General features: G+C 35.8%; 1 protein-coding gene across 2 annotated transcripts; it reads right to left on the bottom strand.

Annotated features, from left to right (window-relative positions):
* Positions 1 to 6,784: 6,784 nt before the first annotated feature.
* LOC149565231 (26S proteasome regulatory subunit 8 homolog A) lies at positions 6,785 to 115,921 on the bottom strand. 2 transcript variants are annotated; one of them, XM_089818781.1, is made up of 10 exons: positions 115,595 to 115,921; positions 109,852 to 109,949; positions 77,633 to 77,857; positions 76,991 to 77,053; positions 76,677 to 76,840; positions 72,152 to 72,308; positions 56,424 to 56,522; positions 55,397 to 55,435; positions 7,375 to 7,485; positions 6,785 to 7,280 (listed from the first exon to the last, which is right to left on the bottom strand). In XM_089818781.1, the coding sequence occupies exons 1-10, from the start codon at positions 115,722 to 115,724 to the stop codon at positions 7,140 to 7,142; spliced, it is 1,227 nt and encodes a 408-aa protein (XP_089674907.1). In that variant the 5' UTR covers positions 115,725 to 115,921; the 3' UTR covers positions 6,785 to 7,139. The 2 variants fall into 2 exon arrangements, with proteins under 2 accessions (XP_089674907.1, XP_089674908.1); XM_089818782.1 differs by lacking the exon at positions 55,397 to 55,435.
* Positions 115,922 to 144,179: the final 28,258 nt, after the last annotated feature.

The raw sequence follows: 144,179 nt of genomic DNA on the forward strand, positions 1-144,179 counted from the left end.
GTCTAGGTGATCATTTTAGGGTGCATATACTAATCACACCTTTCAAAAAATAGTTGCTTTTTTTTTTTTTGTGATAATTTATTACATATAAATACTAATGTGAGTATTATAATATTTATATGACACTATATCATTCACGTGCATTATGGATCATATATAATAATTTGATTTATAATATTTAATATTTATTTTTTTATTTTAATCTTTTAATATTATTTATTTAGTAAGTCTTATTTTGTTCTTATAGTACGAGGTCAATCGAATCCTATTTCTCTAGGGATCATCACAATATATATGGTTACTAGTAAACCACACCATAGAAACTGAGTTGTCTCCAACACCAAAGTCCCATGCATGCAATGTAAACCTTGGGGTTGCTTTACCTAATCACAATCATGTGGGTTATTTTGACCTTAAAGCTTCTTTCAAGAGAGAATGAGATATTTGGAATAATTAGGTGTTTCATCTTGCAAGTTGAGGCAGTCAAAAGACTCAAATCAATATATATATATCAAGAATGATGCATATAATTCCCAAACAACTTGGGATCAATGGTTACATCTTGGGGAATATTAGGACAACACTTCCAACATATGTCAATAAGTGTGTGTTCCCTTAAAACATTGTATGGATATCATGCTTTAACTTCTCTTGATTTGATTTGTCATAACAATGATGCAAATAAAAGATAGTGACACAAATAAAACATACTGACACAAGTAATAGATTTCTTAGCACATTTCCAATAGAGTTTACATTTGACAAGAACCAAGCTCACACTCATTACTACTTGCCATCCCCGATCCTCGAGTAAAGATGGATATCTTAGGAGCCATGCTTGCAATTAGTAACTTGGGTTAGATTGTTGCATCTAGTAGAATATTGTGGTAACACTTCATGCATATTCCAATAAGTATGTCTTCTATGAGGCCTAACTTTTGTTGACTTGATATCAAGTTCGGTTCTGCAACAAAAGATTTGATTGAGAAAATCAAGATATCTTAAGGACGTTGAAAAAATAAATTGTGACAAGTTAGAATCAATAGAAAGTTTATGTTGATAGCAAAAATAGATGTAATTGAGGATAAGATAAGATAAATTTATTAATGTCAAACAAAAGACCACAACGTGGGTCTATGGGACTGGAAGCTTACAACAAAGAAAAAGCAGACAAACGGAACACCAAACAATGTCCAAAAAAAGAAAGAACAAGCACAACAAAAGAAGAAGAAAGCAGGAAACATCATGGAAAAGATTAGGTATCCGTCTTCATAGGGAAAAAGTCCAACAGTGACTGATCTGTGCGGCTACTAGAAGCCCTGTGATGAAGTTGAGTGCTACGAGAGGAGTGTCGCTGGCAAAAAGGTCCCTTGCGGGGTCTCACCAGTCTGGAACCGCCTGTGCTAGGAAAATTATACAGTCGCTTCACACCCCGAGCTGGAGTTAAGGCCAAGAAGAAGGTCGTAATAAGTTGTGCCTGGGTTTGACTCCTGAGAAATGAAAGTTGTAAAGTATGGTCACGAAGCTGTAAGGACTCGCGGAGATAGAGTGCAATGCAATGTTGATCTGTGTACCTGAAAAAATTTGAGAGGGATCTGCAATCTCTAAACAGACAGTAAAATCTCCCTCTAATCTCATAGTATATGGGGCATCTGAAAAGAAAATGAATCTCAGATTCTGCCTCTGCTAAGGTACAAAGTGTACACACCCGATCCTCTCTAGCAATATGGTGATCGACCTGAATCTTGAGTTTGTGCGAGCCCACCCTAAAGGAGCCAAGGGAGATACGCAGGGCGTGAGTCCAGTATCTATGTAAGTACTTAAGGCGTACAATAATCCCATCTCGGATAACTAAGAAGTGCTTAGCGTAGAAAGCCATCCTTGGACGTAGTCCCCCTAGAGGATCCACCCAGGTCCGTGTGATATACTTCCTGTAAATGTCAAGTCTAACGTGCCCGTTCAACTCCTGCCGAGAAAGGAGTAGATGAGCAAGGGCATCCAATGAGAACTGGTAGGGAGGAAGATGATCAATGTCGATCCCCACTGAACTCAGTAGGATAGTAGCCTGAGCATACCAACCGTGGGCTCTAGTGGCAGGATCGAAGTTAGCAATAGCAACTGAAGAGCAGTATGCTAAATGAGGGTATCTGTGTTGGCCTTCCTCCGAGTCAGCAAAGCCACGAAGATGGTGGAGAAACCAGATCAAGTCAAAAATGGCTGCAAGTCTGAATGGGTGAGCACCGAACTCGGCCAAAATAATGTTGTGGGGGGTAGAACCGTGACATCTGATAATCCAACGGAGGAGCATAATCTAGGTACTCTTGATCTTGGCCCAATCCGAGTCTAAAAGAGAAGGACCCCAAACCACTAAACCATAGAGCATTGTGGGTCTTACTATGGAATCCAGGAGGGATAGCTTAGACGATGTATCTCGAAAGTGGTGTCTGAAGCACTGTCTCTCGAGCATGGCAAGGGAACCCAACCCTTTACTGATCCGAGGCTGAATAGCTGATATCAAGCTGAAACGAAATCCAAAAAACTTAACCCCAAGGTATGTGTAAGATGATGTAATCTCAACTTCCCGACCCTGGAAGTGAAAATGGAGATGTGAAGTCTTCAGACCGTTGAAGAGCATAACCTGAGTCTTCTCAAGGTTCACAACTAGCTGTCTCATATCACAAAAAGATGAAAGTCTATCTAAAAGCCTCTGAAGACCCTCAAGAGAGGAAGCAAGAAGAACCACATCATCAGCAAAGAGAAGGATGGAGATCAATACCTGGTGTAGATGACAACCATCACCTGGAAGTGAGAAGTCACTAAGAAAAGCCTTGAGTTCATCAATGTAGATCCCGAACAAGGTGGGCGAGAGAGGGCAACCCTGCTTCACCCCAATGGTGCTCTGGATAGGATCAGAGAGGCCCTCTGTGGTCCTGAGTCTACCAATCACGGTCTCATATAACCTCATAATAGCCGTCAATAAGATCTCAAAAATACCAATATCTCTCAGTCTCTAAAAAAGGGCTGCTCTAGGGATGGAATCAAAAGCCTTACGAAAATCCACAAAACAACAATAGACTTTCTTCGAGTGATATCGAGCCTCCTCTATAATAGCTCGTAGTGTAAAGATATGATCTATGGTCTGGTAGTCTGTCCTGAATCCTGCTTGACCCTTAGCCCTGCAATTCCTCCTATCAAGCTCACTGGATAAAATAGTATTCAAAGCTGTAGCATAAAGTTTGGCAAATGTATGTCCAATCATGATGGTCCTGTAGTTTCTGGGATCAGAGGTCAACTCAGACTTATGGATCGCGTGAATAATGTGTCTCGACCAAGAGTCTGAAAAACCAAAACAAACCACTCTATTAAAGAGCGTAGAGAGATAAGGGCCCAAGATCATGGTACCGAGTTTGAAGAGTTTCACCTGAAAACCCTCCTCATCAGCTGCCCTGCTGCATCTCATATTTTTATTTAACTATACATACTTCATAATTCTTTGAGGCTCAGGGCATCACCCCAAAAAAAAATTTTGGGCCCTATTTTATCAAGTTTTTGGGCCGACATGTAATTATTAATTATAACCCTAAAGTGGTGAAAATACTTGTATAAAAAGAGCTTAGAGTTGGGAATTGTTTCATAGTTGTGATGCAAAATTGGTTGTTGCGGCGGTATTGAGTTGTAAGGGGTTACGAATTGTAATCAGGGTACAATCACTAGATCATAATAATATCACACTTGTTGTTTGGTGGACGTAGCCCAAAGATTGGATGAACCACGTTAAATCTTGATGTCTTATGTTCTTTTTTGTGTGATCTATTATTTTCTGTTATTGGTTATATTTGCATGTAATTGTTGTTTCTGTCATTGGTTTAATCCTAACAAGTTTTGGAGCTAAAAAACTTGTGATGTTTACAATCAAGTGAAACGTAACCCGTTACTATATTTCCAGTGATCTGAAGTATCGAAATTAAGAAATATGTTGATTAATAGTGTATATGATGCTCGTTATAGTTTTAAGTATTTATCAGATTATGGTCCATTAAATATCAAATATTGTCCAGCTGGACCTATTTGGGCATGGGTTTTTCTTTAGGGCAACTTGAATGCATTTCTTTGTAATGGCAACCTTGTGGACCATTTCAATGCAAGCCGGGCACTAGGTGACAATAGAAGAAGAAGCTGCGTGCAATTCAAAGTTGATGTTCTCTCTCCAATAAGGAAGAGATTCTCTTGGGTACCCATTTAGAGTTCATTTAATTCGTTGGAGCTTTCATTCAAGAAATTTTTTTTTTTTTGCCAATTTCGTTTCTCCTGCAGATAGTTTAAGCACTCTTGCCGATGATTCAGCACTTGTGTTAGCGGTTACAGCTTCATTTTATGAGTTTTTTGTGTGCAGCTACGAGTTTCCAATTTGTTGTTACTTTTTTCTGTGCATTTACAAAGAATTCCAAAGCTCAATTTTTTCCGACGGCTATAGCATCCAATTGAATAATTGACATTAGTTTTAGTGGTGTTTTCATGTACTTCCGATTGGCCATTTTGCTATGAATTGTGTAATAATCATTTTTCAGATTCGTCTGAAAGTTTGTCGGTGTTTTAATGACTGATGACAGTATTTAATGCTGCAAAATTTAATGGACATAATATTGTACTATCAATTCAAAGCTTACTGGTACAGAAATAATCACGTGTTTTTCAGAATAGGTTTAAAAGACAATTATTTCTAGACCTTATTACTGTTGCAAATATTTCACTTGATATATTAGAAAATTTCTTTATGATTTGAGAAGTTTTGAATTTCTAGTTATACCTTGACTTTACAAATCTAATAATGTGTCAAAGCAAGCTTACAAAGGCCATGGAGTGATGTGAAGTCATTCAGATGAAGCTTCATTTTTTTTAATGTACCAGTCGGAAACAATCCAAACCTGTGATACCACCAAAGATTGAATTTTCCACTTGGAGGTCGTGTGAAATCATCTCGAAGTCCCTATGAATAGCACCTGGAGCGTTATATTCCTTATCAACATGTTATAGGATGGAACCATTTGGAGTGGCATTAGTGACGTTTCACCACACATTAGCCCTTTGGGACCGACATAAGCACACTTGAAAATAGGATGGTGTGCCAACCAATGGGAGAGTGAGCTTAGTATTATGCTAAAGCCTATAGCTTTGTGACACATTTTTTACATGAAAGGCCATCCATCCTGTAAGTTTAAAGAGGGGAAGAAATCATAAGCTTGTCTATAGTTTATCAGAGTTAAAAAGGCTTCGGAGCCTGAATGTATAGGTACCAACTTGCTGTCATTATGAAGACAATAAAGATACTGATTAAAAAAACTAAACAGGTTAATATTATGTTGTATTCTTCATTTATTTTAGTTATGCGAGTGGCTGTTATAAGAGGGCAAATTGGGATATCCACTAGTAACTACATCAAATGGTATCAATCTCATTTGTAGTTTTCCCAAGAGTGAGTTGAGAGCAAGTCGGACCTTATAAGACTACGAAATGCGTAGATTGAAATGTCAATTGTGAAGCGATTCCCACATGAGAAATGCGTAGATTGAAATCTCAAAACTGTGATTACAAGTAATGGCTTTGCTTGACCTGTTTCCGAAATGCCATCCAAACAGAGGGACAGTTGTAGTGGCCATATAGGTCAAGGAAGTCAAGGATTTGCAAATGGAGGAGGTCGAGAAGATTTTGAGGGATATTGTGTCTACAATAAATATCCTACGACAAGACTAATTGAAAAAAAGGATGTAAACTAAGGTCATGAAGAAGGTCGCAAAGAGACGTAATGATGCCTGGAAAGTATTCCAAAGTAGCCTAACGAGGTATGAAAGCAAGCGCACTAACATTTTTACATACTTTTCAACCTGTTAACCAAATACTAAAAACTTCCAGAAAAGCAACAGCCGTAAATGGTATATGAAAACCGGCCCCTGGCCTTCAAACATGATACTCTCTTTTCAGAATTGATCGCCAACTACCATTGTGTCCCTAGATTCATCCTCCAATTACATTCCCTGCATAAAAAACTTACTGCAAAATGATTTATCATAGCTGTATTGTTTACAGATGGGAAATATAGATCATCAACAAAGCTTGTGAAAATGAGCCTTTCTAGTGCATCTTGGCTTAGGATTAAATTTTTGGATGAGAGCCTACTATCTAAAATATCCATCCATCCTAAAAGCATTTCCAAGAAAACAACTGAAAAAATAAACGTTGAACAAATAAATATGCCATACTATTCAAAACTTTTCGGAAGACAACAAAGTAAATATAACATGGAAACCTGGATTTAAGGCAATGTTTTATCTTTGCTACTAAAGTGCTTTAAGCTTCTACCTTTTAAAGCAAAAGAATGACCAAATATAAAGCTACACCAGAAATAACCAAATTCTTCATAGATAAGAATTGTAAAAGAGCAATTGTGAAAACAGGAAATCCAATGCTAGATGGTGTATTGTTAGTCCTAATAATTTGTGCATCCTTTTGTTCTTCTGTGAGCATTTGATTTTGTCCAACTCTCAAAGGCATTGCCCCTCGCCCCTGACATTACTCCCCATCTCCACCCACTTGATAGTAGTTGGTGTTATGAACATGCATGAGGGATCTAGATTATACCATTGACGAGCTGATAAAAAATGAATTTATATAGATCATTTTGAAACATAGATCCTCGTAACATTTTTTGACCGGACATTGTCAATGGCTTTACATATTATTAACAAAAACACAACAGGGAGATGGAACACATTCAAGGTGACGCCACTTTGATCAAGGAGAGAATAATATTTGAATATCCATTCTATATGGAACATGCTACAAAAAAATAGCAAGATTACACATTCTTGTGCTCATTGGAAAATGTTCTTTATATTGGCAATAAAAAATATGCTTGAGGATGGAAAACCTCTCAAACAGCCCAAAAAAAACATTTCCTAGCAACACAGAAGCCCCATCCAAAAGCACCAGGTTTCCTGATGTTGCCTGAGCATAGTATAATTGCTTATACATGTTTGGTGATCAATGACAAATAAAAATAGCTGCTGAAAATATGGAACCAATAGGTGCAGCATTAAACTATTTAAGTGCATATAGACAAGTACATCCTCTGATACTTGCCCTCATTTCCATAACTTCCTCAAAGACATGTTTTTCTCTGTTTCCTTTTTCATAACTTTAGCTACAGCCATTTCAAAATCCTCCTGTGTCACATGGACTCGTCTTTCTCGTAATGCAAACATTCCTGCTTCTGTGCATACAGCCTGTCCAAATGCAAGATGTAAAATATTTAAAACCTAGCCATGGTACAAAAAACAGTGTACTTTCTGTATAAATACATATCGAGAGCTAGTTTACCTTGAGCTCGGCACCTGAAGCACCACTCATTTTTTCAGCAATTTTCTTCAGATCAATACCACGCATCAGGTTCATTTTTCTTGAATGGATTTTCAGAATGTCCCAGCGAGACTGTAATATATAATTACCACCACAGTTGATTAAAAATACATCCATATGAAAGTCACTTCCTAAAATCAAAGAATCTCTCAACTCAAATTCATTTTTCTTGAATGGATTTTCAAAATATCCCAGCAAGACCGCAATATAGAATTACCACCACAGTTAAATAAAAATATATCCATTTGAAAGTTGCTTGCTAAAATCAAAGAATCTCTCTTTGCTCAAATTTCTGTTTAAAAATAGGATTCTTGCAATAAATTTATTGACAAAAGGATGCTCTTTTCAAAAGCAAGCATGAAGACCCAAATAATAATTATCCAGGTAGTTGAGTGAATTTTTGAAATGCCAGCAAAACTACAATGCATAAATCCCACTGCAGTTGATTAAAAAGATGTCTACTTGAGAGTCTTCCTAAAATCAAGGACATCTCTGAACTCAAATTTCTGCAGTGAACCTGCTTAAAAGTAAAATTCCTGTAATAAGTTTGTTCACAAAAAAAATGCTCTTCAAAGTAAGAATAGAAGAAGTAAAACTCAAAAAACAATCCAGGTATTTGAACGTGTTCTCCAAAATCCCAGACTCTGTGTAAAATATAAATAATACTACAGCTGATTAAAAAAATGTGTACTTGGCAGTCTCTTACTAAAATCAAGAATATCTTTTACTGAACTCAAATTTCTTTACCTGTTTAAACATAGAATTTGTACAACAAGGTTATTCCCAAAAGGATGCTCTCTTCGAAAATAAGCATTGACAAACATCCAAAGTTCCAAACAACCATCCAGAGATTTGGATGAATTTTCGTACCATCCCAGCAAGGCTGTAATAAACAAATTCTGCTACAGTTGATTAAAATATGCCTAATTGAGAATCTTTTTCTAATCTGGTTACAAACAGAATTTCTGTAATAATCTTATTCATAAAAGGCCGCTCCCTTGAAAAGTAGGCATTGACGAAGATATAAAACAGCAATCCAGGTACTCGAGTGTTTACCTGGTAATCCTGGTCAATAAATAACCGGTCCAGCCATCATATTTAAAAATGCATGTACATCTTTCCCATAAAAAAAACCTATGTTGCATGGGTACACATATGCACACCCCTGGGAGGCATACCCACATTCCCAAGTTCAAGGTACACATACCCAAATACAGGGTACTCAGTGGAGAGCTTCATAGCTAAGGACCTTGTTTAAGATTTCTGATTTTTGTTTTGGTTTCTTGATTGCATATAACCTTCTTGTTTATCAAGCTTAATTCAATACGTGATCAATTTGAAACTTTTATACAATACTGATTAACAGTAAACCTTATCACTGTTCAAGTCAGAAGTTTATCATTTGCAATATGTCATTGTTATATGATTTATGATCTTCTTATTCATGTTTAAAGTCTGCTTACTCTGTTATGCATATAAACATTTAGCATATATAATTATTAAGAACATATTGCATATCTGAAATTGAAAGCAATACATTACATCTGCAAACTTCATCACTCTTCTTGTTTTTAAAAACCATTCTCATGACTCTTATCTTATATAAATACTTAACTATATTATTTTTTTAAAAATTAATGTACCCATGTACCCCATCCCATGTTTAAAAAATAGCTTTACCTGTACCTGTACCCATAACTTAAGTACCCAAAAAACCCCATCCCTGTGCAACCTTGAAAAAAACTACACAATTTATGGAACCTCACCCAGGTGCTTGGCAGCTAACGTACCAGGTTTACTGGGAATGGTCCTGACCTGGGTCCACCCAGGTTCACCAGAGACAGGACTTGGGTGCCGTAGGGTGCTAGGCACCCACCAAATGTCTCAAGGTACACAGGTTGCCTAAAGTGTACCTTAAACAAACCTGTGGGTAGCCAAGGGAGCCTACTGGCAACCATATAAATAAAAAAATTTAAAAAGAAACACATTTTTACATGAAAACATTAACCCTAGGATGACTAATAGTTAACCTAGTGATAAGTAGGAGATATTTTCCACAGCAAGTCAAATATGATATTGCACTATCAGGATTTACCCATGTAGTTTTTTACTCAAACTCATTGACCCATGTTTCATGAGTCATTCACATGAATCTGTCTCTCATGAGAATAAATGGAACACTTAGCATTCATTGGATCTAGGTGATGCTCACATAGGTGAAGCACCGGGACTTCCTAGGAGGTCACCCATCCAAGTACTACTCCAGCTTGAGCAAGGTTAACTATGTAGTTTCCTCCATGGTTAAGCCCACTCTACTTGCAACCCCATTTGCAAAACCTTTACCAAGTGTTGTGCCTTATCAACCATTCATTAGAAAGCCCCTTAAGCTCATCAATTGATAAGTAGGAGATATTTTCCACAGCAAGTCAAATTATGATATTGCTATTAGGATTTAACTATGTAGTTTTTGACTCAAACTCATTGACCCATGTTTCATGAGTAGTGATTCACACAAATCCATCTCTCGTGAGAATAAATGGAACACTTAGTGCTCATTGGATCTAGGTGATGATGCTCACAAAGGTGAAGCAACGGGACTTCTTGGGAGGTCACCCATCCCAGTACTACTCCAGCTTGAGAACACTTAACTATGGAGTTTCCTCCATGGTTAAACCCAGTCTATTTGCAACCCCATTTGCAAAACTTTCACCTAGTGTTGTGTCAAGCCTTATTTAGAAAACCCCTTGATTAAGCTCATCAATTGATACATAGGAGATATTTTCGAAAGCAAGTCAAATTGTGATATTGCTATCAAAATTTAACTATGTAGTTTTTGAGTCAAACTAACTATTCTCTTTATTCTCATGAGAGATGGATACCTGTGAATCACTACTCATGAAACATGGGTCAATGAGTTTCTCAAAAACTACACAGCTGAATCCTAATAGCAATATCACAATTTGACTTATTGTGGAAATATCTCCTACTTATCAACTGATGAGCTTAAGGGGATTTCTAACGAATGGTTCATTGGCACAACACTTAGAGAAGGTTTTGCAAATGGGGTTGCAAGCAAAGTGGGTTTAACCATGGAGGAAACTCCATAGTTAACCGTGCTCAAGCTGCAGTAGTAATGCGATGGTTGACCTCCTAGGGAATCCCAGTGCTTCACCTCTGTGAGCATCACCTAGATCCAATGAGTGCTAAGTGTTCCATTTATTCTCATCAGAGATGGATTCGTATGGATAGTCACTACTCATAAAACATGGGTCAATGAGTTCGACTCAAAAACTACACAATTAAATCCTAATAGCAATATCATAAGTCAACCTACTATCGCTCTAACTTCCCTTTTTTTATCATTCCAATCTAAGTCAAAAGGTTTGGGTTAGCAACAAGCTAATCTTGATCTCTGTCAAAACTCTTGTATGTAGGATATGTTAGATACTACTCATGTACCCAAATATGGCAATATATAGCCGATAATACATGAGGGAGATCTTATACAAGCATTTAAAACCATTGGAGAGAGCCATCCTCAATTTGTATTTTGTAATTTGTAATTTGTAAATTTGTCATCATGGGGAATGCCCCAAATTCGGTAATTTATAAACTAGGGTATGCCCCTTTATCCTTTGTATGTTTGATTGGATATTTGTCTCAGGAAAGTCTTAAGGTTTTAAAATAATTACTAATATTATTATGGCCTTGGCCTTTTACTGATCAAAAAATTTAAAATAAAAAACAAAAGAATTCAGATGAAGTTTGACTTAAAAAAAAAAAACGGATCGAATTCGCTTTATATAAAATATAAAAAAATTATATAAGTAATATATATATTTCATTGAGAAATAAATAAATTTAAATAAATTGATCCAATTATTTTTATTATTCTCAAATGGTATGTATATGTGCATATATATTTTTGTGTGCGTATATATATATTATTTATATATATAATATAATATAAAGAAATTATAAAAAAATACATAAATAATATTTTTTAACAATATAAATATGCAAAAAAAAATTATTTTATTTTTTATCAGTAAATAGCCAAAGCCTAGATTAATTATTGTTATCTATTGTAATTAATTATTTATGTGTTAAGCGAATTTGAAACCAAGACCTCTCACACGAGAGGCTCACAAGTTACTATTGTGTTGTAGGCTCTTGCCTATATAAATATCAATTTTATATCAAGATATAATTCTCTTTCTTTTCTTTTTTTATCAGTAAACGGCCAAGGCCATGATAAATTTTGTTAATATAATAAAGATTACAACAGCTTACACTCCGTTTAAACGAGCACTGGTAGGAAAGAACAAAGAAGAAAACCTCCAGTCTAGCCCGGGACAAAGCGTTCTATTTTATTACATCTTAAAAGGGGCATACCCCAGTCAGTTAAAAATTATTGGTTTCATTAATTAATAGAAAATATAAAGGGGCATACCCCTTGCCGTTTACATTTTGCTTGCTAGAACCGAATTTATTACAATTGTCGGAATCCCTCTTGGCCATAAAAGACGACTCACCAGACAGATAACCAAGAACCTACACCAAATCTATCTACTACCAGCTATGCTAAACAAAAGAAACAGGATTAGCGAAACAAAAAAACAAAACAACACAAGAAAACCAGCCATAATCTACAAGAGGACCAAGAATACTAGTACAATCAATTAGATCTTTATAATGACAATCACATCAGCAATAACTATACTAATATAAGGTATAAGATCACTAAAAAAGGATATGAAATAAAGCCTACAGCAATACACCCTTATAGATAGAAAGCTAAAAGATAAGGAAAAATCTGCTAAAGATACCATCTATTAAGCCTAATACTAATCGTAGAATAGTCCTTAATTAGAAATTACAAGAACTAAAAGAAATAGAACATTAATAGAGGTCCTAAAAGCTGGAGTAGAAACCCTTCAGAGATTAGTAAGAACAATACAAAAGCCGACTCAGACCATCCTTAAAAGTTAACATGACCCAGGGCCGAGCCGAGCTAAAACTCCAGAGACCCATCAGCTTTCTTAATACTATAAACCTACTTGTACAGAAGCGAAAACCAAACACAAAACCCTCCCAACTACGCCTATTTACTTCTTTCGGTATACCATAAACACTTCTACCACATCGCTAGGGTTTTCTACCCTGAAGAATGGAGGGAATTCAAATGAAGATTTCACCCTGCTAAAAAACAAATAAATCAAGAACTAGGATAAAATCTTAAGAAATTAGATTTATCCGCCCCGACATTTGCTAGGGCATCTGCCTCACTATTACCTTCTCTGAAGATATGGCATATTCTCGAATCTTCAAATTTGTCAATCAGCTGGACTACTTCTAATTTTGAATTCAGAATCCAATTAGGAGTAGATCTCTTCCTGATTGCATTTAGTACTATTTGAGAATCCCCCTCAATAATAACTTTAGATATACCTAATTGAAGACAAATTTTAAGACCTTCTAGAGAAGAAAACTTGGCCATATTATTAGATATCGGCAGGATAGACATAGCTTTTTTAGCTAACCACTGGTCGGCGTCATTATTAATAATACAACCAATACCTACAATTCCTAGATTACCTCTAGCAGCACCATCGAAATTTAGCTTGGCCCAACCCTTATCGGGGGGGGACCATTTGCAATTATTCCTAGCCTCCTTACTTTTATTGAAATATATCAGCCGAGGATTGATTAGTTTGGGCCATGTCTTCCTGATGTGCCCGTCCCATAAAGAAAAGGAACCTTCTCCAAACTGTGCTTTCCTAAGATAAGAATTCATAGTCTCCACAATACTTGTTTCAATTTTCAGAGTCAAATCTTCCACTTTCATTTCTGTATCGCAGAAAATCCTTCTGTTTCTCTCTTTCCAAATTTCCCACATGAGAATTGACGGACATATATTCCAAAGTTTGCTATAAATACCCTTGCAGATGTAAGTGGGCCACACACTAAGAAAGTCTTGGAAATTTTTAGGAAACGGAGACTACCAACCAAAGTTATGGATGAGCCATTCCCAACACCAACAAGCATAGGGACAATTGAAGAGAAGATGGTCAGCATTTTCACATGCTTTCTTATAGAGAAAACATCTTGAAGGCCCAGCCAAACCAATTCTGCTCAATCTATCCATTGTTAAAATCCTTTCTTGATAAGCTAACCATAAGAAGAAACCAGCTTTCGAAAGACAGGCAGAATCCCAACATAAATTTAGGGGAATATCAACTTCCACCGTGGTATTAGACTTGACCAAGACTTTATAAACATCTTTAACAGTATAATTGCCATTGTTAGCTGCTGCCCATATCAGTTTGTCCTCCTTATCAATCTGCTTTACTTTTCTTAACGAGATGATATTGTAATAGGCTAATACCTCCTCATGATCCAGGTCAACCCCTTCCACCAATTTCCAGGTCCAAACTAATTGATTATTACTGATTGCCTGAATTTTATAATCACACACTTTCCTGCCCCAGCAGGTAGTGAGTTTATGAATGAAGCGAGGTGGAACTTGCTGAGAATCAATTGGCAGAAGTCCATCCCAAGAATCTTCCCAAAAAAGGGCCTTATCACCTAGACCAGTGTCCCAGGTTAAATATTTACTTACTAGATGACGGCACTTAACCATGAAATTCCAGCATTATGAACCCTTAGGAAGAGACTTCATTCTGAACACTGAACTAGGGTCATCTACAGAGAGATTGCCCATTTTTTATTTCTTTCTAAATAAAGTCGCCAAATAAGCTTGGCCCCTAAAGCTTCATTTTGCCATGAAAGGTTTTTGATACCTAAACCTCCAAGCTCCTTTGGTTTACAAACACTCTCCCATTTGATAGGAACCAGTTTTTTGGAGTCATTGCCATCTTTCCAGAGGAAATTTCTAAGCTTTCCTTCAAATTTAAGGAGGGGTTTAGAAAGGGGCAAACAAGACAATGGGTACGTGGGAATAGCCGATAACACCGACCTAATCTTGATGCTTTTACCAGCTTTCGTAAGCCATCTATCTTTCCAGCTATCAATCTTGGCTTCCAATTTTTCCAAGGTGTTGTTTCATACCTTACCAGATTTAGAATGCATTTCTAATTCTATACCAAGATACTTGCAAGGGAACACACCTTTTTTGTAACCCATCATCAAACAAATCTGGTCTTCAAGCTTAGAGTCAGTGTTGATAAAAAAAAATTCCGATTTAGCTTCATTAACTTTTTGTCCGGATGCTTTCATGTACATTTTGATGATTGACTTCACTTCAGCTGCCTCTTTAAGAGAGCTCTCACCAAGAAAAATAGTGTCATCTGCATATTGTTGGTGCATAATATTAGGAACATTTTTGGTGACAGTGACACCTCTAATTTCATTATTACTATATGCTTTCTTAATGGCTCTCCCAAAAGCTTCTGCCATTATGATATACAAGAACTAGGATAAAGGGTCCCTTTGCCTAATACCCCTAGAGGTCTCAAAAAAGCCTTCAAGAGATCCATTAATAAGCACAGAAATTTTAGTAGTTGAAATACATTTGAAAATTAAATTGATCCATTGACGAGAGAATCCAAAAGCTTCTAAAGTCTTACAAAGGAAGCGTTAATCCACCGTGTCATAGGCTTTTTGGATATCCAATTTCATAAACATACAAGCATCTTTATTCTTAATAGCTGAATGGATTGCTTCTTGGATAATAATGATGCCATCTAAAATTGATCTGCCAGGAACAAAACCTGTTTGCTCCTCAGAGATAATTTTAAGCAGCACTAATTTCAATCTGTTAGCTAAGATTTTAGAGAAGATCTTATATACAGTATTGCATAAGGCAATAGGCCTATAGTCTCCTGGAATCTTAGGTTCTGCCTTCTTTGGGATCAGAGTAAAAAAGGAGTGGTTAATTTCAGAGAGAATAGATCCACCCCTCCTTGATGCTTCAATGGCCTCCCAAAGGTCTTTTTCAATTATATCCCAACATTTTTGAAAAAAGAAGGCCTGAAATCCATCTGGCCCAAGAGATTTATCGGGGTTCATATTAAACACCACCTCTCTTACTTCTTCAATAGATATTGGTTCGTTAAGAGCTTTATTGTCTTAGGATGACAATAATTTAGGAATATCTTTAACCATTCCGTCCTACTCAATCTTGTTTGACCCTTCTAAATTATTTAGAATCTTTTGAAAATGATTAACAAAGATATCTGCTATCTCAAAGGGTTTGTTTGTGACTATCCCCTCATTATTACTAATACTAGTAATAGTATTCTTTGCTCTATTATATAGAGTCGAGTTATGAAAATATTTGGTGTTTCGATTGCCTTCCTCTAACCATCTTTCCCGAGATTTCTGCTTCCAGAAAATTTCCTCCTTCGAAAGGATGTCTTCCTACTTGACCAGCAGATCTTTTTCTAGTTGATAGCTATCATTATTCATACCATGCTTAATAATTTCTAAGTTGAGATTATTTAATCTATTTTCAATATCTAATTTCTCTTTGAAGATATTATTAAAATGATTTCTATTCCAATTAAGAATGTTTTCTTTTAACCATTTCATTTTTGAAACAAAAATAAACATCTTCGATCCTTCGAATTCACCTTGTGACCACCATTCACTTATTTTACCTAAGAAACTAGCATCCAAGAACCACATATTTTCGCATTTGAATGGGTTTCTACTAGGTTTTTTTGGTTCTATCAGTTCCAATCTAACTGGGAAATGATCAGACCCAACAATCAGAAGAATAGGAGATTGGATATTTAAATTATTTACTCCTAAATCTCCTCTGATAAGAAACCTATCTATATTTCTGCAATATGTGCAAAATCTTTACATTTGTTATTCCATGTATATATCCCGTTATTACAAGGGATATCAATTAAATTGTTACCTGTACACCATTCTCTAAAATCTCTCATGGATTGTGTGATCTGTCGAGAGCCCCCTATTTTCTCATTCAGTTCTATTATTGTGTTAAAATCTCCTCCAGCAATTATAGGAATATCTTGGAAAGTATTTATTTGTTGACTAATGTCTTCCCAAACTAGTTTTTTCTCAAAAGTACTGATTGGACCGTATATATTGAATAGGATGAATTTGATATTAGATTTAATACTACTTACTAAGCTACTTAGCCAATTATTTTTATAAGATAATATTTCTAAAGAGACGTTTCTGTGATTCCAGATAAAACCTAGACCTCCCGATGCCGATGCTCCAACCGATTCAAACATACAACAACTCCAATTGCCTAATTTTTTACCTAGACTGAGTCCTTCAGTTTTATTTAGTTTAGTTTCTTGTAAAAGAATAATATCTGATTCAAATTTGTTTAAATTCTTTTTTAAAATTCTTTTCTTGTTAGGGGCATTGAGACCCCTAACATTCCATGTAGTAAGCTTCATGATACCGTGGGAAGGCACTTCCCCTTCCCTTTATTGAACAGTTGGCTGATTTTCTGCTGTTCCCGGGCTTTGCCATCCACTTCTCTAAGTTCTCTCAGGGATTTCCTTCCTCTTTTAGCTGCCATTTTGCCATAATTTGGGACTTTGAGACCATCCATGTTCTTTTTTATACCCAGCCATTCCAGGTTAGCCTGTGACTTTTCCACCACATCATCTTTATTACTTTCATCCAATACATTCCCATCTGTTACCAAATCTTGAAGTAGATGTTCTGCTGTACCCTGCTAATCCTCAAGCATGTCCCCTTCCCTCTCACATTGAGCCAGTGGAGAGATCGTAGAAGACTTGTGTTCCTCATCAAAGGCGGAAAGATTCCTTCTGAGGTCTGAGAATGTATAGTTCTCTCCACCCAATTGTAGTACTTCCTGTAATAATTCCTCTTTCTGTGCCCTGTTGTCGCCGTCTACACTGTGAACATCAAAGACCCGAATTAGCTCATCTGATAGTTCCTCAATATAGTCTATCTCTTCCCTCTTGAGTAAATCTGTATTCAGCACTTCATTCCTGTCCTCTTTCTGATTTAAAAAATTTTGAAAATCTTGAACTGGAATGTCCTTTGAATCATCCAATTCTAAAACAGCTGCTCTGACCCTATTTTCCATGATTTCTTTTTTAGGGGATGGAGTTTGCCAAAATTTAGTTAGCCGTTTTGGAAACTCTTTGTTTGGGGTAGCCTTTGCTTGGGGGGATGCTACCTCATGAGTCTTAATGTTATTATCCCTAGTCTTCTCATCCGAACTGCCAGTAACTTCGAATAGGAGTACCTGTTCCTTCTCCTCCAAACTGTTGAGAGCATTACCCAGATCCTTAATATCCTCCATGGAGGAAATTGCTATCTGCTGAGATTCCTTTGCTGTTTTCTTAACATCTTTCTTTTTTTTGTTTTTCCTTTCTTTCTTACTCTCTTTTCTATTATCTACAATGATGCTTTGAATCCTGGGTCTACAACTTGGTCTGGGGGATCCATCCATAGTTCTGAAATTCTGTTCTTGTCCATCTGCTTCCAAGGAGGGAGCATCATACTTGCTGTTTGTCATAGAGTTGATTCTATCAGATTGATAATTCCTGTTTTCACCATCTGTGAATATCTTAGGATTGTTCTGAGCACTATCTTTCTTATGACGTAATTCATGATGATTTTTTTCTCTAGATTTATCCTTTGTAGATTCTGAATTATGACATATCTTGTGATATTTCAGATCATGTTCTTTCAGTCCCATCCTGATCTGCCTTCTTCTGATGAATGCCAACGTCATGTTGAGATCTACAGTTTTTGATATCATATTGAATGAGTGCTTCCTTTCATCATCAAGCCTGATGATGTCTAAAATTTTGCCCTCATATTTTTGAAATTTTAGGTTATATGAGGATCTGTTTGTGATAAGTTTTATAGGTTTAAGGTTTGTGTTATTAATGTGACATTTAATAAGGAGTCTAACATAATTGCTCTTTTCGTATGACAAATCCAATCCAATCAGATCTCCTAAAGATCTACCAATCCTTTTTAAAATATTAACTTGATTCAATTCAGGAGGTAAGGATTTGACTTCAAACCAAGTAGGAATTGAAAAATCTAAATTATCTATACAGCAGTTAGGAATCCAATCAAAAAAATGTACAGCATGACCTCTAAACATACAGTTGGAAACCCTAAGAAACTCCTTTTAATTACCTCATCACAGCAATGAATAAAGACAATTCTGTCAGAATAATGAGTTATACATACCTGGGAGCCACAGAAAACCTCTATCCAGTCAATCAGTTTGTGAATATCCGAGATGGGGCCATTCCAAAAGGCATAAAGACCTACCTCTTGACATTCTTCCCACCGATCCTCACTGTCTCAATTGCTGATGATGAGTACTGTGCCTTCAGTTTCTGTCACAGGTGGCTGGGTGGCTATAGGAATAACAGGGGCCTGGTGTAGACTAGGGTTTTCTCTGCGGTGTGGAGGGATATAGGTGGAGGGAGTAAGCAGCGGAAGGTTCATCAGAGAAGAAGAGGGACCATCTGCATTCGAATGGAAAGCGAAGCTTTCAAGCCCTAGAAATGGGGAATTCCGGTGACGCCTAGCATATTTTGTAGAATTGAAAACAGCAATTTGTTTGTCCAGACTTGATACGGAGTGAAACTTGAATGGAGAAATCCTCTTATGTGCGGCGTAATCCCAGCAGGAGCTTCAAAATAGATTTCCATCCCTTTCCAGCTGTAAATCCACCTGTGGGGCAAAGGAATTCGAAGTCTTTACTTCTGAGTTACCCATGAACTTAGCGTCCTCCGTCCAGTTCTGCACTTTGGGGCTTCGCCATCCCTGAGAATGCTGATGGTATGCCTGCGAGTTTCTGTTGGAGCAATTCTTCTGAGATTTGTTGGCATAGGGTTTAAAGTTTTTCGCATAATTCGCATGATTGGCGTGCTTCGCTTTTTTCGCAAGCTTATTTCTGCTTGCCACTTCTTCATACTTTTTAGACATAATTCTATTAATAAATGCTATCAACTATCTTTAAATAGCATCAATAGTATAGCATATAAAATAATATTATCTAAAAATATAAAAACACAATATCAATATATAGTATTACTATTAATAACATTAATAATTAATAAAATGCACCAAACAAATATTATTTTTCAAAGATTATCCAAAGCACAACACTCGACGACACAACACTATACAAATTACTTGACAAACACAATCCCTTCCTTTGACATCACCTTATTGTCTGATTTCCATATATCGTGGATAGTCGTTCCCACCCATCTCATAAAGGATAATTTTTCACGTAACTTCCTAGTTTCTTTAAAAACATTTTAAGGAATTTTTTAAAATGTTATTCAAATTTTCTACTTGTAAAATTATTGTAGGGTTGTACTGTTGCTGATTTATTTTTCCCAAGTTAATATGCCTAGGGTTACATTCTGAATTTTTATTTAGTTTTCCTTGTAAAAAAAATCCATTGATAATATTTGTCCCTAGTTCTAGTTCAGTGTGCGAAAGGACAGAGAGGCTATTCAAATTTGACCACTCCTTGTAACTTTGGCAAAATTTACAATTATTGAGCAACATCCTAGAGGCGGTGGTTTTCTTTGCTGTAGTAGTCAATGTCATAACGGCTATAAGAGCACATATAGTCTACTGAAAGCTCATCTATGTGTTATGGCCAGCCAAGGAATCGAAGTGCATCTAAAGACCAAACAAAAAGGAGTTCTCCAAGGAACAAGTTCTCTCATATTAGAGAAATATTAAGATATAATCCTTCATCTAAAACGAGATTGTACAAACAACCTGAAAGGGCATTTATGGAATCTTCAGTAGTCACTGCCCCGTATACGTCATTTGTGGCACCATCTTCTTGAGAAGATAATAAATCCTCTCCTTCCCCAAAAGAGCCCCATTAGACAAGGCATTTTAGAATTAAGAAAGGAACATTGCAAACAAGCACATTGTATACCACAATTATGCCAATAGGCTTTCTTTCAACCTAGTGAGATCACCATATTAGATGATATGGTAACAGCAATTAGTCGAACACCTCCAAGTTTCACTAGTCCTAAGCATGAGCAGGTGCACACCACCTTACTGACCGAAAAAACTTTGTAGAGACCAATAAAGGGTTCATGGGTCCAAATAAGAATGTTCAACGTTTCTAAAGGATGGAAAGATCGTAAGAACAAACATTTAATCAATGTTATTGTAGTGTATCCTAAAGGAACAATGTTTTTAAAGGAAGCTACTTGTGACAAGCGAGTGAATAACACAAACTTCATTGCTAAAATCCTCAAAGAGCAACCAAGATGGTGGGAGTTGAAAATATTATCCAAGTCATAACAAACAACACTGAAAATTCTAAGACAATAGGTTTGTGATCAGCGCAATGTGCGCAATCCACTCCCTCCACTTAGTGATGCAAAAGACTCACACAAAAATAGAGTGAACAGAAAAGTACACCAAAGTTCAAGAAATTAAGATGTTTGTGACAAACCAACAGATGTCACAAGCCATTTTCAAGTATTTCTCAAGTTTGGAATATAGTTTTTTATGTGACATCATCTACTTTCTAAATATTTGATTTATTTTTCTTACATTATATTAAGCTCTCCGACCCCCTCAGACGCAACATCTCAAGCACCAAGATGCATCTCCATCACTAGAGACTTGGCTGGAAACTACCCTGTTTACAGGAGGCATTCCACCAATAAAAACTGACGTCTCCTACATCTCCCATGATAACCCCGGCATTTCCCAAACTAAAATGAATGAAAAACAATTACCTAAAACAAATTAAAACTGATTGTGAACTGTGAAAAATTACATGCCACCAGAGAACTAAATCAAGCCCACAAGAGCAGAGTAGGACCAGACCAGGTGGAGATATAGCAAAAATATAGTGAAATATGTTCCCCCACGCACTTGTCACTCTAAGAAACAAAATGTGTGCTTCTATGTTTCAGTTCATAACTTCTGAACTTCATAGTATCATATTCACACTAATGAAGTTGAAATATTTAATAAATTTATTGTCTGAAGAATGAAATGTTTTTTCTGCATTAAAACCTGTGTAAGGAATTAGAAATTAAACCAACTGCCATAGATTTTAGGGCCTTCGACGACAATAATTCTTCGATACTTCAAGCACATTTGCAAAGATTGTTAATTATATTGAACAAACTCGGAAATCTGATTTATTTAAGCTTTTGACAGATTTGAAACACTGAAAAAACAAGACAATATGAAATTATGGTTCTGATTTAATAGATTTTATGTGAAAAAACATGTGTGATATTGCATATAAATGAAATGGAATTCTACACAAATACAAACCTGATACATTTGTCAAGCAGTCTTAATATTTTTTAATTTTTTTTGTGTACAATCAGATAGGCAAAAACAAGGAGTGTACCCATTATAGAAGTAAAGCAATCGTGTTTTGGGGACAAGGGTAAAGGTAGAACAGCTGCGATCACATGTAACCTTTGTCAAATGTCATGGTAGTGTACTTAAACGAGAGTGAAGGTTCATTTCTTAATTCGAGAGTAACAAGTTGCTGCAATTTAGGCAATTTTTCTGATTCCGCAATCCAGGCAAGGCTGGGCAATTTCTGGTTAGTCAGTAAAATGGATCGGCAGTTTTTGGGTCAAATATTGCATGAATCGCTTGTATTGCCGATTCAGGGAGAAATCACCAAAAGTGGCCTGAATCGGCACGTGAAATCGGCCGTGCGGCTAGGGAATAGGATGACTGAAAAACATTAAAAAGAAATTTGACATTTTTATATTTTTTTTGTTTTTGCCTTTTCTCATTCTTGTAACACCCTAAAAGACTTTCTAATTGTTTAGCATGAGAAGAAGAGAGGAAAAGTGAGAGAGAAGGAGAGAAAAGAGAAATCATAGGGTTGCAAACAGCAAGAAAGAAGAGCATCAAGCAGATCAAAAATCAATTTGAGGAGGCCATAAGATTGCATTGGGAGCATTGAGGAGCTGATAGCAATACTCCTCAACTCATTTGCAAGAAGTAAGTGTTGCTTTATTTTTCTATGGTAGTGTAGTTTTCATTCTTTTGTCAAATTTTTTTAGTTTTCATTTGTAAATGTTGAATCTGTTTCAGTTTTTACATGTTTTTTGACTAAGTTGCAAGGTGCAATCTTGCAAACCCTACAATGTTTTTATAACAAATTTGCAAACATCTATTAAATTTTATATTGTACAATTTGCTCAAAAATTAATGTAGTGTTTGCTATTTTTTTTTTTTTCAGTTTAAGTTTTTAATGGATTTTTCTTATTGCAGTAGCCTTAACTTTCATTTTCCACAATGCCTAAAAAGGATGAGGCTTGGATCTATACTGAAGAATTTCCTAAACAAGATGTTGCTTTTGTAAAGAAATAAACTCAGGTGGCATCTATAGATTCAAATATCATATTGCAGCCATACCTGGACATGATATTACCATGTGCACTAAACAAACCGCTGAGGCAAAATTAAAATGTTATATGGCATTAAAGGCACTGGAAAAAGATAAGTTAAATAAGAAAAGAGAACTTGAACAATTAGGTGGCATTGGCTCCCATGCTCCAGCATCCGCATCCGTAGGTTGTGTTAGAGAGGATTCTTCTAGGCCTCCCTCTCGTCCTAGTGCTAGAGTTAGTGCTAGTGCTAGTACTAGTGCTTGTCCTAGTGCTAGTTGATCTTATACTAAACCTAGGCCTATTATATTTCAGCCTGGAAGGCGAAAGAATAGATTGGATAGTTACTTTGTACCACGCACTACTCCTAGCTCACAACCCGCACTTGAGAGCATGGGTAGTTTGAACAAGGAGATTCATGATGCTGCCAAAAAACAAATTTGCAAGTTTGGTACTTTTGCAACATTCAATTTATTGCACCGATGTAATTATTAATTAACTTTTTTTTTATTTGTTCTCTTTTTTTAATTTTTGTACTTGTGTAAACTGTAATCAATGATTCATATTTGATATTACATAACGATTTGTCATCTAAATTTCTAATCATAATCTATTTGTGACAAGATTCCTTATTGATAAGGCATGATAGATGTCGTAACTATTTGTGGTCTGGGCTTTAAAGCCCCTTCTGAGGTTGAGTTGAGTAGCTACCTCTTAAATGAAATGGTAGAGGACATGAAGTTTGAGATAGCGGACCACCGAAAGGAATGGACCGTAAAGGGTTGCACCATCATGACTGATGGTTGGACAAATAGGAGGGGAAGAACACTCCTCAATTTTCTTGTTTCATGTGGAGGTGATTGATCATTCTACTTTCCTACATGCATTGTGAATTATGATTGAATAATTTAAATTTTGACTTGTTGATTGCTAATTTGTTGATGGTCCATGATAATTAAATGTTTCGCTCTATTTAAATTTTGTAGGATCCAACATATTCATCAAATCTATTGATGCTTCCTCTCATGTCAAAAAAGTCACATACTTGTGTGAGGTTATTAAGGAAGTCATAGCATAGGTGGGGGAAGAACATGTGGTGCAAGTGGTGATGGATAATGCAACAAGTTATGTTGCTGCAGGTAAACTTTTAGTTTTAAGTTTTAAATTTTAAGTTCAACTTATCAAATTTCGAACTTTTCTAATTCTACGCTTTTTAACATATGTAAATTCTAATTAATTTAAAATTGCTACAGGTAAACTATTGATGGAGAGGCACCCCACAATATTTTGGACTCTTTATGCCGCACATTGCCTTGAATTCATGTTGGAGGACATTGGTAAGATTGAGTGGATCAAATCACACATATAAAGGGCCAAAAATATATGCAAGTTTATATACAATCATGCATTTGTCCTTGCCACAATGAGGAAATACACGGGATACAGGGACGTAGCTCATCCGGGCATCACGAAATTTGCCTTGAATTTCATCACATTGAAGTCTTTGATGACATCAAGGGAAGAATTTAGGCGCATGATTGTTGGGAAGGAGTTTGTTTCCTCTTCCTATGCTACAACCACCACGGGAATAGGTGTGGGAATTGCCTCTTTGATGAGAATGGTTTTTGGGCACCTACTCAAGAAATAATGAACGTAAGTTTCTTACAATTTAACATTTAGTATTATTATTTATTATTTAATTGTTTAATGAATTAGTTTTGACTCTTTTATTTTTACATTATAAGCAGATCAGTGAGCCCCTTGCATCTCTCCTACGAACTGCTAATGGGGAGAAGCCCTCTATAAGCTACATATAAGAGGGCATATATAGGGCCAAGGAGGTCATTAGAGCCCAGGCTGCAAGAGTGTCAGAGAAGTATGGCCCCATTTGGGACATTATTGATAGGAGATGATAGAATCAGCTCCAAAGGCCCATCCATGCAGCTGCCTATTACCTTAATCTAGCATATCGTTTCCTTCCCGACTTCAGGGCAGATGAGGAGGTTCTAACCGACCAATGCATAGTCATGCAAAAGTTGAGTACTAATGGCAGTGCCTCAGTTGCAACCATTGAGCACATTCACGCATTGGCAGACGCACGCGTGCACACACAGAGCACGCCAGAGACAGGCCCCAATGATGTTCATGCACCCATCTCGCATGCAAGGGCTATGACTCATCGGTCTTCTACGACCTACCTTAGACGCCTTTGTAGAACGCATACTGATACAAGATACTCAAAAGCTGAGGTTGAGGCTACAGCCAAGCTTGAGGATGATGATGAAGCTTCAGCTAGAGCCTTGTTTTCTCATTTTGTTTATAGATAGACATACATTTCATGGATCCTCATCTTAAATACATTTATGATTTGATATCATTGGTTTTATGGATCTTCATCTTACATACATTTATGATTTGACAACATTTATAATTATATATATATATGGCATGACTCATTATGATCCTATGATTTCTATTTACGTAAGCTACAATTTAAATTTTATGTATGTGACAGATTTATCAATTAGGTTTATTGTTTATGTATGTTACTTCTATTTGATGATGTTATAGTGTTTTTAAGTTATATTAAATAAAGGGTGCATGAAATAAGTATTTCGTTGTTAAAATCCTTAAATTTCAAGGGTATTTTCACTTTGTCAATTCATAGGCAATTCACAATTCGAGTAAGCCTTGCCAATTCCAATCCGATTCTGATTCTTGGTTCTTTGATTTCTTTCACATGCCTAGAAAAGGTGTTGATTCTAGTTTAAATAAGGTACAATATTATGATGCTTTGAGGATTCAAGAAAGGGATGTTTGGGCTCTCATGCTTCCTCAACAAAGGCAACTACAGCAACCAAAAATCAAAATAAGGAGTCAAAGATAGATGTATCTTCTGGAGATTCTCATGACCCGATATTGATATATGAACAATATAATTATACATATATTTAACTATAACACACATATAATAAGCAAAAAGAATATCAATCAATATCAATAATAATAACTAGCATTAATATTATATTAATTATTAATATTACTATCATGATCAACATATAATCAATTCTTAATACTAATAATATTGTGTATTGATAATAATCAATATAACAGTAATTATATTGGTATTAAAATTAATATTACAAATCAAATATAATATATTATATATTGACATATATAAGATTGATATAATAATCAATATAATTTACAAATCAAATATAATATATTATATTGACATATATAAGATTGATATAATAATCAATATAATATATAATATCAATTTTTGATATTAATAATATAATATTCAATAATAATAACAATTTCTAATGTTATATTTATTTAGATTCTTAACATTAATATGCTTAAAGAGTAAGAAAATTGACAATTATGATCAATCTAACATGGACAATCTTTTTTGGCTTCAATAAATCCAAATATGTTCTATAATTTTTTTTATCATTAGAATGTGACCCTGCATTTCAATGTTAAGATTTGAATGCTTTTGATAAACAATTTATCTTTGTTTTGTACAAACCAAAACCGAGCTCTACAACTCAACCGCCTTTTGCTGCTCCTTTTCAAATTTTGAATCCAACTTCATGGCGGGCCCTAAACCTCTTGACCCTCCACCATGCCCAGACTTGCATACGGTGTTAGCCCTACACAGGGATTTGGACATCCCGACAGAATGGTGTGGGGCCATAGATGTGGATATGAAGACAATTCCTGGCCCTACCCCCTTGGGAAATGGAAAACCTGTTGGTGATCCTATTTAAGGTAGAAAAAAGTTGACGATTAGGACCCCCGTTGGGTGGAAGAATGCACTAGTGGGTACCAATGGGGCTAGTGATTCAATGGAGGATCCCAAGATTGCGCACAGTGCTAATGGGCCAGTGATCTCCCTTCCGAATACTTTGGTGGACAGCGTCACTTCTGGCCTCAAACTATGTGTTGTTGGTAGATTTGTTGCCTTTAAACCCACGATAGAGATGGTCCGAAAGTGGGTAGGCCAAAAATGGAAGATTAAGGGAAGTGTTGGTATTTCTACAATGCCAAGTGGCCTTTTTTGTTTCAAATTCACTGCGGAAGAGGATATCAATTTAATACTCTCCGGAACTTGGTATTATGGAAAGCATTGCCTTGCCTTAACAAGGTGGCATTCGAGCTTTGATGCGAGGGTAGAACTCAACAAGCTAGCCCCTTTTTGGATACAACTACCTGGATTATCCCTTGAATTATGAGATGAGAAGATTCTAAGGTGGATAGGGAATTCCTTCGGTCATTTTGTTACTGCAGACATGGTGACAATGCAAAAATCTAAACTAGTGTATGCCAAACTTCGTGTGAATGTGGCATTAAATCGGACCCTCCTGACTATGGTCACTCTAAAAACTAAATGGGGAGAGAAATACCACCCTATAGAGTACGAGATAGCAAGACTTTTCTGTCAAAAGTGTGGAAAATTTGGGCGTGTCATAGTGGACTGTAAAGCCCAGCTGCAGAAGGAGAAACAAAAGGAGGGATCCCCTAGAATTGTAAAAGAAACCGTTGGAGAATCCTTGGAAGCTCCATGGCTGGAGGAGGTTGTTGCTAGCACTCAACGCCTGGTGGCTAACAAGGTGCAGGATACCCCTGTAATAGGGCCTGGGGGCTAAGTGAACCCGAAGTGGAGGAAGCTTTAGATAAAAAGAAGAAAATGAAAGCATATCCATTTAGACGAGAGATAGAGGAATTAATAAGGTCACCTTTGGAAGGCCTTAAGGTGAGATGATGGAGGAAGGTGAAATAGTGGCACACCACTCCCCTCCTGGTTATCTAGCAAGTCCGAGAAGCAAGGGATTATAGGAACAAAAGTCTATAGATTATGTTACCCAGGAGAGAGTATGCACCCCTATAAGAATTATGAAGGCCTCTCTAGCAGAGATAGCAGCAAAAGTGATGGCAAGTTTAGATAAAGCGGAAGCGAAAAAAGAACTAAGCCCCACTTCTCCATAGGCGGATGATAATGAGGAATGGGAGGTTCAGAAAAGGAAGAAAAGGGGGGGAAAAACCAGATGTAGGAACATGTGGTACCGCTGGAAGACCAAGTAGCAGAGCAACTAGGACAAAACAAGCAGCAAGGGACGTGGCCAATGGTAAGCAACTTACACTAGAGATTGTAACAAGAGGTAAGAAATGAAATTGTTTTTCTTGGAACTTAAGGGGGCTAAATAACCCTCAAAAACAATATGTTTTGGAAGCAATGTATATTCTAAGAAAAGGTTGACTATGTGTTAATCCAAGAAACCAAAATGTCTAGTGCTAATTTTGGTAGACTAGTGGGTCATGTTTGGCTTGGGGCTGCCTTCACACATGTGGATGCTAACAAAGCCTTAAAGGGTATTGCTACCATGTGGAACCCGTGTTCTATGATTGGATTTGAGTTATGGAAAGACAAAAATTTTCTAATAACTGAGTTCCAAACTAGTAATCAAAGTTGGGGGCTTATCAATATCTATGCTTCTAATAATAACATAGGGAGAAAAGAAACCTATGGAAAGCCGAAAAGGATAATGGACACTATGAAGGAAAAACAGATAATGTGCACGGGAGATTTTAATACCCCCCTCTACCACTCAGAAAAGTTAGGGGGAAATAGAGAGTATCTGAAAGCTTGAAAGATCTTCATGATTTTATTGCAAAAATGGATTTAATTGATGTAGACTTGAGAGGGAACCCATTTCACCTGGACTAATAATAGAAAAGGAAGTGACCTCATTCAAGTAAGACTGGATAGACTAATGGTGACAGAGAACTAGAATTGGCTAAGTGATTCCCTTCTAGAGAACCTCACAAGAACTGCTTCTGACCATTCCCCTTTAATCTTTCACTGGGAGGATGGTATAAAAGGAGGCCTGAAACCTTTTAGGTATGAAATAATGTGGGAATCTCACCCAGAATTCAAGGATCGAATCCCGGATAGATGGTACTGCAATGTACAGACTAGCTCAAAAATTAGATAATATAAGGAGAAATGTTAAGGGTTGGGCTAAGAGTTCCTTTCGAGATTTGTTCAAAGTCAAAAGAGAAGTGGAGGAGAAACTGAAAAAATTGCAGGGGGGAATTGCTGAGGGTAATAGTTCGGAAGAAGCTACACAAGAAGAAGAGTACAAAAAAAAATGGAAGCATATCATTTTGAAAGAGGAAATATTTTGGAAGCAAACATTGAGAGTTCAATGGTTAACTGAAGGTGACGGGAACACTACCTTTTTCTACAGGTCAGCCTCAAACCATAAAAGAAGAAACACGATCAACAGGTTGGAAGGAGAAGGGGAAGGAGAATATAAGGACCAAGAGGAAATGGGAAAACATGTTGTGGAGTACTTTAGCAAGGCTTATAAAAAGGAAAATAGAATAGGAAATCAGGTAATAAGAATAAGTTTGATAAACACGATACCACAAGTGCTAGGAGAAGTGGAAAATAATAGCATTCTAGGAAACATCACGACGGAGAAAGTGATATGGGTAGTGTTTTCTATGAAAGCTTACAAAGCCCCAAGACTTGATGGGCTCCCCTCGCGTTTTTCCAACAATTCTGTGAGGTTATTAAAAATGAGCTGATTTGTGCAACTAGGGATTTCTTTAAAACGGGGAAGATATTGAAAAGGATAAATAAGACTTTTATTGCTTTGGTCCCTAAAACTCCAACACCCACGAGTCTCCTTGACTTTAGACCTATAAGCCTTTGTAAAATAGTTTATAAGGTTTTTGCCAAAGTAATGGTCAACGGGATTAAGCCCTTACTAGAGAACATTATAGGAACACCACGAAAGGGGTTTGTTCCAAGAAGACAAATACTGGATGCTACAATAACCACCCATGAGATCATACATTCAATGGAGAGAAATAAAATGCTTGGTATGGCCTTCAAACTAGATATCTCTAAGGCGTATGATAAGGTAAGATGGGACTTCCTTTATGATGTTCTTGAAAGAGTGGGGTGTAATGAAAAAGTCACAAACCTTATTAGGACGATGGTGAGCACTTAGTATGCGGTCCTACTAAACAGCTCTCCTTGGGGTAACTTTGAAGCGGGGAGAGGATTAAGGCAAGGAGACCCGCTATCTCCCTACCTCTTCATTATGGTGGCAAAGGTACTAGGGAGATCATTCTCCAAACTAGTAAATACGGGCTATGTAAATGGTATTAAACCTGCCACTGCTGCTGAAACTTAAGTGTTAAAACAATTTGTTGATGACACTTTTCTTTTTGGAGAATCCTCTATAATGTAAGCCGGAGCATGGAAGAGTATCCTTAGAAACTACAAAGACAGCTCAGGTCAGCAAATAAACTACTCTAAAAGTAAACTCTCTTTTTTAATACTAATGTTGTTATGCAGACGAAGATCAGGAACATTCTAGGCTGTCAATTGGCTAACCTCCTGGATACTTATCTTGGTTTACCTTTAACCACCAAGGAGGTAACAAATGACTTCTAGAATACCATTGTTGAAAGAATCCAAAAAAAACTGGCAAGATGGAAAGGGAAAATTCTCAGTAATGCAAGAAAACTTCAGCCACTCTCGGCGGCTCTCCAGGGCATTCCAGTCTACTTTCTATCCCTTTTAAAATAAACCAAAACATGGTGGACAGAATTGAGAGAATACAAAGGAACTTTCTTTGGTCAGGAACGGAGGAAAAGAACAAATCGAATCTTGTCAACTAGAAGGATGTTTGCAAACCAAAGGAGACGGGGGGTTTGGGAGTGAGAAGACCCAGAGATCTGAATAAAGCCCTTCTTGCTAAAATTGGACGGAGGCTAGGAGAAAACAACACAGATTGGAGCAATATCATGAAAGCTAAATACCTATCTAACTCCCTATTTACTCATAATCTCTTTAATAATGACCTCCCAGGAGGATCCAAAATATGGATGAATATTGTTAAAAGTAGAAGTATACTGAAGGAACGAGTGAGGTGGATTACAAGCAATGGACAAGACATCAGGTTTTGGGAGGATAATTGGATGGGGGGAAACCACTAGTTTACAGCAAATTTAGAAGACTAATGGAAACATTGAAGGCAGAGATGGGGATGAAAGTAGCGGATTACATTGACCCTAGAAGGAAGTGAAAGAAATTACGAAAAGATACATATCCCTAGGAGGATATACAACTACTTAAAGAACTTGAGGAGTTGATAGAAGCTCAAAGAATTCCAATGCTAATGCAGGAGGATAAAGCGGTGTGGGAGATAACTTCTAGTGGCCATTATACTGTCAAATTTGCTTACAAACTCCTCTTTGTAAGGACGTTTGTCCCACAACATGGCGTAAAGTTTGGATTAGTAAACTTCTTCTGGTGGATTGTTCAACATGGTAAGATACTATTGTTGGACAACCTGAAAAAAATGGGTTTTTTTATCACAAACAAATGTTATCTCTGTAAAGAAAAAGAGGAGACTATCTCTCATCTCTTCCTTGAATGCTCGTATACCCTAAAGATCTGGTCGCTAGTGTGGGAGAAATTTGGACTATGTTGGATGCTGAAGGAAAATTTGGGTCAATTTGTGGAAAACTGGGATTGTCCCTTTTATCACCCCAGGCTGGTATTCCTATGGACAATTGTCCCACCATACATTTGCTGGCACGTATGGAAGGAAAGAAACAATAGAATTTTCCAGGAAGAGGAAAGGCCGGTGGAGGTAGTTATAGGAATTATGGAGAAATTGCTGAAAGAAAATATAATGATTACCAAATGTAAGGTACTGCAAGGAAGAACCATGAAGGAAAGGATGCCAAATAGTGGAAAGATGGGGTATCCACTAGAACTTTAATCATTTTGATAACTCTAAGGTAATAAGGAGGCAGCAACCAAGATGGAACCCACCAACAATAACACAACTTAAAATTAAACTTTGATGGTGCTACAAGAAAGGGTGTTGGTGTTGCGAGTGGAGTGGTGATGAATGGAAATGGTGAAGCGTTGCTACTCTATTCAGGGAAAGTTGGTGGAGGGAGTAATAACATGGCGGAAACGATGGCTCTACTTTGGGGCCTACAATTGGTTAGGGATATGCAAATAAAGGAAATAACTATAGAAGGTGATTCTAAATTAATAATTGATATGGCAAAGGGAGTCTCTCAGCCAGGCTGGAATATCCAAAATATTATTACGGATATTAGAAATATCCTAAATGGGATAGAAAAAGTCCAATTACAGCACATATACAGGGAAGGTAATATGGTGGCAAATGTTGTTGCTGCCATGGGGATTGAATTAAATGAAATGACGTGCTGGAGAATCCCGAATATCCTAAAGGAGGAAATTAAGGCCCTAATTTACAAGGAAAGGGGGGGAGCAAAAATTGAGCATGGCTAGACAAATAAAGATCAATGCCAAACTTGGCAATATCATATCTAGGAAGGCGAAGCTTGCCAAATTTAATAAGAAATATAAAGGAAAGATGACAGACACTCTCTTACAGGTTGGATAATAAATAGACGCAATTTGAAGCAAGAGTTACTACGCAATTATGGTAACATAATGCGAAATTTTAAATATTTTCTTTTTGAAAGTACGAAAAATATCATTACAGATACTATCAGAGATTTCAAGGGCTTTAGAGTTATGATGCAAAGTACGCATGAATCCCCTAATGTAAAAGGGATGGGATTTCGAAGAGCCTCGAAAAATTGCTTGCAGGATGTTTAAAGGCCCTAGAGATGTTATTTTCAACAACGCAGTGTTGTTATTGATGAAAAATATCCCCGCTATCAGCAAGCTTGAGGGTAAGAAAGTTCAGATGCAAATTATTGAAGTTTGGGGGTCAGGAATTAGTGAGGAAGAAATGGGTGGGGATTTGAACCGATTAGAGCCAACAAAGAAATTTTAAGGATAGAATGGCAACCTGGTTTCTGTTAAAAGAAGAGAGATTTCTTCCATATATGCAAGCCATGGCGGGTTACGATAAAAATTGTGCGCTCCAATTTGTGAATGGATAGAATGACCATAGAGTTACCATAAATGGTATCACAATCCAAGTTAATGAGGAGGTTATTGCAATGGCCACTGGTTTGTCCCTAAAAGGGAAAAAATGGAAGAAGGTTACAAAAACGGCAGACGAGGCCAGCATGAATAGCTTTTTTGTTGAGGATGAAGAACCTCTTTGCTATAGGGGAAGCTTCCAGAGGGATAAGCTACCGGATCTTTGGGATGATGTTTGTCTAGTGATCATTAAGTACCTCACGCTCGAAGGCAGTTTTGGAGTCTATTATTACTATCACTTCCCTCTCCTAAACCATTTTAGAAATAGAAAATTTATTTCTATTCCGTTCTTTCTATTACACTCCCTTGAGGACATGATAAGTGATGTTAGGGAGAAAAGAAGTAAGGGTAATAATTTCACTATCATTCACCAGGGTCTGATTTTTAGACTTTACCGGTTTCATCTTGCCCTCTGTCCCCCTAGGGTTGTTGATAATCAACGCCACCACCAGAATTCCCCTCCAAGTACTAGCACTCGAACCAGATTCCACACACCGCACCCTTCCCCTAGTAGGTATAATAAGAAAAAGAAAAACCCAAACCCGATATTTGAACAAAAGGGTAGTTAAAAAATCAAAATTGAAAAGCCAGTTGAGGTGGACATTGGGGATGAGGAGGAGGAGGAGGGAGGAAATGGTAAGAGGTCAGGAAGGTTAGCCAAAACACAAGCAAGGTATAAACAAAAGGCAATTAGATTTAGGGTCAACGGGGCGGAAGAGGAGAATTTTGAGAACAATGAAAGAGAATTGGAGGAGAAACATTAGGCAATTAGATTTAGGGTCGAGGAGGCAGAAGAGGAGAATTCTGAGAACAATGAAAGAGAATTGGAGGAGGAGAAACATTCTGACTCCAAGAGAGAAAAGGGGAATGAGGAGAAAGAAAAAACACTCGGGAGTCTGCTGGTAATGTCAATACCACTAAGACAACGCATGTGTCGGCCAGTTTTACCTTGCAGCCTATTACCTTCTGTGAGGACAGCAATAAAGTGGATATCTCCCCCATCACCATCTCTTCCCCGGTAAAGGAAAAAAACAATGTTTTTACTAACCCCCAGGTTTTGCAGGACGAAAACCAGCCATTGACAAAGACTAAGGAGGCGCATAAGAATGTTGAAAAAGCAAACAAGGAGGAGGAGGAAGAACAAAATGAGAAGAATGCACAGATAGAGAGAAGGATCAAATCTTTAGAGGATGGGTTTTACTCCTCTAAATTTGCCTTGAAGATTACCCATGCTACTGCTACTACCCTCCAATTATTGACGCAGGAGAAGGACGAGACGGGGTTGGACATGGAGGACAAGTAGCTCCTATATAAGTTTCTTGCTGAGGATTGGGCTAGAGTGCTTCTGGCTGGGAAAGGAAAAGATAAAGATGTAAAATTATGTGGTGGTTTCTAGGGATTTTTTAGCCCTAGTTGTTTATTTGTTTTCTGCTGCTACCTGGTTTGCTGGTCTACAGCTTATTCTCAGACTTGGGTTGGCTTGTTTATGCCAACAGTTTTATATTTTGAACTTTAATAGTATGTTTAGTACTATAGTCTTTAGAATTAGTATAGATGGTACTTTGGTAGATATAAATGATCGTGTGTTGTTTGTGGACTGGGTTGGTTTTGTTTATGCCATCAGTTTTTGTTGAAACATAGTATGTTTAGTATTATAGTTTCTGAATTAGTTAAATGACACTCTGTTTGCTGTGTTTTTTCGTATGGTGTTTTTTGGTTGTTAGTTGTAGTCCTCTGTAGCAAGTGACTGCCATCTGCTTGTTTTGCTGGCAGTGTGCTAGTTGTCAGTTTTCTGGATGTAAGGACCAACCCCCTTGTTTTGGTCGCTTTTTATTTCAAAAACATTAATATTCATTCCTAAATATATGCTGTTCTATACAGACATGGCTAAAGGCAGCACTTAATAGTAATAAATTCCTATACATATGTTAAAAGATATTTATTTTCGCAAAAGGCATAAAGAATAGGCCATCAGTTCATGACAGGAGATATGTCACTTGTCTCCTGAAAATATAAAGGACATTAAATACTCTACAGATAGGGGGAAAATGAATAAAACAGTAATCAAACAATTTACATATGCACACAAATAAATATATAAATCTTTTATATGGGCTCTAACTTGAGCATCGAATGGATATGGATTTGGGATAATAAAAAGGAATTATATCTGATATTGACCATATGGATCAGAAAGGCATCAATCTGAGAAGATCATCCAAGAATAAAGATTATAGAATATAATTATTACCCTTCACAAGTAAGAAATAAGAAAGAATAAGATAATCTAAATAAATAAAATACCATGTTGTAAGTATACTATAATTTTAAGGCTGCAACCTATCTGGATTAAATGCTGAGTCATAGGATGCTATGTATACATGCTATTGAGGGGATTGTTTTATAAATATAAATATATAAGTCATATATATATATATATTAGTGAATATATAATAGACAAAACTTGTGTGTGTGTGTGTACGCGCTCAGAGCTTGTTACTATATTAACCTAAGAAAAAAGGAACCAAAATGTGTCAATGAAGGGCCTTCTATAAATTCAAGCAATGGCTATCTATTCCAAGACAAGGTAGGGATCAATGACCCTGAGCACCTTGTAGGCATAGTCCCAAGACAAGCTAAGTGCTTGGATCTGTAAACTTTGACGAAGCCCATTGTAGTTGGTATCTAGGCACCTTGGATTACACCTACTCCTTCCGTCATTGAGCTTATATAGTAAGATTATATATGGGGTATTAATGTTACATACCAGTAATTTGTTTTTTTTAAAATAAATAATTCCGTTTACTATGAATGTGTAATGTCCCCTAATAGGCTTAGACATAATTACTGCATATTAACTCAATTTCTACATTGTGTGTCCTAAGATACAAAGATTTGAGCTAATGTATTCATAATAAGAATTAATTACTCATATTTAACCTTTATCACTACTTTGCTTAATAAGGGAGGGATAGGTGTTATCCAAGTTGCCTAGATACAAACTGCAATGGGCTCCCTCAAAGTTTACAGGTCCAAGCCTATATATTATCTTGGGACTTTCCCTCAAGGCTTGTGGGGTAATGACCCCTACCCTATCTTAGGACATATCGCCATTGCTTGGATTTACACAAGACCTTCTTTGATAAAATCAGACTTCCTTTCTTTAATAGTATATAGGTTTGAATATGGTCTCAATATATAATTACAAACATTTAATTTATATTTAAATATATTCATCATTTATTAATCCAAGTTTAGACTTCAGCGTTTAGCTGATACAGTATTCAACAGTTTGATCTTATTGCTGTGAGTACTGCTGACACGGTACTCAATACACAATGCCCATTTTCTTGCTTTTTCTTCTGTATGAATTCATTTCCCAATTTTTTAATATATATTCTCCTGTACTCTCTTATGCTTCCATTTCTTCTTGTAAACAGTAATTAACATAATTGTCGGTTATGATTCCCTATCATATATATATATATATATATATATATATATATATATATATATATATATATCATTATTATTTTATATTATCCGTTCCATATATTAATTATACTCTCAAACATTCTGATCTTATTTATTATTTAATAAATTCAGACCTATTTTATAATCAATATTAGTTCATTGATGTTTGCCAGCCAGCAATACATATGTTTCAATTCCTTCTTCATCCCTTCCTTAGAAGAGCATTGAATCTATTTCCCTTATTCATCTCTTCCTTATGAAGTCTCAAACATATTTTATATGGTTTTCGTTTCCACTCTAATATCTTCCTTTTTAATACCAAATCACATATAATATAGATTAATATGTTCCATTGACTATGGAATCTCTTTCATGTCCTCCAAAAGACACACCTCTTTAATCAGTAATATCATCTCACTTTAGATGCAACTCTTCATAAAAACCTGATATCCTTCTACTAGGATTGCTGTCTAATCAACAATTCATTATAATAATAGTTACCACTTCTTAGCTAGCCATTATCACCAATTCATTGATTACTAAATTCCTTAGTTTAGAGCTTCTTAGACAAGCTGGTTTAGTATGAAGGGCCCCTTCATAACCTCTAACTCATGCTTCCTTGTGGTCTCACAACACACGCCCCATTTCGAATCACAAATTGGGGACACCCTAGTTTCAAAATCCTCCACGAGACACCCAGTCAGGTGGCTCAATCTTCTAGGACCCTCCTCTAGGCCTAGGTCAAACCCCAGTCTCTAATTGGGCAATGTCAAGTAGTCATATAGGGTTAGAAATCAAGTTTTTGGGTTTTTTAGTAAAAAAGTGTGTTCGCACTTGCACACATGTGCACTCACATACCTTAGAGGATATGCACATGTGCATGTGCATGTGCACACCCTTGGAGGTGCGCCATGGACCCGAACCTATATAAACCCCCACTCTTTCCTCACTTGTTCTCGATCACCTCTCACCACCGCACCTTCGCACCATCAATCTGGGTCTGGTCTGAGTGTTATTATGATCTTTTGACATCAGAATACTAACTATTTTCCCTTTTCGTGGAGATATAATAGCATCATCATCATCCTCTATGGTGGCAAAGATGGCACCAAAGCCAGTGGCTTTCAAATACAAAGGAGCGCCAAAGAAGTCTCGATTCAAGGACAAACACATAGAGATCCAAGACACAGTATTAGGCCACAACATAGTAACACGGGGACGCGTCCCCCCCCTTTTTGCCCGACGTCTTGGAAACTTCAACGCACCGGAGACTTGGGGACTCCGTCTCCCCGTCCCCAGCGGCGCCACTAGATTCCGCCACCTCCACTGAGGATGGAGGACATCCTGATATTCACTATTTGCAGATTCGACTATTTATGTTTAATGTTTGATGTTCCAATTCAATGCAATGTTCAAGTATTCACTCTTTTACATCTTTATATCCTATACTGCAATACATATTTTCATAACTAGCATTTTAAAGTACCATATGCATAGATATATTCACCTCTCTTGTCCCCTGCCGCCGTCCCCAAATTAAAGCCCCTCTGTCCCCCCATCCTGGAAACTTGTCCCCTTGTTCCACCGTCCCCCCGTCCCCCAAGGTGGTGTAACTATGGGCCACAATGATTGGAATGTCTTCCTCACCCTCTGCAATAAGCCTAGAGAGAGGTCAACTATGGTATTAGCTCTGATCCGAAGTGGGTTAGTGAACGCCGCTTCTCATCCAACATCCATCTAACCATCTAAGTTGATCATGACATTGGCTCAGTACTATGTACCAAAGGAAAAGGTAGTCAAAAGCATAACTAGAGGGATAGTATTGGCTCTGAGGCCACAAAACATTGAAAAGGTCTTCCACCTTCTGCAGGCAAATCAATACCTTCAAATATCTTATGAAGGTGCAAACAGGTGGTATAGAGAAAACGAAGCAGAGGTCAAGGAGTTGGTTCAATCTAAGTACCTAATTGACAGGACACCCTTGCGCCGAAGGGCAGGAAAGGTGAACATGACACGAGGATATATGATTGACGATACTAGTCCCTCAATAGTTCTCTTTAGTAGAGCCATGGGCCTTCCCACAGCGAGTCACTTGGGGATATGGATGGTACACTTCATCGAAACCATCAAAACATCCAAGATGCTTATTGATTGGGCCACTATCCTCAGTGACAATCTAGACGAGCAACTAATCTCGGTAAAGAATGACCCTCGCTTTTATATGACTTCATATATGGTGTATCTCCTAGCAGCTAGGAATTGTACAGAAAGTGAAGCATGCAAGACGCAAATGCTTGGCCCTATGTAGTTATACCCACAGCTGGTGAAAAAGAAGCTCCCACTACAAAGTGTGGAATATAGGGTAATCAATGATGGTTTCATATTCACCATCATCAAATTCATAGAAAGGGATTATGCGAAGAGGATGTCAGTAGATGTTGCAACACGGATAACAAAAGTAGGTGCTTACTACATCCAGTTTAAGACTTTCTCCTATCTCAAGGTAGCTGGTACTCTTTTATGTTCTAAAAAGCTCTTGCGATATCCATCCGACAGGCTTATACTATTTGAAATAGCTCAACAACTTGACTTAGCATATAACAGTGAGAAAAATAGCATAAGAAGACGTGGGTATGACCAATCACCATCGGAGCCTTCAAGGTGCAAAAGCAAGATATAGCCACATTTCATTCAAAATGGGATCCATATCCTCTCGAGCATTACCAATCACCTCACCCGTATTTTGATAGCATCAGCATGGTCCAGCATCTTGTAGGGAAGAAATTTGTACTTGAGGAAGCATTGGAAGATCACTGGATGAATGCAATAGATGACTATGATGTCTATATAAGGGACTATTGTAGAATAAGTCTACAGCTGGCAGAAAAGGTGTTAAACATGGAGATACCCCTAAGGACCTAGGACAAAGTTATCCACAAGATAATGGATCCCTTTTACAGCAAGGACAAGATCTATGACAGGCCCATCATGAATGCAAAAATTGGATGAGAGGAGAACAGTGGATCATCGATATGTGGTCAAACTTACAAGGAAATGGATTAGGAAACCTTTCCGAATGGATCCAATTCCCCAGGCCTTACCTCTTCAGGCTACAGCCCGACCGAAGAAATGAAAAGGAACAAAGGTCACCATACCGACCTACCTTGCCAATGTTAGAGTAAATAATTAATTATTTATTCTATTTACTTATGCTTACTTAGGTTAATGCATTCATTTAATAGTTGTAGTGGTTAGTTGTTTACAACACGGGAGTTTGTTCCCTTCTAGCATGTTCCACCTTTTTGTGGATGCTTGGTTGTCAACCTTATCTCCACCCACTTTCCAGCTTGTTCTACAAGCTTTCATGAGGCCTTTATATTCGGGCTCTCTCTTTGTATTTTCACAACTCATTCCATTTTCATTGAAAATACATTTTTCCTTGTTTTTGCAATGTTCTCTCTCATGTCCGTTTAAGGTCTTTCCAAGCTCCACCTCTTCCTTCTTGGTTTCCCTTCGATAGGTTATTTTGCATGCAGGTGATCTTGGCTAGCTGTGGAGTTGGATTTCATCAACTCCTACAAGGTATCAGAGCCTCCCTGTTGCTGCTTCATTGAAGGTTTTTTGAAGCCACAATTCGAAGACACAAACCCTAGTTTGTTTGTGCATTTTTCTTCAATCCGGGGGAAGAGCATTTTTTCGGAGCACTTTAGGCCCAAACGGACGCTGCCATTGGATCCGAAAAGCCATTTGCATTTAGGATTCATATAAAACTTTTCGATTTTGGAGACAGGGCTCCGAGAGGCAAAAAAAAATTAGGCGCAAGCCCCTTCGTACGGTCATACGTACGATTAAAAAAATTATTAATTCGGGCGCCACCAGGCGGCCACCCGCGCTCAACTCGTTGCCGCCGCAGCCAGCTAAGCCGTCGTAAGGCAGCCCCAACCCAACCGCCGCTGGCGGACCACCCGCCACCATCGACTCACTGCCTCCGACAGTGTTTCCGCCCGTCTCCACCTCTGTTTCTACGCTCCGTCGGTGATCACAGCCAAGCACCACCTCTGCATCAACCTGCCTGCATGGCACAGTCTCGACCAACCTACGATTGACACGTGGTTCCTGCTCGGTGGATTTTTTTTGCACACAGTCAGCACTTTTTCTAGCACAGTCAACGCATTTGGTGTTGACATGTGGCATGGGTGCCACGTGGCACTTTGCCACATGGACCCTGCCACATCACCCTATTGATGTCACCACTGCCACGTGGCACCTCTTTTTTGTTGCGATGGCTTCTAGATCGTAAAAAATTTTGCCGTGAATTGCTAATGTCAGCATGACATCAGCACCTCTCCAGGGTCATTTTTGACCTACTGTCGATTTTTTGGCCATAACTTGAGCATACGAAGGTATTTTTCCAATCCAAAAGAAGCGTCGAAAAGCTAGTTGCGAGACGAAGACATCGGTGCAGGTATTTTTAGGTTTTGATGCAATTTAGTTGCCTGTTTTTTCAGTTGAAGTCCGAAGTTGTGTTTTTGACTCTGGCATGCATATCTTTTGTGTCCCATGTCAGTTTTTTGAAAACGTTATATTTTTAGAAAGTTGGTTTTGTCATCTTTTCAGAAATGTGGTCTTTTTCTTCAGATTTTGGCCCATGCTCTTTCTATCATGTTTTTGGCATTTTTGCTTTATGGTGGATATCTTGGGTATTTCAAGTCCGAGGATTGTTTTTCTGACATGGTTTCTTTTGTTTTGGGTTGTACTATCTTTTGTATCAGCTTTTTTCTTTTTTTGATCATTGTAGACATTATTTGTAAGCACTTTTATATATACGCACTGAGATAAAGTGCCACTCTTGCATTTCGGGTTCATGAATGTTGTTTTTGAGACAGTTGTACTTGCGCTATTTTTATAAAGCACCATAGGGGAGATAGTTGTTTGTTGTTTTAGGCCTTCCTTTTGTTTTCCCATGCGGCATTGGTGTGACCGTGTCTTTATAGGTGTTTGTACCTCTTCCTCTCTCGTCGTTCTTGGTTCTGTCTACAGGGGATTTTGGCCCACCTTCTCAGTTGCTTGTCATCTCATCCCGTCTACATTAAGGGGGGGGTTATGATGTTGTTCTAATGCATCCTTAGTTCGATGGTTCGATAGTGTGAGCTATGTATTCAGTGGTTGATCCTATATACGAGGCGATTGCAATCGTTGGCTACCTATGCATTTCAGTGAGATAGATCATCTACCATATAGACACGCTCAGTTCATGCCTTCTTCCATGGAGGTTCTTCAGATCAGCAGTTTCTTTCTAATGGCAGATTTTGCGACTTCTCCATGCTTCAGCGATGCTCTTCATGATCACTTTTTGTTCATGTTTTTAGGGGACATTCCCCTAATTGAAGGCTTCATCAGTTTTTCACTAGGTTACCTCTTTTTGGGGGAGAGCTTTTCCCATGTGGTTTTCTCTCTTTCCCCGTTTTCAAAAGTTGCATCTCTTTGCATTGTACATAGGTACCTAACATGGCCTTGCTGTCGGGACCCATTTTGCATTTCATCTTAGTTTTGTGAGCTTAAGGCATTTGCCTAAGTTGCACTTAAGGGGGAGTGTTGGAGTAAATAATTAATTATTAATTATTTATTTATTCTATTTACTTTACTTAGGTTAATGCATTCATTTAATAGTTGTAGTGGTTAGTTGTTGACAACACGGGAGTTTGTTCCCTTCTAGCGCATTCCACCTTTCTGTGGATGCTTGGTTGTCAACCTTATCTTCTACTACTTTCCAGCTTGTTCTACAAGCTTCCATGAGGCCTTTATATTCGAGCTCCCTCTTTGTATTTTCACAACTCATTCCATTTTCATTGTAAATACATTTTTCCTTGTTTTTGCAATGTTCTCTCTCATGTCCGTTTAGGGTTTTTCCAAGCTCCACCTCTTCCTTCTTGGTTTCCCTTCGACGGGTTATTTTGCATGCAGGTGATCTTGGCGAGCTATGGAGTTGGATTTCATCAACTCCTACAGCTAATTCACCAGTGAGGACAGAAACGGTACACCAACACGAGCAGGAGGTCGAGTATTTTGAACAGGAAAAGGCAAAGGAAAGAAGAAAAAGGAAGCCCCTAGGGCGAGAAAGCAAGTGGCCGAGGCCCAAGCAAAACCAACTGCTTAGGAAATAGAAGCACAACAAGAGTTGGAACAAGCACAATAGAAGCAACAACACGTGCAACCGGAAGAGCAAGGAGCCCCACCACCTCAAGCCTCAGAGGAAGAAGCCTCCCCGTCAGTGCCCAAGAGAGCTCTAACAAAAACGACAGTCGTAGGAGCGAAAATGAGAAGACTAAAGAATAAGAGTACTCCCTCTCCTCAAGTGCTAGAGACTATAACAGAGGTGGAAGATGAGGAAGAAGGGGAACAAATTGAATTTGTCCCTTAAAATAAAAGAGCTCGCTTGGCTATTGTGGTTGAAGAAGAGAGGAGAAAAAGCTCAACTCAAACACAGAGCCTATCTAGGTTGAAACCTCAGAAGATAAACAGCAAAAATGGATAGCGAAAATGGAAGATAAGGAAGCAGACATTTTTGACATCTCAGATTTTGATTTTATGCCCGTAGGCACTGAGATGGTAGGGGAGAAAATAATGGACACTCCCAAGAATGAGCCATTAGGAGAGGATTGGGATCAATTACCTCCTTTACCTCAAGGACCTGTCGGCATTCCTCCTCCACCAACACAAGACATAACAATGATAATAGATAAGGGATCAGTAGCTCCACCTCCTCCAACAATTGAAGCAAAAACAGAGTCAAAATACAGAGGAAGGTGCATATGTACAGCTACATGCCGATGAAATTTCCAAAGAAGGACAGCTAGCAAAAGAAAGGCAACAAGTTCCTCCAGATATAGAGGCTAGGTCCCAATTGTGTTGTTATAATTGTGTGATCTTCTAATTCTAGTGTTTGTCTTATGTTAACAAATTTCGTTGTTGTGACGAATTGGAGAAAGGATCATCTTTATTCTTGCATAGCGTTTTGTCTCATGTGAGTGCACTTTCCGTGGCCTCACGATTTGATAAAACGTGAAACATATTTCAGTTATTATTGAAGTTCCCAACGACTATTACATCAGTGGATTTGAGGAAGCATTGCTCCTAATTTCATTGGTTTCCTACCAAGATCCTTTTGATAATTTAATTCGCAAACGTATTGTTACTTTGGCTTATGTCCGTTAGGAATTTTCTTTTCAATAATTTGCTTGAAATCTCTTGTTACTCTATCTTTGTTATTTGTTTTTCAAAAAGTTGGTTAAAATAGGAACTCATATAGTTGCATTGATAGAATTGTATTCAACATAAAATAAAAAATACAAAAATATATCTTCCTTTGCGGTAACATTTTCAGCAGAGTAGTGATTGGTTGGTACCAGCAAAGGCCTCCTTGTGAACATTCACATTTATCTTCAATTGAGTTACCCAGCAGGTTGAAAAACAGCCATCCGGAACCTTGGAGTTGGTCATTGATCAACTTTTCAAGAGAGAGATTCAAAAGGGTTTATGGCGTTAAGCATTGTGCAAATTGACCGCTCAACACTTCCCAATTATAATTGTTGTTCACTATTCAGATGTTCTGTGTTTGCCATTAACTGGTTACTATTAGTTCTGTCAACCAGAGTGACTGAGTATATATGGTGCTTATTTATGTTCATATATTGTTCGCAGCGTTTGTCGATATTTATTACCATCAGTTATATAAATATGTTATTTCTGTAAATTAATTACTATTATTAGTGCTCATCACTAAGCTTGTATTCGAAACTTCCTATCTATTATCTCCGGCGATTAATTTTGTAACAGTTGATAAATAAGGATCACCAATAGAGATTTCTTGTATATATTATCTTTAATGTCGCAGTGTAGACAGGTCTCCCACTGCAGTTACTGTTTATTATGTGCCTTCGACTATTTCCATCAAAAAATGGCTATTTATATCATTGACTGTTAATATATGATATTCATGTTATTATATTAATTTATTCATCACTGATATATTAAGTAATTGTTTATTAAAATTATATTTAATCATTACAAGTGTTCTCATTATTGTATTATAATTTAAGATTACTTATTATTTATTAATATTTTAATTACTTATTATTAAATCCTATTTCAAATGGGGCCATCACGGAATGTCTTAGCTTGAGTCATTTTATCTTAGGACATACAATGTAGAGTTTGAGTCAAATATGTAATAACTAAGTCTAAAAATATCAGGGGACATTACAGAGATGTGCCAGCAAAATATTCTCAATAGAGACCACATATTAGCAACTCAAACCCATTGGAGGATTATTTGAAGTGCAAGGTTGAACAGGGAATGCAACAAATGCACGCTTCTTTTATGCAAATGGAATACCATTTAATGTTGTTCACTCACCTTTCTATGAAGAGATGGTCCAAGCTATCAATGATGAACCAGCTGGGTATAAACCACCTAGGTATGAAAAGCTTCACACTACTCTGATAAAAATCGGATAAAGAAACAAATTGCAATGATGAAAAGAAAATGGGCTACAGAAAAATGTAGTACTGAGCTGGATGTGTGGGCCGATGCTAGTAATTGTCACTACTAAAAATCATTGTAAAATGCCGCAAAGGGCTTTAGTTTTTGAAGGCAGTAAATTGTCAAGGGAAAGGAAAAATGAATAATTTCTTCATAACCAGCTAAGTGATGAAATGGAGGTATCACATTTAAATGAAGTCATCAGCTGCCCATGTTTATAAAATGGCAAATATGATGGAGGGGAGAAAGTACATAAATTTTTTTACAACATGTCAAGTTATTGGCAAGTTCCAATGGATTTCAGGATTTCAGATCTCACAGGAAAAGGCAGAAAAAAACATATGTTCATATGTAACCATCACCATACACAAGCCATTTATCGAAAATTAATGGAACTTCTGAAAACTATTGATACACAGTTTGCATCTTATTTTGTTCTTCTTGACAATATTTGTTAAGTCAAATGAGCTTTATGTTCCACAGCAGTTAGTGATTCATGTGCAGCACGATCTACATGACACTGCAGGTGACATGAGAGGTATGGTCCTTGATGACAGTTTTTGAGCTGATATTAAATTTGCTGCAGACTTTATTACACCCATGTATGAGGTGATCAAATTTGCAAATTCAAACAAGTCATGATTGGAAGAAATTTATGGAGAAATAATTCCATGTATGAAAGAAGACAATAACATATGTAAAAAGATCTTTCTTTATAGCCTTGGCAGAAAAGTTGCATAGAAGAAGGAACAAACCTAACACACCCCTTCATTGTGTGTCTATACCTTGAATACTGAATGGTATAATATACAAGGGACCAACAAGAGGGCTCCATATGAGGATAGAGAGGTAATGAAGGGATTTTGTGTTGCAACAGAAAAGATTTACAGCTCCAGGGGGGACACTTCAATTATGAGTTGTCAATGGAATAAGTTTTCACATGGACATGGTGCTTTTTCTTCCGTTGAAGCTTTATATAATGTGGAAGCAAAGAAAGACCCTATAGAGTGGTGGTGTAACCATGGAGTTGAAACCCTTTAATTGCAATCATTTGCAATAAGATTACTCTCACAACCAACCAACTCCTCATACTGTCAGAGAAATTGGAGTACTTATGGTATTATTCATTAGATAAAGAGGGACCCATCAAGGTTTAAAAAAAAGAATCCAATGTCCATTCATAGCTCACTTTGTCATCTCCCTCGTGTAGAATCTAGCTACATGGAGGGCCCTTCAGCCAAATGGGACAAGATTTCACCTAATGGAGGAATTGCAACCATGGTGGATGAAGAGGTTGAAGCAGATGGCCCTACTGATTTACCACCATTTCTAATACCAATAGAGCAACTTAAGTTTAAAAGTGTGTAATGTCCACAAGTACGACTTTACTTGATTTACCATTAAACACACAACTAGGGCTTTGATTTTGCTTGGAAATGGCAATTTACTTGGTTTTTGTAATAGGCTGCCTATTTCCAATGTTCAACATACATTACTATACACCTAAATCAAATTGAATTGCAAAACCACAACTGATTCATAATACATTTGACAGCTAACATACTTGAGCCCAATTCTTTACTTCTCTCTTAAACATGTCAACCCTAAGAAGGACAAGAAATACTTGTCATAGGGCCCTCGTAAACCAATCTACAAGTAGGCTCCCTCAAGGTTTCCAGAAACATGTATGTGCCCATCTCAGGACTACTTCCTCAAGGCATTGCAAATACATGTCCTTACCCTATCTCACAATTGAACTACCCTATGAGGAATTACTACAGCCATTTCCTAGAACCAATCTATCCTCAAAAGGGGCTATAGCAAGTGATTAAGAAATAGGCTATGTACGTATTAATATCTCATGTATTACTTAAATATAAATATACATATGTTTGTGTGTCTCTGTATATAAGTGTTCCTACCGATAATAGAATGTAATGTCCCCTTTTTCTGGGACATTATAATTCAATGTTGTCAACTCACTTCGCCTAGGTTTCGGGGGCAAGAAGGTTCTTTTTGGGGGTTCAGTTCGAGATTTGGCATAAACATGTCCAGTTTCAGACCCATTGGAGCAGTTTTGGCAGGTTGTCTGGATACTTACTATTTTTAGTAAGTGAACAAAGCTCAGTATTCGGGATATCTCAGTGTTGGTTTGGAAGCATCTCGCCGAGAGCATTCCAACGAGCTATTGCACATGCTTTTCTGAGTTCGTTTGGTCAATTATTTTAATGCCTAACGATTATATGGTTTACTGGCTAAGTGACTTTAAAAGTTTATTTAACTTGTCACTTTATTTAAAAAGTACTATGTTCATTTAAGTGACTAAAGGACAAAAGGATGCTTTATCCCACATTGCTTAAAGATGCGTGCATCACATGGGGAAAAGTGATAAAGGTACAACAGACTCTACATGGGATGATATACGAAAATTATATTATTGAAAACAAATATTAATTTGGGCGCTGGAAACAGTTGCTGGTTATTTCTTTGAGGACGCAAACCCTTGAAAAAACTTTGAAGGTTGGACGCAAACCTAGCCTTCTTTCAGGTTCTATCTATATTGCCAATCTGACTGTTATTTGTGTTTGTAAGATTGGATATTTTGAATTGTTGCACGTTATTGTATTGCTATTGTATAATACAGTAACGCATTTTGGGTTATTTGCATTAATCTATTGGTTTATGTATAAGTTTTTGGATATTGGAGGAAATCAACACATTTTTTTAGGTTTTCTCGTTTGTAAAGTTGCTGGCTATATATATCGGTTTAAGTTCTGAAATTTGTATCAAATACTGGATTACTGTTCGGATTTAAAATTTGTAAGTTTTAATCGAGGGTTTTAGTTAATATCTGGAAAGGAATATTACGGTGGTATCAGAGCCAAGAACCCTGCCATCCTGTGGAAACACACAAGAAATTTATGAAATCAAAATATTCCTAGTTCTGGTTGCTTTGATGTGACTGGTCTGAGATTGGAGGACGAAAACCCTCAAGTTTCTGAGTTCCAAAGGAAGCTGAACATCACCCCAACCTTCCTACATTCAGTGCAAACAATTTGGGCAGCGAATTGGCAAATTAAAGTTCAGGAAATCGAAGAAGAAGGTATGACTTGTTTTAAAAGACTGATAATCTCAAGTTCTGGGTTATTTTAGCTACGAATATACAGGGAGGAGATTGTTTCAGTTCAAGGTTAGAACTCAAGTGCAGACGGTTTGAACTAAGTTATTGTTCAATATAAGTGTTGGCCACTGTAAGAACCCAGAAGATTTCCTCATGGATCGAGCCACAGACATACATTTCCAGGCGGGCAGATAATCACGACTGTAAACATTTGAAGAACCGAAGGGATGTGTGACATTTCATCCACGTTGGTAAAGGAATTTTGAACAAGTTGGAAGCGACTTTGGTGGGCAGTCGTCTTATATTAAATCCGAAGTGGAAAATACAGGTCGCAACAGCAGTTTAGGGTTATCCCAGTCAGGTCAAGAGCCGACCAGTGGAAACGGTGGGAGTGCGTGTAGCAGCATATCTGGTCAACCAACAGTACACAAACTAAATATTGCAAATCACAGTCTAGTAAAAACGTATACGGGTTGTCAGGGAAGCTGGTGTTCTGGTCACGTCGAGCAGCAACAGAATACTGGACGTGAGTTGGCAGAGGAGATATGGTTCAGACATGAAGCCGTAGGTGGAAGAGCTTAATAGTTCTGATACATTTCTTACCTTTATGGGGACATTATATGGTTGGATTGCCAGTACGGGCTGAGAGTATTCTGTAAAGGATTTGCGAATCTAAGGCAGACTTACGGAAGTGTTGATGAGGGCCATTGCCAGTCGGGAGCATCTGACGTGATAATCAAGGCAGCAGGAGTTGAGATTCACAAGGTGAGCTCGGCACTGTCACGAAATCTCAGACGGTGCAGCTGGGTTAAACACTCCACGGGTGGAGCCGTCATCTTATCACCATAGCTATACTCCCGAGGTATGAGAGCAGACTGTCGTGGGTAACAGGTTGAATGGGAACAAGAAGTTTGACTGGTCATGTGTGGGAGCAGACTAAGTTTAGACAGCACTCCCCTTGCATGGGTCTGTACACTCTGCGTACACCACTTGCATTACTTTACCTTGTCAACGTGGATGGACTGTTATAGACTCAGAACATGGCACATCAATATATTTTATAAAGAATGTTTGGGCATAGTTCTTAATATTTAACTACAATATTTTCCTTTGGGTCAATTTGAACACTCCTAAGCATGTACGTTGTTCATAGCTAAATGGGAGGGCATTCACTGGACTTATATTCCACCTCGATGCATCGGTTTATACCACGTTCTCCACTGTACTCTGCAAATATATTTAAATCAGACTCAGAATCGTGCCTTTGGCATTCTATAATCAGCTGTTGTTATGGAAAATAGTGTAGTGCCTGGTTGTCGTGTTGAACCTTGAGATATCGTCTAGAACTTAATGAATACATGTATGTTTGTTTTCATAAGTTTATGATAAGCCTTCTTATTATTTTGGAATCACTGGTATGACTGTAGTAAATTGTGTGGGGAAAGCTTTCATGATATCTATTGGACGAAATTCCTGTCACTTTTAAGTTTCAAAATTTTAACATCAACCAGCAGTCAAGGCAGCAGTCGCGAGTAGAACAGACGAGATGCAGTGGAGTTTCCGGCATTGGTGACAGTTTGTACATTCTGCGGTCAAACACCACCTCAATCGACACATCAGATACAGTTGGAGGTTTTATCGTTTTACTATCATCAGTTTTTGATATGAATATTGAATGCTAAGTTCAGTCCTTGTTGCCTAATATCAAATCAGAATGACATAAACAGTTTTCAGAGTATTAAGTTTTGACTGGGTATTGTCCAAGTGTTGACGAGGTTGGATGATTCTTCCAATTTGATTGAGGATCTCATGCGGAAGATTGTGATAGAAAAGAGGCATGGGAATGTTTGCGGTATCACAAGTCCACTTTTACATACTATCTTTGAAACATTGAAAATGATAAAATATGAGTACTTGCAACTATTAATGGATAGAGATCTAGCAATAGAATTTGGAATGGACAAGGAGAGTGAGGTAGATGAGCTATGTCTTCAATTGAGCTTAATACATTATTCCATTCACAAAGCTGAAAATCAAACAAGTGGGACAGCCACTTATGAAGAAGATGACAGTGGTTCAAGGGCACAAGAAATCACGCAAATCATTGAAGGAATTCATAAAGTGGGTAGATGTGAAGGCAAGCAATCTGATTCAATCATGTATTTCCCATTTGAGACTTCCTATGGTGAGACAAATTCTATGCATCAGCAAGTTGATGAGTCTGAAAATTCTGATTTTTATGACAACAGTTGTACATCTTCACATGAGCACATGGTTAATGATACTACAAGTGAGGATAATTCAGAAATTTCACTTAATAGTGACCCACCCTCTTGCGAAGACTTAGAGATAAGCGAGAGTACTTATGGTGGGGTAGGAAGTTTAGATTTATCCTTCACATACACTGAAGGATTTTTCAGCTTACCTAGAGTTTTATCGCCTAATTCTTATGAGATGGTCACGGGCTACTTGTTGATTGGTGATTTTACTTGTTGGTATATTCCAGCTATCAGTGGTTTGCCTATGTATGATGGTAGTATATTCGCTGATTCTATTTGGCCTTCAAGGGTCAATGAGTTATTTGCAGGTGAGTGGGGAGATCACACATTACCCTACATTCCACATAAGGTGTCTACATTTTTATTTCAGCAGGGTATTGAAGACAGTGTTAGCACTCATGATGTTGGTGATTCACCAACCACTTTTTCATTTACCCAGGATCATGTTGATTGGGTGGTCGAGAATCCAGGTGTTACTAGTATCTTACATTTGGCGGATTATGTTGTGTTGCTACACAGTCGCATGATTATGATTTGTGTATTTCAGCCTTCTGACACATCAGAGGTCCAAAGATTTGGATTACTCCATTTCCACCAGCGTGATATAGGGGTGGAGTCAGTTTGGCTAGATCTATCATTATCATCAGTACAGATATTACAGGAATGGTACAGTGATACAATGGTACAGATGTTACAGGAACTGGTCAATGGTTTTTCAAATAGCGCACGAGTTCTCACTTGGGATCCGGGTGGAGCATCCCTATGTATTACTTTTTTTTGGGGAGCTTGTTGGAGAGTTTGGTTGCTATCATTTTGGGGTGGATATTGGTATATTGCTGAGCTCCCATCTTCACTTGACAGTAGAGACTTGCAGGCTCACTCATGGAGTGAGACATTCATTCTAGATGAGGATATTGATACACAAGGCAGCAGCAAATGGCAGTTGGTGAGCCTTGGGATCCTGGCATTCAGTTATTTGGCACATTGACTCCTCTTGTACTGTTTCACCATTCTGGATTTGGGATGATGCATGTTGGGGTACATTGACTGAAGAGTAGAACCTCATTCTTGAGACGAGTATCGGATCCTGGCATTTGATTTCTACAGGTATGAGCAGATTGCTTGAGGGCAAGCAATCTTTGAGAAGGGAGGCTTTGTAATGTCCCCTTTTTCTGGGACATTATAATTCAATGTTGCCAGCTCACTTCGCCTAGGTTTCGGGGGCAAGAAGGTTCTTTTTGGGGGTTCAGTTCGAGATTTGGCCTAGACATTTCCAGTTCAGACCCATTGGAGCAGTTTTGGCAGGTTGTCCGGATACTTACTATTTTTAGTAAGTGAACAAAGCTCAGTATTTAGGATATCTCAGTGTTGGTTTGGAAGCATCTCGCCGAGAGCTTTCCAACAAGCTATTGCACATGTTTTTCTGAGTTGGTTTGGTCAGTTATTTTAATGCTTGACGATTATATGGTTTACTGGCTAAGTGACTTTAAAAGTTTATTTAACTTGTCACTTTATTCAAAAAGTATTATGTTCATTTAAGTGACTAAAAGACAAAAGGGTGCTTTATCCCACATTGCTTAAAGATGCGTGCATCACATGGGGAAAAGTGATAAAGGTACAACAGACTCTACATGGGAGGATATACGAAGATTATATTATTGAAAACAAATATTAATCTGGGAGTTGGAAACAATTGCTGGTTATTTCTTTGAAGACTCAAACCCCTGAAGAAACTTTGAAGGTTGGACACAAACCTAGCCTTCTTTCAGGTTCTATCTATATTGCCAATCTTACTGTTATTTGTGTTTGTAAGATTGGATATTTTGAATTGTTGCACGTTATTGTATTGCTGTTGTATAATACAGAAACGCATTTTGGGTTATTTGCATTAATCTGTTGGTTTATGTATAAGTTTTTGGATATTGGAGGAAATAAACACATTTTTTTGGGTTTTCTCATTTGTAAAGTTGTTGGCTATATATATCAGTTTAAGTTCTGAAATTTGTATCAAATACTGGATTACTGTTCGGATTTAAAATTTGTAAGTTTTAATTGAGGGTTTTAGTTAATATCTGAAAAGGGATATTACATAGAATCCAAATATAATATGTTGTAAATCAGTATTTGATTTGTAGATAAACCAATCTATCCTCAAAAGGGGCTATAGCAAGTGATTAAGAAATAGGCTATGTATGTATTAATATCTCATGTATTACTTAAATATACATATACACGTGTGTGTCTGTGTATACAAGTGTTCCTATCCGTAATAGAATCCAAATATAATATGCTGTAAATCAGTATTTGATTTATAGATAATAAACAGCACACCAATTCTGTTAATATAATGATCTCTTCCTGGGGATGAGTACAGAAATATTTTATAATCTCTGTTTCTTTCATCAGAAATAATTAATAAATAATAATTTTCTAATTCATTCAATCATCTCAATCCATGATCGAATTCCTTATTGATCCTCCAATGATCCTCCACTGCCTTCATAAATTGACAAATTGTCTATCATGAACGAAGAGTTCTAATGAAAGAGATATATCTTTTCTAAAGTCACATTGCATCCTTCTGACTCCTTCCACTGTTACTAACCAAACGGTATTAATGTCATCGTAGTTCATAATTTATTCCCTCTAATAATCAATATCCCATTAACTCTCAATATCGTGCTCCTTAATATTGATTTGATATTTGTCTTAATGGATAATGTTTAAAGTTTCATAACTCACAGACTCCGATATTCCTCTTCTTTCAGAATCAATATGTGGCTCCTTCATTGCTGTCTAAATAGCATTGTTTCCTTAGTGTGGGAGATTGACCCATAATAAATTGGTCTTAGCAAAAACATTAACCGCTTACATGGGAATCTAGGATATCATTCCTGACGTTGCAATATGCTACTAATAGGCATTGTTGCTGTTCAATATCCCATTGATATCAATATCGCTGATTATATATATCCTTTCAACATAATCTAACATTCTTGTTGCCCTTCTTGATTAATTGTATTTACATGAGTTTTCCCTTGAATTTAGTTTTACATTTGAAACTAAATAGAAAACTATTCATTTTCTATTTAAATGTGTATTTTATATTTTATTTTATATTTCAAATGGATAATAAATATGTATAAGTATATGATAAAGAAATTTGCAAAATATATTGTTTAAATTAATGTATGATTGTTTTTAATTTTAAATATATTGTTCCCGAAAAATTCTGGACATGAAGTGAAAACAATGTCATCAAACCTATTAATAATGGCTGTTACTCTATTATTTGATGGGAAATTTAATATTCAACGTTTGATATTTGATGGCAAATGAAATGAACTCTGACCCTTGTCAATGAGTTGCAGACAATAAAACACTGCCCCAGAAATGCTGATCGCAGCCTGGCATGATGAAATGCTGCCACACTAAGGAGAACGCAGCTTGAAGTGATTCAACACTGCCACTGTATTCCACACGCCACTGCCCAAATATGCATTTAATGACATCAAATGAAGACTTTAATTGTGGAACTTTAACCACTTCTCATAGCCGTCCTTACTCCTGTTGGCTTGCAGCAAATGATAATTATTTTCAGCAAAAAACAAGTCTTTCAAACCCCAGATCAAATGACAGTCCAAAAATCAGATTATTTGGCACAATTCTTAAAGCGCAAGAGCTGAAGAAATTCACAATTTCAACACCCAGCGTTCAAACCCTTGTTAGAACTCACTTCTTCATCAAAAAAAATGCATAGTGAAATAAATCAATCCTTGCCAAGCATTGTATTTATAACTTTTTAATGCTAAGGCTTCTTTATTACACTCAATGCGATGAGTGTTCTTGTGCACACTTTTCACTAAAGAGCCTTCTTCAACACACCATTCAATTAGAAGAATAAACTCGTAAAGTTAATTAACTAAGTCAAACTTAACTAATAACCTTCGTTATGCTCTTATTGTCAAAGCTCTATGAACAAACTGAGATAGTTCGACCCAAGGCGTCACCCCTGTGCAGTGCTATAAATAGTAGCAATTCTCCTGAGTTACTACAGATACTAAGTCGACCAAATATAGGCCCTTAAATCCAGTTGTTAGCTCACGAGGGTCACAATGATGAGCTAACGTACCCATACTCCTGAAATCTGCTAGACTGGGGACATCACAGGTTGTGTGGAAAGTTTTCACTCAAACAAGGGGCAACATAGACATATCATTTGGTAGCAATGATGAGTGTAACACACTGCCTATTACTATTATAGTGAAAGTTGTTGGTAATTCTCAGCAATCACCAGTTCCTCTTTTTTAATCTAGTGCATCAAAGCCTAAGTGGGTACATACCTGATGATAGATATGTTTAATTAATAAATAAGAGACAAAATAAATGATACCATTAGCAACTTTTTCTTTGCCAATGGTATTTCATTGCAATTTGCTTATTCTTCCAATTGTAAGAAGGTTTTCGTTAGGAATATGAACACAACCTTCATATGGAGATATTTTAAGGACCACTATCTTGGATTAAAAATATACGAAGATTAAAATCCTTCTAGAGAAAGCAAAGGTTACATGAATAAAAAGTGGATGCAACATCATCATGGATTGGTGGATGGACATCATTGTCCAGTCACCAATATCATGATAAAATTTATAGAGGACCCTTACTTTCTAGAATTGTTGAATGTTCAAGGCACTAGAAGTATTTCAACTTTACATTCTCACAATTTCTATTGATGAACATGGCATTAAGAGAGTGGTGCAAGTTGTAACAGATGTAGCTTTTGTATATTGTCAACTCCTTGGTATGTGCATACCAAGTACAATGCTCTCAAAGACATGGGAAAATACACTGCATAAAACAAGTAGAATTTGAAACAAGAAATGTGAGAAAGTTTATCTACAATCACCATAGGCTGCATACGTAAATATCGATCTTCCCCAAGAAGGGATTTCTCAAACCTATTAAGACTTCATACGCATCATTTTCATTCTCTTGGAAAAAGTGTAATTGAGCTCCAAAATGCAATTAATAGTCATGAAGCAAGTGTGAAATCGACAGCCAAGTTAAGAAAAGGAAGAGGATAAAAGAAATGGTCAAAAGCAATGCCAGATACATTTTCTTATTTATCTCTAAATTCCATAGTAATCAGACAGGAGATTATAATGCTCCAAAACTTACAAGGTGTATGAGTGCATCGATAGCATGTTCCAAATTGATCTATTAAAGGGGCTTGCATAGATAAAAAGGGTTTTTATTAGTACTTTATCATCCAAAAATACAACAAGAGAAACACTGAACTAAGACTTTGACAAATTTCGGACTTAATCCTTTAAATGTGCAATAAACAACAAACTTAATTTGACTGCTTATCATAATAGTAACCTAGATACACATAGCCCAACTTTTTGAGTACTCATACAGTATTGGAAATATAGTCCATCATATAGACCATATGTAGATGTACATAGAAATTAATGGAATTCAAGTGACATTTCTTACTGTTTCCATACATCTCCCACCAAGAAGCATCCCTCAAAAGTGGGAAACATCTAGTAAGAAGAATCATTGATATTTGTTTTTTTATTAAATTGCTTTTTGTCCTTGGAGCTATTATCTGGTTGACAAAGTTAAAGAACTGAAAAAAGACACTAATAGTCATGTAATTTGAATGTGGCAGTAAAGTTTCTAATAAAATCTAATATAGCACCAGTAACAAGAGAAAAGATAAAATGCTTAAAATTCTTCCGTTCACAAAAATTTTATCAATAGATTGAAATGGGAAAAAAGGTATTCCATCTTAGTAATTAATAACTATTACTAATAAATTATATGCTGTAGAAGTAACACTAACTATTAAATTCTAAAGGTTTGTAAATATTTATTTTTCATAACTAGCCATTTTAGTGTAACCCCATACAAGATTTTTTAACTGATACCTCTCTCCGATACCCATCTATCATCCCCAAGATGTTTTCAGGCTCCAGGTGAACATGGCATCATCTCATCTTAAATACCTTCACGCATTCTAAAGCTTGTCTTTATCACAATACACAATGAAACAACCTTGCACAACATTCTTATCAAAAAAAATTATAGATATTATGAATCCCCTTAACCAAAGCATATAAGTTTATAATTGTTCTCAACTTTCTGTGTATTTATATGAATATTTCTGCTAGGTTGGTGGCAATAGGGTAGCGCATACCTCTTCGTTTGGATTGGGAAACTCAATTTTCCTGTCAATTCGACCTGGTCGTAGAAGAGCTTGATCAAGAATATCTATACGATTTGTAGCCATAAGAACCTGTTAATCAAAAGCCAAAATTAGTAATCAAATGTGACAGAAGCTGCATTTATCTTGACAAAGCTATCGTTCACAGGCAAGAGCATCAATATAAACAATTTTATGCAAATCAGAAATGAAAAAATATCCTCACTTGAATGGCATTAAGTTATTTTGGACCAATTTATAAGCGTTAACAGTCACAAGGGATAACCCTTGAAAAAACATGTTGATCAGCATTGAACATTCGCCAGCACAAATCTCTCAAAACCCACACACAGAATATACAACTTGATCTGCATAAGAAAATTATGGTTGAAATTGAAATGTTGCATAGGTTCAAAACCAAACAACTATCTTACGAATATGCCGTCCTCGTTAATAATCTAGCGACTGGTGTCCATAGAATGGAAGGAAAGATTCAAATACAGAAAACCACGTGCATGCAATTTTTCTTTATAAAGGAATCACACTCTTCCTGTGTACTACCTCAGTAAGATATAGAAAGACAACACCCTTGGCTTAAAACTGAGAATTCCATAAAATTTAAAACACAGACAGGGTTCTTATTGTACAGATACAAAACTGACCTAACAATTCTGTCCCTGCAAACAGGTGGTTTAGTAATAACACTCGCAGTTCAGCATTTCTAGAAGTTCCTTTTGTGGGATAGGTAAATCCATTTGTGGCAGTAGAAGTTTGTTTGTGTGAATGGTAAATTCATTCTACCAACCAACTATTTGATTTCTCCCAGAAACAACAGCCAGTGCAGAAATGACAAAGAAAACTCTCATAGTTTGAGGACCTTTGGCACACGAAAGAGCATTCTAATACTTGTTTAAATAATAAGCATAAACAAATAGTAATTATGCATCAATTATCACCATAATCCACATACCAGAACTATCATTTGATGTACGATTCAAGTAGGGGTGACATTCAATTTGTAAATAATTTTCAACCAGTGAAAACATAGAAATTACAGACCATATTGATAACAGCGCAAATTTAACCTTCGGATATTCTGGAAGTATTTGCATTGATTGTGTGACAGCTACAAGGTCTAAGAAGAAAGAGCTACATCCTCATTAGGTTTCTGCAAGAAAGTGGAAGCAGAGAGTGGGAAAGATGGCTAAAGGAGATGAAGTCTTGGGTGAAAGCACAAGAGAGGGAGTGTTACTCTTAGAGACAAGTGTTTACTACAAGACAACAAAACAAGACCAAATAACAAAGAACCAATTAAACATTGATGTGCCATAAATTGCTCTTGCCAAAAACAATTATGAAAGTTTCAAAAAAGTGTTTACTACAAGATGATAAAACAAGACCAAATAACAAAGAACCAATTAAACATTGATATGCCATAAATTGCTCTTGCCAAAAACAATTATGAAAGTTTCAAACCACATAGAATGAAATTGTAAGAACTCTAACCCGTTCAGCAACAGCAAAATTGATCAAACTCACTTTATGGCTAGGAATGGACCAACAGATTTATCACAGCATTCTTAACTCTTCGTAATATAGTCAAATCACTATGCAATAACTTGAATGATCAAAGGAGATTTAGAACATTGCGGTATGTTTATTTAAAAAACATTCCACTGGATATTCAGTTAAAGTTACAATTCACAATGGACGTGTAGCAGAAAAATGCTCAAGCATCTAGACTGGTCTGAACTATTTGACTGGATGCTTTACATAGATAGACACAAATGAGTAACAATGGCATTTGGTGTTGCCAAGAATGGCTTACCTCTTCACGCGGCTTGGACAAGGTTCTGCTTACCCATCACTAATTTTGGACTCCTCGCTGCCTGTGTTCGAATCCCAATACCTCTGGTTACTGCTGGTATCACACAAACTGCAACTTGCTGATACAACCAGCAATGCTGATTGATCCCACTCCCTGGAGTTACCGTGGAAGATGACGGCTTAGGCTCATGTGAACGGCGTGCTTCACACACGGAAGATAATGATGCAACCCGTGTTGATTCCAGCAATGCACCTGTAGTTGCTAGCAATCCGTCCACCATACTCAACTGCCAACAAGCTGTCTGCGGTGACTCTGAGTTCACCCGCAACTCCGAATACTATGCCCCGTCCTAACAGCAGAGAGCATAAGTTAATCCAGCAGATCTGGCTTCCGTGTTGTTGATATCCTACTACACCCGATAATATGCATCCCTGCTAGGCTACTATGATATCCACCTTCCGCAGATTAATCACTCCCAACTCTGTTTAACACTACAAACTCCTACCTCTGCATATAAATACCTGTTAAGTCTGATCCTCCAGGCAGGTCTGATACGAGTAGAGTATCACTCCTCAATACTTACGTCAAACTGCAAGAAATCTCTAAGAGTAGCTGGGGTTACATCCAACTCCTCTGCTGCCTTAAGGGGTTTCGTCCTTAAGCAACCAGTCACATTTAAGCAACCTTCTTATATTTGAATAAGATCACATTTCATGGTGAGAATCTGAAGAAGTTCATTGCTTTTATACCTCAATATGAGGGAAAGTACAAACAACTAAGCAATGTGGGAGTAAAGTCTTTCATCTTCTAGTAGCCCTATCTATTATGAGATTAGAGGGAGATTTACTGTTTGTTCCAAGATTGTTTTTCTCTTTGAGCTTTCTTCAGTTATTGTGACCAGCGGTCTCTCGCACTCTATCTTCAAGAAGCCACCCTACTCCGTGATAGTACTTTACAATCACTACTTCCTCATCGGCATACATCTACTCAGCTCATTACTGCCTTTTTCACACCCTTATCTCCTTTGCGTGGTGTAAAAAGGCAGCCTAGTTCTACCAGTTCTTTTGATCATTCCAGGTCTGTCAGACCCTGTACCGGCTTTTTACATCAGCAGCACTCCTCTACAAGTTCACAAAGACAGATCAGAGCTCCTATCCATTTGCAGTCATATCCTTCTGTGACTGATCTTTTTTTTCTGCCAAGAAAGCACTCCTAGTCTTTGTCTTGGCCTCTCTCCGCACCTCTCTCTCTCTCTTCTTTTTCTTGTTTTGGTTGTACACTTCTTTTTCGGACACCGTTTGGTGCTCCTGCTGTTGTCAGTTGTCTTTTTGTAATCTTTCAGTCCCATAGACCTTTTGGTGGTCTTTTGTTGGACATTAAAATTATACTATTATCTTATTATCTAGTCACTTTAGTGACTTTGGTTATAAAATGACTTTAAGTCATAAAGTAACTTTATAAATCCACTTTATAAAATAAAGTGACTTAACTACAGAAAAGCTCCTCCACTTAAATATTTCCCAAACAAAACCAAACAAACTCCTGTGACTCGCTGGCATCCTCACAATCAATGTCGTTAGCCTATCCGGATGGGGAGATAGAGAAACAAGGTGCCAGTAAGGCCTAGCACGGAAAAGGGGGCATTACAAAAATACATGACTAGCATCATCAAGACACACTTCCAAGGAGGGTTTATAAGGTATGGCCTTACTTGAGCAAAGAGATTCTTAATGATATTAAGCTTAGATAACGATTCTCTCTAGGAACCCCTGGATGCTAGTACGAATGCATTATGGTTCTCAGATGCCATTGGATTCTCTTGGATGCGCCTAGGAAGCACCATCTGGGCTTGTGAATGCTTGCAAGGGCGTTGTTTGGGGTGTCCTGTTGGTCCATGGATTCCCTTGAACTATAAGGCTTTGATTATGAGGGCTTCGCCTTATAAGTCGAGGTTACCCATGTAAAGAGTTTTATTTCTAGCCAAGCCAAATGGCCTGTCACGAATTCTTCTCTTAGGTTTGAAGATACTTCTCTAACGATGTAATGTGATGACTGAAGAGAATCCAATTGTCTGTAATGGCTGTATGTGATTTTGTGCATTTTATTTTATCTTTTCTATTTCTTGGCAACAATCTTTGATCATGTAGCGGAGTTCTGGAGTTTGTTGATTTAAATATTTCTTTTGTCTAATCAAAAGCACTTGAGGCCAGATCAAGAAAGCCACAAGTTGACTGTATGCCTGGGCAGTCAAGTTTACCCAAATGAACTGTCTTTTATCATTGTTTAAAGATGCAGGAAGGCATCCCAATGCTCTGATGAAAATTAGATTTTCTATCTAATTTATGCATGTCAAGTGTACTTTTCAAATGATATTTCTGATTCTTTTGAGCTATCCAACCATTTCAAATTGTGGAGCCTTCCAATCCGAGGTGAGGAATCGTCTTTCACTGCTAACCCATTATTTGTGAAAAGATGTGGCTGAAGTCATTGCCCTTCAAAATGTATTAATTCCCAGGCTTGTTGGGCTTTTAAGGCCTAGCTTAGTTAGTTGAGGTACTTGGACTTTTGGATTCCAAGCCCACAATCGAATGATTTAATTTTGTATATTCCTTGCATTTATTTGCATATAATATATATAGATGCATCCAAAATCCAAAAAATAAAAATAAAAACTGCACGTCCACGCTTCCGATTCTCACATTTGCATTAGCATCAGCATTGGCAACTTAGACATTAAGTAATTGAAAGCTACTCAGATACATCATACTATAGTAGGTTGGGACAATACACTCTGTCACCGGTAGAAATTGTGTATCGGCCGATGGGTCCCTTCGGAAAGGAAATTGTGTATCAGCCGATGGGTCCCTTCGGAAAGGAAATTGTGTATCAGCCGACGGGTCCCTTCGGGAAGGTTCTTGTTATGTAGCCGACAGGTAAATAGTTTGTAGTGGACATGATGTATCTGGCCAACGGATACCTTCGGGAAGGTTCATCGGAAAGTATTTATAACCCCTTCAGGAAGCATTGTAATCAGGATATCTTACCATCGAAGCATAATGTACTATTGGCATATGCAAACAATAATAAGAGTTCTGCTGTTTGCTGTTCGTGTTCGTGTCTATTTCCTGTGTGCGTTGCTTAATTAATCCATACGGTAAACACACTCAAAAGCTCGATTTGCCTTTTTATGAGCATATGTTCAATAAACATTGTGAAAGTTTGCATCTTTCTGAAGCTTCCATACCAATGACAAGAAAAAAGAGTAACCAATAAACTCCACTAAACACTGTCTTGAGTGCACAAACAAAATTAAATGAGGATATGAGCAAAAGAAAGCTCAGATAAATTTATTCATGTCCAACAAGAGACCATCAAAAGGATCAATGGGACTGAGAGCTTATAATCAAAGAAGCAGCCAACAATGGGAAAACCAAACAGTGTCTGGTAAAGAACGAGCAACAAAGAAAAAGAAGAACCGTAGAGGCAAGGACTAGGGAGCCTTCCTCGACTGAAAGAAATCCAGCATCAAAGGGTACATACCAAGACAACCCAGAACCCCAAACTATAGCTGAGATCCACTAGAGGAGTGTCACTGCCAGGTAAGACCGCTACAAGGTCTCACAGATCTGGAGTGACAAGTGATAGTGGTACTGGACAGCCTTTTTACACCCTAGCCAGAGAAACAAGTCAATTTTCAAAAGCCATATGAGTCTTGATGAGTTGTAATCAAAGTAAGACCCCATAACAAGTGAAGTGGTACACCAAGTGGCAAGGGGGGGCCCTCTTCCCACACCTATTGAAAAAGTAAGCTAATGTGAACATAAAGCCTCCCAGGAAGGAGAGGTATAATTCATAAGGATTGGGACAAACATCACTTTATGACAACCACCAAGAGCTCTACAAAGTTGCAGACACTAAGATGGTTCTGTCTGTAGTCCCTCAAACCAGCAGTTCCATTTGTGCTATGGGTGGTCTTGTAACTGCTGGTGACAGCTCTTCAAAACCGGCAGTTTTGTTTGTGATGACGTCAGTGCATTCATGGAATGGCAATTTCATCCTGAAAACAAGCACTTTCTCAAAAAAATAATAACAAATTCATAAAACAAGAAAGAAAATTGCATCAATTTGTATTCCTTACAAGAGTACTTGACAAGATTAAGGACATTCGAGACCACCTTAAGGCCATTGACTGAAAAATGGAGGAAGAGGATATCGTAGTCATAACCCTAAAGAGTCTACCCAAATCATATGAGCACTTAATCGAAATGATCAGCATTACTGTCACAAATGTGACTTAAAGTTTTCAAACTACAGTAAGACCATTGAAAACAACAGTTTGGTAGTAGTGTCACTTCATACTCCTCACAACAAGCCTCACAGCCAAACCCTTCACAAGGATAAAGGCAAATCTTAATCAGCTTAGCAAAGAGGCTCCATCAGCCTCAGGATAGCTCGACAAAAAAAGAACATTCAGTGTAACTACTAACACAAATTCAGTCACTTGATAAAGGACTGTCAGAATCAACTCGCTTCTACACAATGAAAGCAGGGTCTTAGCCTACAGCCAATGTCGCAAAGCACTCTGAGTAGAAAGAATCTGCATTTTATGCCTTTATGGAAAAATACCCTATAGATCATGTGAAGTCTTTTGCTTGGCATTTATTCTGATGCTTCTCGACATTACACTCATTGGTGTAACAATCACAGACTTCTCACCTTTCACTGATTCAATCATTTTGGTGGAGAACAGAAAACTGTTGTTGACAAGAGCAACTTGCAAATACAATTTGGTGGGAGGAATATCATATTTCTCAAAGTATACCACATTCCTAGTATGGAATTGAATCTTCTCTATATGAGCAAGATTATGTGGCATTCTCCTCAACTTGATGCGGACTTCACTTCACACGAGTGTTTGATTGTCGATCGTGTGATTTGCACTCCTGTGGTTATTCACATCAAGGCTCGTGTTTTATTCAGACTAGTAAATTCAAGTGATCCTCTTGAGCATGCTTTAGTAGCTAAATCATCTTCCATCAGCAGTATGGTCACTTGAATACTCACTATCTTTGTCAACTTGTTCTAGAGGATCTAGTTCTTGGATTACCTTAGATTTAGACTCAGCATCACCAATTTTGTGGAGCTTGTCCGGCTCGGAAGCAACATAGTAAAACATTCAAGGATGGTGACTCATGGAAAGCCTCAAAGGTATTGTAATTGTCATTGGTGTAGTCGGTAAAATGTATAGTGTAGCCGACGGGTAGAGTAGTATCCAAACGGGTGCGTGACGCTTGAGTCACCCCTTCGGAAAGGTATATGTACACATCCGAGATGGACTTCGAAATCATCGTTGTGATCATTGTAGTCATTGTATTCGAATTGTAAACAGTAAGTGCATATATGAATAAAGTATTTGTTCTGCATTGAATCGTGTTATACTACATGTGTTAAGCTCTTACCCTGTATGGTAAACATTTGGTGCCGTTGCCAACCGTACCTGGAATGAAAGAATGATATGAAGATTAATGCCAAATTTGCTTAACAAGGATAGGAACAAGGTGAAAGATAAGGATAAACTATGTACAACACAAGAAATTTTAATTTTAGCACAGCAGGCAAAGCGTAGGCAGAGACTTCAGCAAATTGCCGAGGGGCACCGAAGGGGTGAAGAGGCACAGACGGAGGGAGTGCACTCACCTAGTAGGCTGAGGAGTGTCGAGGAATTGCTGGAGGAGACTCAACAATGCTTAAATTTGGTGGAAGAAACAAAGGAGGAGTTCCTTGACCTGTATACACCGAGGGAAGAGTGTCTGAACCGAAGGGAAGCAACTCGCACGGCTCGGAGTGCCGAGGGAGCATGAGCATGGAGTGATCTCTTCATTTCCGATACACCGGATGAACGAATACAGGCAGAGAATAGAATAGCCTCATTTGAAGAACTTCTTTCACCAGGCAACGTGGTTGTTGGAAACAAGACTGTTATACAGAACAGCGCAAGTGTATAGAACAGCACGAGTGTGCAAAACAGCACGGGAGTTCAAAACAGCGCGAGTGCTCAGAACAACGCAGGTACACAAGTACCTCAGAATCAAAGGAAAGTAACGATGGTAGTTCCTAAAGAAAAATTACCCAAGTTTCATGGTGATGGTACAGCAGATCCTATCCGACATTGTAAAACTTGTGAAAACATATGGACGGCAAATGGCGTGACGGATGAAGATGATTGGGTCAGACAATTCCCAACGACCCTGCGAGGTGTGGCAATACATTGGTTTTCCGACACCAATCCTCAGAAACTCAATACATGGGAGAACATTAAAAAAGAATTTATAGCGGAGTTCAGATTGCTTCGGGACAATAATGAAATAGCAGCAGATATATATAGTACTAAACAAGGAAAGAATGAAACAATCTAGGCCTATGCCAAACGACTAAAAGAACTAGTCGGAAAGATAGAAAGTCAACCAGCGGATGGTTTGAAAAACGGTGGTTTGTGGAGGGGCTATGACCAGCTCTAAAAAAGAAGATGAAGATTGTACCACTGGCGTCATACACTGACGCGTATACTCGTGCAATGGATTTAGAAAGTGAACAAAAGACAAGTAAGAAGAAAAAGCATAAATTCTCTGATTCAAATGATTCATCCTCGAAAAGTAGCAGTAGTGATGAGGAATCAAACAAGAAGGTGCGAGCATTACAAAAAGATATGCTTCGGATGATGAAAGAATTCAAGAATTTGAAATAGAATCCGCACACAGTGAAGGGAGAACTGTAGTGCACAGATTGTATAGAGGATGGCCATACAAAGGGCTCATGCCCGAAGAAACAGTTTTGTGAAATCTGCCAAGTGTCGGGATATTCCCTGAAAGAGTGTCTGTTTAACATGAAAGCAAAACGACACCAACAGGTGTTACTAACGCAGGAAGCGTCCAACAACAGCAATAACATGAGCAATGATGCAACTCCGGATGGATATCGTAATAATAATAGATGCGGAAGGGGTGGAAACAATAACAATAACAACGGAGGCCAGAGTAGAATACAGTACGATGTGAGTGGACGGTTGATGATACAATGTCGGGCATGCAATCTTTGGGGTCACTTCGTGAGGGACTGTACTACGAAGGAGACACCACAGCTACTGTGCAGATGGTGTGGTCCAAGGGACCATGAGGATTCAAAATGTCCCAAGCAAGGCATAAATCTATTAAGCATTGAAACGTGTGATGAGAAGGTATTGGTGATCACACGGGAACAGGCGAAGAAAGCGAAATATCCGAATGCAGAAGAAGAGAAGGAGAGGCTACAAAAAGCTCAAACAGAGACAGAAAAGCAAATAAAAACAGAGAAGTCACAAGTAAAGGACACTGCCAAAACATCAAAAAGAAACTTGGCGGAACAAAACATGGTGAAACAGATAATGCAAACGGAAGTGCCGATTAAACTAAATGACCTTCTTCTCACGATGCCATAGCAGCTATTGTAAATATGACGCCGTCCCCAAGAGTGACAGAGGAAGCAAAGGATAGTAAGGAAACAAAAGTGGTAGCAACAAACCCAATGCTACTGGCACTTACGACAAGAAGACACCTGGCAGCAGTGGAGATGGGCATTTTGGGTACTATGCTGACGGATACAATTGTAGACAGAGGATCGGGGATGAACGTGCTACTGGAAGATATTTGGAAAAAGCTTGGACAACCAACGTTATGGCCACCTACTTTCCAGTTACTCACAGCAGATCAACATGGGATAAAACCGTTGGGAACTTTGATGGCACAACCGGTAACAATTGGGACACAATCATTTTTACTGGATTTTGTGGTCATCCCACTGAAGAGAAGAGGGTACGACATCATCCTGGGACGGGGGTGGTTGGTGCAAGCAAGGGTAAAGCATGATTGGAAACAGATCACCCTGTCCATGGAGAAAGGAGGCAAGAGATTTATAATTGATTTGCATACACAAATGGTAGGAGAAGAAGCAGCGTCGTCAGACTCAAAAGGCGAAGGCGAGAGTGACGACGAAGGGAAAAAGAGGATGGAACCGGATGAAGAAGGGGTGTTGAGATTAGGAGGGTCAATTGATGACGACCTAGATTCAGTGAACGAACTACTACACTAGCAAATGGAAGATTACGAGGTTTTTCCAAGCTGCAACATTTTGAATATCGAGGAAGAAAAAGCAGGCAATGAGTTCCCGAAGGAGTACAGTTAACTAAAAGAGGGAGAAGCGCAGGTGGATGAAACACCGGCCCATACGTTCAGTAAAGATAAACTGATGAAGTATGAAGAGCCTGTGGTGAAAACAATGAACTTGGGTGATGAGGAAAATCCGAAGAACATTCTTGTAGGAGATGATTGGAACCCAGTGTTGAAGGCGGCAGAATTCAGAATATTCATGGAGTACAAGGATGGTTTTGCTTGGACATATAAAGACTTAAAAGGAGTGCCACAGAAGCTATGTGTTCACCGGATACCATTGATCGAAGGTGCAGTACCCGTATGGAAGTGGCCGTACCGAATGAATAAGAACTATGCAACATCGGCCATTGAAGTTGCACAAAACCGGTGGAAGGCATGGCATGATAAGCACTTAAAATTAAACAACTTTCAACCGGCCCAGTTAGTATTGAAGTATAACGGACGAAATGAAATCAGACCTGGGAAGTTCAAAGTTAAATGGGTCGGACCATACAAGATACGAGAAGTTGGCTATAACGAAGCAATTAAGTTGTGGACACAGGACGGAAAAGAAATACCAAATGTAGTGAAGGGATCGAAGTTAGAAATATACCATGAAAGAAATGAACCCCCGCCGACAAACAGCTGAGGAAGAATAGAAACATCTGTAAATAATGTATATATGTATAATAAGTAATAGAATATTGAAGTTGAATATAGCTATAGTTTTAAAAGTATGAAGTAGTAAAATAATAAAACATGGAGCAGGAAGCAAATGTATTAAAATGATGGGAATTTTAAAATTTTAAAAGTACTTGGGAACAAAAGTCTACCGTATGGCCTTGAAGGAATAGGATATGCAAGCAATAACTCAAAAAACAATCATAATTGAAGGAATTTAAAGAACGTACGGTCGATTAGAGGTGTTGAACTAAGAATATAACACCGTACAAACTTAAAAAGCCAACCATCAAGTTATAAAAGATCCCTTACAGTTAGAGGGAAGTCAAGAAAGAAGATAATTGGAATACCGTACGACAAGAGCATGGGAGAAGGAATTTGAAGCTATACGGCCAAAGGTAGAGCACAGAGAAGGAATTTGAAGCCGTACGGCCAAAGGTAGAGCATAGGAGAAGGAATTTGAAGTCGTACGGCCAAAGGTAGAACACAGAGAAGGAATTTTAAGCCATACAGCCAGAGGTAGAGAGTTTTGTAGTCATACGGCCAAAGGAAGAACACAGGAGGAGGAAATTTAACACCGTACGGTAAAGGAACCCACACAATTGAAGCCAAAACCATACACTTAGCAGGCATTGAGATGTAGAATACCATACAATGAAGCAAGAAGAAGATAATAGAGGACCATACGGTGACACTGTACTATTGGTGAGGAGCGGGTTTGGACATAGGCATAGGGCGTACGACTGGAGACATAAGACAATCCCGTACGATGTTTTAGAAAGAACTCACGGCAATATAAGGAAGGTGGAAAAGGACCGTACGACCTGAGTTTGTAGAGAAGAAAACAAGTCGTATGGACAAAAGCAAGAGCAGACAATACCGTACGGCCTTCAAAATGAGAAGAGAGTACAGACAAGATACAGAGAAATTATAAAACATCATTGCACGGCTGTATGGCATAAGTTGATACAAGGGTTGACATAGAAGAAGGGTGATAAGAGGTTCTAAAAATAAAAATAAAAAAAGTGATGACAGATTGAAATAGTTCGGAATGAGTAAGGCATAATGCCAAAGGGAAGGGAAAACATAAGCAGCTGCCAGAAAGAGTGAAATCGGAAGAAAATGACAAAAATGGTGTGTTCCATGGAGTTTTGTGTGAGTTTGAGCGTGCTAATTTGGTCTTAGCGGCGACCCCGCCCTATATTGCCCCAAGACACCGCAAGGGTGCTGCCCCTCGACCCCGGTGGGGGCGATGCCCCCTAGCCCCCAGTCAGTGCGGGCTATCAATCATGGGAAGTGTGACCAGTTGATAAGACCTAGAGCTGCTGCAGGCATAGTGTGCTAGAGGTGGAAAGATCAACGAAGCAAGCCTTTTGAGAGGGGTGATACGCTTTGAGGCACTAGGAGTAGGTGTTGGACGTGAAGCTGTTTTGGTAGATGCATAGAGACCTCGAGAGGAGCTAATCATCCAGTTGAAGGCAGTACAGCGACACTTAGCTCAGGGTACCCAGGAGTTGGAAGCAAAGAAAGCAGCATGGGTGGTTATCAAGGTCAGCTTGATTAAGGAGACAGTATTGTGTTAGCAAAGGCTACAGATGCAACATGGTTTGGAGACCAGTTTGGTGCAAGCACAGGACGAATGTGAAAGTGGTGTAACAAAAAAAGATTTATCTTGTTGTAGTTAGTCAATTAATGTATTATGTTTTGTTAATCTCTCTCAGATATTTTGTAATTGTCATCCGGAGACAACTTTTTCTTTTGGGGGGATGATGTCGATAAAATGTATAGTGTAGCCGACGGGTAGAGTAGTATCCGAACGAGCACGTGACGCTTGTGTCACCCCTTCGGAAAGGTATATGTACATGTCCAAGATGGACTTTCGAATCATCGTTGTGATCATTGTAGTCATTGTATTCGGATTGTAATCAGTAAGTACATATATGAATAAAGTATCTGTTCTGCATTGAATCGTATTATACTACATGTGTTAAGCTCTTACCCTGTATGGTAAACAATTGGTTCACACTAATGTATGTGGTCCAATGGATACTTCTTATGTTACTAGTGTCACACTGTCAAGTATTTCCTAATTTTTATTGATGATTTCAGCTATAAAATATGGGTGTACTTTACTTAGACAAATCATATGTATTTATTATATTTTAGAAATTTAAGGCCTTGGTAGAAAAAAGAGTCAGGATGTTCTATACTCACTCTTAGGTCAAATAATGCTTTCTCCAGCTTTTGTGATACACACTCAACAAAATAGCATTGTTGAACGTCGAAACCACACTATAACTGAAATGGCTAGGTCAATGATGGAACAAATGAGTGTTCCTAAGAAATGTAGGGCAAAAGCAGTATTCACTATAGTCCACCTCCTTAATTGAACCCCACACAGACTATTAAGGGGAAGACTCTTGAGGAAACCAAGACTAGTCGCAAGCCTAACATCAATCATCTAAAAGTTTTTGGCCCTTTAGCATATATATGGATTCGAGATGCCCAACACTCCAAGTTGGATTCCAAGGGTCAAAAACTTGTGTTCACAAGGTACCATGACAACCACAAGTCTTGTCACCTAACTGATATTGACATCGATTGTCTTACCTTCAATCATGATGTTGTCTTTGATGAAGAACGGGGTCATTTGTGCAAAATTATTGGGACCAGCCTTTGGAGGCTATTGATTTAGGTGTCACACTTCCATTTGGTTAACCTAATGAGAGGGATGACACTGACTTTGATGATATACTACTTGATTTTCCTCTAAACAATGCTCCTTTCATTGAACTTATTCCACTTATTCCTCCTACATCTAGTGTTGGATCTTCTACTCTTCAACCTACATGATGGGATAAAATATAGTCAACTTTGCGTTCATGGGCAACTTTCGTAGTATTTTTGAGCCTCAAACATGCATTGAGTGGGAAAAGACTATGGAAGTTGAACATTATAGAATTTTGAATATTAACATTTGGATCCTTTCTAATCTTCCTCTAGGAAAAAGGCCATTGATTGCAGATGGGTCTATAAAGTACAAAGCTAACAAAACCATCAACAAGTACAAAGCTCATCTAGTTGGTAGGGGGTTCCACAGAAATTAGGCATGACTAAGAGGAGGCTTTTGCTCCTACAACCAAAATGAGTGCTATATGGCTCACCCTTTCCTTAGCAACTCGAATTGTTTCAAAAATCTATCAAAAGTATGTTAAGAGTGCCTTCCTCAATGGTGAGTTGCAAGAAGTCTAACCTCATGGTTTCAACTTTCAAGTTTTGTGAAAAAGAACATCAGATGTGGAGACTAGTGATAGCACCCTATAGTCTGAACCAGGCTCCTTTGCCTTGGTACATCAGAATTGACACGCACCTTTCAGATAATGGTTTTCAGAGGTGTCCATATAATTCTAATATGTACGTCAAAAACACTACGGATGATATTCTTGTTCTTGTCTATGTTGATGACATGATTATCACTGGTAGTTCGAAATTTTTGATTGATCAGATCAAACACAATTTTTGTCCAACTTTGACATACAAGACTTGGGACTTGCACTATTGTTTAGGTGTTGAAGTTTGGCAAGCTAAAGGTAGTACATTCTTATCTCAATCTACGTATGCCACAATCTACGTGACAAGTTTCGGATGCAAGACTACAAACTTGCATCCACACCTATGGAGAAAGGGCTCAAGCTGACAACCAAATCAAATTCAAGCAATTGGTGGGCAGTCTCATCTAACTTACTGCTACTAGGTGTGATCTCAATTTTGCAGTGGACTACATTGCACACTTCATCACAGTCCCCAAGGCTGGTCATTTGGTAGCAACAACGTGTGTGTTGCATTATGTGAAGGAAACTTCTAACTTTCACCTACTGTATGGCAGAAGTCACAATCATAGATTTCTTGGTTTTACAGACTCAAATTGGGGAGGTTCCATTTATGACTGAAAATTAACAACTAATTTGAGATATAGTGCAGTCTCATAAATTAGCAAGAAGCAGTAAGTGGTGGCTATTTCCTCAACAAAAGTTGAGTATCGAGGAACAATTAAGGCAACTTGTGAGGCAGTTTGGCTTTGGAGGATTCTTTCAAACATGCAGATATCTCAAGCAGATTCTATTCCCCTGTGCTATGACAATCAAGCGGAACTCAAACTGGCCACGAATCCAGTCTTCCATGAGAGAACCAAGCATGTTGACCATCATTGTCATATCATTCAGCAGCTGGTTGAAGACGGAGCAGTTCAGTTGATGTACGTTCCAACTATGGATCAAACAGCAGATATTCTCACCAAGCCTTTGTACCAAGAACAGTTTGTAAAATTCAAGGGGCAACATGGTGTGATTGATAGATTGACCATCAAGGAAGGGTATTAGAATAATATCTTTATTATTCCTTATTTAATGGTCAATATTTTAAGTACATATTAGATTGTTTCTATTTTAACGATTGTTTTGTTATAGAAACATCTGTTTTGCAATCCCTACAAATAATAGTCTGATCACTCATTCAATTCATTAAATTATTTTACCAATTAATTTTGCAACAACTACCAAGTTGGTTTTCACCACAGCAAGGTTTCTGAAGAGAACATCCATAGTGTTAATGTGTTAGTTTGAATTTAAGTTTACTGTTTGTTCATGTTTCATTTCCAATAAGTTTATAACAACCAAGTTGGGTTTCCCCATAGAAGGCTTCCAAAGTAAAAGTTCATTGTGTTAATGTGTTTGTCTGAACTTCAATTAATTGTTTGTTCGTGTTGCATTTTCCATCATAGTACACGCAGCACGCTAATGCAGTACAACTCACATTAAAGTACTATTATTTGAAGTACAATACAACTACGGTCAGAATTTAAAACTTTTAACAATTTTAAGTGTGTGAGAGCTTGATAAACTTCACATCATATAATGGTCAAAATCTCTGCAGTACCCATGATTCATACCAAAGAACTACTAATCAATGGAATCGATTTTGACAAATATCTGGAAGGACAGTTAATTTTGTATCAAGATTAGAAGCAATACCTTAATCTTGTTTGATGCCTCAAACCCATCAAGCTGATTAAGCAGCTCAAGCATAGTTCTCTGAACTTCACTATCGCCATTGCCAGATCCAGACTCCATTCTAGTGGACCCTATACTGTCAATCTCATCCATAAAGATTATAGAAGGAGCATGTTCTCTGCAAATATGAAAAACAGAAAACAAAATCAGATGTTCATAAAACTTAGATAAACAACACTCGCATTAGATTTCTGTATAATTCTTACAAATGCATTCATCCCTGTTCCAGAGATTATTTTATTTAAGTTGAATCAAAGTTAGACGATTTATTTTAAGACAAGAAAAATAGGCACGTATAACATGACAATTCTAATCAACAGAGGATCCAAATAAAGCAAAGAGCAATGTGCTTTAGGCAGTCAGTCTGGCAGAGCAGTTGATAACAACATGAAGAGATGTGAAATACTTTAAATATGATACCAATCAACAGAACAGGCACTTCAAGCTTTCAAAGCATGATTATTTCAAATTTTCAGTCATCCCCATACTTCTCGCCAAATTAACACTATGCACAACTCCTAATTAACATCTCCCAGATTTCGTCGTTGTGCTTTCCTCACCTTCTGACAGACATCCTAAATAATTACCATATGACAGAAATCACTAATATGAGTGCTCTGTTTCTAAAGAATAATTAGAATTCTCCTAAGTTACTGGTTCAAGTTTGGGTTCAAATAACCGGTTTTCTGGTACGGAAAAATCTTGAAATGGGGTGTGGGTTTGTTTGGGTTCATATGTACAAAAAAGGTAAAAAGTGTGTGTGTGTGTGTGTGTGTAGCGCCTAGAAAAATGAATTAAGATTAGAATGCTACACAGTATCATAAAAACAACAAAAATGCTACAAACTTGTAATCCTAGCATCATATGTATTATCAACACCAAAATGGTAAAATAATATCAAGTTCAAGAACCATTGTTTAGACTTTCAACAATTAGAACTTGATGCTAAGTTTCAATCATCTAACGGATTATCTAAATCAGTGTTCCAGGACTTTGCAAGTCCGAGGCAGAGGCAGCCTTTCCGAGGCAAATGGCCTTTGGACTCGGACGCAGCCGACCGAGTCCAGGACTAACCGAGTCCCGAGCCCAGGACTCTCCTGAATTTTAATTTTTTTTCAAAAGATAAGAGATTTCTAGAAGGTGTTTTTTTCAGTTTTATTAAAATTGTTATTAAAAGACTTTTATTGTTAAAGGTTGTGTTTCACCAAGCAAATTGATAGACATACTTAAGACTGAGAGCCCTGTTGTTGTCTACAATGTGTACATAAAGTTGTAAAAACATATTTCTCAATATCTGAGTCTTCCATGACTTATCTTAGGCCTATTCGTAGAAGGGCATAGTGATAGGCTACTATGAACGTTAGTCTTCTACACTCTAGCTGATATTTTGATATATGTTTTCAACTTTTGATTCCATGGATTTCATATATTGTGGACATTTGACAGTGACACTATATTTAACTTTATATTATGTTATTCAGTTTTTTCCTTCAGAAATTTGCTGTTATACTTATGTGATCTATGCAAAATTGTGTACGAGTGTTAAGTAGCTTCTGTTTATCTCAATTATTGTGTATTTGATGTTAATTGACTAAATGATGCATGAAAAAATCTTTAAAATCCTTTAAAATCTTTGAATTTCATGGGTTTTTCGATTTTCCAAGTCCTTGCCGAGTCCAGTCACCAAGTCCAAGTCCGAGTCGGATTTTGACTTTCTGAGTCAAAAGCGAGTCTAAGTCCCGTAACTATGATCTAAATCTTCATCTTATTTTTCTTCATCAAAGGCATTAATTGGTTCACAAACATTGTCAATGTTATTGGAATCAACTGCACTAATAACATTCATGTTTTCCAAGTTGTCCAATGCTTATTACTTTTTCATTGTACAAAGAGCTTGTTTGTTTGTAATTAACATCCTACTTGAAAAAATGTTATATAAGTAGCTTAAAACTCCCTTCACCTATTGAAGATGTTATTTAATGTTTCAAATACGATTTATCACTATACAAAGCTTCCAATTATTCGAACAGGGGTTATTATCAGCATTGGATATAAAAATTTCACTAGAAGAAATTTTGAGGGCTAATTTAATTTGATGTAATAAATATTTGAACTTCAGCAAATTTTATTTTGTAATGTAAAAATCTTTATTCAAATTCTGTAATAATTGTTTTCTGCACTAAATTATACAATGTTCCCAATGGCACTATCCCTGGTTCACACTCAGTCTACTTGGGTCTGCACTAGTTCCATCATGGTTTGCCCTAAGTTTGATCTAGAGGAACCAACCTGCTTGGGTTCAAACCCAATTGGAACCCAAAAGGGAACCAAGACAAGGACCAAGAACCGTTTTGGTTTGAAGGGCTGAGGGGAAAACTGGGTAACTAAGGAATTCTCACTGTTCTTATGGTTCTCATAAACTGATCTAGCTGTGTACTACTTTTATTTAAAAATATATTTAAAAAGCACTAGCCCAGACCACCCTTTTCCCACCAGTTATTCACACCCTCACTTTCTCACCGACCACATATAGTTTACTTCCCAACGCTGCTGCATGCAACACATCCCCTAGGATCCCATTTGATCCTAGTTCTAATCATCATGATTACAGTTTAGCTTCCAAACACTTCAACATATAGCAAATACAATCACTGAATAACCTACTAACTGCTAAAACACAAGTAAAATAGATCATTGGATAAATCTGTACATGTAACTGAACTGGTTATCCAGATTAGCAACAAGAAATTTCAGGTTATTTTTATCTGTTTCCAGACATAATAGCTGGTATGCACAATAAGTAATCCATGTAAATGAAAATCTGACCCAAATCTAAATGCCTGCAAATTTCAAATCATTTGACTCCTTGTACAAGAGCTCTCCAGTAAAAGTTCTAACTTCAACTGCGACAGATACATGTCTATAATTGAGGATTAAAAATTGAGCTACAGGGCTTATGCTAGTGATTAAAATTGAATTGGCAGAGTTACTCGTAAATCATTAAGGAGTGGAATTACAGGATTTAGACCACAAGAGCTCTCAAGTAATAGTTTCTACTGATATTATTCCAAGCCTGCCCTTGTAACCAAAAACTTATGTACTCAATGCTAAACCTAGTTTTTGTTCTTGCATGGATGAACCAAAGCTGAACTACAGCAACCCTACAGGATAAACACGTAACACTCACACATCTCCATTTACGAATCAGATCATACATTGGTATAATAAATATATTAGGGTTCCATCCCAATAACATCACATATGTGCTAGCAACTGAATTTATAGACTAGCAAATATTTGCAATCTTTTAAATTTTGTTTGTTGAAGTTGATACAGATTTTCTTGAGAGTAAAGATCCACATCATTCACGAGTCATGATAAAAATTTCTGGCAATTTATATTAACCTCAACAAAGCTTCTACAAGGATGAGCTTATGCTTGCTATTGGGAGACCCACATTATTTGACTTCACACAAAATACATCTGCTTATGATCAATACCAGTATTTTTCATCTAGAGACTACTACCCTGACCTATGTAATGATAATCTTGGAGAAACTTTCTGAAATGCATAAAAAAATTCTTATATTGCATACAGCTTTGACAGCCAATATTTGAGTACTAAAAAACCCTGGGAGGATAAATAAATGATTCTTCAAGTAGTCAAAGAAGGTGTGCTCTTTGTGAGATTCCACAGTCCAGTACTTGATGATATTACACATTAGAAATTACTATTACTGAAGGTAGTGAATCCATGGTATGCAACATCAAAATTTAAAGCATCTTCATTCCTCATATATATTACCTGATATCCTACGACATCAAATTGTATGGAGAATTTCCAGACCTTGATCCACCACTAGAAAATACATGCAGCATTGGGAGTCCATAACACTAAAGATCTCAGCAAATTGATAAATATGGTTAAAGGATTCAAGTTTCTAATTACCCCTCCCAATTAAAAAGAGGTTACATTTCCACATGAGACTTGTAAATGACCATGGTACTTGCCAACAGTAACTGTAGACATTTTACTCATCAATATATGTGCCTACCAAAAGACACATGGTCAAAACAGATAGTGGCCATCATATCTATTTTAAACATGCTCAGAGTTTTAAAAAATTAAGAAAGCTACTATTGTCATTCAATAAAAGATCCGGGTACAAAGTCCTTCACTGAGCAATTTCCCTAAAATAGGTATGTAGCTTTTTTCCCTAAAATAGGTATGTAGCTTTTCATAAGACTGTACATCTATGAGATGTATATATATGTAACATTGAATGGGGTCTTAAATTTTAGAACTGTAATCATGACTCACAAACACATTACAGGGAAACTTACTTCTAAATCCTGTAATCATGACAAATGAACACATTACAGGGAAACTTACTTCTAAATCTGGAGATGTAGAACATGTCAAAAAGAGTGTTTCTTTGATACATGGCCAATCTTAATTTATTTGATACAGAAGATGAATAATCACCTTGCCATGACAAAAAGCTCACGAACCATTCTTGAACCTTCTCCTATATATTTTTGAACCAATTCAGAACCAGAAACTCGAATAAAAGTACAGTCTGTATGATGAGCAACTGCCCTTGCCAGCAACGTCTTTCCTGTACCAGGGGGTCCATAGAGCAATACACCCTTGAACAATAAACAAAAGAAAAAAAATCATTAAAATATTTCTAGGAAGAAAACCTTCAAGCTTGAACATGAAATAGTCCTAACAAATTACAAGCCTAATGTTCTAGAATTAATGACCATAGCCAAAAAAATAATAACTGTAACACATACCTTTGGTTGAGCAATTCCAAGACTTTCAAATAGTTCTGGATGCTTAATTGGAAGTTCGATAACCTGCACATGAATTAATTAGTTAAACAACTACAACCTGCAAATATTTAAATGCCATAGTGTGATAAACTCCTGACAACCACATTCTTATCCTATTGCATGGAACAAAGAGACAAACGTTGCAGTTACTAGAATTATAATTTGTGAGGGACTTAACTTGTGTATGTTCCCAAGTCATCTCAAGATAACCTCTTTTAGTGATCATTTGCACTGATGACAATTTATTACATTGTATAAATAAGAAATAATAAAAGGACAAGGAGACCCACTTAACGAACAAGTTAGCAGGAGAGAGGAGATGTGAATGTAATAACTACTTAGTGCCTTTTACCCCCCAGCCACATTCCCCGTGCTTTTGGAGCTTTGTAGTGTAAGCAACTTGTATCTTGTAATTCAAAACTATATGGCAGATCAATACGTCACCCTTTAGAATATCATTGAGCTCCCAATCAAAAAGATTAGAGCAGAAAAAACTTTCTTTTATATGTAGTTTGATTATTATAACTTGATTGTAAACATGCATCCATCAATTCACAATGTTCATTGATGCAGTTTACTAATTAACAGTTGAAAATAAAATACCTCTTTGATCTCTTTGATCTGTTGATCAAGACCTCCAATCATATCATAAGTAGAATCTGGCACTTTCTCCACCTTCATGAGGTTCACCAAAGGATCTACTTTGCTAGGTAAAATCAAGTGAAGCATGTAACTATCATTCCGAAGAGCTACTCTTGTTGATGGTGTAATTTTTGTTATATCAATGTTCTTATCTACATCAACAACATACTTTCCTTCAGGATGCACCTGCCAATAATCAGCAAATATAATTTATTAGCAACCATGCTTTCTATCAAAAATAAAGCACTAATATCAAGGCTCTTGTCTGTCTAGGAAGAATAACTAAAACTCTCTGACACTGATTCAGACTTGTATTACATCAAGAACACAGAATTTCACGAGTACAGCCAAATTAAATATGAATTCAAATAGATTAGTTGCTATAATCTGCTGATTATCTGCTCAAATGCATTCAGCAGAGTACACTTCTTGCCAACTACATATATAAATTTAAAAAATTAAATCACACATTAAATGGTGAAATAAAGAGCATAAAAGTTTTAACCCCAGTACATACCACCAAAGCTATAAAGGAGACCAACTATATTCTTGGATAAAGTTATTAAAATGATAGCAAATTGAATTCATTTGCTGAAAAATACTATATAAAATCCAACGCTATTCAATTTTATAAATCCAGTGCTATTTCAGTTAAATCAACAGACCGAACAGTTAGCAACATAACACCTTGGAAAAACAATCTCACAAGCGAAAGCTCAAACCATTGTCAACACTAAATTAAGCAGTTTCAGTTGCTACCCAAAACCCAGACAAAATATTTGAAGCGCAGTCATGAACTAATAGAATTGGTAGTTAAAGATGCGGTAGCACTGAGACTAGGAAGCATGCTTGGGTACACAAATTAAATAGAAGATCTATAAGAATAGTATATGCTCCAACTGGCTATATTTCTCAGTAGATCGACCCCTAAAGTTGTTAACAATGAACAGGATAATGAAAATATTATAGCTTACAGTTGGAAATCTCTGCATGCAATACTTCCCCTTCCAATATCATATAACATTCCAAAGTGCAAAAAGCTAATTGTAACCAACGCTATACATGTATGTTAGAGTTTATTCAAACATAACCTCAAGTACAAGCAAACCTTGGTAAAGGAAGCAATGAGTAAAATTTGAAACAGTTTGGGCATTCACAGCAATTAATAATCTTTTTTGTTGGCTATGTATCTTAATTTAATGTTAAAATTTGTGGAAATTGCCAGTCCAGAACTGTAACCATGGCCCTTCAGACATGAGCAGTGAAGAAACTCTTATTGATCTTCGTCTGAAAGACAATTTGCTCCTCCCAAATCAACACTAAAAATCACACCCTCAAAAAAACAATAAAATTCAACAAATCATAACTGCACATTAATCTGAGAGAGGAAAGTCCTAAAAAAATATTATTCTCGTCATATTTCACCGAGTTCCTTTTGTTGTTTTTCTGAGGACCGCTGCAAATATAATAGCACTGCCTTTTCAGAATGTGCTTTACAAATTACAGCCATCTCTCTCATATTAGATGAAATATGGCTAGACATGTACCTTCACAAGACATGTCTATTCATTAGTATTTAGTATAATAGTTTGTTATTTAACACACATATATATTTGTATATATATAAAAATAAATATATCTCATATATCTAATTAAATATACATCTCATTATATATATATATATATATATATATAATGAGATGTATATTTAATTAGATATATATAGATATATAGATATAGATCTTTAGTGAGTTTTATCCGACTGAAACTACACTAACATTAACACTACCTCTTAGTTAGGGAGGATAAACACAAGACCATAAATTACCTCAATGTAATATAAGAATATCTTTTGATCAAAAGATATTCAACATTTTGATATCACATTTGATATCATGGGTATTGACCTCCCTAATATCAACAAATGATATTCACCAAATACTCTAAATAATGATATTGGGAGTAATGGCCTTCTAAATGTCATCTCATGTGACATTCACCATGTACTCTTTGAGCAATGGCCTCCTGAATGTCGAGTTGCAAGATATTCACCGAGTGTTGTGAGTAATGGCCTCCTGAATGTCATCCTATATGATATCCACCAAGTACTCCGTGTAATGGCCTCCTAAACATCAATTTGCATTACATTCAGCATATACTCAAAATGTTCATAAGGCATGTGCACACGGATTCTCAAAATGCTCACCATATGAACATCCACCATGCAAAGTATAATCTATCATGATCTGCATAAACATTGTAAGATATCCATTATAATAGAAAATTAAGTAAGATCGTCACCTTTCAATAACTTCTGTAAAAACAAGTCATAATCATTTGGAAGCCGTCACTTCCTCATGAGGTACACAGGGGGTAGGCCCATTAAATCATGCAATCACACGCATGATACCAAAAGTTTACATGAAGTCAAAACTCCCTCTGATCCTGATATGATTAAGATCTTCAAATATCAACTGAAACATATCCTCTATCCGCTCCTTCAGACGAAAGTGTCAGACTCCCTCTGAATAAAAATATTCTAAGCTCCTTTACCTTTGAAGAAGTGTCAAACTCCCTCTGAGTCTGAAGTCAATCTCCCTTTTCCTGCAATAACATTCTCGGAAAATATCAAGGCAAATAGCTCTTATAGGACATAATGGTATACAAAAATAAGAGAGACTACTATAATACTCAAGGATAATAATATTAGGAATAATCAAATATTCATCATAATAGTGTAACATTGGTCCTTGCCTCAAAACAATATAGTTTTTCTATTCTTTAATGTCCAAGTGACATTCTTATTTATGACTAATCATATTCAGTAATTATACTTGAGTTGTATTCCATATCAAATCATTCATTAATGCAAACTATGTTATTTCACCATATTCATATAAATATAATTTCCCTCATTTAAATATATATATCAATACCATATTTGCAAACAATAACATTGACAATACACATAACATGGAATAACATAATGTTTTGAATATTCAAATCATTACCTTTAAAATGACAATAAATATTATTTTCGTAACTCCTTAGGTGGGTGGGCCTACACTTCTCGCTAGATGTACTCTTTGTCGCGTCGGTTTGACTCTACATAATTGATCTAGCTATCGTTGTCAGAGTTGTTTTGAAGGGAAACGATTTTCTTTCTTTTTTGATCACATGTTTACTTCCAATACATATATCTGTTTGATGAGGTAGCATCTCCATGGAATATCCCCATATTTAAAGAGTATGTCTTGGTCACGAATGTCCGTATCTTTACCGACTATATCCTACATGGTTGTTGACTCATTGAATTGGCGATGTTATTGTGTGGTATATATATCTGTTGAACATTTTTATTCCTGCTTAGTTGAGACTAATGTCCATTGTAATTTGATACTATATTTTCCCGTGCTTTATTATGTACCACTTTCATCATTGTATATTATTTCATTTGTTTGTATTACAAATCGCACTTTTCATTAGATTTGTTGATGGCAAGATTAAATATGTCATTTCCTCTACTCAACATGGCCCTGTGCCACTGTCATCCACAAACCACTTTCGAGCATCCTTTGCAACGCGACGCTTTCATCTCCACATGATCCCATTCATCCAAATTGAACCCAACTTTCTCTAACAGGGGCCAACCTCCTTAAGATCCGCAATAGGCATTCTGATCTTCGCAGAATCAAAGCAATTTTCCAAGTCCACGTTGACCTGCTCACATCTGCTACAATCAATGTGACATTATAATTCTCAGTGCTTTCAATGTGACTTTGTTATAATTCTCAGTGCTTCTTACATTTGCAATTTGGCTCTAATACCATGTGCTTTTTCTAAGGATTGCTACAAATGTTATAGCACTACCTTTTCGGTATGTGTTTTCCAAATAGCAGCCATCTCTCTTATATTAGATGAAATATGGATAGACATGTCCCTTTTATTCATTAGTATTTAATATAATAGTTTGTTATTTAACACATATTTGTGTATATATAAATATTGTTAGTGTTTTTTTTGGAGGTCTGCTACAAATGTATTCACATTGCCATGTTTTTGGTATATGTTTTCCAAATGGTAGCGACCTCTTATATATATAACAAAGTGAGTAAAGAATTGGGACATGTCTATTCGTTAACATAATTACAATCTTATAATTAATTATATATGATCTCTAATATATATATATATATATATGTGTGTGTGTGTGTATATGATACAATCTATCTGAGTGAAGCTACAAAACATCAACACTCCCCCTTAGCTAGGGATAATAAACACAGGACATGTATTACACCATTGGTAATATTAAGTATGACAAAAAATATATCTTTAATCAAATGATATCTATCATTTTGATATCAACAATTGATATTACGAGTACTGGCCTCCCAGAATATCAAAGATATTCATCAAGTACTCAAAAGGTTTTGATATCACCTCTGAAATCAAGAGTATTGGCCTCCCAGAATATCGACATCCGATATTCACCAAGTACTCAAATAAGGTGTGATATCACATTCGACATCACGAGTATTGGTCTCCCAGAATATCATAAGATATTCACCAATTACTCAAAATAGGGTTTGATATCACATATGATATCAAGAGTATTGGCCTCCCAGAATATCAAAGATATTCACCATATACTCCGATTAATGGCATTCACCATTTACTCAATTTATTTGATCTCATAATACAAGCTATTGTAAGATCATCACGTCACCTTACAATAACTCCTGCAAATACAAGTGACATCATTTGGAAGTCGTCACTTCCTCGTGATGTACACAGGGGGTAGGCCCATTAAAATCACATGGTCACAATGTATATTCGTAAATCACAGTCCTCTTGATTACCATACTTTATTGATCACTGGAGAATCCATTGCAACATGGTTTACTCTCTCTAAATCAATATGATCACAATCACTGAAGGTTGACTGAATCATATTTTCTTTATGCTCCCTCTCTATCAAGGTTGCCTTTAATGAAATGTCAGAATCCCTTTGAATCACAATCTATCTCCCTCTGCCTACAAGAACATACTTAGATGAAAAGATCAAGATAAATAGCTTTTATAGTACATATCATTTTGATAATTATTCACAATAATAATAACATTAAAAAAATTATAAAATCTTTTATATTCATTATAATCACTTATATCTTAACTCTTCATAATATATATTAAGAAATATTAAACAATGCTACTCTTTAATATAAAATATATAATAGAAAATATTCTCAACAATATATAAACACATCAAGTATTACCTTTAGACCTACTTGGTAGGTGGGTCCCTAATATTATTGACAAGTACTTACCTCCTTAAAGTATGTGTATTTTCTATTAAAAATGCCCAATATCCTCACTCTCAAGTTGAATTTGTGCGTTGCCCCTTTATAGGTACCAATTTAACATTCATATAGATGCACCTAAACAATAAGCGAACATGATCTGCTTGTTACCGTACATCATTTCAAACATTCATATAGATGCACCTAAACAATAAGCGAACATGATCCACTTGTTACCCGTACATCATTTCAAAGGCTTGCAAGACATGTATTCAGAAGTGCCCGACTCAAGTAAGCTTTCCCTTCCGTCAAACATTCTATCAGAAGAACCTGCTCAAGAGTTCTTGCTTGGGATGATTAAAAACATACAGTGTGAGCCTCTTTACAACCATAGCCATGACACTAGCTATGGATAGGAAATAGAGAAGTAGGATCCAGAACTGGTTTCTAAATATAGCTAGCAATGAACCAAACCTAGGCAACTTTCAAAGAACCTATGGTGAATCAAACTCAGTGTGAATGCAAAACATAAAAGTCGTTCATTTTTGCTTGCCATCAGATGGATAGAGCTGATGGTTGATCAATGAATGTTCCAACCTAAGCATGTGCAAGAGCCCATTCTATCATGTTCTTTGAAACTCTATTTGCAAATAACAATTTTTATAATAAACTCAGAATTATGATGCAGGGGTTTTAGCTGTAACTCTTCTAGCGGTATAGGCTGGTCCTGATCTGATTTTCACTGGACAGCTGGCTTGAGGCCTAGCTAAGGCCAACACAAATCACTTTCTAAGGCTTGGAGCAAGAGAGTGAGGTAGAGTGTGAATGTTGTCATCTTGCTTGTATGTGTCATCGACATGCTTGCACAAACCTCTATGACATCATGATCATCAGCGATATTAATTATCTATTGCAAGGATCTGAACATAATGCTACTGATTAGATCCAAATTGTCTCAAAATATGTGTGCATCAATCTACGGTACTAGGAATTAAAAGTAGACCCTTTATTTCATCCATCGTAGCAGGTCTGAGAACATCATGACAGGCATAGCTGATGAAGCATTTTATTGAATATATTAATCACAATCTGTTCTTAATTGATTCGATAATGAACTCCTTTCAATAGGCAAGAATCTTTTTGCTCTAATACCATGTTAGTGTTTTTTTAAAGGTCTATTACAAATGTATTCACATTGACATGTTTTTGGTATATGTTTTCCAAATGGCAGCGACCTATTATATATATATATAAGTGAGTAAAGAATAGACATGTCCTTTCATGGGACATGTATGTTCGTTAACATAATTACAATCTTATAATTAATTCTATATATATGATCTCTATAATATATATATATATATATATATATATATATATATATATATATATATGCTACAATTTATCTGAGTGAAGCTACAAAACATAACAACTATCACATATATAATAATATAATTTATGTAATATATCTCATATATCTAATTAAATAAACAAATAAATATATATATAATAGTTTGTTCTATCCAACTAAAACTACACTAACATTTATCACCGATCAAAAGAACAACAAACAGGCTTACCATACATTAAGTCGGACGCTTTGTAACACCCAGAACAATTTGATCAGTATTCCGATATTCAAAAATTGCTATGATCTGTTGCTTCCAAGTGCCATAATTTTGACCATTGAATTTTGAGTTGTGCTTGAGCAAAATGTTTCTTAGAGATGCTATGGCATGTTTTTCAATGAAAAAACATGAAAATCTTTTTAATGCACGTTCTTCGAGGCAAAAAATTGAAGACCCAAAAAATTTGAAGGATGACCCAGAAGAGAGCTCAAAAAACCCAGAAAGAATATGTTGTCAATTTCTAGATCCGTTAGCTTGAAAATTGAGGCAACCAAAAAATACGAACCCAATTGAGCTCTCAAAAAACCCACCAAGAATCTATAATTAGAAAAATAAATTGAGGTCAAAAAACTAGGGTTTCGAAGAAAACTCTAGTCGGCGGCTATGGAGGTCAAATTTGTAGAGAAAATGGCTGATTGCTGGTAAAAAAAAGCTCGAAAAATGGGCAATTTTGATACAAAGGACGGCGAGTAGGCTAGATTAGAGAAAAACGACACCAAGAAATGGTGGGAATGGTGCGTTTGCACAAGAAAAATGCCTCAGTTTTGTGCTCATAGTGTCATGAGTTGTAGGTAAATATGACGCCAAAAAAATGATAGACTGCTCTACGTGGACGTGAGCTCTGTGATCACAGAGAGACATGAACAAGGAGGCACCAATAGCTCACGTGCGTGGAGGAACCAAGCACCATTTTTTTTCCAACTTTCTCAGCCGCAATTTGTAGATGCAAAACAAAAAAAAGAGTACCCTCAAGCAATTTTTGTTTAGAATTCAACAGCCACAATTTGCAGATTGACAAAAAAACCCTACACGAACCAGGGTTTGTTTGAAGCAAAAAACAAGAAAAATAATTTCAAAAATAGAGATTTGATAAATTTGACAAAGAAATTATGACTTTGGAAAAACTTTCAAATATTGGCTTTGATACCATATTACGAAGTAATTGGAAAATGTTTGCTTGTTATTAATTGAGACCCGTAGAATCGAGTTTTGAGTTTCTCAGCTCCACTAGCTTTGATGGAAGTTTGTTTATATGGTTGTAGTCTTAAGAAGACCATATCCCCTACTTCAAATGTTTGCTCTGTCCTCTTCTTATCAACACAAATATTTTGTTGATTTTGTGCTTGATGTAGGTTGTTCTTGAGCGAATTCATGATGTCTTTATTTTCCTATATGAAGTCTCTAGTGCCTTATACTCGACTTTCTGTTTGGATCAAATCTCCAAAAGTGTTGCTTCATATCCGTATAGTGCTTGAAAGGGGGTCATCCCTATTGACATATGATGGGTTGTATTGTAACAATATTCTCCTAAGTGCAACCATTTAATCCATCCGCTTTGTTGTTCTGTAACATAGTTTCTTAGGTATCCTTCTAGCCATTTGTTAACAATTTCTGTCTGACCATCAGTTTGTGGATAGTAAATAGGGCTAGGTGTAAGCTCTGTCCCAGATAGTTTGAATATTTCTTTCCAAAATAAGTTGAGGAATTTTAGATCTTGATCGCTGACAATGTTTCGAGGAAGTCCATGTAGTCTGAAGATTTCTTTAAAGAAAACCTCTACTACTTGACGGGCTTTGAAGTATGTTGATATGGCCATGAAGTGTGCATATTTAGTTAGGCAATCCACCACCACATAAATATTGTGTTTCCCTTGTATCTTTGGTAAGCTTGTAATAAAATCCATAGAAATACTTTACCATTTTTTATTAGGTATCGACAATGGTTAGGAAAGTCCTATTGGATGTATGTGTTCTTTATTTTTTTGACAAACTAGGCATTCATTAGTATATTTGAGAACTTCCTTTTTGAGACCTTTCCATGTGAATCTTTCTCTTATTCTCTTATATGTTTTGAAGTGTCCTTGGTGTCCTGAAGGTGGGTTATCATGGTAGGTCTTCAAAATCTATTTTTTTAATTGGATCCTGGAGGAATATGCATTCTATTTTTATATAGGATGATATCATCTTGAATCTTGTACCTCTCATCCTATATTCTTCCTTCTAATATATGGCTGGAAAATTGATCCTCTGCATATTCGGAAATCAATAGTGTCTTCCATTCTGTAGTTATTGTTGTTATGGTACCCAGATGTGGTCGTCACGATAAGGCATCAGCTACAATATTATTCTTTCCTTTCATGTATTCGATGTCAAAATCATATGCTTGTAGTTTATTTACCCAGTTCTGTTGTCTATCATTTAAATCTTTCTGGCTCAAAAAGAATCTGAGGCTATTGTGATCCATTTTTACAATGAATCTTCCGAAAATTAAATATTGTCTAAACTTTTCAAGGGCATGCATAATGGCTAGCATTTCCTTATCATATACTGAATATGTTCATTCTATGTCTTTTCCTACTTTCAAATGTTATGGGGTGCTTATGTTGTGTTAATACTGCTCCAATTCCTTCCCCTGAAGCATCACAATATAGTTCAAATGGTGAAGAAAAATCAGGTATAGCAAGAACTGGGCAAGAGCTCATAACTTCCTTAAGTTTTTCAAAAGTTTTTTGTGCTTCTTCATTCCAAGAAAAGGCTCCTTTCTTGGTGAGATTAGTAAGGGGGGCAATTAGTCTAGAGAATCCCTTCACAAATCTTCTATAGTAGCTACATAATCCCAAAAATCCTCTGAGCTACGTTAATGTTTTTGGTTTTGGCCAACTCTGAATTGCTTCAATTTTCTCTTCGTCTACCTTAACTCCTTGAGCACTAATCTTGTGTCCCAAATATAGAATTTCTTCCATGCCGAATTCACATTTTGAGAGTTTAGCACATAATGAATTTTTCTCTAAGATATTTAATACTTCATCAATATGTTGTAGATGATCTTCCCATGTTTTATTGTAAATCGAGATATCATCAAAAAAACCAACAAAAACTTCCTTAGTTGTCCTCTGAAGATATGGTTCATACATGACTAGAAAGTAGCACGAGCATTAGTTAGTCCGAAAGGTAGAACAAAGAATTCAAAGTGTCCATAATGGCATCTGAATGCTATTTTTGGAATATTTTCCTCTCTTAGTTGAATTTGGTGATATCCTGATCTTAGGTCAATTTTTGAAAAGTAGCGAGCTCCATGGAGTTCATCAATAAGCTCATCAATCCTTGGAATTGGATACCTATTCTTAATTGTTTTCTTATTTAGAGCCTGGTAGTCAATCACATCCTCATTGTGCCATCTTTCTTCTTTGAGAGAACAACTGATGAAGCAAATGGGCTAGAGCTTGGTTGAATATGTCCCATCTCCAGTAATTCTCTTATGGTTTTCTCAATTTCTTCCTTATACTTGTGTGGATGGCGATAAGGAGTAGTAACAATAGGTTTTGTCCCTTCTTCTGACTCGATGGAATTCTCAAATCCTCTTTTGGGAGGAAGACTACGAAGGATGTCACTAAAGACCTTTTTATGCCTTTTTAATATGGTTTGTGTATCTATAAGAATTGATTTTTCTTTCAGGGTTGATTTATCCAGGATTAAACATTGAGCAACCCATTCTACTTGTTTGTGTCTGAGTGCTCTTTTCATTTTTTTTTATGATATTACCCTAGGGGATCCATCTAATATTCCATGCAAGGTGACTTTATTTCCTTTATGAAGGAAGCATATCTCCAATCTTGGGTGATCAAACATAAAGCGTCCCAAGGAATGTATCTAGGGTCTACCCAAGATGATGTCAATATCTCTCATGTCTACAATATAGAATTTGTCTTTAACTGGATGTTTTCCTAGGGTGATATTGAGCTGAGATATTTTCTTCTTACTAGGGGTCACAAATCCATCAGCAAGTGTTACCTTGAACCCTTTGAAATCTTCTACCTCTAGGTTTAATCTGGAAACTAAACTTTGGTCAATGTAATTATGGGAAGCTCCACTATCCACCAATGTTGTTACCTTCTTCCCCTTTATTACTCCCCTGATCCTGAAAGGTTGATGTTTCGATGTCTTTGAGATATAGGCTAAAGTGCCACCATCCTCCTCGTCTTCATCAAGTTTTATCTTTTTACTAGGGTTTTCCTCATCTTCTAATTCATAGGACATTTCTTCCATGAACTTGACTTGGTTCTTTTTCCCACATCTATGCCCTGGTTCCCATGCTTCCTTACAATCAAAACATAGTTTCTTCCATATAAGATCCTTTTGATTACATTTATGCCTAGGTGTCTGAGGGTCCTTGCATCTATAACATTTAGTTTGGTCTTGATCCTTTCCTTTATTGCAAATATGTCCATGTTCCCATTCTTCCTTACATTTGAAGCATAATTTTTTTCTCCTTTACTCTTCTCTTTCCCATTCAAGAATAAAGGTTCTTTGCTTCCCACTTTTATCATCTCTAAAAGAACGTCTAGGATAAACCTTTGATGTATTGTTGGTCAGGGGGTCAAATTTTAGGGCCTTTTGTATTGCTTCTTCTAAATTGGTTGGTTCATGAGCGCCTATTGCACTTTTGATTGACTCTTTTAGCCCATCTATAAATAAATAAGTCATTTTTGTGATAATTCGAGTACCATAGCTGACAATCTTTCAAATTCTTTAGCGAATTCCAACACTGATCCCTCTAGTCTAATTTGGGTCAACTTTTTAAAGTGCCATTTCGGGTCTATTGTTTTATGAGTTTTTGGGTAAACTCATCATAACTCTTAATTTGTTTATGCCCTTGGTTGTTAAGGGCCTAAGGCCATGTTGCCACCAATCTTGTGCTATTCCTCTTAGATGAAGGACAGCAAATTTTATAGCACCTTTTTCCGTCATAGGATTCTAGGAGAGATAAGTATCCAACATTTGTACCCATAAGTGTGCTGTAGTTCTTTCTGATCCATCAAATTTTGGGAGACTCGCCTTATTTATCTCCTCTTTTAGACCCTTTTCTTGATGTACATGTCTTTTTTTATTGAATGACTTCATCTGAGCGTCACAATAGACTTTAAAGGGTATTTCCCTTATATGTTCACAATCAATTTTAGAGTACTCATTTATAATGTCATTTATATTATTTACTTCATTTAACCTGTCCTCGTCCTCTTGTTCTTCTCCAGGTAGAAAGAGGGGTCTCGTGGGTCTATGTTCTGATTCTGGTGTATGCAACTAATTATTATTATCATTTCCGGATTGGTGAGAATTTGTATCTCTTCCATTTTTGTTTATATTACGAATGGCTTCTAGGAGAAGTCGGTTTGTTTCACATATAATGTCCACAAAGTGAATGCAAGGTCCTCACCATAAGTCAAAAGCATATGGAATGGTGATTTGATCCTCTGAAGTTCCTATATTAATTAATAGGGGAATCACCTATAGGCCACAACGATATCAAATTCTTAAACAAGACTTTTGAAGACAATTAAGCTAAATCACTGTGTCCCTTACTGTTGTTTCACCACAGGCTGCAACTCTTCTACCACACATGCTCCTTGTCATCCAATCACAGGTAAAGCAGAAAAGTGTCATGGATGATCCATCACAGCATAGCATCCCATTTTCCCCCTTTGCAAATCACCAAGCAAAATGACAATTGTGAAAGCAGCTATAAAGAGAAACCTACCAATGACCTGCTATGCTGGTCAAACCAAAAAGGGAAACTTTCTAGGAGGATTCAGATACGGACCTATGATCACTGTCTCCAGAACTATTGCTCCTTTTGGATGCACATCAGTTCTTGTGTAAGGGCCTTCTCTTGATTGATAACTTCTTGATTAAGGCCTATATCTCAGATTTTTTTTTGAGCTTCAAACAGTTGCTGCAAAATGAATGTTCCCAAAAACTTTGAATATTGAAGCATTTCCATAAATATATGTACTGCATGCTTATAAGATTATGCTTGCAACATTTACTCTTGACCCACCATGCCCAGGAATTGAGGTGATCCAAACATATTCCATCAAATCTAAATTTTTTTTCTCGAGTTAGAGACACAAGCATAATTGCAACTATTAACCCAATGGTCTGAGAGAGTGATCCTACCTACATTAGCTAAGATAGATGTTGTGAAGCTGATCCATTATCACTAATTACAGTTTTAAATGCCAAATTATGTAATTCCTTCATTCTGTTCTAGGTGTACAGGAATAGTGTACCATATATCTGCTATGCATTTCTAGTTTAATAAGAGCTTTTGTTACCCTATTACTGAAATCCCCACCTCCTGTTTATCTCTTCGGTACTTTAACTATATTGATCTCTGAATAAGAACAAGGCCATCAAGATTGATTGTCAAGATCCAGTTTCACAATTGCTCGAAGTCATTCATATGGTTGTTCTTATGTGGGGCATATTTTCTGTAAACACTCAAATGAAGTTCTTAGTACAAAAATTTACAGGCAACCCTCTTGAAGGACTGAAGTGAATTATAGGCACATCTGGTGAGATCCCATTGTATGAGGATGTAGAAAAAATGACAAAGAATCATTGGTTTTCTGTATCAAATGCCTATAGATTGGATAAATCATAATACTCTTACAACTTGCTCTCATTAGGTCTTGAAGGTTGAAAATATACCTTATCTATTTGTTATGCATGAACTGCACCCATCAGCTTGATGTCATGCTGGTCAGCACCCACAAGATTGAAGGTTGACGCCCACACTGGCAGTTTCCCGAGTTTCTTCCATGTTTCATTCAATAACATGTTTACCCCAAATCCTCCATCAACAATAGTGTCGGTGAGGATGGTTCAGGAGATACTGCTAGCAGAATTGGGTCCACTGAAGGGCTAACCAGAAACTCTTTGTACTCTATCATAGAGATAGGTACCGATACGGTGCTCAGTATGGTCGCCCTTAACTACAGCATTGACTCCAAAGGTCTTTGATTTTAACTCATACCTCCATCTGCAGCACTTACCACATTATGTTTTTCTCAGCTTTTGTACGTGTACAGGAAGAAGTACCTACCATCATCTCCCGTTCAATGTTTGTCTTTGATTCTCATATTCTCTCTTTTTTCGTTTGAGGGTTTGTGTACATCGTCTTACTGGCCTATGCCCAAGTGATTGCTTGTACCTCTTTATCTTCGCTCGACCTCTCCACATTCAGTAGGTTGATTGTAGGCTTGGGGAAATCGGTATCCTCGTGGTCACCGAGACTACACCAATGGCATAAATGTTGTGGGACTTCTTCCTTCTAGCACTCACAAGCAAAGTGCCCCCACTGGTTACATGTTCAGCATTGAATCATGGAGTGACCCTTCATATTGAATCTGACTCCAACAATTGTTATTGTTACCTCTACTGGCACGTCAATTGTTACAGTATCCACCAAATTGTGCATTGATATTTTATGTTTGTGCCCGGGAAGTGCCCATTGTTGCAGACGTTGGCAGATGTTCCTAAGTGAAGAGTACTTATGGACCCCTCGTCTTCATATTGTATGGCCATTCCTTAGTGGAATGTCCTGTCATCTGAAAAACGTCGTTGAAGACTTTCTTCGGGCATGTGGCCTTAGTATGACCTTCCTCCTTACAATCTGTACATCATAGCTCACCTTTGTTCTTGCTCGTGCTCCCCCTCATTTCTTTAAACTCCTTCCTCATTCAATGCATGTCCTTCTAAAGGGCTTGCACCTTTTTGTTAGATTCTTCATCACTTTTGCTTCCCTTTGAGAAATCCTCATTCGATGATTTGTTCTTTTTCTTTCGAGAGGATTTGCTCTCGCTCTCAATGTCCATTCCTCCATTTTACGCATCCTCCTTTGATGCAAGAGATACAATCTTCATTTTTCTCCTAAGGGATGATACCAACCCCTCCACAAACCAATGCTTCTTGAGGTTGTCCATTAGTTGGTTTTCCATTTTACACAACTCCTTCACTCATTGGATGTATGCTCTTGCACTTGCGGTCATTGCTTCATATTCTAGATTTCCACCTCGATTTCATTATCCTGGGACAATCAAAATTCTTTCTACATTGAAGAACTAGTCAATGGCTACTCCACATAGCATTGCAAGGGATTTTACCTTATCTTGGTTTGTCACCCCATTGGCCAACCAGATTGTCTCACAAGTACAACAGCATCATACCAACTCCTCATTTCTGTCTCCATTAAACTTAGGCAACTTTTATTTATTCACCATTGCGGTTTTCCTTGTAACAAATACTATGCATACTCCAGAACTAGGTATACTAGAACCAAATAGGTTGTTTTGACTATCGTGCCCCTATGTCCTCCTGACACCATCGGCTACACCAATATCCCATACATCACTATTCACACTCTCCTCCACTTCCCTTTGAGCTTTCCTTGCCATCATACACAATGTAAGGGCGAGATGCCTTAACTGGCTTCTAGTATCTTCAATTAATTCTTCGTCGTCACTCACTACACTGCCTTCAATATGATTACCTCCTTCAACATCGTTCTTGTACCCATCGCCTTTGGCTAATTCTCTTACCTCGACATTCCCTTAGTTCCCTTCAGGCAACCCTGCTTGCCCTTTGAGACGTCCCTTAGAAAGTCACCTAAACCTTGGCCTTGGCTCTACTTGTTCTTCTAATCGTAAAGCCCTATGGATGACCTCATAATCATCTATTTGATCCCATTGTACTCTAAATAGCATTGCAAGGGATTGTACCTTCATCTTGGTTTGTCACCCCATTGGTAGACCAAATTGTCTCACAAGTACAACAGCATCGTACCAAATCCTCCTTTCTGTCTCCAATGAACTTAGGCAACTTATTTTTATTCTCCATTGTGGTTTTCCTTGTAACCGATACTATGGGTACTCCAAAACTAGGTATGCTATAGAACCGAATAAATGATTTTGACTATTGTGCCCCTATGTCCTCCCGACACCATCAACTACACTAGTATCCCATACATCCTTGTTCTCGCTCTCCTCCACTTCCCTTTGAGCTTCCCTTGCCATCCTACATAATGTAAGGGTGAGATGCCTTAACCAGCTTCTAGTATCTTCAATTAATTCTTCATCGTCACTCACTTTGTTGCCTTCAATACGATTGCCTTCTTCAACACTATTCTCGTACCCTTTGCCTTTGGCTAATTCTCTTACTTCTGTTAATTTATAAGATCGATTGGTGGAGATAGAAACTAAATAATATTGATTGAAATATTGTCCTGATTTCTTTCTTGAAACTCTGATAATTACTTTCCTTTCAATTCAATGATGTGATCAAATGGTGAACATTAAACTTCTCTTGAGAACACATCAACTTCAGATGATCGAATATATATGTCTCTGATAAACTACTGAATAATATGAATCATATATATATATATATGCACAAAACTTACAAATCAAATAGGAGTGGATGGCAGACTGAAATGTATCGATGGATGTGTATTACATTGCCTTGTATTGATGTTTTCCATCAATCATCAAGAGGTATTAAATAAGGTGGGAAACATGCCCACGTATGCCGCATAGGGTCATGACCCTACATTGGCACGGTCAATTATATGATAGTCAATACTTGACCGATTCTTTAAAAAACCGACTTGACCTTAATTTAAATGATATATTAATATGTATTGATATATGTATATGTATATGTGTGTGTGTGTGTGTGTGTGTGTGTGTGTGTAGATATGTGCATATTATATCAGACTTTGATTTCTATCAACATATATATTTATTATCATATTACTTATGGAATTTGCTTCAATTCACTATAAAGCTAATTTCTCAACACTCCCTCTTTAGCAAAGAGGGAACTGAAGCAATTATAAAACAAAGTTAAACACCACCTAAGTGTGGTCTATGATAGATTTAAGTCATGGTGTTAGAAGAGAGATTAACTATTGATAAGGTCGTCACCTTACAATAGTGACCTCACACATATGAAAGATCGTCACCTTTCATAACATATAATTTGCAAACAATCTAATTTTCAATTACTCAGGTATATATTAAATTACAAATGTATTTAAAAACTTATCATGCCAAGTTTACCTCTAAAGTACTCTATTTTCAACCTTGCAAGAGGCTTGGTGAAAATGTCAACATTTTGCTCATTAGTGCTGATATAGATTAGTTTGATGACATTTCTGTCAACCATGTCTCTTATGGAATGGAGTCTCGATGTGGTTTGATCGATTGTGAAAACAGGATTAGCAGAAAGTTTGATGCAACTCTGGTTATCACAATGAATCACTATGGGACTTAGTTGCTTTCCAAAAAGTCCAAATAATAGCTTTTCTCAACCATACTACTTCGCGAGCTCCCATGAAGGTTGCCATATATTCAGCTTCAGTGGAACTCAAGGCAATTGTTGGTTGTTTTCTACTGAACAAAGATATCATTGCTGATCCAAGACTGAAGCAACACCCTTTAGTACTCTTGCAATTTATGGAACAACCAGCCCAATCAGAATCAGTATATCCTTCAAGTTTAATCTCAACATTTTTGTACTTCAAACCAAGACCAATAGTACCACGTACATATCTCAAGACGTGTTTAGCAGCCATCAAATGAATCTTCTTTGGTTAACACATGAAATGACTTAGAACATTGGTGGCATAGCAGATATCAGGCCTAGTGTTTACTAAATACATAAGTGATCCAATGATCTATCTGTAGAGAGTGGGATCAATAGATTCCGAATTCACAGCTTCTTCTTTTAGCTTGTGTAGATTTGTTTCCACTGGAGTTGCTAGAGGTTTGCAGTCCATCATACCAATTTTGGTTAATATGTCATGGGTGTACTTCCCTTGGTTTAGAAAAATATGATCTTTCTTTTGACATACTTCTAGACCCAAATGTAGTGTAGTAGGCCTAGATCCTTCATTTCAAATTCAGCTACAAGATCTTGTTTGCATCTTTCAATTAAATGATTTTAACCTGTTATTAATAAGTCATCAACATATAAAACAAGTATTAACATGTCACCATTAGATATTTTGAAATATATGTTAGGATCAGCTTCATTTTTGGAGTAGCTTAGTTTGGCGAGGTAGCTATCTATCATTTCATACCAAGCTCATGGTGCTTGTTTGAGGCCATAAAGAGCCTTCTTTAGTTTACACACATATAGGTTCTTATCTTTTATAACAAAACCTTCAAGTTGTTCGGTATATTCTTCTTCATTAATGACACCATTCATAAATGCGGTCTTGACATCCATTTGATGTATCTTCCATCCTTTGGATGCTGCAATTACAATAATTGTTATCACTGAAGTGTGTTGAGCAACTGGAGCAAATGATTCCTCATAATCAATACCTCCCTTTTGAGAGAAACCTTGAGCAACAAATCTTTCTTTATGTTTTTCAATACTATAAATGAAACATTCTTGATTTTGTATAACCACTTTGATGAAACAACTGATTTGTCTTTTGGCCTAGGTACAATATCCCAAACATCATTTTCTAATATGGATTGATATTCTTCGACCATAGCATCTTTCCATGCTTGACAAGATAGGGCTTCTTCAACAATTGATGATTCAAATTTTGCAAGCTCAGTTACTAGTGCAGTGTAACATGATTTATTTCTGGTTTTCTTGCTCTCTCTGGAGATTTCATCCGGTTCAACATTATTTTCTTCAATCATTTTCCTTGCCCATGATGGAGCCCAAAATTTCTAGTCTCCATTTGTGCAAAATTGCTATAAATCAATGCCAATTAAAAGCTAAATAAATCAAAAGTATGTAAGTCCAATCATGCCTTTCCAGCAAAAGGCTTCAACTGTCTCTTCTTTAATTTTCTTGGGCAAGCATCATGGTTGTGGAATCTCATGATTGTTTGAAAAGTGCTATAGTTGAAAGATCATCTAGATAATATCGTAGGTGTACATCACAAAGAGTATAAATAAGGAAGAATAGGGTGCCTGAGTCTAATTAAGAGCTGCCAATAGTGGACTGTGGATATGTGCATCCAATCATTGCCAATTGATACTAGACGTATTTTATAACAATATATTATTAGGAGCCTCAACCATATTTATGGATTTCCAAAAACGATTGCAGCATGATAAAAACTTGAGGATTCATGAATTGCTACAATCAGTGCTAATATACCATACAAGTGTGTGAAGCGTCTAAGAAGTCAGGAGAAAACTCATGCCGTAAAACAATTAGAGAAGCCATCGAGGGTCAAACCAAGCACAGAAAGTTATATCGATGAAATACAAGTTGTTTGAACAGGAGATTGGTAGCCGTGGGTATAAGGAAATATGTTATCGTTAAAAACTATGCCCAACCTGGTTTCTCATTTTTCACGGAAACCATCTATTAATGCATCATGATAGCTACAGGTCAGAGATAAATTGAATACGAAAACCTATCAAATATAGACGTCACAAGAATATGGTATGGCACAAATTGATAGATTACAGGCTCAAACGATTAGCAATGACCATCCACAACATATTTTTGTGCCTTCAAGAATCGAAAGAGACCTATACAGAATAACCAGACACGTTAACCGCTAGGAGCTTTTGGAAGATTAGAAGACATGTTTTTTTCTAGTTTTCATTTAAATGCTATCCTTCGTATTATTTCAAAACAACCAAAGGCTCCAACATATGTGATAATATTAAAGTATCATGGCCGGCAATTAGAAATTAAAGGAGGCGTCATTATAATTAGGAAGAAAGTATTAGTTATTTTGAAAAGAGATGACTTTTAATTTTGAAAAGTCACATTCCAAAGTATATGAGATATAAAATGTCAAACTCATTTTAGAACAAGACATATTTGAAAACAAAGACTCACAAGAAGTATTTATATTATTTTGTATGGAGGGATAAGAGCTTAATATGACTTTGTAATATAAATTCAATTATTTTATTTTTATAATAACACAAAATGTCTTTTGTTTATTTTTAAATGGCATGGAGATTTAAACTGCAGAGGAATCGTCTTTTGTAATTATTTTTTGAAATTCTTTATAAAATTTAAATGTCAAATAAGTGGACACGGTCATTTAGCATCTTAAACTTGAACATCACAGATATAGTGAAATATCAAATTGTTTCTGTATTTGTGTCCAATTTGTCTCCCTCCAAAGGAGTTAAAGTTCAATTTGGACTAATTTAAGATTGCATAAATATTTGATCTATCTCATCTTGATTATTTAATTGTTGGCAGTATAAGTGTGTAGAACATTATAAAGTTGTACGTGAAAATTCACTGAAGTTGACTCCATTGCCCGGATGAGCAGAGGCACTGGTCTTTCTATTATTGAAGTCAAAAAATCTATATATTCCTTCTACAAGCATCAGATCTATTATTAAAACTTTATACAATTCATTCAATTCAAACATTTAGCATCCAGTTTCATTTTAAATCAAGTTCAAGGACTTTGCCAGCCGAAGAACTCCAAAGTTTAAATTCGCTTTAGAAAAGGATTGAACCAAGTAATCAAGTTCGAGGAGAAGGTCAAACCGCCTAGGTGTAGGGGAGCCTAAAGTGCAGGGGAATCAAGGCAATTCACGTTCGTTGGCCTGAACTGATTGCGGAATCCTACCGGAGAAGTGCCAAGGTCTTTGATTTCTAATCTGTAGTTTTGGGAACCAACAGCCCATAATGGCCTTTTCATGATATTAGAGATGTCTATATTTTCAGTGTTTGGTAATAGTGCATTCTCTTCTGATATGTTCTCCCTCTGATTTTCAGTTTGCAGATTTTCATCTAATTCTATTATGGGCTCATCTTTTGTACTAGTGGATAGTTTTAAGGCAATGTTTTCTTCAAATTTGATATCTCTGTTGATTTCAACTGATCTTTGCCCAAGTATATAGATTCTATACCCTTCGTCCTGTAAAGGCTTCTTCAAAGGTTATGTTTTCTAGGATTAAGTGTGGGCATCTGTTTTGAATATATACAATAGTATTAGTGGCCTCAGCCTAGAATGAGAAGTGCAAATTTTGATCATGTAGCATGGTTTTTACTGCTTCAACAATGGTTTTGTTTTTCCTTTCCGCCACCCCATTCTGTTGAGGATTATAAGGTGCAATATACTCCCTCTTTATCCCAACAGAGGTGCAAAGGTCTTTGAAATTTTCAGAGGTGTCTTCACCCCATTGTTGCATCTTATAGAGTTTTTATTCTTTTTGATGTTTGATTTTCCACAACTACTTTGAACTCTTTGAATTTCAATAGAACTTCTTTTGATTCTTTGACATTTAGAAGGTAAATCCAGGTTTTCCTAGAAAAATCATCAATAAAGATTATGTAGTATGAGTATCCAACTAAAGAAAGTGTTGCCGTAGGTCCACACAAATCAATGTGGACTAGTTCTAGAACTGACTTAGATTTGTGTTCACTTGGAGGAAAAGATCTTTTTACATTCTTTCCTAGAGCACATCCTTTACAAATACCTATATGGTTTAAATTTAAGTTAGGTGTTCCAATGGTGATTTTGTCTATATTTGGTAGTCTACTGAATCCAATATGTTTGAGCCTTCTATGCCATATTTCATTAGGGTTTGTTACTTCATGATTTAGAGCTTGTTTTTGGATGTTACACAATTTATATAGGGTTCCATCTCTAGACCTTATGGTTGTAGCATTCTTGATGTTAAAGATTTTAGACCAGTACAAAACTTTGTCTTCATTAAAGGTGACTTGATACCCTTCATCTGCAAGTCCAGAGATGGATACTAGGTTCCTTTTTATGCCAAGTACGAAAAGAACATCTTTCAATTTTAGAGTAATCCCAGTTCTTAGTTGTATAGAATAGGTTCCAATTCCTTTTACTGGATAGGTGGAGTTATCTCCAATGATGACTCCTTCAGTGAGATAATTTCCAAAAGTTTCAAACTTATCTTTGAATCCTATTATGTGACGGGATGCACCACTGTCTATTATCCAGACATTTTCGTTGGATTTAATCTCACTTGATAGAGCTAAGTAGAAAAACATATTTTCTTCCTTTTTTGTTTCGGCTAAGGAGGCTAGAATTTTTCCCCTTTCTGGACAAAGTCTAAAGGTATGATTAAATTTCACACACTTGTAACATTGAACTTTGGAGAAGTCTTTTCTATTGTGATTATTGTTTCCTTTTCGTTGATCATTTTTCTTTCCTTAATGTTTAAATTTTCTCATCATCCCTCTATTATTAGAGACTAAGAAAAGAGCTTGATTTTAGCCCTCTTGATTTGAAATAATCCCTCTAGAAATTAGTCTTTATTCTTCTAAGGTGCAATCATTTTTAAGTTAATTGAAAGCTGGTTTTGAAGGCTTGCTGACAACTTGGATGAATGCTTCCCAAGATATAGGTAGTCCTCTAAGTGCTATTATGGACAATTCTTTATCTTCTACTTTGTTTCCAATAGAAGATAGTTGATTCTTTATTTCGGAAACTCTTCCCGAGTAGGATGAGATTGACTCCCCTTTATTCATTTTTATATTCATAAGTTGATTTTTTAATGTATGCAATCTACTTGAGTTGTTGATCTCAAATGTATCCTTAATTGTTTTAAATACTTCAAATGCTTTCTTGAGATTTGATATGGAAGGAAGAATACGATCTTTTACTGAATCAACAATGATTTTCCTGGCTTTATTATTTCGTGTGATGACCCTTTTTTAATCTTCAACCTGATATTAAAAATTTTAGGCCATAAATTAGGAAGTCATCCAAATTAACAAACCTATGATCCTTATTGTTATTAAAATATTGGAGGAGTTGAGCATTAAAAATCAATTTATTGGCTTACTAGAAAATTTCTCCTTATAGTGTCAGATCATCTCCTCTCATCAGATGATGATCATCTCGAGACGATAGAATTACAGTGCAGAGGGCGCGTGAAACAAGCTCCAAGCGATTCCGACAAGTGCTCGAAATTACTCTGCCTTTCCCTCCACCAACTCCCTATCTCAAGATTTCATCATTCAGGTGAGGATAAGATTTTCTGTACTATAATTTGAAATGCATCTCAGTATTATTAATTCTATAAGTATAATGTACCAGTATCCTCTTGATTATAATATTTTATATGTCATGTGTTAGTGACATTTTGGAATGTTCACCATTCAATATCTATGTATTTATATACTCATATATCTATATATATAAGCTTAGTAACAGGTATTGATTTCATTCTATTTAATATGTATTTTCATTTCCATGTGGAATACTTATTAATTTCAAACTATAATTGAAATGGTCTTGGACTGAATTCCAATATTCATAATTCGCAACTACACAATACACATCGTTCATTGCTAATACCATATGACATGATTCAACAAAGATAGTTTATATATCTTTTAACATTATTGCATCTGCTATTCGGAACGTAGAAAGGATCGACTGTACTTGTACCCCTACCGCAGGTTTGTCAACAATACCAGTGCGGTGCATGATGGTACTCGTACTCCTCTGTACAGTATTAATGTTGATGCCGTAAGGATGACTGTCCGTTTCACAATGTGCTTATTAGTTGCGGAAAACAGTATTGTTATTCCCGTATTTAATTCAATCTCTGCTTCAATTTATCATCTTTTTCTCCTTTCTTTTTCGTGTGTCCTTACATACTGCGTTTGAGTTTATTAATACATTTAGGTTTGTTGCGTTGGAGCGTCATGTCTATGATATTTCCAACGTTAGGGTTAGGTTTAGGGTTTTATTTAAATAAATATTTACAAAGTATAGTAAAGATTTTGATTAATGTATTAAAATTAATATGTAATCTATTTAACTAATACATACATTTTAATATACTTTGAAGAAACAATTATTTTATAAGATAGAAATTATAAGAGATAGGAATTAATTGGAAAGACATCTCATATAATAATTCCAAATACGGAATTAATTAAATAATTGTAATGCAATGCATATTTCAAAAAAATATTTAATCAAATACATTAAGGAAGAATTATATTAATTTTGGTTCATGACAGTTCCCCCTTCCTGAAATTGCTTTTCGCCAAGCAATGTTTGAGTGAGAGATGGTTTCCTCTCCAACCCATGTAGCATCTTCTTTGGGAAGATTCTTCCAATTTACTAAATATTCTGGAATGATCTTGTTCCTCAGTTTCCTATCCTGCCTTTCGAGAATAATTTCGGGCTCCAAGATGAGCTTTCCTTCATTGTCTAATGGTGGTAGATCATCACAGGGATTTATATGCCTTCCGAGGACTTTCTTAAGTCTGGATACATGGAAAATATTATGGATCTTACTATTTTCAGGCAATTCTATCTCATAAGCTACTTCTCCTATTCTTCTTAGGATCCGGTATGGTCCATAGAAACGTGGTTTTAGTTTTTCTACTCCACTGACTTTGAGTGAAGATTGTTTGTAGGGTTGTAATCTCAAAAATACCAGATCTCCAATTTGGAACAACCTTTCCACTCGTTTACGATCAGCATATATCTTCTGTTGGTTTTGAGCATGGTGGAGATTATCTTTGAGAGTTTTCATGATGTCAATACTTTGTTGGATGAAATCTTTGGCTCCAAGCACTCTGCTCTCTTGATTGATCAGATCTCTAAACATAGTGGCCTCATATCCATATAACGCTTTAAATGGATTCATTCCAATTGACATGTGATGAGTATTATTGTGACAGTACTCTCCCAAGTATAACCATTTGACCCATGCATTGTGTTGCCCTGTCACATAGTTTCTGAGATAGCCTTCCATCCATTTGTTAACGATTTCCGTTTGTCCATCTGTTTGGGAATGATAACTGGTGCTGGGGGTTAAATCAGTCCCTGTTAATCTAAAGAGTTCCTTCCAAAATAAGTTGAGAAATTTACTATCTCTGTCACTAATGATATTCTTGGGTAACCCACGTAATCTAAAAACCTCTTTAAAGAATAACTCAGCTATCTGTGGTGCCTTATAATGTATGGATATGGGAAAGAAATGTGCATATTTAGTTAGCCTATCTACCACTACCAAGATGGAATCTCTTTCTTGCACCTTAGGTAATCTTGTAATGAGATCCATGGTAATGCTTTCCCATTTTTGGTTTGGGATGGGTAATGGTTGTAATAAACCAGCAGGGTAATTTTGTTCAACCTTATTTTTCTAGCATGTTATACATTCCTGGACATATTTCATAACATCCTTCTTTTAGCCTTTCCAAGAGTATCTCTCCCTTATCTTCTTGTAAGTTTTGTAGAATCCAGTGTGCCTAGATAGAGGGTTGTCATGATATTCCTTCATAACCTTCCTTTTAACTTTGGAATTCGCTGCAAGTAGTATTCTTCCCCTATATAGTATGAGTTCTTCAACAATTCTGATTTCATCATTAGTTATGTTTCCCTCCATGATCTCCTTAGTCCTTGGATCTTTAGCATATTCCGCAACAATTTCATTTTTCCAATCGCTTGTGATGCTAGTAAGGGTATTCAATTGGCCCTTCCTAGATAAAGCATCTGCTACCATATTATGGGTTCCTTTAATTCAATATCAAAATTATATGCTTGGATTTTACTTACCCATTTCTGTTGGCGATCATTAAGGTCCTTTTGATTCATGAAGAACCTTAGGCTATTATGGTCTGTTTTAATGTTGAACCTTCCACATACTAGGTATTGTCTGAATTTTGCCAATGCGTGCATGATAACCAACATTTCCTTATCATAAATTGAGTAGTGTCATTCTGTTTTTGATAGTTTCCGGCTTTCAAAAGCAATAGGGTGTTTGTTCCGCATAAGTACAGCCCCAATTCCTTCACCAGAAGCATCACACTATCATGGAACAGCTAAGACTGGGCAAGAACTCATTTTTTCTTTTAATTCTTCAAAAGCCTTTTATGCTGCCTCATTCGATCCAAAATTTCCCTTTTTTGTCAAGTCTGTTAAAGGAGATGCTAACTTGGAAAAGTTCTTCACAAACCGCCTATAATAGTTGCACAATCCCAAGAATCCTCTAAGTTGAGTTAGGGTTTTGGGTTTCGGCCATTCCCTTATTGCTTTAACTTTTTCTTCATCCACACTTACACCCTTGGCACTAATTTTATGGCCGAGATAGAGAATTTCTTCTAATCCAAATTCACATTTTGATGCTTTTGCAAATAAGGATTCAGATTCTAATATGCTCAGGACTTCTTCAATATGTTGGAGGTGTTTTGCCCATGACTTGCTATAGATGAGAAGGTCATCAAAGAAAATAAGGAGGAATTTCCTGAGTTGTTTCTGGAAGATATGATTCATACATGATTGGAAGGTGGCCTGGGCATTAGTGAGGCTAAAAGGTAGAACTAGAAACTCAAAATGTCCATAATGACATCTAAATGCTGTCTTGGGAACATCCTCCTTACTCATTCTAATTTGATGGTATCCCGAACGTAAATCAATTTTAGAAAAATATACTGCTCCATGAAGTTCATCTACAAGTTCATCCACCCTAGGAATGGGATAGCGATTTTTAATAGTTTTCTTATTTAGTGCCCGATAATCTATACACATTCTCATTGTCCCATCCTTCTTTTTCACTAATACTACGGGAGATGCAAAAGGACTAGAACTAGGTTGAATATGCCCCATTGCTAGGAGTTCTTGGATGGCCTTTTCAATTTCATCTTTGTACTTTTGAGGATGTCGGTAAGGGGTGGTGATCACTGGTTTAGCATCCTTTTCCAATTCTATAATGTGTTAAAATCCTCTTTTGGGTGGCAATCCTAGTGGAATTTCTTCAAACACCCTCCGATGTTTCTTAATGATAGGTTCAATATCTATATGGATAGCTGATTCCTGCGGTGTGGATTTGTTTAATACTAAACATTGTGCAACCCATTCTCCTCAACCATGCCAAAGTATTCTTTCTATTCTTTTGCATGAAACCAGCTTTGCAGAATCATCAGGTATTCCTTCCAATGTTATTTCTCCTCCCTTGTGCTCAAAATGGATTTTCGAGTTTGGAAGGTCAAACCTAAAACATCCCAGAGAAAATATCCATGGACCTCCCAAAATTAAATCTGAATCTAGTGGAACCACATGTAGGTCTTATCTGATGGTGTGCTTTCTTCCTAAAGTGATCTCTTGTTGTGGAATCACCTTTGTACATCGCACTAATGATCCTGTGGCTTGAACAGCAGTAAACCTTTGAACTTCTCATTTTTTTAATTTCATTTTGTTAACAAGTTTTTCATCAATGTAGTTATGGGATGCTCCACTATCAACCAATGCAATGACTTTCTAACCATTAAGAGTGCATCTAATTCTTAAGACTCGATTTTTGGAGGGTTGAGTCATAGTGGCTATCACTCCATATTCTTCTCCCTCTGTCTCTTCTTCATTGCCTTTGTCACATTTTGCCTTTTTGTTGACCTTTTCTTCTTCAAGGTCTTCTTCCATTCTTTGGATGCGGCCTCTTTTTTCACATCTATGTCCGGGTACCCAATCTATTCCACAATGGCGACAAGTGTTTCTTTTTCGGCTGCAGTTATGGCCTGGTTCCCATGGCTTTTGGCATTTAAAGCATAAATTTTTCTTCTTTAGTTCTTCTTGATCCTTCATAGGAATGAAATTTTTGTAGGATTTATCTTTTTTGTGATTTTTCGTATTAGGTTTATTCCAGGATTTGTTGTTTGTGGTTGAGACTTCCAATCTTAATGCTGTTTCAAAAGCATCATCTAAAGATGAAGGTTTTAGGGCACTTACTAGACCCTTTAATGAATCTCTTAATCCTTCTATGAACAAATACGTAGAGCGTTCATCATCTACTCCTGTGACTTGGACCGAGATCCTTTGGAATTCTTTAATATAATCCTCTACTATCCCTTGCTGTCTTATTTGAGTTAATTTCTTAAAGTTTTCTTGAGGATGCCTTCTATCAAATCTCTTAATGAGTATTTGAGAAAATTCTTCATAAGAAGTAATATTTTGGTGCCCTTGAGTAATAAGACCATGATGCCACCAATCATGTGTTGTGCCTTCTAGGTGAAGGATTGCGAATTGAAGTGCATCTTCTTCTGTCATTGGACTAAGGATAAGATAGGTGTTTAATTTTTGTAACCAGGCGTGTGCAGTAGACTTTTTTGATCCATCAAAATTTGGGAGTGTTACTTTATTTACTTTACTTCTAAAGTCTTGATTTTGATGGCTCCTTTCTCTCCTATGGGTTTCATGTTTGTTGGCTTCACAAAATTCTCTGAATGTTATTAGCTCTTTGATTTCTGGTTCAAGGTTGGCATAAGCTCTTGCATTCTCAATAGCAGTATTGGTTGTTTGTCCCTCTTCTTCCATTGAGGGGCCTTCCCTGGGTAAGAAAGGAGGTTTGGGTACTTGAGATGGCGAAGCTCCATTATTCGCTGAATGGTTTGAACTTATGTCCCTTCCACCAGAATTATTGTTTTTAAGATTGTTTATGGAATTCCCCATGTTTTGCAGTGCTTGAAGAAGTGCTTGATTTGATCTTTCTATTTGCTCTGCTAAGGTTTGGTTTGTCTGTTCCATAACATTCCTAATTTCATTAGATAATTGCACACTCATTTTTGCTCCTCTTTTCATTTACTATATTTTTAGGATGGCAGGATTAGGCTCTGATACCAATTGTGATGACCCCCTTTTAATCTTCAACCTGATATTAAAAATTTTGGGCCATAAATTAGGAAGTCATCCAAATTAACAAACCTATGATCCTTATTGTTATTAAAATATTGGAGGAGTTGAGCATTAAAAATCAATTTATTGGCTTACTAGAAGATTTCTCCTTATAGTGTCAAATCATCTCCTCTTATTAGATGATGATCATCTCAAGACGGTAGAATTACGGTGCAGAGGGCGCATGAAACAACCTCCAAGCGATTCCGACAAGTGCTCGAAATTACTCCGCCTTTCCCTCCACCAACTCCCTATCTCAGGATTTCATCATTCAGGTGAGGATAAGATTTTCTGTACTATAATTTGAAATGCATCTCAGTATTATTAAGTCTATAAGTATAATGTACTAGTATCCTCTTGATTATAATATTTTATGTCATGTGTTAGTGACATTCTGGAATCTTCACCATTCAATATCTATGTATTTATATACTCATATATATATATATATATATATATAAGCTTAGTAACAAGTATTGATTTCATTCTATTTAATATGTATTTTCATTTCCATGCGGAATACTTATTAATTTCAAACTATAATTGAAATGGTCTTGGACTAAATTCCAATATTCATAATTCGCAACTACACAATACACATCGTTCATTGCTAATACCATATGACATGATTCAACAAAGATAGTTTATATATCTTTTAACATTATTGCATCTGCTATTCGGAACGTACAAAGGATCAAATGTACCTGTACCCCTACCGCGGGCTTGTCGGCAGTATCAGTGCGGTGTATGATGGTACTCGTACTCCTCTGTACAATACTAATGTTGATGCGGTGTATGATGGTACTCATACTCCTCTATACTCCTCTGTACAATACTAATGTTGATGTTGTAAGGATGACTGTCCATTTGGCAGTGTGCTTATTAGCTACGGAATACAGTATTGTTATTCCTGTATTTAATTCGATCTCTGCTTCAGTTTATCATCTTTTTCTCCTTTCTTTTTCGTGTGTCCTTACATATTGCATTTGAGGTTATTAATACATTTAGGTTTGTTGCGTTGGAGTGTCGTGTCTATGATATTTCCAACATTAGGGTCAGGTTTAGGGTTTTTTTAAAATAAATATTTACAAAGTATAGTAAAGACTTTGATTAATGTATTAAAATTAATATGTAATCTATTTAATTAATACATACATTTTAATATACTTTGAAGAAGCAATTATTTTATAAGATAGAAATTAAAAGAGATAGGAATTAATTGGAAAGACATCTCATATAATAATTCCAAATACGGAATTAATTAAATAATTGTAATGCAATGAATATTTCAAAGAAATATTTAATCAAATACATTAAGGAAGAATTATATTAATTTTGGTTCATGACATTTCGCCTTTTCCAAGTGGCCTTTTCTACCTCGTCTTCAAATATTGAAATGTTTGTTTCAATGAATGATTCTAATTCCAATTCTTCGAGGATTGTTGTAATTTGAATTTTCCATGATAAGAAATTTGTTGCTCCTTCAAGCCTATCCTCGACTCTAACATTGTCTGCCATGATGTTTATTTTAAGAAATTAGTTTAGCAATCTCTCTACCAATTTGGCTTTGATACCATGTTAATTTATAAGATCGATATGGTGGAGATAGAAACTAACTAATATTGATTAAAATATTGTCCTAATTTCTTTCTTGAAACTTTGATAATTACTTTCCTTTCAATTAAATGATGTGATCGAATGGTGAACATTAAACTTCTCTTGAGAACAAACCAACTTCAGATGATTGAATATATATGTCACTAATAAACTACTAAATAATATGAATCATATATATATATATATATATATATATATATATATATATATATATATATATATATATATATATATATATAATTTTATTTTTGTGTGTGTGTATATATATAAGCACAAAACTTACTAATCGAATGGGACCAGATGGCAGACTAAAATGTATCGATGGTTGTGTATTACATTGCCTTGTATTGGTGTTTTCCATCAGTCATCGAGAGGTATTAAATAGAGGCATGGCTCTACGTGGCTTATGCCACATAGGGTCATGACCATACGTTGGCACTACCGATTATATGATAGTCGATACTTAACTTGATCGATTCTTTAACAAACCGACTTGACCATAATTTAAATGATATATTAATATATGTTGATGACAATTATTTATATGTATTTATATATGTATATGTATATGTATATGTATATGTATATGTATGTGTATGTATATATGTAGATATATGTGTGTGTGCGTGCATATTATATCAAACTTTAAATTCTATCAACATATATATTTATTATCATATATTACTTATGGAATTTGCTTCAATTCACTAAGGCTAATTTCTCAACAACCTCGACACTCCCTCAGTTCCCTTCAGGCAACCCTGCTTCCACTTCGAGACTTCCCTTGGCAAGCCACCTAAACCTTGGCCTTCACTCTACTTGTTCTTCTAATCGTAAGGCCCTATGGATGGCCTCGTAATCGTCTATCTGATCCCCCTGTGTGTGGTTCTTATTATTGTTCAAAAGGTTTGGCATAAATATTGTACCGCTCCCAAGGATTTAGGATGTGTCACCTCTTTCTAGTTTCGTCATATTCCTCCTCTTTCCTACATCTATTTAATTTGTTCTGTTGGAAGGTATGCTGGCAACAGTTCGCTCTGTTGGACTCTTCTCGTGAGTTTTGCAAGGCAAGTAAGGTTTGTGCCAGCAATCTAGGCAAACAGCACATCAACCGATCTACAGTAGGACTCACACCAAGTGAAGTCCACACTACACTCTCTGAAACTTCCTCTCACGTGCCTTCCCTCCGTACGTGGGTTTCAATATACGCTTGCCAAATCGATGTGAAGTCTACCATCAATGCCCTTTAACTTTTGAACAATTCGTCGTTTTCATTATTGCTTGAACCTTCATCTACTGGTTGGGCCCATTACACTACTTTCACCATGTAACTCTCTTTCAATCCTAGATCTGAATCGGCAATGACGCCAAATGTTTACCCGTAGGGTACTTACTTTTATGCATACAAGAATAATAATAAATGTAATTGAACATAGTATATCAAAGACTCACAATTGCTTCTGTATTAATTCATCAATTGCTTTACAGTGTACGATAACAAGTGTACAGTGGCAACATGACGATGCCAATTATTATAATGATCTCTGCCAAATGTAGTACATAACATATATAAGAGTCAAAGGGGTGCAAGCACCAAGCGTTGCCACCATCCCCAACTACCTACCCCTTCGACTAACTAACAAGTACTAACAACTCATAATTACCCGACAACAAAAATTATTTTTTCCCAAGTGGGAGACCAATATGGTGTACTAGAAGCCCCTTGAGAAAGTCCACAAGGGAATTGCTTTTTGCAGTTACCTCGTATAATTCTTGATCTTTGTAGAGCCCTGATCCCACAAGAAAAAAACCTTCAGCATCAGTCCTGGTTAAGTTGTAGACAACAAATTCACAAACCTTACCCCTCACCAGCTTTGAACTTAAGGATCTATCAAAAAGAATTGTATTAAGCAAATCCTTCAATTTGGAAAATCTTACTGTATCCTTAAAAAACTCGTGACTTAATTTGACATAAATATTGAAGCAATGGCAGTTAATATTGCACATGCTGTTCAAATCCTGATAAGAAGCTATTGAGAACTACGAGTAATGATAAATGATATGCAGTATCCCAATAGATGCAGACAATCTCAAAATTCACATTGACTGTATTCAAAAGATTAGACATTTGTAAAAAAATCATTTTTGGTATGTATAAAAAGTTAGAACCTAGAAGTTGCATTACCTTGACCAATACTTTAGACTTTCCCATGACCTTGACAACTTCACCTACATAAGATCCCGGCTCCTGCAGCAACTGTAACTCCTCTCTCAGCATCCTTACTGCTCAAATTTGAAAAGCCAATTATGAAATTATATAAGCTTCCAAAGGCTAAAAAATGAAAAAAAAACCATCAAAAATTGATAGCCTAAGAGTTTCAAATCACTTCAAAATGGACAGAAATCACATCATAATAGAAAAAAATAGGACTAACAATCCTTCAGTATTTAGTTAGCACAAAGCTCATGCATTTATATCTTAATACTTATAATCACAAACCACAAAGCTGAAAGTACTGCAGAAGTAATGCATTTATCAATATATCCATACATAAAGCCATATGATCCAAGTCTCACAGAACTGGCCAAAAAGCAGAGATTCATAAAGGAACAAACACATTCAAAATTACTACCATAAGTAGGTGCATTTCTGGGTTACAGAAATGGCCAAACACAAAATCAAAATTGTAATAAATAAAGTATTTAAATACAAATTTTTAACTAAAGTACAGGCTAATGATATAAAAACAACAGCTCTAACAAAAGACAAACTGAGAAGAAATAATCATTACATATCAAATCATTCATCTTCAAATTCAGAATTACATTATTCAGTTTTGGACTAAAAGAACCGAAACTTACAGAAAAGCATTTAGAACATGTAATACAAATAGAAATGGGGCCAAAGAAGATAAACAAAAAATAAAATCAATCGATATATTGACAGGAAAAACAATAGCACAACAAAAAAACCCAAGTTTAAAATCTTAAATTTCTTGGAATTCAAAACCATACATTTTGGAACCTTCTAATCAAAAAATTGATAATAGCAGTCACAACACATTTCAAGATAGTGTAATAAAATGGAAATGTACACAAGCAACTAAACAAAAAAAGAAAAATAACAGAAATTTTACCGAAAAAATAAAGCACAGAAAGAAATTTTAAATTCTATAGACTACAGTTTACCTAAACAAAAAAAATTTAAAAATACATAATCAATATCACCCCTGATATACTGGACCATGTACAACTACGTCTATGGACAAGAACTTAAATTACCCAGAGTATGGACATTTTCCCTAACTTACAAATTTGGGTTCAGGATCAGTGAATGGGTATCTGTATATAGCATCTGGAGCTCAACCATACAACATATAAAAAACCATAAATACATATATATTAGCCTAAAAACAGGAATAAAGTTCCAATAACCATATAACATGTAAATGACAAACAAAACAACCATTAAATTAGAACTTCAATTTACTGTGTCAAAATCAAATGTCACAATAGATATTCATTGTTGATATTAAAAATAATAAAACCAGCAATTGTACTACTCTCCAGAAAGACCTACTATGCAAGCAAAATCAAATATAAACAAGATCTTCATTCCATGATGTTTCCAAACGGAGAGCTGGGGTTTAGTTCCTGGGATGGGAAAATAAAAGGCCAAAGTTTGAGGATGGTACGTGAGGCACTGGAGGATAACAGTGCAAAGGCAGTGGGGTGTCTGGTGGTGGCAGAAACAGATGTATTATTTGAAAATTTAGTTACACAAAAAAATGTAAGGGTGTATAAGAATTGCAAATAGAACTTTAGCATACTACGAAAAGTATGAACAGCTCAAAATTAAAAGATGCTGAAGATCATATTGAGCATTAACAATGGTGAGTGGAGGTTTGTGAGCAAATTCCTTTAACGTCCCCTTCCATGTAGTCATTTCATATGAGCTTATTAGCATATTTATTTCCTGTAAACTATAGTTAATAACTTAATAAAGGTAATTAATTTGTTAAATTACTTAATATTATCCATCAAAGTCTCTTATAAGTGTATAGTGTAATATTATTTAATTAATCTAATAAAGCTTACAAAGTGACATTAATAGTTATTTAGGTGAGATTTTAATAGTCACTTTATTTCTTCCCTAAGCTTAACTTTAAATTCAAAAACGAGGGGAAACCTAAAAGGTGTCTAGAAGATTCTCCACTGGTTATAGAAGAGCAATTTGGGCCTCATTTGAATAAGAATGGTTATTTTCTCTTATTGGATTTGGAGAGCTTCTGGAAGCCTGAAACCCTTGGATGGCAACCCTGAGTGATTGCTGGTTTTGCTAGTGACACTATCTGCCCTGGCCAAAGTTGGAGATATCGGGTATTTCACAGTGCTTCTACAGTTGTGTTCATCAAAATTCTAAAGTCTCTTTAAGTTACGAATTTGGAAGGAGTTTTGGTTTTATTGGAAGAGATATTTGATGTGGACTACTTTCCTGGAAACGCCATTTTGGAGGTCAGATGATTATCATTTTGAAGATATTCTTCATGTGGGATTCTGTTAAGCAAGCCCACTCCAATTTATTTCTTGGTGTGGATCATATTTGTGGCTGTGGCCCCTGTTTTCTATGCATGAGCCTGTTACTGATCATGAGAATTGAAACCTTGGATGTGAGGGTTTATTCTTGGATCTGCATCCTTCCCGGTCTTAATGTGAACACTTCCTTTGACATGGAGCATCTTACTGCAGAGACACTGCCAACTAATCTGAGAAGCACCTGCTGAGCATCTCAATGAGTGTCCCCTCCATGGGACCTCTAGGCTGATATAAAGTTTGTAAAACACCTTGAAACAAGTGAATTTGTAAAGTTCCGATGCCAAAAAAGTAAAGGATGAACACTATTTTCTTCCAGCTTTCACTCACCCTTAATATTGTTAGAAACAAATTCACCCAATTTCATCATTCAAATAAGATTCAAGAACTTACAAGAACCAAAATAATTTGAATACTTTTATTTCCAACATGTAAGGGTAGAAATGATCCTTATAGTATACAGTTTTATGTTCATTGGTATGTTTTTAGTTTTCAAATTTTAAGAAAAAGGATAACTTCTCATATTCCGGAGTGGTATGGGGCATCCATGTGCAGGCTTAAGTATGCAAGAAGATACTAAGTGTTCATTGCCCTGCCTACTTTGGACAAATTGCCTTTTTTATATAGGTGGTGACAACATTACTACATAGCAAATTTAATATGACCAAAAGTGAATGCACAATCACCCCCAGTGTAGACCACAAATGTGAAAACAACTTTCTGGAAATGGGGCTGAATTCATCATACTCAATTATGTGAGTTCATTGACATTACAGATCCTGAATTTTTCCACTTCTTTTAATTCCTTGATGGTTTTTTCAGCTTCCATATAGCGGGGAAGTCTATTTATAACATATTTATGATTAAATTTGGAATGTTGATTCACAAGGATAACTTTAGTGGTTAATATTCGCCAATTGGCTAATCTCACTCATCAGGGACTCCAAATTTGGCTAACTTTTTGCACTTTTGGGGTGGCCATGTCCCCTGCACTTTACAAAAATTGGGTCCCATGCTTAGGCCAATCGCCAATAATAATACAAAAGTATTTGTATTTTAGTGATGACTTCACCAATGGAATCTAATTTTTCCATGTGGTAAATTAAATATTTTCGCCTACAATTTCCAAGGCTTATCTTAACCAATGGTCATATTCGCCAATATTTGGTAAAAATTTAAGTTAAGTTACATATTAAGTACATAGATTCGACATGTGTCTCTATTCCAAAAACTTTCCACAAAACTTTTTATCCTTTCTCATTTGGGCCCAAATTAGATTTGATTGGGGAAACGTGTCTTTATTTGGTGGACTTTCTTTATTACTTGGTATCCTTTTAAAAGTTTGACACAAAATACGATTTAGGCCATTGATTTAGGATCATCCAATGATTATAAATAATAGGAGTGTTGTCTCCAAACCATCATTCCAAAATTTGGAGAGAGACTGTAATGATAAAAGTGGGCTAAACTTTAACCTTCAAGCCTAATAATTAATTAGGTTCCATATAATAATAAAATAATGATTCTAGGCATGTGTACTTCTGTTATCAATTTTCATCAATAATGAAAGATTCACAAGGATTTTATAGAATTTTCCTACAATTGAAAAAAGATCGCCAATTAAATTATATATTGTTCTACTCAAAAAAAAAAAAATAGCTAATAGAAATTAATTTTTTTCCCATTAAGTAATGTTCAATTCACCAAAAATTTATACATTTTCCCAAAGAGAGGTTTCTTAAAGTTATCCCTGATGTTGAAGCCTTAATTCTCTTGATTAGAAGCTGTTTAACAAGATTTTCTTTTGTATTTTCTCATGTTGATCCCAACTGATCCAAGAACACTTTCGTGACATATGCAAAGCCAACAATGGAAAATGTTGAATATCTAATTTTTTGGTATTTTCTATTTTCAAAAATTCCTTCAAGCAAGATTTTGCCTGAGGAATTCCATTGACTTCATAGAAAGGTTTCCATAGACTACATTCCAAGAAATTCAAACTAGTTATCTTGGAGATCTTTCCAATGGTTCTATGAAGATCAAATTCTACCCAACATGCTAGGATGTATGCCCCTGCCAAGTTGTGGTACCAAAACCAAAAAGTTTAATTTGTAAAATAAAAAATTTCAGTTGATTTGATTAATTTGTCTCCATCCATCCATTTTGACTTGCACAGAAGTGATGAACTTTTGTATTATATGCAGGTGTCTAAATATTTAAAATTGAAGCTAATAAAGCAGATTTGCAGATGATTACATCTCTCTAAAGAATTGCCAAACTGAAATTGCATTACTGTTTGACAATACTACAGGTTTTTCACACGGTATCATTCTCAAAATTCCTTAATTCACTGATTCAGATCGAATGTTCATGACTGTTGCAGAAGTTGTAAGGGTAGAGAGTTTATTTTGGAGTGCCTCGTCAGTCATTGGGAAGTTAGACATGTTCTCAAAGCTTTGTAGAAAACACAAGGGTCTATGGAATTAATCTTGTAAGACATTTTTTATTTTTTAAAGTATTGTGAACATATATGCACAATTAGCTGGAGTTTTTTACCACAAGGGATTCCTCCGGTGTACCTTGGTCTCATTGTGATGGTATCCAAGTCTATCATTTCTTTCAATTCATTTACTCCAGTATTTCGATCATTGTACTTTCGCATTTCTAGACTAGCTGTTTCCATTGTTGACTACTAGAGTGCAGCAATGTCATCCTAGATTAGTAATCAAGAAAGGATATTATAAAAAGATATTTAGTCTTCCGTTTCTATATTGATGAATAGCTATCGTCTAATATCTAGCTTTTCTTCTGTAAGGCATCTTTGAATTATGCAATGATGCATTGGAACAGAAAGAGAGACAAAAGGACAGCAAAATTGATAATGTGATGACGTTAATATCTTAAAGATCTCATGGAAATCAATTGTTGAATGAATGAAAACAGCACCAAAAAAACAGCAACTGTTAGAGGTCGATTTAGCCTAGAGAACATTAAAAATGGTCGTTAATAGTGTCGAGTAATATGTTGTGGAACTTTTCTATGATTAAAGCGAGTTATATCCAAATAACAATTTGGCATCTTCACTTGGAGGGGACATCAACAAAGCTACATTTATCTCGTTTTTTAACAAAGCACGTGGCACACCCTCAACAGTTGAGAAATTCGTGCTACTATAACACTCTTAACTTCCTATGACATCTAAACTAAATGTTTCTGCAAGGGCACAAATTATTGAATAAACGATACTGACAATAATTATTGTCTCTGAGAGGCATATTTTCCGTCTCTGAGAAGGGGTTTATTACAGAGTAGAAAATCAAAAAAAGGTAACGCACCTTTGGAATTAAGATCATTGCGCTGCGCCTCGAGGCGGTTAAGATTGTGAGTCTTTTGACGGACCTGAAGCTGCAGGTCGTGAATGTGCTGCAGGTAATATTGACGCAATCCCTCTCCTTGTTTCACCATTCTGTTATGTGATGTTACGCTATCTCTGCTTGCCTTCCAGTTTCGATTCCACCCACTTCAGAAACCCTCGCAAAACTTGGGGAACAAAATAAAATTTCAAAGAGGGGTACCGATTTCGCGAGTCTACAGACTTGTGAGGGTTACAGAAAGTTATTTGAGCCGCCTCAAGATTAGAGAAACAATGCGAAACAACTGTCAGGTATTTCTCTTTTTAGTAGTGGTTTTGTAAAAGTTCATAACGAAAATTATATTCATTATAATAAAAACTAAGAAGATTAACGTAAACTTAATTTTTAGTTATGATTGTTATAAAATACAAATAAATGTTAATATTAAATCTTTAGTACCAACCAAAATATTAATATACTAAATAAAGATGAATATTTGTAATAAATTAATGTATTTTAAGATTATATTTGTCACTAGGTAAGTCAATGGGACATTTGCAACAGATTCTCAATTATAAGAAGGTAATCACTTATGTGCAAGTTTACGCTAAAATTTATTTAAAATAAGGCTTTGCTAGATTTTGTGGAAATTTGTCTTAGGTCCAACAATTAGATTATAAAGCTCTCTTGTTGCAAGGTCAATTGTGTCATGTGTGTGGGCATTTACAAAGGAAGTGCCTAAAGTTCAACCTTGTAGGGACTTCATCAAATTTCACTCTCCATCAAGTGTTGAAGTTGGATAAGGGAAATCCCATGTATCAAAGGGAGATGCAAATGGTAAGGGTTTTATTCTTATGAAGACTTGTAACAAGATAAGATGTAGGAATAGAACTCTTAAGTGTGGACAAGCTGAGGGGATGCATAATTGTTTTGATTCCTTAAAGGACTTAGATTTGTATAAGGTGGTTCTTTAAAGTTTATAATCTAAAGTTGGTTCTTTGAGGAACAATCAAGAGGAGTCATGGGAGGTTTCCTTTCAAGTTAATCTATAGGTTGCACTTTTTGTTGTGCATATGGATATAGTTCAAATTCACGAGGCTCTATGTGATCTAGATCTAGTATGAAAATTATGTTGATAAAGGATTCAACCCTAGTTTCTATTACTCATTCGCTAAAGATAAGAGGATCAGAATCTAGGAAATGATTTTAGAACTTCACCCTCACTTAGGTTGTAGAAAAAGAATGTCAAAAGGAGGGACATGAGAAGCCTCATAAGGTGGAGAGAGAAAAATCAAGACAAAATATAAAGTTAATGAGAGAACTTGGTGGAGTCAAGGACAATTAAAACTATTTACTCTCTGTATGTAGTAAAAATATGAACTTAATGAGAGAACTTGGTGGAGTCAAGGACAATTAAAACTATTTTCTCTCTGTATGTAGTAAAAATATGAACCTATTTGCTGCAAATGAAAAAACACCAAAAAACCAAACAAAATCACATTGGACGTTAACCATTTTAAATGTAACAAAACAAGTAATTTTTTTACTACAACCTCTATGAGCTAAAAACTAGGGCACCAAATAGCCCTATTTGACATGCTCTTCAAATTTATTGTGGGTGTGCTCTCCCAACACAATAATAATATAAATAAATGTAAAGACTACAAGTTACAAAACGTAAGGGTTTTACAAACAAGTATGAAGAACTTGCCCCATATCTCACAATGATGTGCAAGTGCAAGATCTATGGAAAAGATAATGCACAAGCAAGATGATTTAAGATTTTTAGATGCATGCAAGATAACTAAGAATAAAATTGCAAGATTGTAATATAAATTATGAAATTAAATTTAAGCTACCAAGCAATTAAAAATAAAATCTAAACTAAAAATGAAAGTGCAACAACTATGGCACGGAATTGAAATGATAAGATATTAATGTTTGAATGCTAGTGTACTAAGTGCTCAAGTGCTTAAAGTACACAAATATTAATTATTTATTGATTAGCCTACTAATGAAGGAGATGTTATATTTTATAGAAAATGGAAAGAAATGAGTGGTTGAGAGTAAGGGGCAAAAGAGTGGAGGGCTAGGATAAAGAGGCAAAAGAGAGAGAAATTTGGGATTAAGAGGCAAGAAAGATAAAGTGGTTAGGATTATAAGACGAAAGAGAAAGAGAGTGACAATAAGAGGCAAAAAGAATGTGTAACTAGGATTAAAAGACAAAATTATGTAAAAGTCAAATATTTCACTTTCATGGACAAAAGATAAAATTTTAAAATGATTGGTGAAGAAAAAAGATAGAGAGGTGGCCACTTTGAAATGGGACAAGCTATCCTCCCACAAAAAAGTACTAAAAACAAAACAAAGTCAAACTTTTTTTTTTCCTAATTCATGAAAATGTAGTGATCTTTTTCCATTTTTTTTTGTTGTTTTCAACTACAAACTATGCAGATCATGAAGATCAAATGCTGAAATTTTCAAAAAAAATCATGATGTTTTCAATCTTTTGAAAATTGGTCAACTGTACATTTTTGTGGGAGTATAGTCGCGTCCCTTTGAAATAGGTGACTATGCACATGCTTAGATATAAGATAAATATTAAATGCACCTTATTCAAGATTTAAAAGAGGATTAAGGTATAGACAAGAATTAGTGAATAAGATAAAATTTGAATTAAATTAAGCTAAATCCAAATAAGTTTAGAAGAATATTAGGCAAGCGAGGGAATTAAATAAATTAAATTTATTCAAATAAAGGAGATTGAGGAAACAAACATATATATATATATATATATATATATATATATATATATATATATATATATATATATATATATAATGAATAGTATATAAACAAAAATTAAATGGAATTGTTTTATTAAAATAAATAAGATTAAATAAATAGAAGAATATAACAATACAGTTAATTATTAAAATCAACTATAATACTAAGGGAAAATATTAATGAAAATTAATATTAGACTGCAAAGGACAATTTTAGGTGTTTACACTCTCATTTTTCTAATATTTAGAGTGCATTCTCTATATGTTATGTTTAGTTATGAATCAAAGTTGTATGTGTGCAATATGTTTAACATTGCTTCCATTTTTTCAAAGAGGTCAATGTCAAAGCCTTGGTGCCCATGGCAGTGTTGGTTATCTTGTTTATTTGTGAGGCCTACATAAGTTGTCTCCTATCTAGTGTTGTTTTCAAATTTCACACCCTACTAGGGAACCTAAGAGAAATTAACCTATTATGTTATCATGTTTATTGAACCATTTGTTTTCCTTAAAAGTTTATGCAACATCAAGATAACAGTGTGGAAGCAATATAATACATACACATAAAAAACACATAAGCAAGGCAAATAGAATTTCTATTTCTTGAGGGTTCCTTCGCATTGAATCACATGTATGAAAATTGTACTATTTAGATTTAATCTTAATTAAGTACAATGTCCATAACCATGATAAGATAACATATGGATAACCTCGTAAACAATACATAAGTACAACTGGTTCAACGAAGTGCATCTAAATATATCACATCCACTACACATGATGTAGGGTATGTAATAATTATACAAGGACAACATAATAGAATACATCATCCTATGAGATCTCAAGATACAAGTACATAGATACATCAACTAAATACAAATTATCCAAGGTAAGAACAAGAATGGTACACTGCATCAAAGAGGCATCCAACATTGTTGTCAATTTGTGGGAAACCCAAATGGTAAGATAGTCACTACCTCCTGACCTCATCGTAGCCTAGTCAAGTCCACTCCTAGGGTCCGACCATAGTAATGGTTCCCACTTTTCATCACGAAGAAATTGGATGAAATGTGGGAAATCCAAATTTTAGAGGTGGGACTTCGATCAAAGCCATGTAGTTGGGGGCTTCACTTGAAGCCCCTTTGGCCTACCTGTTGCATAGGGCTTTGATTGAAGCCCTTGTTTTGCCACCAAAAATATCGTGTAAGCATTGGTTTACCATTTTTCTTCTCATTTTTACTGTTGTGATTTCGTGGAAGGGCTTAGAGTGAACTTCCTAACGTCTTGGGTTGCATCATCATTCCAATCTACCATTTTTTACCTCCTTCAAGCATTCAACATACCAAGTATGTATATTTTATTCATTTTTTTGTTCTTGATGAATATTTAGTTATTTTTATGGATGTTTAGTTATTTTTTATGAAAGTTAAGTTGTTTTTAATGAATATTATGTTTTTGCTTTTTTGTTTTCTTTTTCTTTTTTGGTTTTTTTATTAGCAAGAGTTGAAGCCATATATTTATAGAAAATTAGTTATACAACCCCACACAAGGGATACTGAGAGGACAAAGATGGGCGTTAGTCCATTAGTATTGCCCTTTTTCCATCAAAACCATTCGAGATTCCTTAATTCCTTAGTTATCCCTTGTGTTTGTGTGACTTGAAATAGCAAAGATAAACATCCAACAAAATTATATACTACTTATTAGGAGGTTAGAGAAGCCTAAGAAAGACATAAATCTGCTAAAGACGTTGAGATTCTAAAAAGATAGACATGAAGGAAACAACAGAAATTAAATTAAAAATAGAAAGACACACAAGATAAACATAAGAAAGTGATTTAAGAGCTTTCAAAGGGAATCGATTATTGAAAAAAGGAAAATAAATTAAACACTTCTGAGGATAATGAAAGTATGCCAAGCTATTATTAAATATATTTTAGATAATAATTACTAAAGGGGACTAAAGTGAAGATTAATATTTTATTTTATTTGTTTATCAATTCTCATATTAGCTAGCTCATCTGCTCTCTTATTCCCTTCTCGATAAATGTGGTTAATTATTATTTTGTTGAAGACTTTGCATACTTCTAAAGTTGTCAAGAGATTTGAATCTAACTTCCAATAAAAAAAGAGCTCCTTTCTTAACAACATTTATAATTATGGTCTAGTCTCCTTCTATTTCTTATTTATTCCCAAATGTTTGCATAACAAGAGTCCTTCTACTAAAGCATAAATCTCTACCCAATTATTAGTAGCTTCTCCAATGTACCTTGCTATATTGGCAATTTCCTCTCCTTTGCCATTGTGAATGTAACATCTAATTTTAGCTTTACCTTGGTTGCCTCTCGATACTCCATCAAAATTTAACTTGAACCATCCCTTTTTTGGAATTTTCTATACACATTCTTCCCTTGAAGATTTACCTTCATCAACCCCTTTTCTCATAAAGGGTAGGATTTTTAACACAATCCATTGTCCGTGCATTTTTTCATCCTAATAAGTCATCCTAGCTTGTTTGATGTTAGACTTAAGAAATATATTATTTGTTAACTCTATAATTGAAATTTCTATTTTGTTAATAAGTTGGTTAGCCGGCGTCTTTCTATCTTGAAAATTTATTTTATTCCTCTCCTTCCACAGTTCCCAAAGAACTGTGGAAGAGGAGGAGATCTAAAGGTTGTGAAAGATACTATCTACCCTTAAGATAGGGCAAGACATCTACCTACTAAGTTTGGAGTCAAGGAAGGCCATCACCAAGCCTAATTAAGAGCAAAGCCATTGCCAACAAATAGTTGAATAAGGGTAATGAAGAAAGAGATGATCTATTGTTTATCCCTTAGCTTCACATAATGGACATCTAGTTAGACCCTGATGTCCAAACTTCCTTAATCTTTCTACAGTAAGGGTCCTTTAGTGAAGGACTATCCAAGAAAATAATCCTGCCTTAGGGAGACAAAACTTATCCCAACACAATCTAAAAGGAAGAATGCTTTTAGAGAAGAATGTTTTTCGAAAAACCCTGACGAGATTCTAAAAACCTATAACCTAGTTTATAAATATGCTCCCCATTATTACTTCTAGCCCAAATGAGGGAATCATTCCCTCCTCTGAAGGAAACTTTCCTCAAACGAAGAATTGATTGGAGGAGATTTTTATCTTCTAGTGGAATATCCTTAGAATCTAAATCTTTCCATTTCCACCTCATCTCATTATCCTCAAAAGTCACACAATCCCTAACCTTAGATCCCCATTTTGTTTCCAAATAGGATTTGGATAAAAGGAGGGAAGGATAAAGATCAAGGACCTTATATCCTCCCCATGAGTCTATCCAAAATAAAGCATCCTTATTGTCCCCTAGATTCCATGACAAACTATCCTATGTAATATGTTTGCATTTCAACGGGAAATTCCATAATCTTGATCCTTTAGGAGGATGAGTCTCTTTGAAAAAATTAACTAGATTTGGGGATGAAAGGTATTTATGAGTTAAATTTTTGACCCATTTTAGGTTGGGGAATCTGATCATTTGCTAAATTAACCTTGCTTCCAAAGTTATCCCTTGAAAATTGATATTTTTTATATCTACCCCTCCTACTTCTTTAGATTTATAGACTTGGTCCCAAGAGAGGAGGCATAACATTCTTTTCTATACATATCCTTGCTAGAAAAATGACCTAAGGCAACCATTAATGATACTTAGTTTACTACTAGGAAGATCCATATAAGAGAGTTGATAAATAGGCTGAGCTAATAAGACTGAAGAAACCATGGTCTTCCTCCTTGCTGAGGACAGTCACTTACCTTTCAGTCCAGCCATTCTATCTTTAAGTTTCTCTATGAGAGGGTCCCAAAGCTTTGATATTTTATGGCTAGAGTTTAGGGGAAGGCCTAATTTTTTACAGGGCAAAGTCCCCATTTTAAAATCAAGGGTAGTACATATTAGTTGTTTTGTGTTAGGATTAGTATTAAAGAAGAAAATTTCTAATTTATCTTTGTTAATCATCTACCCTAATGCCTCGGTGTATTTATTTAAGATACTTTTAAAAGCTAAAGCCTCATTACTATAACATGGTATCATCTACAAAATATCGACAAGTAGTAAGATCATGGTCACTAGTTATTAGAATCCCTTTAATTTCCCCTAGGGATTTAGCCCAAGAAATTGACCTTCCTAATGCATCTGCCATTAGAATAAAGAGGAATGGAGAGATTATGTCCCCTTGTCTGAGACCCTGAGAAAGACTAAAAAAACCTATCAGGGTGTTATTTACTAGAATAGACATCTTTGTAGTTGAAATACATTCGAAGACTAATTTTATTCACTATTTTGAGAAGCCATATGCTTCTGGACATTTACATAAGAAACACCAATCTACCCTATCATATGCCTTACTTATATCTAACTTAATGAGCATACTAGGGGATTTATTATTCTGAATAGAATGAATCATAACCTAAGCTATAATGATACCATCATATATTGATCTTCCATAGACAAGACATGTTTGCTCCTTGCTATTGAGGTTAAATAGAATCTTTTGAAGCCTAGAGACAAGAATCTTGGTAAAGAGCTTATAAAGAGTATATTGCATAGGGAAATAGGTCTAAAGTCATTAAATGAATCCAAAATTTCCTTTCTAGGAATAAGGGCAATGAAAGTGTTATTAACTTTACAAAGCAATTTGCCTAAGTTCCTAACTCCTTCTAGAGCCTTAGTAATATCATCCCCAATGAAGTTCGATTTGTTTAAGAGTTGACTCAACTTCTAACTTAGATATCTTCTACAGAAGACAATTGGTTTATTCCCTGGATACTAGTTTTGGGATGTTGGACAGAAAATTTTGTTAGGCAAGCAAGTTAGGACTAACCCCACCATTGTAGATATATTCAAAATAAGAGACTCTCTCCAAGCTTATCTCCTTAGGATGATTTTTAATGTTTCCATATCTCCCTTTAGCAGATGCAATTCAATTGATTATCCTTCTCTGTTTGGAACTATTATGAAAAAACTTAGTATTGATGTCCCCTACCTCCAACCATACCTCTCTCAATTTCTGCCTCCAAAAAAGCTCTTCTTTAGAGAGAACTTCTTCAAATTGTTGCATAAGCTTTTTTTGTTTTAAGTACTAGTTTTCCCCCATTCCATGCTCCATAAATTCATTACTAAGAGATGCCAATTTTTCCTCCACAATTAACTTGTCCTCAAAGATGTTTCCGAAGAATTATGAGTTCCACTCCTCCAATTTTTGCTTGATTATTTTCAGCTTATTCACTACTTGGAACAATTTGGAGCTTGAGACTTATATTTCCTCCCACCATAGTTTTATTTGTTCAAGATAATTTTCATCTTTCAGCCACATGTTCTCAAATTTGAAAGGGGAATTACTAGGGCATTTATCCTCTATAACCTTCAACTTGACAAGGTAGTGGTCTGATCCTAATATTGATTTAACTTTAGAGTGGAATGAAATAGGTACCAAAGATAAGTCCCCATGAATAGGAAACCTATCTAATCTTTCTGTGATATTGCTGAATCCTTTCCTTCTATTATTCCAAGTAAAGGAATTATTTAAACATGCTACTTCCATCAAACCTAGCTTGTTAACGCAATTGGAAAACTTCTTTGATGCCAAAGAAAGAGAAATATTACCACCTCATTTCTTAGAGGGACGAAGGATAGCATTGAATACTCCTCCAATAATGGATAGACCATCTTGTTCTACACTAAGACTTTCTTCCAATTTGATCCATAACCTTGACTTTTTTTCTATTGTTGATTGGACTGTAGATATTAAGAAGCTTATACCAAAAATTAGATCTCATACCCTTTATTGACCTGCCAATCCAATTTGTATGAAATTCCAAAGATGAGATAGAGATGTTCCTTGGATTCCATAGCAAAGCTAGCACACCTAAAGCTCCTTCTGGTGGGGATTCTCTTACCTCCCTCCAACTTAGAGATCTCTTAAATTTACCCATTTCTTCACTATTTAGTTTAGTTTCCTAAAGAAGAATTATGTTAGCCTTAGTATTAGAGATGCAGTGCTTTAGGAGTCATTGTTTGTTAGGGGTATTGAGGCCCCTAACATTCCATCTAATTATATTCATAGTGTTATGGGAAGGATCTTCCCCTTCATTGCATAAAGAATATCGATAAGTTTAACCTAACCTTTTGCTACCCCGTCTTGAGATCTCAACTCTTGCAAGGATTTCTGACCACACTTCTTCAATACTTTTGCACAATCTAGAGCTCCTTTGCTTGGGAGGGAAAGTCCTAAAAGTTATACTGCTCTATTTCCTTGTTGATCTCAAAATCTATTAATTCCTTTTCAACAGCAGAGACTATTTATTCTTCCCTGAGGTACATTTCCATAATTTTAGAGATTAAAATAGATTTATGCAACTTTACCTCCTCCTCATCGCAAATCACATCCAAAATTTGATTCATTAGATCATCCAATACCATATTATTTAAAGCCTCTATTAACATATTGACTTTTGCTTCTTTTCATTTTGGGGTTTCACTTGGGTCTTCCTCTATTTGGGATAGATTTTTAGAAACAAAATCCTCTTCCTCTACTTCTTGACCCGATCTAGCTACTTCCTTGGAAGAAGTGACTTGAAGAGTAGTTTTCAACGGAAGCTCGGAACCTTCCTCAGCATTACCTGGACTAATGATTACCAATTTGAGGCAAGGAGGGCAATCACTGATCTCTCCCTCCTCCCCTAAGTGGATTGAAAAACCCCCACCTTTCTCATTTAGGGAGATCTAAATGTTTGGAAGATCTCCCAAAAGATCTTGAAGACAAACATCTTGAGGCGGAGAAACAACAGAAACTAGTTCTACTCTAAAAAGATCCTTTGCAAGTCTTGGATTGATAGAGATGATTTTACCATTTATATTAATAACTAGGGTTTTGAATTAAACTACATTAACATATACTCTAACTGTAATAATGAGACTAGACCAAGCACTATCAGGTTCTACCATCCCTACGTATGATCTTAATTTGCAGTCTATTATTTTGAGTGTATCTTTAACCAGAAGTTCAATCAGGAGATTGGGAAGAAGGATTGCTTTTTCTTCTTCAAAATTTGCCAATTTTTTGGGTTCAAAGTATGGACTCCATTCTAGAAATTTTAGATGGTAATCATTTAGAACTAGGGTTTCCCCGTATAGGAGCTTATTTCTCGAATCTAAACTATCACAAGCCAAAATATAAAATCCTTTTCCATAATTATTAGGTTGGCTTGTTTTCCTAGAAGATTTTTAAGCCAAATAGCAATAGAACACACCTCCATACCGGGCCTATCCATCAAGCAAAAAGTCCTCGATTCTAGCATCTTTTTTTAACATAATTAATCTAAGTTTTTGATAGGTATATCAATTCATGATCCATTTGCTTTACTTCCTTGATACTATTCAAAGTTGTTGGAGATCCCTAAGATGGTGAGTCCTTTCTTCTATCTAATCTATAAGATGATGTCGGATGAGAATCAAATTGTGTTGGATTGATCTTCTGAAAGGGGCTAAAGGAATTAGATTGATTTGGATGCCTTCTTCCATTATTTTTAGGGAACCTACCCAGAGGTCTAAGTTTTTGCCCTTCAAAGTTATTTGATCTATCCTTCTTAGGTTTATAGGACCAAACCTCTATCCATTCTTCCTCAAATTCCTTGTTCTTCAGAAGTAGTTTCATGGATTGATAGAAGGGTAGAGCATACTTTGTTTGCCAAAAATAAGCAAATTGTCTTCGGTACAGTGGAAAATTAGAAAAAAAAATTACCATTTTTAGTTTTAATTATTTTTTAGTTTTAATAAAAGTATAAATTTATACCAATAAGACATGCAAAACTTTAATTTTTGTAAATCAAAATGACAGAGCTATAGTAACCTATTAAATTCTCTAGAACACTCATCTATGTAAAGATAAGATCATCAAAGATTAAAAAAGAACAATTTGGTAATTTTTAACAAAAAACAAAACCAAAAGACGATCAAAATTGAAGGAGAGAAAACTTAGCTGATTGTCAGAGAATTTCTTATCATTGAAGGTAGGGTGCTTTTGGCAAGATCTTTATACAGTAGAAAAGATCTATTTTTTCTTAACAATGCAATACTTAAATCTCAAATTTTAGATCTTGGCAGATTGTATTTTACTGAGATCTTTTACAGACGTTTAGATTTCCCTACCGGTATTGACAAATTATGCAAAATATGAAACAATAGTTTTGGATTCCAAGCCGACATTAATAGTTGCAAATTCCTTGATATGATCTCCAAATCTGAATGAATGTTTGGGACGATTTCTTGATATGATCTAAACAGACAGTGAATCCATTATATTCTTCTTTGAATATTTAACCTCTAGAAATGCATAATATGTTTGGAATATTTTACTCAAATGTTGTCTTATTTAGCACGTATCTACTATTAATTGTGATCTGATTGCAATCTAATTTGACTTTCAATGTCGCTCTTTTCTCAGATCTGATGGAGAATTCACTTGATCTCTGATTCAGAATGCCATTTCTTACTGGAAAAATGCCCTTTATTTTAGTTTTAGATATAATATAATAGGTTGTCTCAACAATCTGCTCATCTTTGTTTAGCAACTGCTTCAATTGATTCCAGAAATTAGTGAAACAACGGCTAGCGTATGCTTGCTCTTCTTACTTCCTTATGTTTGCAAGTATTATCGCAGTTGAAATAATATGTGGGTTTTATTCGATAGTGATACTCACACTACAAACAAATATACTTTATTGTCTCGGTAATGATTTCCAAGCATGCAACTATTAGTGATGACAATTTCTTAGCAGCTAGGGTTTATTGAAATTTGTTGCAGAGAGTGATCTATATAGTGCCTGAAACATCGAATTGAATCAAATTTTCATTGGGAATCCACAAATAAAGACATGTGGTATTAATTACAGTTGCGATGAAGAATCCTTGTGTTTGTGTATTCCAACATGCCAATTAGAAGATTGCAAATATTCACTTCTTAAATCATCAATGAGTTTGAAAATAAATTTATATTAAATTGTTCAACAAATGTTTGCAATCAAAATCTTGTATTTGGTAGTCTGAAATATGATCTATGATCAAAATCGAATGCACTTGAGATGTGAGATGAATCGCGAGTATCTACACTTTGATTGTATACCCGTAGCAAAGCATGGAATCACAGATATATACGTTGTAGATTATATGGATGTTGGACTATATGTGTCGACGTTGATGGAAATACTATAGGAGATATGATAGAATGCAAAGATAAATTCCACATCAAATTCTAATAATCATTCATTGCTATTATTCGCTATTTGCTATTTGTTGCTCTTCATTGTTCGCTATTAATGAATATTATGTTATTTTTAATGTATATCTAGTTTTTTTTTAATATATGTTAGTTTTATATTAACATGTTGTAGTTTAGCTTACATGTTAGAAAATATTGAAAAAACATGGTTATAATTATAGTTCTAGAAGAAATAATATGTTTAGAAATATAAAATGCTAGGTAGATAAAAAATAAAAATAGGACTAGGTAGATCTAGAAAACAAAAAATGATTTAAAACTCTAGATGAATAAAAAAAACAAGGATATCTAGAAAATAATATAAAATAATCCCCTCCCCTCCATTTTCTCTCTCCCCACTTTCTCTCTCCACACTCTCTCTCACTTCATCTATCTTCAATCTCTCTCCTCACTTTCTCCCTCATCTCACTCTCTCTCCACTCATGATCTCTCTCTCTCTCTCTACTTTATCTCTCCTCACTCTCTCTCACTTTCTCTCTTCAATATCTCTCTCCTCACCTTCTCTCCCCTCTCTCTCTCCTCAAGTTCTCTCTCCTCACTTTCTCTCTCCTCAAGTTCTCTCTCTTCTCACTTTCTCTCCTCACTCTGTCTCTCCACTCTCTCCTTACTTTCTCTCTCCTCTCACTTTCTCTCTCATCACTTTTCTCTCTCCTCTTACTCTCTTAAAGTCCCCACTCTCTCTCTAGTCTCTCTCCTCAATTTTTCTCTCCTCTCACTCTCTCTCCTCACTTTCTCATCACTGCCTCTCCCCTCACTTTCTCTCTCTCCTTACTATCTCTCTCTTCTCGCTCCTCACTCTCTCTCCCCACTTCCTCTCTCCTTACTTTCTTTGTCCTCACTTTCTCTCTCCTCTCTCTGCTTAGTTTCTCTCCCCTCACTCTCTCCTCTTTCTCTTCCCTCACTCTCTTTCCTCATGCTTTCTCTCTCCTCACTCTCTCTCATCTCTTTCCTCTCATATATTTAATTTCTATACATTTGTTTAAATGTTTTAGATATTTAGATGTGAAATTTATAATGTTCATTTTTTAGATCTATGTATTTAATTTATTTGTTATTTATGTGTGTGTACATTTAATTTATTTTGATGCATGTACAAATGTGTAAATTTATTTTAATCTGTATGACTTATTAAGGACCTATTAACACCTATTGGTTCACCTAATATGACCTATTAACACCTTAGATTACTAATAAGGCCTAATAGGACCTTATATGACCCCTCAAGACCTCAGATTACTTATAAGACTTAATAGAACCCCTTAAGACCTTAGAGTACTAATAGGATGTATTATGACCCCTTAAGACCTTGGATTACTAATAAGACCTAATAAAATGCAATAAGACCCAGGTTATGACCTTAGATTACTAGTAGGACCTATTATGACCAGGCTCAAGACCTCAAATTACTAATAGGACCTATTATGACTCCTTGAGACCTCATATTAGTAATAGAACCTATTATGACTGCTTAAGACCTTAGTTTACTAATAGGATATATATATCACAAACACACATATGTATTTAATTTGTATACATTTGTTTTAATATTTTAGATATTTAGATGCGAAATCTAATGTTAAATTTTTTAGATGTATGTATTCAACTTATTTAACTAATAGGATCTAATAGGACCTAATATGACCCCTTATGACCTTAGATTGCCAATAGAACCTATCATGACCCCTTAAGATTTTAGATTACTAATAAGACCTAATAGTTCACATATTAGTTTTTATTGAACAAATGTTCTTGTAATTATATATATGTACTCAAGTACTTAATTATAAGTTAACATTTAGTTCGCATGTGTTACTCGTAGATAGCATCCCACAATCATGGATAACCTTAGCCTTAGGATTAGGGACACGGAGAGGGTTAGAGATAGGGACAAGAACATGATCATGGGCGGGGATAGGGACAAGGATAGGGGCAGGGATCACATGTTGATGTACCCCATGTCCACCCTCGCATTCCTAATCTGGTGACAATATTCCAATTTACCACCATAGAGACTGCTAGATTGAGATCGGTGATTGAGAGATCTCATGATCATCTATATAGAGGCATATGCTAGTAGATTTTGGCTAGTCTTAAGGAGCTTACTCACAAGCTTAGATCACATACTACATTCACACCATGATCTATAGATAGAATTTTTGCTGAGCTTAGAGCAAAGGTCTCGGTTGGTATATCCTTAGAGTGGATTCAGAGCTTGATTTCTAAGAAGACTATCAAATGAAAGATCTTCTCGTTTTATGAGGGGAAAAACCAGGTTAGAGCATATCAGGTTACTAAATGTGTTGTGTCACAAACTGCTTTTATGATATACCCTTGATTCCCAACAATACATGGTCGTTATTGCAATGACAACTAAATTCTATTATATTTTTCCCAACAGTTGTGTGCAGAGATCCATTGGATGCACCATGTCAACTATTTAGATATTCCAGGATATTATGGCCAGGGACATGACAAAGTTTATGATCGTGATGAGTACCATAATCTGACTCCTCCTATTCCTGGTCATTGTGCGTTGGTGGGAACTAGGACCCTGACTATGACACCAATGATGGTCGCTACTACAAATAAAGTTGTTATTGCTTCTTAGAGGGAAGCAAACGATTTGTAAGGGCACATCACATGTGAATCCAAGAGCATTAAATCTACATTCTAGGTAGATATCTTTTGAGTAGACCTAGTCAATGCATACCATCTTCAAAGGCATCATTGAGAGCTGGACCACCCACTGATGAGATCTATAGAGTTGCATGTGTTCCTATCCTAGGAGATATATGTGGCCTCACTAGAGAGCATGGACATATGGAGATGGACTTGTATCTTCTAAATGATCTTTTACATGCATATTCATATAGTGCAAATACATAGGGGATGCCTTTACATAGTGTTGTAGAGACAATTACACAGAGGCCTATATTTTGAGTGACCCTTGACATGTCATATAATCATGCACACTAGAGCACACACCACCTTGCACAAGACTTTGGCACTGAGTACTGTACACAACACTCTAGTGCTCAACACTCAACTCAACACTCAAATGGAAAATAGTTTATTATAGCTCTCCACCTAAGGGGATCTTAGGAGGTTGTCAAGGTGTTTTCATTTCTATTGATGGAGTTTACATACTTGATCAACAATTGTGAGATTTGAGTTAGATTCATGTTCCCTTTGAGATGGGATCATTTATGTATATGCTATTTTAGTCTACTGACTCTACACCACTTCCATCATAGCTTGTTACTCATTTGTACTCCTCATTATTACAGATGATTGAGCCTATTGGAGATGGAGTTTTTGTTGATGACACCTTAGTACATGTCACTAATGACCCTCTTGCTCCTAAGACTTGGGTACCTCTTTTATATTACTTTTTTCAATAACAAAATTCTATACACAAGTATATATTTATGTGTTGATATTTGCAAATGAATTGTATTTTTGTAGGCACAGGTAGTAAAGAATGCTTCTTCTAGTGTGGGCTTTGATCATGGTAGGAGGAGAGACATTATTGATGTGACACCTACTACTTGTGGGGGTATGGATCTAATGGATGCAACACCCACTAGTGCTCAGGTGATTTTAAAATATACTTTAAAATTAATTCAATACTAGACACACGTACTTGCATCAATGCATTAAAATTTGTACAAATATTATAAATTAGTTCCCATGTATTTATACATGCATGTCTAATGAATTGTTGTAATGTAATTTACAGGGTCAATTGATACTCCACAGACATACGATCCTCATGAGTATCGATCAGAGGGTCACTCTATTTGTATGCATCAGGATGACTCTCTAGTTTAAGACATGCACATGTTTACTTTATCATACATATATGATTTGATGTGTATGTGTGTGCACGCGCGCGCACGTGTGTGCATGTGTGTGTTGATCTATGTACATGTGTTTATGATTCATTTATGATACTTGACATATTTATTTGATCATATATGATTGGACACATGTTATATATGTTTCTAGTTTATGGTCCATGTGATATATGTTTCTAGTTTATGATTAGACACATTATTGGTCTAATTTATGTTTAGGCATTTAATTGATTCAATTATAGACACGATTGAACATTATACATGGTTCATGAATAGACATGTGATAGATGCATGTTTCTAGTTTATGGTCCATGTGGTATATGTTTCTCGTTTATGATTGACATACATGTATATGTACACATATAAGTCTTAAACTTTACATAAAATGAACATGTACATACACATAAGTCCTAAGTTACATGAAATGAGCATGTACATATAAGTCCTACAAGTTACATGAAATAAACGTGTACACATGTCCATACATGTAAGTCCTAAGTTGCATGAAATGAGTTCATGTACAATGTATACACATATAAGTCCTAAGTTACATGAATTGAACATACATACATATAAGTCCTACAAGTTACATGAAATGAACATGTACATACATGTATAAGTCCCGAACACATTAAATGAATATACATTGTACATACACATGTATAAATCCTAAGTTACAAAAAAATGAACATGTGTACACATATAAGTGGACTAAATGTATTAAATGAAGATACACACACATATATACATATATACATATATACATACATATATACATATATACATTTATATGTATATATACATACATACATACATACATACATATATGTGTATATGTGTATATATGTATGTATATGTATGTATGTATATATGCATGTATGTATATGTATATGTATATGTATGTATATATATGTATATGTATGTATATGTATATGTATGTATATATATGTATGTATATGTATGTATATGTATATGTATGTACATATGTATGTATGTATATATATGTATAGATATCTACATATGTATATACATATATACACATATACATACATATATACACATATACATACATATATACATATATATGTATGTATACACATATATATGTATGTATGTATGTATATGTATACATACATATATACATATATATGTGTATACATACATATATATGTATATATGTATGTATATGTGTATATATGTATATACATATGTAGATATCTATACATATATGTATATATATGTATATATGTGTATATATGTAGTATGTATGTATATGTATGTATATACATACATATATACATATATGTATATATATGTGTATATGTGTATATATGTGTATATGTGTATATATGTGTATATATGTATGTATATATGTATATATATGTATATATAAGTCTTAAAATGAAATGAACATGATCCAAATTTTAATTCATAAATGTATCAAATGAAGACACACACACAAACACACATATATATACAAGTCCTCGATATATTAAATGAATATATATTTTAAAATTCTCTTGAAAGACTTGGTAAATATGAAATATCTAAACAAGTCCTAAATATTAAATATCTCAAGTTGTTCCAAGTGGTTTCACACACTCATGGAGAACATTTAATGTTCTCTCATGGTTCTCAATATCTAATCTCCACTTGTGACGTCCAGTTTAATGTTTAATTGGATGTAGAGAAATGGAGGTAGCAATAACATGGTGACTATATTGAAACACCTCATTGTCAGGTTGGTAATCAACAAAGTGAATTTCATGTTTCACTAATATGTTTTGGCTGAGATATGTTCCCTCCAAAATAATTGAACCTACACACCATGCATTTAAATGTTAAAAATGTGTAAATGTAATAAATAAATTCATCGTTTAATAATAAACGTGTAAAATAAATCTATATACATATTATTTTATTTTTGAAAAATAAACCCGTAGGGAATAACATTTCATTTCTTTCTTTAGGTTGAGTTAACTTCATCCTTTATGCAATGCAACACAATAAATAGTAACTCACTCCTACATTTTTAGACTTGACAATAACTGCAAAGACTTCCCTTACACACAAGAAATATTATACATGTATATGTGAGCTAAAAAAAATTTGTAACTTTAATATATACATTTATTATTATTTTAAATTAAAAATACTTACCAATTCAAACTAGTCTACAGATTTGGTTATAATCAGTAGAAATCAAAGAAATGTCATCAAAGTTTTCATCTTCATCCCCATTAACTATATCAGTAACAACAAGTGGCACCAAAGTCCAAGGACCTACATATCCACGATCTTGATTGATGCATTCATTATAATTCTCAACAATGCAATAACAAAAAAAAAACACGAATAGTCTCTTGTGTACAATTTCCAATTGCGATGATTGGTACTCAAAAAAATTGCAAGGATTGTGTTTTTTCTATCCTCCTGCAACCATGCATGGTTTTTCTATCCACACCTGAAGACACATATTTAATATATCCATAAAAATTAGAGACAAAAATTATATATGAATGTGCACACACACACACACACACACACACACACACACACACACACACACACACACACATATATAGGTGCACATGCACACACACACATGCAAACATGTACCTAATATCTCCCAAAAGACTCTACATGGTACTGCTTGACTCACTCTTGATGATGCGCCAACCTCGTTTGATGCAAAATGTGTCTTGCACCATTCAACAATGTCATGTGCATTATTTATGTGAACTCCCTTATAATTTATTTGATACTTTCGTAGAGCACATTTGATGCAAGATCCAACACCATCGTGTTCACCTTTTTCATGTCCTATAAGAACCCCAAATAGGCTCTACGCTGATCACTGTTTGTTTCCTTGGGTGTAATGATTGTTTTTGGTTTGTTTTTGAATGTTTTAAGTTGTTTTTGGGTTTTGAGTTGATGAAAAGAAAATACAAATATTGAAAACTAATCTTACCTAAAATTATAACTCAAATCTGGTTATAATGCTAATCAAATTCATTTATTCGGATGGCTCCTAATGTATGTACAATACTTATTGCTGGAAGAATACATTAAAAACATCATCATTAATAGTTGAAAAAAAACTTGACTTTTGTCTCCAATATGCAACCACGCTGCTGGTTGCTTCCTCCTTGGGCAGCGCCTATCAAAAACCGCACTATTAAATCTCTGATTTTTAATTCACTGTAGCGTTGTACTGTTCACAGCACTGTAGCTGCTGTTATAACCCCTTCCAACCTGAAAACAGATTCATCCACTTTTTCCCTACTGAAACACAATATTGACTCCAGAATGAAGTCAACTCACAGGCAAAATTCAAGTGATATTTCACACCCTCAAATTGCATCAACTCTGAAGATACTACGTTCTCCACAGTCTAAATTCTTCTCAAACTTGTAGAAACCCTTGTTGCCACAACTTCAAGAAATTTCACAAGGCAAAGTTTTTAAGCAACTCTCATAACTTGGTCTTGAAGGAAGACAAGGTTTGTTTATAAGGACTCCTCAACTCCAGAATGAGTCTCCACGCTCAATGTGGGATAAAAGATATAATAATAACATAAAAAATGTTATTACATTAAAACTTAGAAAATCCCTTTTAATTTTTCCATAAGCTTGGACCCACAATTAATTGAAACAATGGCCCCTTTTATGATATCATGACCCTCACTTAAGTTATATATTATAACTTAACAATATAGGCTCAAAACCAATAATGTTTATTTTTAACTAAATAAACATTAATATCTCCATACTCAACATTTTTGAATGTCGTTTGGACTGGGAGCTAACATGATAGAACTGCATATGACCATACCCCTTTTCTAAAAATAGCAGGGGTCTATCTTTACAACTCAAAACTGCTAAAAATAGCCTGACCAAGCCAAACTCAAAGGAAAACTCATCATAAACAAAATCTGGCAACCCAGAAGAGTACTCTGCTCTTGTCCTTGGAGGATCTCCACACCAAGGTGACCCTCTATCCAATCTTATTAGCCTACGAGGGTCTCTGATAGGCTAATCACCAGCTAAAGTGATGTCTCTAGCTAGAAGGGGACATCACATGTCCACTTTCAAAGAAACTCCATACATGAAATATATTTCATTACAATGATATCAAAAAAGTGCATAAAATGGTCTAGATGATTTTAATTTTGTAGCACACTCATCTAACCAAACATGATGTTTATCAATACATATGCCCCTTTCTTATTTCCATTTGGCGTATAACAAGTAGGGCAGATGGCATCTTCCTCTTTCACATGTTCTTTGCATGGAGTGCCACTAAAATCCACATCTGCCACTATCGTTGTTGAGAATTCCTTTACCATAGACTCTATATCGAGCAATGCTCCAGTTATGAGGCTTTATTTATATGAGCTGAGTTGTTCAGAGCTTTACGTGGATGTAGTGGAAATGTCATCAAGGCAGGTTGTGGTTGTCACCTATTTAAAGCCTCTACCTCCTAAAACTCCCAATAGTTGTTTTTCCTATCAAAAATGTGTTGGGCTTACTAGCTTTAAATGTCAATGTGGAAATATTATTTTCTGTATGCATTGCTACACTGAAAAACATAGATCTGCGTTCAATTTCAAGACCATTGATTACAAGACCGTATCCAAGGCCAGTCCTACTTTATTTAGTGCTTTGAAGAGTTACCTTCCACATGCATTCTCTAAATTCATGACAAGAGATTAGGCTATAGTGCATGAATGAAACTATAAGTAGCTATATTCCACATGGTGATAGGATGCAGGCACAACGACACTTCAAATGTGGAGAAATAATTAACAAATTTTTTCAGCTCCTCAACTAAAAACTATACAATTTGCCATTAGAGAGAATATTATGCTCCTTTTGGCATAATGTGGTCTCCAGACTATAAATTTCAAAACCCCTAAGCTATAAGTCCTCATGTTTTCCCTAAAAGCTTGTTTTCATTTACTGTTTGTTTCAGAAATTAAGGATTTTGGGATTTATGTAACACTTTCGCAATCTCTATTTCACTTTTGTATGTATTAAGCATTGATATTTTATTGTTTACAAAATACTTTGACAATATACAAATGGGTATTTTCGTGCTGCTTTATTTTCTTATTTTGCTTACTATACTTCTTGAATTAAATGCCCTTTTATAGAGTAGATAAGATACGAAGTGGATTTTTGTGGATTTAATGGTGATATTTGAATAAACTCAGTGGTGGCTAATATTTAGATGGGTCAGAATTTGATGCTCCTGATTCACATTCATTCAAGAGGGGACTATATGATTTTAAAGAATAAAACAAGCTACATAATGCAAAATATTGCAGTTATAGGGCTTGAGTCCTAAAAGTTTAAGATCACTTGGTGTAGATTCTGTGGTCCAATTTTGGTATTTTGTGATATTGTTTATAGGATGATGATACAAAAATGTTAACCTTTTCTTACTTGAGATTATTGAGCAATGTCTAGACAAAGAAAGCATCTTGTTTAATATATCTTCTAATAATTTGTGAGAATGGTTATTGGCTAGCATGTTTTTAGATCTTATCTCCTGGAATGGTCTTCAGAGGAAGCAACCTCAAGTTTTTTAAGAGCAAGGATGATTTTTCAGCATCAACATTTTACATTTCAAAAGCTAAACAAAAATAACACACAACCACAACTAACATCAGAAATACAATTACATCTAAAAGTTGTAGCTCCATTTTATTCCCTTATGTGATCATTTTGAGTCTGTTGTGTATCTTTATGTAGTGAAAATTTTCTACAATTCTCTATAAGTTTTGTATCTATTTATTATTGCAAAAGTCAAGTTGGGGAACTCCTTCTTAAATTTATCATTTTGGATCTTATAATAAACATCCCTTCCTTCTCTATTTCCTTTTACTTAATTTGGGTGTGCAATTGATTATTTTTCATCTTTTTGAATTATTGATCACATTGGTGCTAAAATTTCTTACACAATCCAAGTCATATTAACCCTCCTATTTATATTTATAAATGATATATGCAATATTTCTTTGAAATTCTTGAAACTATTCCTTATTGTGACACTCATAATTTCTGTTGGGATTATTATTGCTGATCTCATAAGAAATATCACCTCCTTCCTCCATTTCTTCATTTTGTTTTAATTAGTTTGGATTTACAACTGATCAGTTTTTATTTCTTTGAGTTTTCTGACATGATGATAATTGATTATGGATTGTGATTAGAAAGTTATGCTAAAAATTAGGCATCACTTCCCCTCACCTCTTTTCTTTTTATTTAGTAGGAATTTACAATACATTATTTTCCATATTTTTACAACTTTCCAATATCTTGATGATTTCAGAGAGTGTGATCTGACATATTAATGATAATAAATTCCTAGACAATCAAATCTATAAAGAATAACACCCTTGCTAGTCTATCTCCTAAGATAAATTTAGGGTTTTGAAACCATGAATCCCTCAATGCGAGATTACAGCTTCAAAGATCCCTATCTAGAACTAGGAAGGGAAGAGTGAATTATAGGCTCAAGTAGAAACATAAAGATGGCACCAAGTGTAATGCTTGCACTCATTGCAAATCATCCAGCATGGAGCCACAACTTCCTCAATATTTTTTTTAACAGTAAGAAAAATAGGCCTTCTCTTAGAAATTTTTTGGGTTTGAAATAATTCCAAGCAATTTTAGAGGAGAATGCCAAATGGAAAAATTTCTTGGGCCTGAATAAATTATTGGTTTAGCACTTAAGCAACTCTACCTTCAACTGATCTTGGTAGGTCTTGAGCCTTAAATACCTCGATTCTAGCTAGCAATGACCTTTTGGTATTGAGGGATGGATTGACATAATAATGACCTAGTTTGATAGCTAATATTATTGGGTTAATGCCTCACCCTAGTATAGTACATGGAGAGATGCTTACTTCCAATAATGGCCCAATGGTGCCCACCCATAAGTCGAAGATTATATGAAACACTAAATAGCCAAACAGATAACTTCCTAGATATTAACATTAAATCAAAAAGTAAAATCAACACGGAAACAAGTGATAAAGAATCCTCAATTGGTTTTGCTAAAATCCAAATGCTTGAACCATCTATAAAGGACATTGTCAACTATGCTTGGTTAGTAACTCTATTATTAATTAATGGTAGCTATTAATATTTTTTTTAATTTGTTTTTTTTCAGCATAACAAGTTGTCATTATATTTTTAATATTATTTAAATAATTAATCATTATTTCAAAAGATATTTTTGTAAGTTTTTTCCATTTGAAGTATTTTATTTTAGACATATTAAGTTGGTTTAGTCAATTGTTTATAATTATTATTATGGTAATACATGATACCATTTATTTAGTACATGTGTCACTCTTCCTATGTTTATTTTTATTTCCTTAAATGTTCCAACTTCATAGAATCTTATTTCTTACATATTATAATTAATTCAATTAATTGAAATTATTTATTTACAATTTGATTGGTTGAATTTTTTTAATCTTATGTAACCCTTTTTTCACAAGCTTCCTCCATTTTTTTTAGGAATATGGCATTATGAAAAGATTTACATATTCTACGACGTGTGTAAATTTTTTTAACCTGTCGTCTTCCTCATTTCATTTATAAAAGTTAAATTTTTACTGTGTTATTAATATTTTCTAATTGGTTCAAACTATTTTTGTTGGTAATATTTTCTTTTACCAATCAAAAAATTTGAAAAAAAATCTGTGATTTCCAACTGGCATTCAAAAAACTCTTTACATGCATCATATATACTTTGCCACTTAATATACATGCACAGACAGGTGGCAATGATGCCTTGCCTTGCTAAATAAGTGTCTTCTTTGAAGTGTGAGGGTTTAGGTTTATTGTATTGAGGGTAGATGTAGTGGGGAAGAGGAGCAGCAGGAGGTAGATGCAGAAAAGAGACATGGTGCCAGTAGCTTTTATTCCAAATGTGAGTACAATACTAATTTATATTTGTTGTGATCATTTTCTTTCGATTTATAGGTTTGTTATACTACTTAAAACTTTCAATGTTTTCCTCATTTTATACATTCCTATTTACATTGGTTCTCAAACCCCAAGCCATAATAAACAATTTCAAAAGTAAATACCATAACATTAGGTTCAATTTTAACAAATAACATAAAGTAAGAGTAATAATTCACCATAGTAGAATACACTACACATGCTTCTAAAGCATAACCCTAATTGGCCAACTAGACAACCCAAAACCCATCCCGAGAAAATACCATACTCTAAAATCTATCATAAGTTCCCAACCACATAATCTAGTTAAGTTATTTCTAGTAGTTTGGTTTGACCATAATGATTATATTAGAAAAGGTAAAATAACAACACACACACACACACACACACACACACACACAAATTTCCAAATCAATACCTTGTCATTTGTTAATTTTAAATAACTCTTATTTCACACCAATAACAAAAGAATCTATAAAAGATTAAATAAATCCATGTATACATATATATCAATCAAACCATAAAATATTTGGAAATGATATCAGATTTATCTATGAACGAGAATTTGTTTTCTTTCATTTATATTTCTTATGATTATAAATTTATCTCTAAGATTTTTTGACTGAAATATATACACACACACATATGTATATATATCAATATTTATTCTAAATGCAAATACATTTTACTATCAAACTATGTACTATACATTGACCAAAGGCTATAATGATTTATGTGTTTGATATTGTATATTTGTAGGTTAAGGCTAAGATTGTATAAGTATTAGGATGGGGAGTCACATACCCAATGGGAGTGACTCCATCATGGAGGCACATCCCATCGGGTATGTGGCTCTCAGTCACACCCTTGCAACAACAATGATGTCAAATATGATTTGCATAATTTTTTTGACTAATTGTTGTTCAGAGAAGACTTAATTTAGTCAGTAGTTTGTTATTATTATTTTACAATAATTGAATTTTAGTAATTTATCAAATTGATTATTATGTTATGTTATATGTATACATAAATATATAATAATAATTCAATTTATTGTACAATAATATATGTGTGTGTGTGTGTGAAGAATCATAGTTATATATTACACATATATCTATATATTTTCAGTAAAAACTTTATCTGACTAAACTATAACATTAACATCCCTTCTTAGTTAGAAGAATAAACACTTGGATAGTATTACATCTATGGTAATATTAGAAATGACACATTTTTAATGATGCATAAGCATCCTTGGGTTGTCGGAAATCTTACATCCCCAAAAAGACATTTGGTTATTTTTTTGTTTTCAAGTTATGTGTTTGATAGTTTACTTTGGCGATCACTTGATTCTCCTTTCCTGCTTCTATGGGCCTCGTTTCTTATTGTGGATCTATCTCGGATCACTATCCTATGTTAATAGAATTTAATGTTATAATTGGTTGGGGTTATGCTCATCTTCTTAGTGTTGATTTCCTATGTTGTTCTTCATTTGATGTGTGGTATTTGTTTCAGTAAGGTTTTGTATTTATGGGTTAGCTTATGTGCTCTTGGCTCTAGATAGTTGGATGACATGTGGACCTATATGTAAGGCTACCAAAGATATTCCAATGTATCATGTATTTGGTCATTATTTCATTGAGGGTTAGTCATGTATTGTATAACACATGTCCTATTGTTGGAGATTGTGAACTCAAAGTTGACCTACATGTCCTAATGGATATATATGTAATACACGAGTCTTGTAAAGCATACTTGTGAGTAGAGAAAGAGGATATCTTGAGAGATAACAGTTTGGTCTATAATTTATAATGTATTGGTCATAACCAGAAAGGCCTTATATCTTAGAATATATATGGTTTAATTGGTATAATTCAAGATTTGTTGTTAATACAAGAGCTTGTTTACAGTTGTATCTTGTTGTACTTTAGTTGTGTTGTACTTGTTGGGGGGTTTGGTCATCTCCTTTGGGGATACACTTGTGTTGTACTGCATTAGATGGTATTATAGCCAAGTTGATTTGATTGTGACTTATCTGAGTGTGGTTGATCTTGAAGGTGACTTGTCAAGACCTAGACTTGTTGGTTGTGAGGTGGCAGATCCTAGTTCTAGCTCACAATTACAAAGGACTTGTTCAAGTTGGTAGTAACATGTTACAAACCTAGTAACTTCTTGTTGGTGGATAGATCACCCAATATTGGGGTAGTTGTACCTTGTTTTTATTCAGTATGCCAACTAAAAGGATGCATCTTTATAGGGGGATAGAACATATATTTGAATAATTTAAGGTAGAAATGAGGAATGAGATCTGGAATGTCTTAAATGGCTTGAGAATGAATCCTAAAATAAACAATGAATATGTGAAAGTAGTCGAAGAGTTTGAAGTACCTAATACTACAGTGGCAGAGAAGAGAAACGCTATAGGAGGCAACATTGTTGAAAATGTAATAGAGAATTTAATGTTATGTTTTAAATGCTTTTAGTTTTTGAAGTTTGTAATAACGTCCTACATGTGGTGGCATACCTAGAGTAGCAGTTCGATAAGCTCTCCAGATATAGCCACCTAGGACCAGGTGTGTGGATCTTAAATTAGAATAGTTTTTTTTTAGTTCGTAGGTGGAGTGTTTAATAATTTTTAGAATCCAATAATAGGTAGTAGGCAGTTTTTGGAATATTCCTGACTTAGAAAACGACTGTCTAATATTGGTAGAAAAAATGTTTCAGATTCTTATCCTTTTTTTGGATAGAAGACATTCTTCTTTTCTAAAATAAGAAGAAAACGTTTCACATCCTTTAATAGGAAAAAGAAAGTCAGTTTTAAGGGTGAGCCAGTCGGTTATGTAAGACACGAATCGAATTTGGAGAGATATGGAATGTTTTTTTTCATTTTGTCTTTGTGCAAGTTTTTGATGGTCTAAGTTTTGAACGGATTTTTCTTATCTTCTCACTGGAAACAAGTTGATAGTTTGCAGAAGATTAAAAAGTTTTAGTTTTGGGTCGAATTCGGTATGTTTGCAGAAAATTAGTCTCAATGCATGGGTAATATCTCCCAAATGAACCGTTGGATTTCTCTCAAATTTTTATATGTTGTTTGAAACCTAGTTACACAAAATATCAATGGTTGGATTGAGAAAATATTGTCTGGTTCAAGAGTTATACATGTCTGTTCACGGGTCTATCTAGAGACAGCAAGAAGCAATATTTTGCAGAAAAATGTACTCTGATGCATGGTCAATATCTCGGGTTTGAACCGTTGGATTTCTCTCAAATTTTTATATGTTGTTTGAAACCTAGTTACGCAAAATATCAATGGTTAGATTGAGTAAATATTTTCTGGTTCGAAAGTTATTCATGTTTGAGTGCAGGTCTATCTGGAGGCAGCAAGAAGAAATTTTTGGGGATTTTTATTTTCAAAGTTTTGTTTATTGAATCTGATTTTAGTGTGTGATCCTGAAAGTTGTAGATGCCCCTTGAAGCAACTTAGTTGAGTGATTTTTTTCCTCCTGAGTTTTCCAAGGTGTGGCTCTGCATCATTTTTGGTATCAAAGCTTAGCAAAAGGTTTGGGAAAAAGTAGTTGTGTATATGTTTGTGTAATTGTGAAAGATTGAGAGAAATAGTCTGAGAAGAAGTCTAGGAGACTAGATAAGAAGAAAATAACCTAGTTGAGGAATGATGGGACAAGAAGAAGCAGCTTTATTGTATCTTTTTAGAAGGTATCGGCAGAGAAAGGATTCTAAACAGAAGGAGATAGAGGAAAAGAAGAAAAGAGAGAAAGAAGAAAGGAGAAAACAAAGAGAAGAGCTAAGCAAGATAGAAGAGGAGATAAACAATTTGAGAAGGAGACTTGAGGAGAATGACGCTAAGTTGAAAGAGAATAAAGCTAATTTGAAAGAAGTGCAGCAAGAACACAAAGTGTAGCAACAAGAAGTGCGGCAAGTATCTATTGACGAGAGCAGTAACAAGACAAGCTCTATTGGATTTGAATGCGAACAATCTATGGTTGGAACAGTAAAATGTCTTTTGAAAATAGAGAAGAGTACAATGTTGGAAGGTACTCCTACGGAAAAGATTTTGGAGGCAACTGATGAAGCCTTAAATATGCATAATGAAGAAAAATGTCAAGAGGAATGGCATGAAGATGAAGCTAAGGAATGTGTAATAGCAACTTCTAAAGAAGAATCTGATTTATGGGAAAAATTTGCAGCCATTGTGGGAGAATGGAAAAGGCATGGCAGTAGTACGGAAACTCAGCTTGAAGAAGAAAGGAAAGAGTGCAATACTGTTATTGTTCTTGAGAAAAGTTGTAATAAGAAAGAGATATTTGAAAGTGAGATTACTACAGAAGATCAAGATGATGATAAATGTTTAATAAAGGAAGAAGAGATAAATACGATTCTTAAGATTCAAGATGTGAAACTAGTTGATAGTCAAGAAGCAGATAAGTTTATGGTTACTATTGATGAAGATAGATATGATGCACATTACATGGTGTATAAAGAAGCTCATATTCAAAAAGAGAACTCAAATAATCTTAATGCTGATGATATGTTTTCTTCTAATAATGTTTATGCAGGGATGCAGATTTCATGTATAGTGAATCATGTTGGAGAATTTTCTGTGA

This window comes from Cupressus sempervirens, chromosome 3, assembly GCF_028749045.1.
Source record: "Cupressus sempervirens isolate cs-2001-9-10 chromosome 3, ASM2874904v1, whole genome shotgun sequence".
Lineage (NCBI taxonomy): Eukaryota > Viridiplantae > Streptophyta > Pinopsida > Cupressales > Cupressaceae > Cupressus > Cupressus sempervirens.

Bases quoted from the DNA above. Each gene is read 5' to 3' on its own strand.
- LOC149565231 (XM_089818781.1), bottom strand. From the start codon at position 115,724: ATGGTGAAACAAGGAGAGGGATTGCGTCAATATTACCTGCAGCACATT. The intron at 72,309-76,676 runs GTGATTATTCAT...TCATATTTGCAG, and splicing joins GAGCTTTTTGTCATGGCAAG to AGAACATGCTCCTTCTATAA. The intron at 56,523-72,151 runs GTATTGCTTCTA...TTTGATTAACAG, and splicing joins AGGCATCAAACAAGATTAAG to GTTCTTATGGCTACAAATCG.